The sequence below is a fragment of the Hesperophylax consimilis genome, chromosome 5 (assembly GCF_061612785.1).
Source record: "Hesperophylax consimilis isolate HC1 chromosome 5, BYU_Hcon_1.0, whole genome shotgun sequence".
NCBI lineage: Eukaryota > Metazoa > Arthropoda > Insecta > Trichoptera > Limnephilidae > Hesperophylax > Hesperophylax consimilis.
The window spans coordinates 4633016-4777194 of record NC_142840.1 but is presented as its reverse complement, the minus strand read 5'-3'; positions in this window follow the sequence as shown (position 1 = coordinate 4777194).

Below are 144179 nucleotides of genomic sequence, written 5' to 3'. Positions count from 1 at the left end.
ATTTCTCTTATAGCAAATATCATAGAATTTAAAGATGAAACAGTTCTCTATTCATCACCCAAAAACATCAAAAAACCTATTAAATATCCTAATGAAGCCATAGATAACCTTTTCGCAAGGCTCACGTCCTGTATAAGTTTCAAGCTCAAATTAAAAGTCAGCATTACGCTGAAAATAAACTCCAAATTCCTTAAAAAAAAATTAAAATAATCTTTATTCCTTCTTTATTAATATTTTTTTAGCCGAGTCACATAAAATAATATTTATGAAAAGGGGATTTTATGTTAAGCATTTTTTTTTTGTTAAAAATATATTTTGGCAAATTTTTATTTTATCTAAGCGTTTTTGAAGCTACGTAAGTTTTTCTTAACCGTAAAAAGTTAAAATTATTATATTTATTTTTTATACTAAGTTTTAAAGAGCTTTAAGAGGCAGTGGACTAAGGGGATAAAATTCGAGGTCAATTTAGAGTAGCTAAAACTAGAATATGCAGATCTGGCATAGCTCGAGCAAATTTATAACGATATTTCGGGAGTTAAGCGGAATCAAAAACAAAATTTATAACTATGCTGTTTGCGAACTGGCTGCTTTAAATGCTTTGCTATGGTCGATTTACACAAGTGAGCAGGAAACTGGGAGCAGGGTGCAGCCGCCTTTACTCTCGCGATCCATTGGTTTGAGAAGTTATACTCCCTTTAGAATATTCCCGATAGGAAAACAGACCGCCACCGCATGCGACTTGCGACTCGGGTTGGGGAATCAGGCGGCAAAGTGGCCGAGCTTCTCCCCCTCCGCCCGCGCTGTCGTTTTTCCTCTATTCGTCGGGCTACGGTACTCCACAGTTCTGTCTCTACTAACTGCTATTGCGGTGTCACAGTGCTGTCGACGTATCTTATTTTAACACGGATTGCTTCCAAAATATAGGCGATCAGTTTGGCTTAATCACAGCTGTTACAGTTGTGTATGCGTACATAGTATACGTTTTATTAAACTGCTCTCTACCGGCTGGAGTCAGTGAGACTATGACCCAATTGGGGTGTCTTGTGAGGTTGTTAAGGAAGTTGTGAGGTGGGGAAAGATATGGGAAAGAGGGTTGAGGAAGAATGTGAGGAGTATTCAGATCACAATTCTGAACGATGGTCTTACACCAGGGCTATACTGAGAGTATATTCCATTCCAAATATACAATAAAATAATCTTTGAAATTATACAAATATATCAAATGAATCACACCATCCCCAACGGTAACAAATAACTGTCTGAGTCTGTTAGACCATGGCATTCCAATTGGGGTATTTTTTGAGGCTGAAGGAGGTAGTGGGGAGGGGAAGGAGATGGGAAGAGGAATTAAATGGGAAGAGGAAGGTTGAGAAGTACTTGGCTATTGAGATCTGGTCACTTAACACGGAGTTAGCCATTCTAAGCAACTTTTCAATTTTGAATAGTGGTCTTAGATAAGTAATAAATATGTCTTAAAATAAATTAAAGATTTTTATTTGTCTTTCAAGTTTTCAACGTATCTACATAGTTTTCAGACTATTTTATCTCGTAAGCTAATGAAGATTAACTTTCAATAGTACTGCTTACTGACTCATTATTACTTACTTATTAACTTATAATTACTTACTTATTTACTTCTAATTACTTACATGAATGTGCTGTCCATTCTGTCCAACGGGAATAGCAGCTTCGTAGAAAAAAATAATAAAATCAACATATAATTCAATTACCAATTGTTTTTATTTGATTTTCCAGTGGTGTAGAGAAGATTAAATCGACATTTACATCCCAATTAAGTTGTATTTATGTTTTGCAGATATAAAAAAGCCTTTATTGGACCTTTTCCTAGAATTTCAAGCGTTTCGTAGCCTATCCCATACCAAAAATAAAGTAATATTTGTGAAGATTTTTTTTATTGGACATTTGCATTCTTCTCAATTGAAAGCGACTTACTTTGGACATAACCATCAATAGATTTAATCATTATAAGAAATAAGACGGAAGAAAATGAACAAATCATAATTATTTTATTTTTATTTTATGAAATTGTTTTACTGCGGCATTAAATAGAATTGTTCGATATGGCACAATTTTCATCAAATTTATTCGATTTTTTAAAAATGTTTAGTATAAACAAAGATCTTTTAAATAATCCACAACAATTCTACAAATATTCAAAATATTGATAAGTGGCTTACATAATAATCTTAATATCACACTCATAATATGAATAGTTGCACAAGCACGCATCCTTGGCATTGAAAGCGTTGCACTAATTCTCTATTAAGCCATTACATGCCAGTCATTAGGTATGTAGTCTGTGATGCTATTATCCGCTTCAAGGCGTGCATAATTTCACATAATGTCTGCAGTAATAACGTAATCCCATAGCTTTCTTTATTAGTGTTATCACATCACTACCTTCATGTTGGTACCTATTTACCTGTACAAGCAACGTCAAAATATAAAATATGTATCAATATCAATTCGAACACTTTTAGCGTGTCCAGTTAAAATCAGTATATCTGATATCAATAGATGTTATAAATTATTTCTGATATCAATAGATGGAAATAATAATTGGATGATTTGTATAGCGCCGTTTTTGTGAAAAGTCACCGTTTTAAAAAGTAGTTAATTAACTCAATGTGCAGAAAATTTAAATATAAATTTTTAATAAAATATTTTCCTAGCAAGCTTCGTTTCCTCAATTTGGGAGGCGGCTATGTGTAGCACCGCCCGGGAAACATTTATTGAATAACCAACACCCCTGTCATAGGTCACCCCAAGTGTTTCGCTACGTTTATTGACTTAGCAGGGGTTCCGAGTTTATAGGGTAAGATTTGTGGCGGGCCGAATCGGGAGAGTTGAGGGAGACCCTTTGACCTCTCCAGTCGCACTTATTCTACCCAACGCGTTACTCCTTGCACCACAGTGGGAGGGATGGATGCATAGGTCTGTTACTCCTGGACACATTGACCCACCCCTCATACCTTTTCTATCCCAGAACTTTCTTTTACATTACTTTTTATAAAAATACTCCCCACACAGCATTCCCACAGATGACATAGGCCCTAAGAGAATTTTTTACCTGAAGGCTTTTTTACCGGTCAGTGGTTGAGTGGGCATAGCGCTTGGGTCTCACCCGAGCGTCGCGTGTTCGATTCCTCGGCTGGTTAAGTCCTCCATCACACCACAAGCAACATTTTCGGCTTTCTGTGGTGGTAGTAGGAGATTTTCAAACATTTTTGGGTTATTCATAACCTGGGAATGTTTGTCTTTCTTTCTAAAAAAAAAAAAAATATAATTAACGAACAAAAAATTTTTAGAAAAACTGTACATACATTTGCCAAAACCAATGTAAATCGATAGGTATGTAAAAATACACGTAAATTTATTTAATCACTTAAATTTAACTTTCTCAGACAGCTTAAAAATCATTATTAACCACTTTCAACGTAATATTTATTAATTTTATAATACTATGACTTATGAACTCAAGTTTTAAATTAGCAACGCATTTAAATAATAGTAATGTTGGTACATAGTTCACTTTGTCGAACGACTCATTAGTATTCTTTACGAAATACAGACTTTTGAGGTAAAAAAATACATGAGGTAGTTTAAACATGTAATTACTTAAAATGTAAAAATGATGCACAATATGCTATTTGTATATATTATATTTTGATTGTGACAAAGTGACTTGTAAATATTTTATTAAAAGCTTTACACCCCCAAGTATTCTTCCCAATGTTACAGTTTTTTACAAACGACATCTCAAATTAAATTTAATTCGGTGTTCTAACTATGTTTTACATACATTTAAAACAGAAAATTATTCCCATATCCTGCCACGACTTGCTGTTAAAGTATTTAAAGCACATCATCTGTATTCATATATCATTACCGGCGAAAGCTTACAAATGTAAAATGTATTCGTATTTCTAAAGCTGCTTATGCATCACTCATATTGCAGGCTTATTTCAATGTGGATTCTTTGAATAAAATGCAATCGGATTCTAAGAAATACAAAGAATATGCTTTCCGGTCTGGTCCATCTAAATAAGAATTTATTGAACGTAGTATGACTGTGCACTAACAACCTACTTGTGTTGGAGGGGTGCTGCAGAATCTCATCTCCCACTTGAGTGGGAAGCATTGCAACGTTTCCTGCAATAAGATATTTTCTATGGCAGCTGGATTGGCATTCTTCATATCGCGCGTTTCACACCGTTTCTTCCTCCCCGGTGCTACTTCAATTTACTTTTCTCAACACTTCATGCGATAATATATGGACGATTCGTGATTCATCTGATTTTGAAGGTTCTGGCTTGTATATATAGGAATTGTGTTATTTAGTAGATCACTTAAATTTTAATGTTTTTGTATTTAGATTTGTGTTTGCAATTGTTTAAAAAAAAAACAGATTAAGTAAAAATATTTCAGTTTCAAACATAATATATGTGACTCTATAGTTTTAAATGTTTGTATTTTATTCCTTACATTGAACCATTTATGATGAAGAGATTTTTTTCGATATATTCACTGAATATTATATTCGAAATACACCAATTGTTTTGATTTTACAATATAAAACTACTAGAGATTATCATAACAAAATTAGTTAAATGTTTTTGAGTAAGGTGTCGTGAAATCAATAGTCAAACCATATTTTTTCAGTGTTAATGAATGATTTTTCTTTTCTTTGAGATAATTTATATAAAATTTTTTTTTTTTTTAATAATTACTATGATATTGGTGAGCAATATTTATGGATTTTAATGGTCAATTATAATAGTTCAAATAATTTAACCCCGCAGAATGGAATGGAATTGAAAATACATATTAGGCAACGCGGCTTTTTCCGAATACCGAATTTATTTGCACCGTCGTTGTGTTGTTTCAATGCAAATATTGAAATCCACCTACGTGTGGATTGGGCTTTAATTTTTGTATGATTGTGGTAACTGGAAAATTACGTATGCAGCAAAATTTATTAAACAAATGTTTAAAAATTTAATGTTTTGAGTTAAGCTCAACAAATATTTGTTTACATAAGAACAGTACTTTTGAGACAATATACAAAAATGAAATAAGGAAAAGCGCCAAATGTGGAAATTTATCTTTTCACCTGGAGAATCGGCGTTAAAATTTGTTAGTTGGGCAAACAGTTTTGCAAAGAAAAATGGTTTACCAAAAAATTATTATGTTACAAGTAAAATCAAACTTTCAATGTTAATTGAAAGAATGATCAAATTTACTTTAGCCAATAAAAAAAAACTAAAGATTGAAAAACGTAAACCAATAAAAGTTATTGAAAATTTAAATATTATTTTAAATAACCCACTCCAATCTAAAGCGTTATATTAAATTACAACCTCAGTTTAATAAAAATAGTGAAAAAGATTTAAAAAATAAAGCATATAGACGCAATAAACGTATTAAGTTATTATCTCACCAACTTTAAGAAACCATTGAAATTTAAATACGTGTTATAAAAAACAAAAAAATAAATAAAAATAATACTGAACTAATTTGGCTTTGAAAGTGTCAAGATTTCAAACTAAAATATCTACGATATCTATAAGCTCATCGCACAATCTGTTTATTCTCTTCATAACATAATTGTGAAATAATATATTCCTTCTAAAAGGTGGTTCATCGGATACGCTGGATTTAATTTTGAAATGAAATATGTAATGTATTTTAACAATATCGAGACGTTATTTTTTTAGAAAAGCAACTCATTTCCAATAACTTCAATAACAGCAAATTACAAATGCAAAACATTAGAGTTGCCAGATGAAATACAAAAAAGAATTGTGTGATATTTAAATCATGGAACACCCTTTTGATAAATATCTTGATGGGTAAGTTATTTTCTTGTTTGAATAACCTTTGTTGTGAATATTTTTCCTATTAACACTAACAGTTATTTTTTTAGATGCATTTTCCTCCCATTCCGAGAAAAGTGTACAGTAAATTTTCTATCCGAACTGTCGCTGATTCCGTGAGTAAGGAAAACTATATTTTGCTGGGTTTGTCATATTTTATGTAAATTCCGTAGTGTATTTCCCGGAGAAATTACGTTACTTTTCCAGTATTACATCTGAGTAGGCACTGTTATTATAATATCTGTAATACCAGTAGCTGAAACAGTTTCGTTTGAAGACAGCAGAAAGAGAAATATATATGTATTTGATAGGGATGCGATGCAAATACCGCAATAAATATTAAAACTTCTGAAATCTTGAATGCGCGTTTTGCAGCATAAATGCCATAATGAGTGTGTTTGCATGATAGACTTGAATTATTGCTGAAAAACTATATCAAAGAGTTCACGTTTTAGATATAAATCAGAACCGGTTGTGATATTGCGAAGCAGCAATAACTATCAAAAATTGTGAGGTTTTGTGCTGATATGTAGTTTCTTATGTTTGTAGTAACAACACAAAGATATTTTACAGCACTTGTGTGCGATGAAAAATGGTAACCTGTACATAAGGCACAAAACAGAATAATGTTGGTCTGACTAAAGCAGCAAAACTTTCGTAACACGAATTTTTTACAGCTTTTCTGTCTGGAATTTTCAGTTTTTGTTTTTACACAAGCTATTCACAGGAGGCTCTCAGGGCCTATGTCATATTTGGGGGTGCTGTCTGAAGTGTTTTTGTTAAGGAAAAAAAGGAAATGAAGATCTAGGAAGTAAAAATATATGAAGTGTGTGTTGTAATCTGGCGGTAAGTTTTTCCAGGATTTACGGACGTTTGAGTTAATCTCTCTCACTGCGATGCAAGACCATGGACAGTAGGTGGGCAGACGTATCCACCGACCCATAAAAATCTCGCCCCATGAATACGGGCAACCTTGCCAAGCACCAAACGTAACAAACCACTTGGGGTGACTCATAGCAGAGGTGTTTGTTTTCCAATGAATATTTCCCGAGAGGCAGTACCCATACCCACCTCTCAAATCGGAGGATTTTTAATTTGTTCATCTATTATCATTTAACCATGTCTATACCGTGATTACTACTTATCGGATTGTGAGCAAATTATGCCTTTAATTAACTACTTGAATGAAGGATTTTTAAGTTAAAATTATGTTGTATTAATTTTAGGAAACAGAGGACAACGGTAATGAAATCAATTAGCAGTAGAGTAATGCGATGAGAAGCGTTGTATCTGGTGCCAGTAGGCCGGGTCTAACGAACCGATTTCTCAAATCGAATAATCCTTCAGGCATCGAAATATCGCTTCGCCCGGTTAACTACTGACTTTTGTCTGCGTACTTAACAGGTGGAGGTGAAATGAGGTTTTAGATTTTAGTAATCGCCAAATAATACATTTCTTATGAAAAAGTTTAGTTTCGGTGCACAGAAACTTGCACTACAGGCGGGAAACTGGAAAGCTATATCACGGAGAGATTCCAAAAAACCGTATTTCATTAATAATTTTCTGGGTAGAAAATAGCGGTAGTCTTCGTTAAACATTAATTTATTTAATTATATTCTTTTTTGAATATCTTTTTAAGGATATACCCATCAATGTATACGTGTATATCATGTTTATAAATAAGAAGATAGTAAAAACAGAACAAGACATAGAAAAATAAAAGGTTAAATAAAATATATCTTAATGGCCGAGTGATTAGAGGCGTTGTTCTGGTCAGAGATCCTGGATTCGATTCCCAGTTGAGACCGCTATCTTTTCACTTTTATGTCTTGTTCTGTTTCCTGTTTTGTTTAGATTTATTAGTACATCTTCCTTTTCTTGTCATATGTGAACACCGCACAAGAGTCCCAACTGATCCAAACCGTCTGCAGCCTGCGAGATATGGCATACCCAATTAGGGTATGTTGTGAGGCTGGAAGTAGTGGGGAAGGGATGGAGATGGGGAAGAGGAAAGTGGGGGAGTACCTGGCTATTCATATCTGGTAACCAAAAATAGCTAAAGCCATTTCAGTCACCGTATCTGAGAGTATCTTCCACTCTGGAACCTGTCGCTAGGATACTAGATATTATTTTTAATTAATAAATTGTGAAATAACAAAAGTTCATCAAACATAATTTTATTGTGCATGCCCGGATTTGAACCCGCGACCTTCTTATTGTTAGTCAAGAGCCTTACCCCTCAACCACGTAGGCCCTCTATTTCTTCAATAATTACATTATGTATTTTTTTCTTGAAGGCTTTTACATGTAGGTATACATTATTATAGGTAAGTTGTTCAGCAGAATAATTGTACATTGTACAAAACAAAATAAACTGAGTATGAACGATATAAGGAAGTACAGTGTGAGTTATCATGTACAAAGGCGTTAAATAAGTGGTTATAATAACAAGAGTATAAAACAGAGTAATCTGTAGTTACTTTGTTGATATTTATAATATAAATATGGACAGTTTGTCGAATGGCATATTTGAACTCAGCAAACATTTATTACGCAAGACTGGGTATTTTACAGAACATTGCTAAATTAATACAGCGATAAAAAGTACACATGAAAACATATGAAAGATAAACGTAGTAAAGCTCATTTGTAAAATAAACCTTAAATACGCACGTTTGGGTGTTTTTCAAAACATAGTTAAATTAATATAAATATAAAACTGCATCTGAAACAAAATTATCGTAAAAATATTTTAAGGGACTGAATTTTTAGATACTGATAGGTGGCGGTAAACATTAATTGAACTATATTTTTTACAAATTCTATTTGCAGCCATTGAATTGGCCAATTTTTTAAATAATTATTAGCATACTGTGTCACGCGTAGGAACACGCAAAGTTGCAAAGCTCATTCAATCCAGGGCGTTCATTCTGACATTTGCTATTGAAAAGACATACTACAACGTTCACTTTGCTCCTTAATTATAAGTCGCTTTAGTTAAGTAAGTCCATTAATTCCATAATTATAATTAGTAAATCTCAGAAACTCATACTTCACTCCCACAATTTTTAGTTAGTGAATTTTATAAAATGTCGAATTATACTATAGGTTTCTGTTCACCAACCCAGGACAGTAATTTAAAGGAGTTCATTAATTTCAAATCATTCATCTTCCTTAAAATAAACATTTCATAGTTTTGTTAGTTATTTGATTAACGAGTACATGAGGAACAAAAGCTTACTGTTGATTACAATGTTGCTACAAATTTAAGCATTATTATTGTATATTTAAAATGTTTTTAGTGCATAAAAACTATCCGATGTCTTCGTAGGACAATGCTTTGAGAAGGTGAAAAATAATTTGTGTAAATACAAAAAAAAATTCATAGATTTGCCAAACGTATGAAACCCGCTTGAAATAACTCCGGGCGATAAATCCAATAGTTTTGTACCCAAAATGCAGTTTATACCAACTTTTGAACAATCACTATCGACGAAAAATTTTAAATTGAATTCGGAAACTATGAGCACCGTTCATAAATAGTTAAGTGTAGTTGTAAAATACATGAAATAATGAAACTCGGCGAACTAAAATCGAAAGCGTCGGCAATACTAGTTACTATACTCTGTGAAACAGGGATGAGATTAGGGTATTCATGAGACCAGCACCGCATGTTCTGCTGCGTTCCCATTGTGAAGTGAGTTTTAATTAGTCTGGAACCGAGTGAAACGAAATCGTGAGCTCGAGAGGCAGGGTTACTCGGGTATCACCTTAGTCGGTATGTCGGTAAACAATTCCACTTCGAGCAGTCGGTAGTTTCGAGAACCAATGGAAGCTATAACAAACTAATGTTTTCCTTATAAATGTATAAGTCTTTATAGGTATATAGGTAAGCTTTTTGATTCCCGGAAGTCGCGGATTCGAGTAATTCATACCCTAAATATGTTGATCTTTTTTTGTAATAATATCTTGATATCTCCATGTCGAAATAAGTAAACTTTATTATTCAGCACACCGGTAAAATAAACAATGTGTTTATTTTTATGTGAATACCGCACGAGAATCCCAACTGCTCATCCCCAATTGGGGTATATTGTGAGGCTGAACGTTGTGAGGAGGGGATGGGTTCACATCTGGTCATCAAATACAGTTAAAACCATTTCAGACAACATTTCACCAGGGCGCTAGTGAGATTACCTTGAATTCTGGAATGTTCCGCAATTATATTATAACAAATTATCTAACCATCACGCCGTTTCCTCGCAGGGGTAAGCAGAGAGAACGGACCGCCAAGCAACTCGGTCTTGGCACACATTCCTTGCCTCATTCACATTTACACATCGTCTCATACATACTCTTCTATTATACTGACTCTTGACATGGCCCGACTAAAGTATCTGATTCACTTGGTTATGCCATGTCTTCCTCGGGCGTCCCCGACTTCTGTTACCATTCACATTGGCGTAATATATTCTCCTTACACTCCTTTCTTCGCTCATTCTGTCTACATGCCCAAACCATCTAAGGGTACTTCTCTTAATCTTACTCATTTCTGGTAATTATGTTATATATTATTAATAATTAATAAATTGTGAAATAACACAAATTCATCAAATAAAATTTACCTGCGCATTCCCTGATTTGAACCAGTGACCTTCGGATTGACAAGATTTTCATTGATTTGCTTTTGATTAGCTTTCGTTTTCGAGTAAAACGAGTCAAAAGATAATTCAAATAACTTTCCTAAAACGGATGACATAAGTTTTTAAGCCTTTAGCAGCCAAAAACAAGGGAAAAGTAAAAAAAAATGAAATGCTTAGATCGAATTTTTTTTTTTTTTTTATTCTCTGTGTAATGTAGATTCACCAGATTCTCGTTTGTACCACGAGTTTTCGAACACCATGTAAAGACTTATACATTTATAAGGAAAACATTAGTTTGTTGTAACTTCCATTGGTTCTCGAAACTACCGACTGCTCGAAGTGGAATTGTTTACCGACATACCGACTAAGGTGATACCCGAGTAACCCTGCCTGCCGAGCTCACGATTTCGTTTCACTCAGTTCCAGACTAATTAAAACTCACTTCACAATGGGAACGCAGCAGAACATGCGGTGCTGGTCTCATGAATACCCTAATCTCATCCCTGTTTCACAGAGTATAGTAACTAGTATTGCCGACGCTTTCGATTTTAGTTCGCCGAGTTTCATTATTTCTTGTATTTTACAACTACACTAAACTATTTTTGAACGGTGCTCATAATTTCCGAATTCAATTTTAAAAATGTTCGCCGATAGTGATTGTTCAAAAGTTGGTGTTCAGGATCTTAACTTCACTCTCCTGACAGAGCAATCCGGCGTGGTGAGTCACCAGATTCCAAGGAAGTATGACTGGAGTAACTCTTCAATAATAACTCCAGCTCTCGAATAATGGTCTTTATTTTAACAATAAAAAAGACCCGTAGGGCAGCTCATATACGGTGAGCCCAATAATGCTATCTCTCTCCGCGGTTTTATAACCCACATGTAAGTGAAAACCTGGCAGCCCTGCCGTTTTGCCAAAACGACCCGCCCAAAACGGATGGTAACAAGAGAAGAACGATTAAAATCCGTGGCAATACGAAATTGCCCCGGCAATCGCTAACACAAAAATAAATGTTGCCACACCCATAGGGTGACAAGCACCAATATTAATATTTCAGTACCTGAAATCTTAACATATTCCCGCCCCAAAACGAGTATTAAGGAATAGTCGTTTTTCATAAAATAATGTAGGAAGAGATTGCAACATTGGTACTCAGAATTTACCCAACAGGTTCACATACAAAAATAAACAATATTCAATACATGGATATCAAAATAATAACAAAAAACTTATAACAACGTATATAACCCTATGTCAGACTTGACATTCAAAAATAAAAGTCTAATAACGTAGAAACTTCTGGTGCGCTGCACCCACTTATGAGAAAATATCTTATCACTTGGCACTGTTGAGCCTGACGGCATTTTGATTCACACATAACATCACTTTTAGTGTTGTAATTTGTTCTTAATCCAGGTTGGAGGAAGGATCCTCCATGGGAAGTAGACAGAGCTGTGTCACGGCTCTTTTGGTGACACCTCTGGCCGTCCTCAAGGAGACGACGCGGACGCGTCCGTCTTGACCAGGGTGGATCTCCGTCACTCGCGCCATCCTCCAGTACTGCGGAGGTAGTTGGTTGTCTTTGATGATGACCATGTCACCAGGCTGTAAACTGCGTTGACGTCCTTCTTGCCATTTGACTCGGTTCTGCAATTCTGCTAGGTATTCCCGGCTCCATCTGTGCCAAAAAGATTGAACAACGGTAGACATCTTTTGGTAAATATTAAGCCTGTTTGTAGGCAGATGATGGATATCAAGCTCAGGCAATGCTAACAGGTTGTCGCCAATAAGGAAGTGTGAAGGAGTGAGTGCGTTTAAATCATTTGGATCTGATGAAAATGGAGTCAGAGGACGGGAATTTAAACAAGCCTCAATCTGTATAAGTATGGTATTCATGCCTTCGTATGTCAAAACAGTTGACCGCATTGCTTTTTTTAAATGTAACTTGGTCATTTTAACTGCATTTTCCCAAAGTCCACCGTGATGCGGTGAGCGGGGAGGCAAGAAACTCCAGCTAATATTCTGCTGGGCTAAAAAATTATGGATTTCCTTATCAGATGCCTTCAAAAAATCAAATAGTTCAGTAAGTTCCCTATAACTACCTGTAAAGTTAGTTCCATTATCACTAAAGAGTCGTGAGGGTTTACCCCTCCTAGCTATAAATCTTTTCAATGCATTCATAAATGCCATTGAAGTTAAATTAGTCACTAATTCTAGGTGAATTGCCTTCGTTGAAAAACAAATAAATAAACATATGTAAGATTTTACACTCTTAGCATTTCTGGTTAAACCAGACTTAATTAAAATTGGACCTGCATAATCTATGCCGGTTACATAAAATGGTCTTTGGATTCGGAATCGGTCAGCAGGAAGGTCACCCATGAGCTGGCGACACTCGCGCGGACGGACTCGGAAACATACAATACATTTATGCAGTGCTCGCTTTACTGCGTTTTTACCAAATATTGGCCAAAACCGTAAACGCAGTAATGCGAGCAGAGCATTACATCCTAAATGCAAATTCTCATAATGCAGATGGGTTATTATTAAGTCAGTCAGCTTATGATTTTGTGGTAACAAAATTGGATGTTTTTGAGAGACCGAGGTAATATCAGATTGTGATAGTCGACCTCCAACACACAATAACCCATCCTGCATAAAAGGATTTAGTGCCTTTACCTTGCTCTGCCTAGATACAAATCTTCCATTACTTAAAGAAGCTATTTCATCACGAAATGTGAATCGCTGAGCGTTCAAAATCAATACATGCATGGCATGTTCCAGTTCGATTACAGAAAGCTCGTCGACCCGCATCGGTTTTCGTTTAGAACAGTTAATGAAGAATAATTATTAAATATTTCCCAATCGACAGGACTACTAGTAACTAAAACTATCCTCGCCGTTTCTGGCAACTCCGTGGGAGTATCAAATGTAGAACGTGGCCACTTATCCTCGTCGGACGTGAGCCATGGTGGTCCTGACCACCATAATGAAGATGATTTCAACTGCTGAGATGTTATTCCTCTGGAAATTATGTCAGCTGGGTTTTCAGTTGAACAAATGTGACGCCATATAGCGCCATCACCTTCACGTTGTATTTCTGATACGCGGTTAGCAACAAAAGTAGTCCAACGGTACGGTTCTCCTGCAATCCAAGCCAATGTTATTGACGAATCACACCACAAAGTGGTGTCAACAGTTATTTGGAGAGCTGCCGTCACCCGCTTCATTAATTTAACTAATAATTGTGCTCCACATAACTCAAGACGTGGTAACGATAAATTTTTTAGTGGGGCTACACGAGATTTAGCGCATATTAACTGTGATTGGTGAATGCCGTGTTCATCGGTAGATCTTAAATACAGACAAGCGCCATATGCTACTTGAGATGCATCGCAAAAACCGTGTAAGCTAAAAGATTTTTTATTGAAGCAGAAAATTTTCCTCGGTACACGAATATGATTTGCTTTCCTGAGACTCAGCGTGTAAGTCTGCCAGGACAATAAAAGGTCATTGGGTAGCTTGTCATCCCAGGATGTTTTTAGCTTCCACAATCTTTGCATAATTATCTTACCGACAATGATTACTGGGCCTACCAGTCCTAAAGGGTCAAAAACCTTTGAAATTAATGATAAAACTTGACGTTTTGTTACTTCTAACTTTGAGTCTATGTTTTCTACCTGATAAGTAAACTCATCAAGTTTGGTGTCCCATATTAATCCTAGAATTTTAGCTTCATTGGATTCATTTGGCAATAATTCCAAATTATCTTTAGAATCATTAATTGAGGGTGCATTAGACCTCCATTTTCTAATCTCCATGCCTGCTGTAGCAAGCGCATTAATGATTTGGGATTTAAGCACGTGACAAGTATCAATGGAATCACTACCAGAAAGAAAATCATCTACATAAAAATTTTCCTTAAGGGATTTACTAGCTAATGGATGAGTAAATGAAACGTCATTACCTAGCTGGTGAAGACAACGTATTGCTAAATAAGGCGAAGGAGCCAAACCATATGTCACCGTGTTTAGCGTATAATGTTTCAAACAATCCTCCGCATCCCTTTTCCATAATATACGTTGGTAATTTCTGTGTTCTGGGTTGATATTAATTTGGCGGTACATCTTTGCAATATCTGCGGTGACTGCATATTGATGTTTTCTGAAAAATACCAAGTGACAAAATATATCATTTTGAATGGTGGGCCCAATCATTAGAGCGCGATTCAAAGAAATCCCTCGAGCGGGTTTAGCCGACCCGTCAAAAACAACACGAATTTTAGTAGTTGTGCTTGCTTCTTTAAATACAGCGTGATGTGGTAAATAATAAGTAATTTCATCGCGTTTTGGAGGTTCACATTCAGTCATGTGACCTAACGCAAGATACTCATCAATAAATTCCGAGTATTGTTCCTTTAAACTAGGTTGTCTTAAGAATTTCCTTCCCATTGACGCTAATCTACCTTTAGCAATACTAAATGAATCTCCTAATTGAGATAGGTTAGATTTAAACGGTAAGTTGACTACAAATCTACCGTTTGCATCGCGTTTATGCGTGCCTTCGAAAATCCTTTCACATTCACTATCTTCCAGAGAGTGATGCTTACTATTTTCGGTTTCTTCAACCTTCCAAAACCTGTCTATTTGGTTCTGCAAAGAATTTAATGAAATATGACAAACTTTAACTGGCCTCGTATTATGACGACTCTGTACAGCTCCTGATATTATCCAGCCTAGCTCCGTTCGATGCAATGTAGGTTTACCCTTTCCTAACTGTATCTGATCCGTACGAAGCACCTGCCAGAAAACCTCTGCTCCGATCAGCATATCAATAGAAGCTGGCTGGTAAAACTGCGGATCAGCTAACCGGACACCGTCTGGAATGTTCAACATTTTTGGGTTAATCACGGTCTGTGGAAGATTGCAAGAAATCTCATCTAATACCAAACAAGATATTTCATCCTCGTATTGAGAACTTAATGATTTAAATTTAATGTCAACTGTTTCCTTTACATGAATTAAATTATTATGCAAACCTGAAACAGGTATGTTCAATTTTGTACAATGCAAATTTAATCTCTTACAAGTATCCTTTGTAATAAAATTAGACATTGAACCTGAATCCAAAAGTGCGCGTATTTTGTGTGTTCCACCGTACACGTCTTCTATTTTTACTATTACGGTAGATAGTAAAATTTCTCGCCCGTTCATGTCGCTATGACACGCTAAATTCACTGGTGCCTCCGACTGACCCTTGCCAGTTGAAGTACCCGCTTGTACATTATCAGTATTGATATGTAACAGAGTGTGATGTTTTCGATCACAAACACTGCATTTTTCCTTCCACCTGCACACCTTTGAAGGGTGCCCCGGTTTTAGGCAGTTATAACATAAATTGCTCTCTGAAACGAACTTTCTTCGTGCCGCTGGTTCTTTGTTAACAAATATTTTACAAGAATAAATGAAATGGCTGTCATTACACAGCATACAATTAACGTTGCTTGACGCTAATGTAACCTTGTTCGTAGAATTCCTTTCCTTAAAATTAAAAAACTTTGGTTTTGTTGCAACTGGTTCCGCTTTCTGTTGCATTCCACCATTATCACCTTGGATAGTTTCCAGGATCTGCGACCTTTGTGAAATAAAATTGCTAAACTGCTCGAACGTAGGATAAACTTTATCGCACTCCATGGATTCCCACAGGCTACGTGTGTGATTATCTAACTTTGAGGTTAGAATATGTATAATTAATGTGTCCCAATGTTCTGTTGGAAGTTTTAAATTATGTAACGCTCTCAAATGAATGTTTGCTTGATCAATTAAATTTCGCAATTCATGATGATTCTGTCGTTTTAACGGTGTAACATTACATAAGAAATTCAAATGTCTATTCGCAATAAGTCTGACATTTTCGTATCTTGAAATAAGCATCGTCCAGGCTGAACTATAATTATCTCCGGTTATTTCTAGAGAACTAATCAAATCAAGTGCGTCTCCGGACACATAACTAATAAGGTAATGAAATTTCTGAACATGATTTAATTTACTGTTATCATGAATTAGGGCAATGAACGAGTTCTTAAAAGTCAACCATTTATGATTATCTCCTGAAAAAATAGGTATTGAAATTGGTGGTAAATTCACTGATGTAATCGGGACATTATCAATCTTCTTAAATTTTGATAATATTTCCTGTCCTAATGCAATTACATTAAAATATGTACCTTCAAAATTATCCCTCGCGTCATGATCTTCTGATTTATTCAATAAATCAATCTCCAGCTGAATTTTGGAGAATTCTATCAGAGAAGGTTTGACGGCATCTAATCTCGACGACAATACGCTGGGCCTAATATCATTTTCGTTGCTTAAATAGGTTTCAAATCTCGTTAATGAACCTTTCAACACCCCGCGCTGTCTAACCAACTTGTCGAGTTCCATTTTTTAGAAACGAATACCACAATAACCTGATTTAAAACAATACACAACTCGAAACGGCAGCTTGACGTTTGACGTGAAAAAAATAATACTATGGATTATAAAGAAACCGATCACAATACTATGGCATGCAAATTGCAAAGACAAAGCTTGCAAACGCGTGGCTAGATATGTAGGTAAGCAAAGCAAAGTTATTCGGCAAAACACAACAATAAAAATTATTATCACCAACAATTTTATGCTATTTTGAAAGCATCTGATTATGAACACCCGAATATAATTCGATATAATCAATACGAAATAATGTGGCATCTACACAGATTTTTAGCTTTTTTAAATGGAATTTGAAAGGACAATGAAAGGAAGGCTACAACCTGATTTGCTGTGCATGCGAGCGTCGTGATGAGGCTCGCTTGATCAATCCAATGATGGTGATGAGGACGCCGACTGGACCACTCCCGATGATGATGAGGCCCGACTGGACCACTCCCGATGATGATGAGGCCCGACTGGACCACTCCAAATAATGATCTTCCGTCTCAAATGGATCAATCCAAATAATAATCATCCGGCTCGAATGATCAATGTTCAGGTTCTTAACTTCACTCTCCTGACAGAGCAATCCGGCGTGGTGAGTCACCAGATTCCAAGGAAGTGTGACTGGAGTAACTCTTCAATAATAACTCCAGCTCTCGAATAATGGTCTTTATTTTAACAATAAAAAAGACCCGTAGGGCAGCTCATGTACGGTGAGCCCAATAATGCTATCTCTCTCCGCGGTTTTATAACCCACATGTAAGTGAAAACCTGGCAGCTCTGCCGTTTTGCCAAAACGACCCGCCCAAGACGGATGGTAACAAGAGAAGAACGATTAAAATCCGTGGCAATACGAAATTGCCCCGGCAATCGCTAACACAAAAATAAATGTTGCCACACCCATAGGGTGACAAGCACCAATATTAATATTTCAGTACCTGAAATCTTAACAGTTGGTATAAGCTGCATTTTGTGTACAAAACTATTGGATTTATCGCCTGGAGTTATTTCAAGCGGGATTTCATACGCATGGCAAATCTATGATTTTTTTTTGTATTTACACAAATTATGTTTCACCTTCCTGTTTCGCATTCTCATATGAAGACACCGGATAGTTTTTATGCACTATAAACTCAATTACATATATATATATATATATATATATATATATATATATATATATATATATATATATATATGTGTATTAAGAAAACGATTGTAATTGTGTTGAGTTTAATAAACCACTCTTGTTGACCATCGCTTACAAGTCCTTGACCTTAAAAAGTTCCGAAGCAAAGACAATCTTAGAAATAAATAATAGTCATAGATAGGAACAATGCTACTAGGCTACATAGGCACAGTGTTACTATATCCAAAATTGTAATTTTAAAAACCTTTGCGGCAGGCAATTTAAGTTGTTAGAATTGTGCATATTGAACCTAACTTTGAACGGTAAGTGTAATTCCTGAAACGATGTATAGTCGCTGAACTGAAACTAAACTAATATTATCATACTTAATATTTGTTCTGTTCAATTAATCAATTTGTAGTACCTGTTTGGACAATAAAGTCTCCCGGTCGGCTACCATTGCCAAGGAGAGTTCAATACTTCCTTCAATAATAGAATGGCAATTAAGTCAATTAATTATGAGATGGTTCTGATAGCGCGACTGGAAGGACTAATGGTTGTTGTTTGTTCAGTCTACATCCGTTTACGGTAGTGGAATTTGATATTGCTTATCTAAACTCGCACTTTTATAATATCATTTAAGGTTCAGATGTAACTTCTATATTTACAGAAAATCTGCTTTACTTCCCTGTCAATATTGACCTTTAAAATATTAAAGTGTAATTGGTATACCTTATACATAACAACAGATGACTATCCCAAATATGAAATTTGAAGTCGCTTACACAAATAATAAAATACTCATTTCAGCACACCCTTTCTTTAAAAAAAAAAAAAATTATATTCAATATATCTCTTATTCGACCAATTAATTGGTACAATTAAGTGAAATATCACCCGAAGTGCGCATAGGTTAAGTTAATGGCATAACCTTACCGTTAACGATATAACCTTTAGATACTACATTTAGTTAGGTGTATGTTCAAGGTTTCTCTTTTTACTGAAGAATTTTTTCACTAAAACGACGCTCAACAAATTATGCTAAACAATGATATATTTTTTCGTTTTTATTAATTATTAACGCCCTGATGGGCTTTTGCATGATATAAATTGTACAAGATTTAGTGCATAATACAGTAAAAAACAGAAGTTTTTTTAAAGTTTTAACAAAAAACTTAAAAAATGAACATTAATACATGTTACGTATAATTGTCCTTTTTTGAGTACATAATATTAGAAAAGAAACAAAGAAGTGAAAAAAAACATACAGCAAAAATAGTGCAGATGGCATAAAAATAATATTACAGATTGATAATGAAGAATTTACAATAAGAAGAATATTATGAAAAAATTTAATCGCTCCTTTTTTTTTATTTATTATTTAAGTTTTAATCCAGTATGACAGGGAGGATAGTGCAATCCCAGTCTGCCATATTACATGAAATACAATATGCGATACTCCTAAATAATAACAGAAAAACCTTATTCAGGTATTTTTTATATAATGGTAAACTTATATTATTAAATATGTCGATATTTGAGGTGAATTTGTTTCCAAATGTATCAAGGTGAGAAATAGTCGCGTGTGTACGATAGTTAGACGTTATGTATTAGGTATGCACTTAAATTGTGAAAAGTTCATAAAAAATTAGTAACCATTGTATGTTTTTCTGTCATTACATTTTTTTTTACTTTCTAGGTAGTAGATATTATGTTAGATACTCCCAGCATTGTTCTAGTAAAATTCCACTATTCCATATCGAAACGTTTCTTAAATTGGCGCAAGCCGTTTTTGGTGAACAAATTTTCCAGGTATTTCCCTACCATTCTCTTCACCCACTACCTCCCGTCCCATCTCAATTCAGTTACAACGTACCCCAATTGTAGAACGTACCATAATTCCACTGGTTCTGAGCAGTTGGAAGCAGTAAGCAGTATTGGGACTATTGACTGCGATAATCGCATAAATATTTATGTTCTTGTTTTTTCCTTAAATTTACTAACTCAATATTAGCTATAGGTAGTAACAACGTTTTTCGTCCATATAACACTAACGTATCTCGTCCATATGTGATGAATCAAGGTCTCTCCCGAGGTAGATGATATAATCCGTCATAGTAGCGCTATCTGTCGGCACAGTCGCATATGAATTACAGGGAACTGCATACAAAGGTGGGGGAGTTTCCTTTAGGTTTGCGACGAAAGGGGTAGGCGTGACTTTCTGACAGGACAAAGGGAATTACAGATAGGGGGCGTGTTTAGGTTTTGATTTATATAGCATCGACCTTGGAAATATTCCCACAAAATGAATAGGTGAACGAACGGGGCTAGGATCAAGGTTAAATCACTTGACATTCTAGGGGTTCACAAACTTTTTTGAACGCATAACTTCACTCGGACGGAGCGAGATTTGGTGGCAACAGGCCTGTTACTCGAGGTTAGAAGAAGTAAGAGGGTTGCCAATTTCAGACACTTGAGAGTGTTGATTTTGGGAAAATTTCGAACATGGTTCTGCGTCATTTAGTCGGTAATAACCATTATCGAAAGTACTTAATTTTATACGTGGCTTATGGAAGACGAAAATACATTAAAATTAATGTATAGACGCTTGGCAGAGGAATTATGACCGAGTACATACGGGTTTGTTGTGAAGGGAACTTGAGACCTCTGATTGATTTGAAACGAGTTGAGGGACGAAGAGAGAAGATAGGCGTGTGACAGAATCATTAAGGCCAACACCCATAATTGCAGAGAGGAATCGTGAAAATTCAGTAATAGTTCTTAAAATGAAACTGGCCAAAGAAATAAACAGGTTATCAAACCGATGCGATCTCGGACGAAAGGCAAAGGGTGAGCGACATGATGTGTACTGGGACATTTCAACTAGAACAAGTACCGAAAAGGCCTTAGGAACTTGGAATAATCAGTGAAAAGTGTGATTATTATACTAAACTACGAAAGGGGAAGGTGAATAAATGTGCAATGTAAGAGGCGACCTTACGCAAGGGACTTATCATACGGAGGAAGGGGAATGGTTGTCAGAAGTGATCGATTCGGGAGGTAAAGGGAGGAACGGACGTGTACAGCATTCAATTCGACAAAAGGCGAGTTGCGAGTTCTATTTTCACACGGAAGAAAGAAGATTGAAGGTAGGCTGTAAGATATATCCACGAAAACGGAAAGTTAAGAGGAAAATTTTGATTAGTTACGCGTAAGAGGACGTCTTAGCGCACTAAAGGAAAGGTCATCAGAACACACATCACGGACCAAACAGGAACGCGAAAAATTTAAATTAGAAAAACAGGTCAATTTTGACGGATTATAAGGCACCTGCAGGAAGGGGCAAACTTCAGAATTTCACCAGTACGGGCCTGTGTTGTGAGACAGCAGATGCCCATTTTTTCTGAGAAACGCAGAAGGGTAGGTCCGATAAGTTTTAAGTCACACAGGGGATATTGGGCAAGGAAGATAAGACCGTAACGCTTCAATAAAGGTTGGATCGCAATGACAAGCGTAGTTAATTACTGCTATAAAACATCATGCGCGGGCACAAATCCAGATAGTTCGCCACAAGTCGCCGAGGACCTTTTAAGGGAGTATACGCGCCGCGCTAGGAGGAATTATCACTTTGGTCATTATCCTGGACTTAGAGATTTTCTGGTCAAAAACATACAGTTCAATTCAGTGTTTGAAGAAATTAGACTCAGTATCCTTGACGTAATAATTAAATTCAGGTTGAAAAGTTTAATTGGTCTAAATGAATCGTAATTAAAATTAATAATCGCTAAAAATTCCTTATTGAATAAAGTTGAACGCGATTTTATGTTTTAAATAAAGTCACGGATTATAAACGAGTTGTAATTAAAATTAATAAACGCTAAAAATTCCTTCTCGAATAAAGTTGAACGCGATTTTATGTTTTAAATAAAGTCACGGATTATAAACGAGTTGTAATTAAAATTAATAAACGCTAAAAAATTCCTTCTCGAATAAAGTTGAACGCGATTTTATGTTTTAAATAAAGTCACGGATTATAAACGAGTTGTAATTAAAATTAATAAACGTTAAAATTCCTTCTCGAATAAAGTTGAACGCGATTGTTATGGATTCAAATAAAGTCACGGATTATAAATGAATTGTATAAAAATTAATAAACGTTAAAATTTCTTCTCGAATAAAGTTGAGCGCGATTGCTATGGATTCAATTAGAGTCACGGATCATAAACAAAAGATTGTGGTCAAAAGATAATAAACCAAAAATATTCTTCTCGAAAAAAATTAAACGAAAATGATAAAACTTTAATTGGGGGCTTCAATGGAGCCTCGGATTAAAGTCAAATTATAACTGAAATCTATATACCTAAGTATCTTGCTACCGCGCTTTGGGCTCGATCGAAGCCGTGTTACAACGAAATTTTTCAATAACTACCAGGTTAGGGAGGAGATATCGAAGCACATTCGTTACGGCCGGTAGAGAGGGTAACACAATAAAAATTAGGAAAATAAGGTTGAGGATGTCTCAGGTGGAGGTAAAGATATTATGTATAAGCTCAGGGTAAATCTAGTGATATTCGCGAACACCCCGCCCAAAATGGCAACGGTTGTGTAAAACCCAACCCGGATGTTGTTATTTAGCGGATAGGGATTGGGTAAGTGTTTTATTTCCAATTCAATTCAACCAAATTCCCAGATGGACTTGGAACGCGTGAAGCTGATAATTGCCGACTGACAGTTACTACTAATCCATTTTAATATGTACATAAAACCAACATGTCAATTTTCAGGATTCCCCGACAAAATCAATATAATTACCCTCAAGCCTTACCCCATTCCCAAATTTACCTCTCGAATAAACTTCATAGTTGGGTAATGTCTGATAGTGTCGCTGCAAATCCGTTTCTCACAAACACGGACTAGACAGAAGGATTTTTTTTCTCACGCTATCACGTGAGAGGGGTTGCCAACGTGGACGAATCAGGCCAACGAAGCGCTGGAGAACTACTCCCTCTAACGGGGCCGTGTAGAGTCAAGGGCGCGAAAGTGGAATGAAAATTATGAAGCCAACTGGTAATGAACGAGAACACGGCCTGCAGTTGGGGCGTTTAAGATGAAGGCACTTTGGACGTCTGTGAAAATCCACGTGGAGGGCGGCGGCGTAATATTTCGTGGGAATAAGTCCGCAGCGCTATCACATTATTCAATGGTGTCGACCGAGGGGCTGATGTAAGCCAACTGGAACGCTCCCTTGGCGGAATTACAGCAGCTCCTTTGAGGTGAACTGTAGGTCTGACGGCACGTGGGAGTTTGAGCTTCATCAGGCAAAACCTACACGACACACTTTTTCGCGTTAGTATCATGATATGGGATGCAATTACCTTCCCCATCTAGACTCAGTAAAGTAGCTCGTCCGGAGGAATGGGCGTTGGAGCGATTTCGGAAGTGGCGTGATGACTTAATTCGCTTTCTCTTGGACGTGAATGGATCCGACAGGTCAGGGTATCTTTATGAAATGGATCGCCAGCTGTGGGGTATAGTCTAGCCACGTCGGAGTCAGCGTTTGATTTCTGATCACCATCCACCGTTCTCGTATTTGGTCAGCGGAGGAGCCAACGTAATGTGCAAAAAAAAACATTTCGATCACATATTTTACCCTTCCTCTTCCCCCCCCCCCCCCTCTCATCCCTTCCCTATAAAAGATTAAGTGTCGAATAACAAAATTAATATATGTAAAACAGAATGAAGGCGACCCCGGAGCTGAGATGACGAAAACCGTCGCACTATGCATGTCAACACCATACTATACTAATTATGCAATAACGAAACTATTTCATGTCCTCGGATTTATTAAAGGTAGGAAAGAGCTTAAAAGGAAAGGTTTACAAGCGATTACCACTGTATAAGAGTTAGGCGTACTGCAGGTGACAGGAGTAGGCTAAACACGCGGTCTTGTAAGAAAGTTTTAAAAATTTCAATAGTAAAGGGATCATTCACTCTAATTTAAACGAACCAGGATTACCACAAATATATGCATTAATAGCCCGTTCATATTTCATATGAATTTCAAAACCAAAAAATACACAACGCTGAAAAAGGGGCATTATTGCGAATTAAATCTTAAGATCTTCTGCCGTATGTTCCATACGGGGGTCGAAAGACTTAGCTAGGGTTTCTTCTTAAGGTAGTCCTCTAAGGGCGCCACCAACAGCTTAGGAAAATCGAAGGGCAATGACCAGGATGTTACAACATTTTGCAGATCAGACCGGAGAGATAACCATTATTTCAATATAGGTATAAATGTAGAAGGATGGAAACATTACAATTGGCGCCATGTGACCAGGAGAATTAGAAATACAAGATTAATGATTTCTCTTCTATTGAAAAAAAAAAACATTAAGACTCGCAAACATAGTTATTAAAACAGGATAAAATAAACAGATTAGACATTCCAATACTAACGAGTATAATACGACAACGAAACAAAAAAAAAACGAGGTCAATAACCCAAGTTCAAAAAAAAAAAGGTAGACTGGAAGATAAACAAACCATTAGTATCGTGATTTATGACATTGTAGTTCATTGTACCTCATAACTAGGTCATAGCAAGGCCGATGAATAGTTTACACTTGAAAAAAAAAAGGGACAAAAAAAAATCAGGTATAAACGGTTACCCTAGTTCCCGTTAAAAATAATAATAACGCTCCATTCGTATTGCACAGTTAGGTGTCGTTTCACTTCAAGTACGCATAACTTTATTATTTTTGTAAATGCAAAACTGCGAGAAAAAAAATATAAGTGAGTTAATTAAATAGATAAAAGAGAAATTTTGTTGTGTTGCCTAACCACCGATAAGACAAAGTAATGAATGTGCTACGGAACCGACGATCGTGTAAAGAAGTTATTGTCGAACGCGGGACCGATGGGAGCGTAACCATTTAACCTAGATAAAGACAAATAGCGTGGATCAACCTTATTTCAGAAAAAAAAGGGATACAAATTTATGAAATAATAAAAGTAATAACATAAAGTCAGTGCGTTTAAATCATTTCGGTAGGTTTCGGAGAAAAGAGAAGAAATGTCGGGAGATAAACGCCGCACTGGAACGCGACAAAAGAGGGCCGAGGGAGAATTGGAGATGTCAGCTGCCATGGAAAGCACTTCGAGTGGGGCTCCGCAAATGGACATAGGGCAGATAACCCTAATAATTCAACAAGCATTGGGACCATTGGTTAACAGGATTCAGGAAATCGAGAAGCAAAAGGGAGCACCTGTGGCGACGCCCGCCCCAGTAGGAGAACAAGTCGAGGCGAGGAATATTCTGCAACTCGTGGAGATGTTACCAGCTCAAGAGAAGCCAACGTTTAGTGGAGGTACCCAGAACCCGATTACATTCCTGGAGGACTTGAAGGACTATGCTAGGCGAACGAAGCGGACCGACATCATGATGCAAATAAAGGAGAGTTTCCGAGGAAGTGCACGAAGCTGGATGAAGTTGTATTGGAGCCGATGGGAGACTATCGACGATTTCGAGAGGGACTTCCTTGCGAATTTTTGGGGCGATATTCATCAAAAAAATTTACGCAGAAAACTTTCAGACGATATGTGGGACCCAAAAAGGGGATCATCTATGTTAGCGCACTTTGCCAAATATTGGGAGCTCGCGAAAGCGTTGAAAATCACGGACACACAATCGGGGGTTGTGAACGAAATTATGCGGCATTTCCCTAGGGAAACACAAGCTTTGTGGTTCTCCCGATCGCCAGGAACCGAATTGGACGCCGCCGAGTTCCTGAGGAAGCTAGAAAACATGGTTTGCGCACCGCAGGATAGGAATGCTGTTAAGAGAGACAGAGAGGGAAGAGAGGAACACGGGAGGTACAAGGATAATCGGCAAGCAGTGCGGCCTAAGATTTCAGCGATTGAGGGACCGCACACGTCATCCGTCTGCAATATGTGCCGAGGGGCAAGCGCACAGGCTACAAATAGCACGAACAATACTGCGGCTAGCGAGAAGGCGATATGTTTGGCTGAAGACGCGAGAAACGGAAGCGGGTCGGTCCAGTAGCTCTGGGGATTGCGACTCCTGAAGAGACAAGGGCAGTGACACCGAGGCACAACACAGCCTTAAAAATAATGTTAAAGTATAATTGGGATGCGACAAAGGGATTAGGAAAGAATGAGCAAGGAATAAAAATACCTATTAAGGCAAATAAAGCCGTGCGCAGAGTGGAAAGTGAGGATGTAAGGTGGGAGAGAGAGAGAATAGAAGTTGACGCGTGCGTGAATTCCCTGCAATATTTAAGTGACGTATGGAGTGCCGTAGAGATGAGGGAAAGAGAGAGGGAGCGAACAAACATCGGATTCAATACCATATTTGAGGATGAAAACTACAGTGAGATGGAAGGGAATAGTGCGTTACCGCAATTCCCCAAGGCTAGGGCACACGTAGATGATATAAAAGTGAATTGTTTGATAGATACGGGCAGTCAGATAACATGTGTCGCGCAGGAATTTTGGGAATGCAACCTGCGTGATCAAGCGCGGTATCCGATCATGCCTGTGACCGCAATGCAGATTAAAGGCGCGATGGGACAAAAGAGTATGAAAATATCTCGCTTAGTCCTAATACCACTACGTTTTGGGGAGATTCAAATTAACACGTCATGCTTAATAGTACCGAAATTAATTAGGCCGATTATTCTGGGGATAAATTGGCTAGATAATTATTCAGCTGAGGTGAAATGCGGTAGCAAAAGGGAGCTAGTGATTACGACAGAACGGGGTAAAACGAAAATAGAAGTATTAAATTCCGGGGTCGTGAAAATCGAGCCAAGTAAGCAGTTTTGTGAGGAGGCTGTACATAACACCGCCAATTCCGTCAACGTCATCGAAGGTAGCGCAGGTTTAAAAGATGTGGAAAGTCTCGAACGGAAAATAGAAAACGCCGTGGCCGGTTTATCTATAGATCCGGAAAAGGGGGAGAAGCTGAAAATAGTTTTGAACAAACATCGTAGCGTTTTCAGCGAAAGGCCGGGTTTAACCGATAAGTATACACACATTATAAAAATGACTGACGAAACTCCATTTGTGAAGAGATCGTATCCGGTTCCATTCGCTTATAGGGACAAGGTAGACGCAAAAATTAGTGAATTAGAGACCTTAGGCATAATCAGCAGGGAAGCCACCCAGTTTTCGAGCCCGTTGACGTTCACCCTGAAAAAGGACGGTTCAGTTCGGATTTTACTTGACGCGCGGGAATTAAATTCTAGGATGCAAGCCGAAGTGGAGAAACCGCCGTTGACATCGGAAATCTTGCAGCGGTTCCACGGTGTGAAACATATAACTACTTTAGACATCAACAATGCGTATTTCCAAATACCTATTAGTAAGGAGAGCCGCAAATACACCGGTTTCGTGTACAACGGGAAGTCCTTTGTTTATAGAGTTTTACCGCAAGGCTTAAAGACGTCCGTCGGGTCATTTTCGCGCGCAATGGACAAGATACTAGGCCCAGGAGTAAGAGATTTCTGTGCAAATTATTTAGATGACTTGGTCATATATTCGTGCGGAGATTTCGAAGAACATCTGGAGCACGTTAGTGTAGTTTTAGGGAGGTTGCGTGACGCCAACATGACTTGCAAGTTAGAAAAGTGCCAGTTCTTATTCACAGAAGTGCGGATGTTAGGACATATAATAACACCATACGGTATACAGATGGATCCCGAAAAAATTTCTGCGATAAAAAACTTCCCTGCGCCCAAGAGGGTAAAACAAGTGAGAGGATTCCTAGGCTTAGTGAACTATTATCGAAGGTTCGCGAAGAAGTACGGCGAGGCCACACGAATATTGTGCGATTTGTTACAGAAAAATAGGCCGTGGAGGTGGACCGATAAAGAACAAGAAGCATTTGACAATGTAAAATCATTATTTATAGAATCTGTAGTATTGCATCACCATGATCCAAACAGCACCTATTATTTGCAGACTGATAGTTCTGGTTTCGCGATAGGGGCGGAATTATACCAACTAGATAGCGATGGTAATCACCACGTCATCGGGTTTGTCAGCAAAGCACTGTCGGGCGCTGAATTAAAGTGGACCGTTTCGGAACAAGAACTATATGCCATAATATATTCATTACATAAATTCGAGACCTATTTGCGCGGCGTACGTTTGGTGATAAGGACCGACCATCAGGCTTTATCATTTTTAAAGACTTGGAAGATGTATAGCGGGAGAGTAACGCGGTGGATACTTTACCTAAATCAGTTTAATTTCAAAGTGGAATACGTAAAGGGCAAAGAGAACATCGGGCCCGATATTTTATCACGTTATTCAAGCGATGCCGTACGAATACAGGAAGAGAAGGTAGATTGTCCCGAAGTCGCTTCATTCGTGGTTAATGGGAAACGATTGATAAAATCACACTTAGAAAATCTATAACTTTTGCAGAGACAAGATGATTTCCTTGGGGAGATAATCAGACACTTAAAAGGGGGTCTCCATAGCCCGCCCACGAAAGGGGTAAATAGGTATCTGAAAAATTACAAATTAGGAGGTAAAACGCTTTACTACAAAACGGGAAATTATGGTACGGTACTGGCAATACCAAACGGTTTGACAAAAGGACTGGTGGAACTAATACATCAGGAAAGCGGGCACGCCGGTGGCCTTAAGACGGGACGGGCATTGAAAAGTAGATATTTTTGGCCGGGTATGACTAAGCAAATAAAAACGGTTATTAAGACTTGTCGTCTTTGTCAATTGGCGAAGCGCGAAATTCGGCCAACGGTGGGACCAGGACGTTCGATCATAACTCAGGAGGTAGGTGAGCTCGCAATGGCGGACCTATATGGGCCATTACCGAGAAGCATTGGGGGAGTGCGATTTATCTTCGTAATACAAGACTCATTCAGTAAGTACATTCAATTATATAAACTTAAAGTAGCGAGTACCAGGACGGTATTGAATTGCGTAGAGCGGTTCATAAAGAAATTAAGGGTGGATGCGCTATTAACGGACAATGGGTCTCAATTCACATCTAGAAAATGGGATCAGGGTTTAGAACGGTTAGGTATAAAAGTTATGCATACATCAGTACGGAACCCCGGACCAAATATCACGGAGAGGGTGAATAAGGAGATGGGACGGATTTTCAGAATATATTGTCATGAGAAACATACCAAGTGGCCGATGATCCTCAACGACATAGAGAAAACATATAATAACACAGTGCATTGTACGACCGGATTCTCACCGAACGAGGTAGCTTTTGGGAAATCACCGAAGTATAGTTTAGACAAATACATGCGCGAAAGCGTTATACCAAAATTAACAGCTGAAGAGGTAAGAGGTGCGGTACGAAAAAATATTGTCAATAGCGCCGAGAAGAGGCAGCAATTTTATAATATAGGCAAAAGGTTAGTTACATACGAGATAGGCACTTTGGTAAAGCTCAAACGGTGCACGCAGTCAAACTTATTGAGAAAGGAAATAAAGAAGTTCGCGTTAATATATGAAGGACCTTATGTAATTGCTGCCGTCCCATATAATAACACCTATACGCTGGTCGACCCCAAGACGCGGGAGATAAGGGGGGATTATAGCGCCTTACACCTGGCAAGATATTACCTTAGCGAGGCAGAAAAGCAACCGAAACAAATAGATTTGATTGAGGTCGACTGACAGGGGATAGGCATGTTATGTTAGAAAATAGTTCATTTTTACTAATTTAGGTTTCTTGTAATCGCATTATAAGTATAAGGTAATTAATATATCATGTTAGAGAATAGTGTCTTGGTGAGGTTTAGTTTTATGGTCGGACTCTGAGGTTATATTCTTATGATCATGTTTAGAATATTTTACTACACCAACGCTGAGATTTAAGGTACGTATAGGGAAAGGAGAAAAATTCGGAGTTGTCTTTCCTCAACTTTTCTAGGCTGCGTAGGGGTTAGTAAAGGATAAAGGGGCTTTGAGATGATACGTTAAATTGTTACATTAGGCAATCTTGTTACATTAATTTTCGTTTAAGGGATTTTGCGGAAAAGGGAGGAGAAACACTTCGCGAACAATCTAGCTAAATGTCACTAGGAGGGGGGAGGTGAAAGAGGAAGAAATGGTGAAAGAAATCATGAACAAGGACCACAAGGGGAGGGCTGAAAGAAAGGAATGATAGAAATATTTAAGAAAATAAAAAATTTAAAAACATGTATACCAAATGGAATACGGGCAGGTTGGAAATATATACATAGATATGTATATATAATTTTCTTCTAAATCAATAAATTTATATAAAAGCATTTGTGAGACACTCACGTATTCATAAGGAGGTCGCAATAAGTCAAGACGACACTCAAATCACATACACCAACCTTCCGTGAGCCATATGGTCAAGTAGGGCCGCGAGATTTAAACAATCTTTGATTTGATCATATGTAAAGGAGGTTCTGGTCCAACTAGGTTGAGAACCACTGGGACACGCGAGTCGAGGGGCGTGTCCAATACAATAAACCAGATTTAACCCAATTCAGATTTTATTAAGGCTTTATTGATAACCAGCCACACATAAGGACTAATATTTATTAAAGAAAAGAAAAAAGGTTAAAGTCACGCGAAGATTCAAAATGGTGGACAAATCAAAGATTGCGTACTTTTCGGTAGAAACAATTAACAGGTAAAGGTGAAGAACAGTTGTTTCAGGTTTTAGGGAGGAACGCTTGAAAAAAAAAAAAACAGGAAAAAACCCACATGCAAAATAGCTACGCGTTTTAAATAGATTAAAGTTGCGTGCATATATCATCATGAAAAAACACATACAACCAAAACTTCGGTCAGGTACCCATAGAACTTTGCTTAGACCTTTGGGGGTGCAACAAAATTAGTCATAAATCTCCCGGAGAGATAAGGAATGACAGGGTCCCATGTGTATTTAAGAGGAAACTCGGTTATTAACGGAGCGCCTAGAAATAAATGCAAAGTTACGGGTTTTGTGACAAATGAGACCGTGTTTCGCCTAAATGAAATCACGAGTGGTAGAAAAAGACAGATGTGTGAGTGGCATTGTACCTTACGTTTGTTTAAAAGCATTTGAGTCAAGACACGTACAGGGGTGGACTTCGTGAGAAGAAAATAAGCAAAAAACGTTTGTTTAAAAGCATTTGAGTCAAGACACGTACAGGGGCGGACTTCGTGAGAAGAAAATAAGCAAAAATTAACAGAAGATTGAAAAAAAAAAACAGATGAAGAAAAGTTACCTATGTTTAGGTCTAATCCCACCGACTAACACCTGTAGTCTTACCCGCTGGATTTAGACCTATAGGGAGGCTGTGATGAATCAAGGTCTCTCCCGAGGTAGATGATATAATCCGTCATAGTAGCGCTATCTGTCGGCACAGTCGCATATGAATTACAGGGAACTGCATACAAAGGTGGGGGAGTTTCCTTTAGGGTTGCGACGAAAGGGGTAGGCGTGACTTTCTGACAGGACAAAGGGAATTACAGATAGGGGGCGTGTTTAGGTTTTGATTTATATAGCATCGACCTTGGAAATATTCCCACAAAATGAATAGGTGAACGAACGGGGCTAGGATCAAGGTTAAATCACTTGACATTCTAGGGGTTCACAACCTTTTTTGAACGCATAACTTCACTCGGACGGAGCGAGATTTGGTGGCAACAGGCCTGTTACTCGAAGTTAGAAGAAGTAAGAGGGTTGCCAATTTCAGACACTTGAGAGTGTTGATTTTGGGAAAATTTCGAACATGGTTCTGCGTCATTTAGTCGGTAATAACCATTATCGAAAGTACTTTATTTTATACGTGGCTTATGGAAGACGAAAATACATTAAAATTAATGTATAGACGCTTGGCAGAGGAATTATGACCGAGTACATACGGGTTTGTTGTGAAGGGAACTTGAGACCTCTGATTGATTTGAAACGAGTTGAGGGACGAAGAGAGAAGATAGGCGTGTGACAGAATCATTAAGGCCAACACCCATAATTGCAGAGAGGAATCGTGAAAATTCAGTAATAGTTCTTAAAATGAAACTGGCCAAAGAAATAAACAGGTTATCAAACCGATGCGATCTCGGACGAAAGGCAAAGGGTGAGCGACATGATGTGTACTGGGACATTTCAACTAGAACAAGTACCGAAAAGGCCTTAGGAACTTGGAATAATCAGTGAAAAGTGTGATTATTATACTAAACTACGAAAGGGGAAGGTGAATAAATGTGCAATGTAAGAGGCGACCTTACGCAAGGGACTTATCATACGGAGGAAGGGGAATGGTTGTCAGAAGTGATCGATTCGGGAGGTAAAGGGAGGAACGGACGTGTACAGCATTCAATTCGACAAAAGGCGAGTTGCGAGTTCTATTTTCACACGGAAGAAAGAAGATTGAAGGTAGGCTGTAAGATATATCCACGAAAACGGAAAGTTAAGAGGAAAATTTTGATTAGTTACGCGTAAGAGGACGTCTTAGCGCACTAAAGGAAAGGTCATCAGAACACACATCACGGACCAAATAGGAACGCGAAAAATTTAAATTAGAAAAACAGGTCAATTTTGACGGATTATAAGGCACCTGCAGGAAGAGGCAAACTTCAGAATTTCACCAGTACGGGCCTGTGTTGTGAGACAGCAGATGCCCATTTTTTCTGAGAAACGCAGAAGGGTAGGTCCGATAAGTTTTAAGTCACACAGGGGATATTGGGCAAGGAAGATAAGACCGTAACGCTTCAATAAAGGTTGGATCGCAATGACAAGCGTAGTTAATTACTGCTATAAAACATCATGCGCGGGCACAAATCCAGATAGTTCGCCACAAGTCGCCGAGGACCTTTTAAGGGAGTATACGCGCCGCGCTAGGAGGAATTATCACTTTGGTCATTATCCTGGACTTAGAGATTTTCTGGTCAAAAACATACAGTTCAATTCAGTGTTTGAAGAAATTAGACTCAGTATCCTTGACGTAATAATTAAATTCAGGTTGAAAAGTTTAATTGGTCTAAATGAATCGTAATTAAAATTAATAATCGCTAAAAATTCCTTATTGAATAAAGTTGAACGCGATTTTATGTTTTAAATAAAGTCACGGATTATAAACGAGTTGTAATTAAAATTAATAAACGCTAAAAATTCCTTCTCGAATAAAGTTGAACGCGATTTTATGTTTTAAATAAAGTCACGGATTATAAACGAGTTGTAATTAAAATTAATAAACGCTAAAAAATTCCTTCTCGAATAAAGTTGAACGCGATTTTATGTTTTAAATAAAGTCACGGATTATAAACGAGTTGTAATTAAAATTAATAAACGTTAAAATTCCTTCTCGAATAAAGTTGAACGCGATTGTTATGGATTCAAATAAAGTCACGGATTATAAATGAATTGTATAAAAATTAATAAACGTTAAAATTTCTTCTCGAATAAAGTTGAGCGCGATTGCTATGGATTCAATTAGAGTCACGGATCATAAACAAAAGATTGTGGTCAAAAGATAATAAACCAAAAATATTCTTCTCGAAAAAAATTAAACGAAAATGATAAAACTTTAATTGGGGGCTTCAATGGAGCCTCGGATTAAAGTCAAATTATAACTGAAATCTATATACCTAAGTATCTTGCTACCGCGCTTTGGGCTCGATCGAAGCCGTGTTACAACGAAATTTTTCAATAACTACCAGGTTAGGGAGGAGATATCGAAGCACATTCGTTACGGCCGGTAGAGAGGGTAACACAATAAAAATTAGGAAAATAAGGTTGAGGATGTCTCAGGTGGAGGTAAAGATATTATGTATAAGCTCAGGGTAAATCTAGTGATATTCGCGAACACCCCGCCCAAAATGGCAACGGTTGTGTAAAACCCAACCCGGATGTTGTTATTTAGCGGATAGGGATTGGGTAAGTGTTTTATTTCCAATTCAATTCAACCAAATTCCCAGATGGACTTGGAACGCGTGAAGCTGATAATTGCCGACTGACAGTTACTACTAATCCATTTTAATATGTACATAAAACCAACATGTCAATTTTCAGGATTCCCCGACAAAATCAATATAATTACCCTCAAGCCTTACCCCATTCCCAAATTTACCTCTCGAATAAACTTCATAGTTGGGTAATGTCTGATAGTGTCGCTGCAAATCCGTTTCTCACAAACACGGACTAGACAGAAGGATTTTTTTTCTCACGCTATCACGTGAGAGGGGTTGCCAACGTGGACGAATCAGGCCAACGAAGCGCTGGAGAACTACTCCCTCTAACGGGGCCGTGTAGAGTCAAGGGCGCGAAAGTGGAATGAAAATTATGAAGCCAACTGGTAATGAACGAGAACACGGCCTGCAGTTGGGGCGTTTAAGATGAAAGCACTTTGGACGTCTGTGAAAATCCACGTGGAGGGCGGCGGCGTAATATTTCGTGGGAATAAGTCCGCAGCGCTATCACATTATTCAATGGTGTCGACCGAGGGGCTGATGTAAGCCAACTGGAACGCTCCCTTGGCGGAATTACAGCAGCTCCTTTGAGGTGAACTGTAGGTCTGACGGCACGTGGGAGTTTGAGCTTCATCAGGCAAAACCTACACGACACACTTTTTCGCGTTAGTATCATGATATGGGATGCAATTACCTTCCCCATCTAGACTCAGTAAAGTAGCTCGTCCGGAGGAATGGGCGTTGGAGCGATTTCGGAAGTGGCGTGATGACTTAATTCGCTTTCTCTTGGACGTGAATGGATCCGACAGGTCAGGGTATCTTTATGAAATGGATCGCCAGCTGTGGGGTATAGTCTAGCCACGTCGGAGTCAGCGTTTGATTTCTGATCACCATCCACCGTTCTCGTATTTGGTCAGCGGAGGAGCCAACGTAATGTGCAAAAAAAAACATTTCAATCACATATTTTACCCTTCCTCTTCCCCCCCCCCCTCTCATCCCTTCCCTATAAAAGATTAAGTGTCGAATAACAAAATTAATATATGTAAAACAGAATGAAGGCGACCCCGGAGCTGAGATGACGAAAACCGTCGCACTATGCATGTCAACACCATACTATACTAATTATGCAATAACGAAACTATTTCATGTCCTCGGATTTATTAAAAGTAGGAAAGAGCTTAAAAGGAAAGGTTTACAAGCGATTACCACTGTATAAGAGTTAGGCGTACTGCAGGTGACAGGAGTAGGCTAAACACGCGGTCTTGTAAGAAAGTTTTAAAAATTTCAATAGTAAAGGGATCATTCACTCTAATTTAAACGAACCAGGATTACCACAAATATATGCATTAATAGCCCGTTCATATCTCATATGAATTTCAAAACCAAAAAATACACAACGCTGAAAAAGGGGCATTATTGCGAATTAAATCTTAAGATCTTCTGCCGTATGTTCCATACGGGGGTCGAAAGACTTAGCTAGGGTTTCTTCTTAAGGTAGTCCTCTAAGGGCGCCACCAACAGCTTAGGAAAATCGAAGGGCAATGACCAGGATGTTACAACATTTTGCAGATCAGACCGGAGAGATAACCATTATTTCAATATAGGTATAAATGTAGAAGGATGGAAACATTACACATATAACACTAACGTTTTTCGTCCATATAACACTAACGTTTCTCGTGCGTATGGAACTAACGTTTCTCGTCCATACAGCACTAACGTTTCATCCAGGTTTGAAATTTTCATCATCACATTATGTAGATGCTTAGATATTGGATATTAATATTATAGGCCTGGTACCGAAAAGTATTCAATATTTACTCATCATTTCATGTGGTTACATTTTTCATTAGCATTTGAAGATAAACAAGTAAAGTACTTTATTTTACATTAATTTTTTGTGTATTGAACTCTCCGAATCAAATTATATTGATTGTAATTATATTATAATAGTCTACAAGGTACTTTCCAGCTTACATCTTCTCTCTGATCCTTTCTCTCGCCCACTCCTTGTGATTGACTTTTCAAGTCGTTTATTCCTAGCGATTTGAGATGAAAAAAGAACTTGTTCTATTTTGGTACCGATTTTCGTAAAATTTGAGGTGGTGGACATTATCTTTCATTGATGTACATAACTTTGTTACGTGAAGATTTAGAATATACAGAATAAATAACGTCTATGTATTGAGATGAAAAAAGAACTTGTTCTATTTTGGTACCGATTTTCGTAAAATTTGAGGTGGTGGACATTATCTTTCATTGATGTACATAACTTTGTTACGTGAAGATTTAGAATATACAGAATAAATAACGTCTATGTATTTTAACTTTACTTCATTTAAAAATACTTGTTTTAATTAAGGGATAAGCAGGATTATGATAACTATTGCTTTGGAATCTATTTTGCCCCTTTTTTGGTGGTTTCACTTCAATTATAGGAATATCGCACCGATCAAGATACGGTGATCAGGTAAACAATTTTTCCAAATCAAAAAAAATCAATAAAAATCATTATGGTTAAGGTTCAAACGTCAAACGAGTAAATCGATTAAATAACGTCTGAGCACGTGACACAACTCGCAATTGACAGTGACAGATGCTTCCATGATTGCCATTGTTGCCATTTTTGACGATTTATTACCGTCCCAAAATATAACTTGTTATCTAATGGCATCTATGAAAAGTATTAATACTAATTATGAAAATAATGACTGAGCTTGATATATTTGTAGATAGATCTAGGCTGATTGTGAAAATATGATATTTTTTTAACGAAACTGTTCAACACAATTGAGAAATTATTTATTTTGTTTGAATTGAGGAGATTTAGGACGGGTTGTATCGGAGAATTTGAACAATTCATAAAATTTCAACGTTCATTTTCAAGTTCAGTGAAAGATTTTTTCAAGTTCTGTTTTTATTTCAGTTTTGTCAAGCAACTAGCCTACAATGATATAAGAACACAACTTGAATAAGTCTTTCACAGAACCCGAAAATGAACGTTGAAATTTGATGAATTGTTCAAATACTCCGAAACAACCCGTCCTAAGAGAAGATTTTTCATATGTGTCCCAATTTGGGGATCGGGATGAAAAAAGTATCGTGTTAAGCAGGCATTGAGCATAATATAAGCATTATAAAATTTTTGTTATTTGTTTTTGGGGTGCTATGCCGTGTTGCGTAAACTCCTTCTTTAGACAACGTTTCGGACAGCATTGCAGTGTCCATCATCAGGGCAGATGTGTTATCATGTGATATTATGTGATAACACATTTGCCCTGATGATGGACACTGCAATGCTGTCCGAAACGTTGGCTAAAGAAGGAGTTAGCGCAACACGGCTTAATACCCCAAAAACAAACAATAAAAATACTTTTGGCCGTGAAAATCTTAAATCATATTATAAAATTTCATAAATCGGGATGCCATAGTTCCAGTGTAAGCGGACAGTTGACTCTCTTCCGCCATATCGTATCAAAAGTGTAATACGAGGCGTATCCAGAAAGTAAGTGTACTGAATTTTTGTAGGTTACAAATCTTTTTATTGAAACAAAAAAATTACATGATTACCGTAGTACATATGTAAGCTATTTTTAGACATAGTCGCCATTCCTCTCAATACAGGTGGTGAAGCGGGGTATCAATTTTTGATGCCTTCCTCGAAGAAGTTTCCCGCCAACCCCTTCGTCCACTTCTCCACCTCCTCCTTTACCTCCTCGTCGGTTGAAAACCCTTTTCCACCCATGTACAGCTTCAAGGAGGTAAAGAGATAATAATCTGAAGGTGCTAGGTTAAGGGAATGCGCGGGGTGGTTCAGGATATCCCATTTACACGAAGCAAGCAGTTCCTTCGTGGCGTTGGCCGTGTGTGGTCTGGCATTGTCGTGCAGCAGGCTGACTCCCTTTGTCAGCATGCCTCTCCTCTTGTTATGAATCGCCTTCCGCAATTTTTTTAGGGTCTCACAGTATCTTGCAGAGTTGATGGTTTCCACTTGAGGCAGATATTCAATCAAAATTATGCCTTGACAGTCCCAAAACACGGATGCCACGATTTTCTTGGCTGAAATTGTGGTTTTGAACTTTTTGGTGGAGGGTGAAGAAGTGAGAACCATTTTTAAACTCGCGATACCACTTGTACACACTCGTACAATTCATAGCTTTATCAACATATGCAGTTTTAACCTCATTATAAACCTCAAACGGAGGTTTTTCCTTCCAAACGAGATAACGGATGACGCCGCGTATTTCACATTTGGCGGGAGATTGGATTGACATTTTTCACGAAACGTGTTGTCGCGTTGACACTTCTCAATGTACTGACCTTGAACAGGTCTCGTTGCGGAGGGGAAGAGTCAGGCTACACGTAAGTGTTGCCAACATATCGAAAATAAAATTCATTCGGTCGTGAGAGCCTCAGTACACTTACTTTCTGGATATGCCTCGTATATGCCAATGTGGTGTAGTGGCTGGAGTATTATTATAGCTGGTGAAGGTCGTACACAATAATGATACGTGATCTTGTACTGATATTTATTGAGGAGCTACTATTAACAAAAGAGGGACAATCCTAGTATGCATCGCCTTTTATAGCATACACACATTCATACAAACACTGCAAAAAATATCTGCCTTTTTTAAAAAGAAAAACAACATTCCCACATTGAGAAAAACCTGAAATAATTTGAGTTCATTCTACTACCACCATTTATGTAATGATCAAGGCCGACTACATTACCAGCAGGCCTTAGGGCGACGGATTTTAAAGTGGAACATAAACAAATCAGAACGATTGTTGTGGTTACTCGTTACTACTGCTGATTAGGGTGTTGTTTCACAGCAAGCATATTAAATAAACGAAGTGATTTGGTGGTTGCTAAGGCATGTACTCTGGTCGGATTTGTATAATGAATTTAGGACTTCTAGGTCTAGGCTGGCAGAGGATTAAGCCCGTAACGCGAAGTCTGGGTGGGAACACTAAAAACCCGACACTTGGATTCACTCGGCCACTGATCGATTCGCAATAACAGATTCATATTTGATTACGGTTCAAATATGTCCGATTCTTTCCATACCGTCATCTACTCTTTATGCGCTTTTTTAACATTTATCCTACATCTATGTCATCTTTTGGGTTGCTGTGTGGAAAGTATTTACTAAGGAAAGGAAGGAGAGAAAGTTCTCGGAAGGTAAAAGGTATGAGGGATGCGTAGAAATCTAGGGGTTGGTGTGGCTGTGAGTGACGGACATATAAATATATCTCTCCCACTGCGGCGCAAGGCGATGGGTTGAGAGACAAGTAGGAGAGGTCAAAGGGTCTCCCTAAACCAACCTCTCTCGATCTGGTACGCCATGCAGCTGGTGGGCAAGCGCATTGTAAACACACCTCACCCAATGAACCCAAGCACCCCTGCTAAATCACCAAACGTAGCGGTCACAGGGATGACCAATGGCAGAGGTGCTGGTTATCCAATAAAAATATTAAAAAAATTATCAACAAAACAAAATTAAACTAATTATTTCATTGTGTAGTAGGTAGCAAACTGGACTAGCAAAATAAACAAGTTTTATTTACTACAAAGCATTACACAATACCCGTTTACAGTTGACGATGACATCATGAGAACGGGTCGTTTCTTCGACTCGTTTTTGTGTCAGTCAGCGGGTATGCGGAACGAGCTACCGGCATCTGTAACTCCTACTGTTTTCTCCTTCATATACTTGTAATCCATTCCTACGGCCCCTATCTTTACGATTTTTACACAGTACAGTGTACACGCAGTGGCGCTTTTGTGAGGTGTCCCATAAAAAATTACAACAACGAACTGTAAATGAATGATCTAGCCTGAATGATTTGCCTTCACTGTCAAAGAGCGAGAGAAAGTTCGGCAGGTGTTTAACATCTCACCATCTCAGCGTTAGTCCGGTGTGGAACATGTCAGCCTCTAAACAGTGAACAGTGATGCCATTAGTCAGAGTGACAACAAGGTCACTATCACCGCCAACGCCCGCTCAGGGCTCACACGCGGTGGTTTAACGTCCACAGGCCAACTAGAGGGATTACATCACACGGGACAGGATTAAAACCGTTACAGAGAATTACCACTTAAAAGATTAAGTTGTGTTTATATCGGGAAGGGAGGGGAGATTGACTATCAAAATGTGTGCAAGCAATTATTTATTAAATACATCTTTTTGAATTTCGATTTTGTTTTTGCTGCTCTGAATTTGGAAGACTTACTTAATTGACGAAATAAATGTCGGTCCTTTCCGATCGGGATTAGTCTTAGTTGTTAGCGCGGTTAACTCCAGTCCTTAGGGAGGAAGATTCGTCCCTCAGTCAAACCACAAAAACTTAAAACCTAAAATGGATATTTTCTTGCATAATAGTACAAGGGGGGGAATATTTTTTGCACCAAAAAAACATGGTAAAAAAAACTATAATTGAACTACTTGGAGAGAAAAAAAAAATTTTTACAAGTAAATTGGCCGTACTCATTTTAAAAAATATGCTTTATTAAAATTTATTTTAACTTTTGTTTGCATTACAGAAATTAGAATTGTTTATGTTTTTAAAAGCGGATTACTTATACATTTACTTTGGATGCAACATTCGCAGAATTGCACCGTCATGGTAAAAAATAAGTTTAAATTTTTAAACACCCTTTCCTCGATGCACTATGCTTATGGTTATTTTGTTAAATGGTTAATCCAGCCCTTAGAAGCTATGAGGGATTAATCAATTCCTTTCCGATAGCCACCGCCTGTACAAGACTTAACCCCCGTTAAGTCGCGCTATATATCATATCTTGTTAATCCTAGTTAAAGCTCGTTTAGGCATAATTGGTACTAGCTTGATGAATACGCATAGATCTAGACCTCTACTGGATAACGTTATCTTGTATAATGTTTCTAAAGAAGTTTGTTTGTTTGTAATGCCACAGGAAATTATAAATAATGCTTCCTCTTCTTCTTTTTGTAGTGTTGCTTATTCCTCGAATTTTATAAGATTGGCAGTATTGAAATTATCTACGGACACAACCTGTCGATAATAATAATAATAAAATTGTAGCTCAGTTTTGTGTGTGAGCTTTACAATTATAAACTTTAAAAAATTCAATGGTTATATTCTTAAAATTACTCCTAAAGTGATCCTTTCATAATATTGATCAAATAAAATTATGCAAAATAATATAAAGTATATTATAAAAAGTAGTAACAATGTTATTATAGCACAAGACAATAATAATAAATAACATGATTTTAAAATGTGCAGTTCATGAAAAGAGAACAAATCATTTACAATGACAGTAGGTACTATTAAAGCACGGTACAAAACAAGAACATTAAAACTAAAATATAATTTAAAACAGCAGGCAGTTTAGGTTCAGAAAACAGAACATTCTTTAGAGTTTATTTCTTTTTATTCATCGTTTTTTAAAAATTTAACTCTACGCAGGAGTTAAATAATTTCCCTCACAGCCCACGTCATCTTTGGGAATTTTGTGTAGCAGATATTTTCAATGAAAGTAAGGTGAGAAGGAAAAAGATATTAGGGGATGGTAGGAATCTGGGTCTCCGTGGGTCCAGGAGTATCTAACCATCGAATTTCACGCTAAGGTAACCTATGGCAGAGGTGTGGTTACCCCACCTCCCAAATTGAGAATCCCAAATCGCAAAAAAAAATTAAAAATAAAATTAACAAAATTTTCTCCATTTTTTTAACTGCTCTTCGAGGGTGCTTTAGAAAGAAAGCAAGTGTTAGTTTGATTGGCTTAACCTAACTACTCCACTGTTTTCACGAAGATTAAGCGATGCTTTTCAAAATTGAAATGTGTTTTTAAACAATTTGCGAGTGGTGCTGGCTATAAAATGGTTCACTTTTTATAGAACGGTCAAGACATATATAACATTGAATCTCTGTTATAGGGGATGAATATTTACATATATGTAGAAAAATATTTTTGTAAATACTTTGAATTAACGTTTTTGTTCATTTTAGTTCAAGTGGGATTTTATTCCATGCTCTGGGGGATGGTATGTAGGTACTCTGGTACCGCGCTCTCTGAATGAAGTGTCTGCACTACGCTCGGATTCTTTAATTCTTCCGATAGCCGCTGACGTTGCTGATCTAAGAACCGACTTTCCACCACGTTGGTGAATCAGATATGATTGGTAAAAAGTTCAGTACTATTTTTTTTTTATATATTCAATAATATTGTTATTGGGTTTATAAAAACAGTTTATTTTTAAACAAGTTCTGTTGTGTAATTATTATTACGCGTGACAGCTGTTTCGCCCTCTGAAGGCATTATCAAACTGTGAGTAGCCCACTTACAGACGATACATTTATATTATTTCTAGATAGGTATTTTAATTTCAATTACTGATTTCTTAATTGATTTCTGAGTAAAATGTTAGAAATTATTAATGGTTATTACCCCAGTAAAGTTTTCCCAAATTACTGTAATATTTAAATTTAACTGAAGGTCTTTATGTTAGTTATTCCCAAACGATGACTCATAGGGTTATTTTAATAGCATAATTAAGTACTTTATAACGCACTCATATTTGCACTAGGTTTGAAGATAAGATAGGATTGAAAACAATAAATAAGTTCTGTACTATTTATAAACTTTAGGGTATTTTTGTGACCCTGCATAAGTCCTTGTTGCTCGCGACTGTTTGCAGAAGTGTGAGACATACACTCACCTGACAACGTAGCTCTCCAACTCATCTGAATTTTCATAAAACAGTTTAGTATTAGAAATTTAATTCTCGACTAGGCAAATATTTGGATCACGAAACACACAAGGCACTCTTAATCATGGTCAAGTATCCATCTTAACAATGAAGCAGCAAAACATTACAATGACGAAGAACCCAGTCATTGGAAGAGTCGCAAAGATTTTACTGCATAAAATATTTAAATCAACGCAGAATTAATTGATTATTTTTTAATATTATTTAGATCCATTGTACTGCAAAAAAAAATCATACAAGACGCCGTATTCCTTTTTCCAATATTTTTTTTATTTTAACAAACAGAAAATAATCCGAAAACAGATTATGACTTACTTAATTTACCTATAAATTAAGTTTTTAGTTCGGAATATCTACTCTTTTAGCCCATTAGCCTTTTACCTCGTTAAATTTATTTCATTGATCGTTATACCTAACTAAGCGAAACTGCTCCAGGGTTTCATTGCTCCAGAAAAAAGCTCAATAACACATTTGACGAACCAGCGCAGCACAATTCAAATTATTTTCTCCCCCAGTTTTATTAATAAAGACGTTATCCCGAGGGCGTTGGCCAAAAGTGTTGAATAATGGATAAACCTTAAATGCGAATAAAATTCCGCGAGGTCTCATCGCCTTTTTGGAAAATGACAATGATGAAGTCAATTAAATTATCAATTATATTTTATGTGCACACCAAAAGATGGGAAACAAATTATATTCCATTAAAATTAGGAAAGGGGGTATTATACCCTTTGACATGAAGATTTCAAAGGAAATGTCCCGGATATTAACTGAGTTGAGACCATCGATCGTCAACTATACAATATAATCGTAAACTGTGTTATATTTGTATATTTATAAATAAAGACTGCCGAAGTGCTAATCTCCTGTTTTTGGTGCATCTCTCTTCAACTTGGTTGTCAAATCGTGACAAACTATTTGACTCCTTCACAATATGTTGGCAGGTTAGAAGTGGCAGAGACCAATAATTTCATTTAAACATAATGCAAGGAGTATTGCCATTCTAAAAATTATTTGTTTTTGATTTACTTAACTTATTGTCAACGTCGCGAATAGTTAGGTCATCAATAATTATAATACATAATTACGACAGTCAGTTCAATTATTTGTTTTTGATTTAATTAACTTATTGTCAACGTCGCAAATAGTTAGGTCATCAATAATACATAATTATGACAATCAGTAATTCAATTATTTGTTTTTGGTGCAGTACAACCTCTCAAATGCCAAGCTCTCTAGCATCACACATTTGTACAGTTTTAAAAGTGGAAATAAAATATTTATCTCACTTTAAATCATTTATGGAGCAATTTTTAAAACCCTGCATTCCGAATTTCTACACTTTTATAACGTATTTCCCCTGAACACTTAACTGAACCTGAACAGCGCAAAAAATATAGGTTATTTTTTAAGATAATCTCTGTACATTTACCGAGCCAAAAAAGTAATTATATGAAATTCTCTCGATAGAAAAAATCACAAATAAATTGTGCTTTGAAAATTATTATTTGGTTCTGTTATTAATTTAACAATGTATAGGTATGAAAATATCACAATGTTTCCATAAATGCTACTAAAAACCCAGTTTTTGAACAATATTTTCAATGGCGTCTATTTCTCATAATACATTTTTTTATATTAGCTATTTCTCTCTAACATTCGTATTTACATATCTGCCTTTAAACCATTTTATTTTTTAACACTTACCACAAAGCAGTTTAACTACAATTTGAGAGGCGGGTATGGATACCGCCGCCCTAGAAACCATTCATTGGATAACCAACACTAGTATGTCTATCATCCCAAGTGGTTCGCCATGTTTGGTGATTTAGCTGGTTCATGTGGCGAGGTTTGTTCGGGTTTAAGTGGCGGATGGGCCTACCCAGATCGCGAACGTGGCCGGAGACTGATTGAGGAAGACCTTAACGACCTTTCCAACAGAACTATCTCAGAATATCGCCTTACACCGCAGCGGTAGGGGTGGATTCATACTTCCGTCACTCCAGAATTACCCTGACCCTCAGATTCCTACCAACTCACGACGTCTTTGTCTTTCATCCGTAAAAATACTCCCAACACAATATCCCCAAAGATTACATAGGCCATGAGAGTAATTATTTTCCTCAGATATTTTCCTTTGAAAGGTGATACGCCATAATAGTTATCTACCTAATTTATGTTTGGTTCTTTATTTACGATTAAAAATATTGGGGTCAATATGGTTTTGTAAAGTATTATTCAATTGCAAATAGATAGGTATACTGATTTTAGCAAAAACGTTTTCATTCTCTTGCATTATGTAATACAAAGTCATGTACTTCTTCAGATGATCACTATATATTTATAAAGCCTGAATTCGTAAGCAACGATTCTCTAAGCAATTACCGTTCCCTCAATTCTCTGGACATTTATTGTATTGCTACGGACCGCAACTAAGATGGCTAAATATCGAAATCTACCCTAATCCCCGTCGTTAGGTACCCGAAGTTTTAAATTCATTCCGATACCAGAATAGTTCCAATTTAGTCCACGTTTCTCAAAACAAACTTCTCTTCATTCCCAAATATTTCCAAGTTTATGGAAACTCTAACCTGTATCAGAAGAGACACAGAAGGTCGGTTTATCGGCGTTGTACATAATATAATATTATTATGGAATCAACATAATGTTTATTGGCCCAGGAATACAACTGTACCGGGTTATCAACCGAGAGTTTTATCTGCTCTCAATTTCTATCGCCTATTTCACAAGTACTAACGACTAATATCAGACTGTTGTTGTTCCTACATAGCCATTTAATAAATCATTTTTATAGAAAATGGACTGAAAGAAAATGTTCACAAAGACTCGCATTTGGTGGCTTGTGACTCTCAAAGTGATAAATAGGTAACTACTAAGATTATTATAACTAAATAGGGTTTTTTGTTCCCAGGCCTTACAGGCTGCTTTCTTTTTGGCTTTGCTCAATTTTGTAAGGCTGCGTTAGTAGAGTGGTGCGTAAGTAAGAACAAAGTCAGTTAGAATGAATGCACAAAAATACTTATAAATTGTCCATTTGGCTTTATCTAATCGGACCACTGAATTTGTCTTTTTTGTTTTTCAAAATTACTGAAATCGCTTAGATATCGAGGTTCATTTTAAATACACCCTATAAAAAAGCAAACGCTTTTTTTTCTATACTTAATTATCGTCAGCCAACCCATATTATTTATTCTAAACGAACATGAAATTGTCGTAATAATAATAATTTAATACGTACTAAAACAAAAACATTATGTAAATAGAAAAATATCGAAACATTAAAAAAAACATTAAACGAAAAATGTATTCTACTAAAGAATCTGGAAATACGGGCTGCCGAAAGCGACCATAGAATGCTGGCAGACTCGTTAGAAATATCCGGAGTACCTCTTAAAGCGGATGAATCTATACTGGAAATAGTAAGGTCAATAGCCGAAACAGCGGACATTCAGATCCTTCCGGAAGACATTCTACAGGCCGTCAGACTACATCCAACTACTGCCAAGGCTCAACCAGGGGGACCGTCTGCAGCATCAACGTCAACAAAACAAAGGGACCATCCGAAAATCAAAATTAGATTCAATAATCCTAAATTACGTGAGCTTTTGCTCTCCAAGAAAAGAGAAGTCAAATACAAAACATCCCCAGGGCTACACTCAAAAATCTACATCAGTGAAATCCTGTCACCATATCTAAAGGAACTACTATGGAAAACAAAACAACAAGCCATCACAAAGGGTTATGCATTTGTATGGACCAAAGATGGAAAGGTTATGGCGCGGAAAGCCGAGAAAGATAAAATAATTTATATTAAACACTCCGATGATATAATAAAGATGATCTGAATTTACTATCCCAAAATCGTACACATCCATCCGATAATTTTAATCTTACCATGGCTAAACAATTAAAAATATTACACCAAAACATACGCAGTATCTCAAAAAATTTTGACAATTTCACTGTCGTACTTCAACAATTGGAGACAGAATTTGACGTGATAATTCTCACAGAATGTTGGCTAGATAAAATCTTCACACCAATACAATTACCTAATTATACGGTCACTCACTCCAAAAATATTAAAAATCAAAATGACGGTATTGTAATTTACTGCAAAAAACATCTACATTCAACTTTAACGGAGGTAGATATCACAGACGCAAACGGCTTTGAAATAATCATAAATAATGACATATGTATTTTAGCTATGTATCGATCACCTTCTATAAAAAACATATTTCCCTTTCTGAGGTCCCTAGACAGTCAACTTATCAAAATGAAAAAACAAAAAAATATCTGCTTAATAGGAGATATGAATATAAACATTTTAGAAAATAAAAAACATCCACAAAGTGACGATTACTTAAACCTTTTGTTATTCCATGGACTCTTTAGCACCATAAATGAACCCACAAGAGTCAACTTTAAACAAAATAACCTATTACCCACGCAAACTTGTATTGACCACATTATGTTAAAAACAAAAAGATCATACAAATCCACAATCCATCACTCGACAATTACAGACCACTATACACTTATCCTGGAAATAAACACTACAAACAATTCACAAGAAATACACTCCAAAACCACAAAAACCCACAATACAACTGATATTTTAAAATTAAATGACATACTACTTAATAAAAAATGGGAAGAACTCGTAGAAAATAATAAAATTAATGAAGCATGGTCACTTTTTATAGAATGTATTCAAGACGAATTTAAAAAAAATACCATCACGTCCGAAAAAAGTTCTCCAACTAAACATAAACTTCTAAAACCGTGGATATCAAAAGGACTCATAACAAGTTTCAGTAAAAGAGACAAACTCCACAAACAATGCAAATCTAACCCATATGACATCTATCTCATAAATTTCTATAAACGATATCGAAACTTATGCACACGACTTGCACGTATATCGAAAGAAATATATTATAAAAATAAATTAGATAAATGCAACAAGGACCCCAAAAAAATTTGGCAAATCCTAAAAGAAATATCCCACACATCTTCAAAGAAAAGCGATTCCATAACCGAGATTAAAATAGATAACGAGATTATTAAGACATCAGAACAACCACTAAAAGTATGTAATTTTGTGAATAACTATTTCGCTAACGTCGGCAAGGTATTAGCAAACAGAATCACTACAAATGACGATATCCCAGAATTCTCAAACCACTATACACACACTAGTGTTTCTTCCTTTAAAATTCCATACATTACCCAAATACAAACACTAAAACTTATAAACGAACTAAAAAACACAAACTCTCAGGGTAGCGACAAAATATCACCGATGACACTAAAAATAATAAAGTCAGCACTTCTTATCCCACTTACTATACTTATAAATCGGTCCATTAAAGAAGGAGTGTTCCCAACTATTTTGAAAACGGGCAAAGTAATTCCAATCCACAAAAAAGGAAACAAGGAAGAAATTAATAATTACAGACCAATTACAATTCTAAACACGCTCTCAAAAATTCTCGAGAAACATATCAAAAACCACCTTTTAATTTTTCTTAACAAAAACAATATACTATCACCAAATCAATTTGGATTCAGGGAAAATATGAGTACCTCACATGCCATAGCCTCAGTAACAGACTTCCTCAAAACAAATATAGATCAGGGTAAAAAATGCCTTGGAATATTCCTAGACCTGGCAAAAGCGTTTGACACAATTCACCACCAAAACCTGTTCAATAAACTTAAATATTTCGGAATCACGGGAACAGAACTCAAATTAATTGAAAGCTACATGGAAAATCGCACCCAATATACCTCAATAGAAAACACATGTAGTGACAAGGAACAAGTATCCTACGGAGTACCACAAGGCAGCGTACTTGGCCCAATCCTATTTCTTATTTATATTAACGATCTTTGTCACCTCGAAATAGACGGGGAAATTATAAGCTTTGCTGATGACACTGTGTTACTTTTTAAGGCCACTGACTGGAACACACTAATCACAAAAGCTGAAGTTGGCCTAAATATTACAAAAAAATGGCTTGACTCTAACTTATTAACTTTAAATATAGATAAGACTAAATTCATAACCTTTAGCATAAACTCGAGAGGCCAACCCGCCAAAAACATCTACCTTAAAATACATTCCTGTCACTCAGCGAGCATCCCATGCAATTGTCCTCCAATCACACAAACCGAAAATATAAAATATCTTGGTATATACTTCGACCGATATTTAAAATGGGACAGACATATTGAATCGGTTAAAGGAAAGATAAATAAGTTGATTTACTTTTTCAAAAACGTGAGAAATATACTGAACATATTTGATATTAAGAATATATACCTCGCAATAGCACAATCTATAATGGAATACGGCATTATTGCCTGGGGCTATGCCAGTAAAAAATACATAGACTCACTATTTAAAGCTCAGAAAACCTTAATAAAAGTAATACTTAAAGTACCAATACTAACACCCACTTCAACCATATTTAAACAATTCCCAGTGTTGAAGATTCAAAAACTATATTCAAAACAAATACTTACTTTCCTTTACAAGAACCTAAACACATTTAAAACTTCACAAACTTCTCGCAATACCAGAACAAGACATGCACACCAACTACTAATACCAAAAACCAACACATCCTTTGGACAAAAACACTACAGATTCCAGGCTATAAAACTATTCAATTCACTTCCAACACAATATAAAACATCTAATCTTACAGAATACAAAAAACACATATGGAACTGGCTACAATCCTGTTAATATTTAATTTTTTATATTTCACTTTTTTGGAATAACTATGGAAAAACTACTGTTATAACTATGGAAAAATCGATTTTATATTTTAATTTTTAATGTTTCTCTGTGTAACCAACTCCACTGTATTGTTTTAGAATTATATAACTTTACAATTGAAAAAGTCCTCCACAACACAGGTGAACTCCTAGCGTGGAGGACAATATACTATACCATTGTTTAACAAATATATTAAAGCATAAATAAAATAAAAAAAATAAAAAATAAAAAATAAAAAATAAAAAATGTTCGGTCTTATTAAGTATTATTTTATGTACATACGTGTACATTATTAGTGTACGTTCGTGTACATTATTTGAGTATTAAGAGAACAACGAGTTTTTATGGACACAAAGCACAAATGCGACTACAGTTTAATTAAAAAAAACGGAAAAACTGTTTTCTTCAAAATAAATCAATAAAACCAGAGTTTTCCCTTTTTTGGAATTATAACTATAAAAGAAATAAATATTAAGATGGTAAGCTTCCCGGAAAATTAACATTAAAAAACCTTACCCCTTTTTTCGGATAAATCATTCAAGATAATTGGAAAAAAGTTTTTCCTATGGGTTACATTTTAATTAAGTGTTACTTAACTAATCTAGACTAGAGGAAAGGTGAGAAATAAAAGATTGGCTTCAAATTGAGGGCTTTATATTTAGTTTGGCTTAATTTTAAAGTTCGTTTCTTTTGATTTTTGTTTAGGTCATCGCGCTAGATCTATCGGTTAACCACTTAAAACTTGGCTAAGAAAAACAACAAAGTTTTATTTAACTTGGAAACTTTGTCATTATTTAATTTCGGGTCATTGTTTAAACTGAGGGTAAGCCAGGTAATTCAATCATAAAAGAAAAACAGCGAGACCGTAATATTTCAGCGGTAGCATAAATAATATATCTGGCGTTTAGTAAGGGCGCCAACCAAAAACGTGAGTTTTACGATGAAAAATATGGAAAAAAACCTGAATACGGTGAGCTCTACCATCAGCATTAAAAACAAACAATAAATAACTAACAATGGAAAAGAAATCCACGTAAATGGGTTCATCTATTGTCTGGTTTATTACCGTTCTGTTCGCGGCCTATAGAGCTGTCGTATTCCAAACGTTTGTTCAGTTTATAAATTTTCACTCACAGATTCGACAAAGCCCACCAACATTTCTCACATTTCAATAAAGAGGAAATTCACCCAGCTTACCTTTTCAGTCTCAACAAATGTGTCCCATTGTACTTTGCAGATAATACTGTAATGCTCATAGACAGCTCGATGTACCTGCCCCAGTTATAATGCTTCACATCCACTGCTCCCCGCAGTTTGGTAGGTTTCTTCATTTAGCATGGAATGTAATTTATAATACTTTCTTATAAAATTAAATTTAATAAAAAGTTAAACGCATTTGACATTGAATTTTCGTAAAAACTTGGCACCAAGCATTACTAAAGACATTTCTGAGTGATAATCCCTCATTTTGGCAATACTAATGGTACGAGTTCCGATCTGCTTACTGAAAGGTGAAAAACGTGAAAAAGTTACTTGTTTTCTTTATCCAAATAATTTTAGAATGACCGGTTTTTACCGGTGATCTGTGCATAGTCAAGGATTTTTCTGCTCTGTAAAATAGCTCATCAATATTTTAAAGGAAAAAATAGGGTTTTGCACGAGAATTAAAAGATATTCCAAAACATTTACATGCAGATGTTCTATAGGTGAGTTTATGAAATATTATATTCACTAAGTTTAGTAAGGCAGTTAATCGTTTTGTTCCCGTTATAAAAAGACATTGAAATATCAAGTTATCTGGAGAAACCAAATCTCGGTAATTAAATCGGTCTTCAGAAACGGAAAACCAATATTATTTGAGCATATAAAGCACGCGCAATATGGCGATTTTATTGTCGACGTAGAAGTAATTTAAATGTCACAACATAAAATGAATGTTTCCAAAAGCGGTTATTTTATCTTAGATTTAATAAGATTTATTTGAAGAACTCCTTCTTACCTCCGCGACCACCTCCATGTTTGAGCGTTTATGATCCTCGACTGTAAATCTAGAGGTCACGGGTTAGAATCTAACCGGGATTTGCAAATGCAACATCATTATACTAATATTAAATATACATTTTGCAACCATGGAGGAGTACCTACATGCTTAGGCAGTAAATTGCCTTTGTGTGTTTACGTAATGGTATCACCAGTTTATCTATGGAGATGTCAGGAAGAAAAGAAAACAAAACGTCCTTCTTTGACAAGACACAAGACGGTTCACCTAGAGCCAGCCGGCTCGTGTGTTGCTGACGGATTAATCCAGTACGAGATGTAATTTTGGAAGAACAATCATAATCTGAAGTAATCGGAGTATTTTATAGCCTGGCGAGGTAAATTTTACACGGAATGATTGGGTAATCATCAATCCATAATACAAAGATTGTATTTTCATTTCCTTTCCAACATTTTGTTGAAAGTGTGATTTCAAGAATGCCATGCTGCTTTGGCTCGTGCAGCATTTCTGTATGGATATTCTGGCCTGAACCAAAGTCATTTCTCCGTCTTGATCTTGGATCGAACATTGCCAAGGTCATACGTTAACAGCCTGTACTGATGACTGTTGCATCACGACATGTTAGTGAACATGTAACATTCGAGAAGAATCGATTCGATCTCGAAGGATCGTTGGACCGATCCTGCTACAAGTGACAAGAACAGCCCTCTTGGTAAAATAACAGAATTAAGATGTCGGGTGTTCTAAGTTAAACATGTTTATCTTTTATTATAACTTTTTTATTGCTATTGAAACCGTTGCTTTTGAATTTGTAAGACCTACATTCCCAAATTGCCCGTACCTTATGTACACGACCTGAGGTCAGCATTTCTCATTGTTCTTTGTATTTTTTTTTGAAGAATGGTGTCCAAACATTTAGAATCAGTCAGAAAAGTTTTCCGTAACACTATATAGAGCTTGACATGGCTTTAGCTGTGTTTGGTGACCACATCTAAAAAAACTAATACCTACTATCCTGCCACTTCTTAATAAACTGTTTCCAAGAAAGGATTGTTTTAACTGAAAAAAAAACATAATAATATATTAGATCAGACCTCTACAACGTATAATCCACGTATAACCACGTAGCTGCATACTTAGGTAGCTACACGCCATTAGGGTTTGGATAATATACGGTTCTTATCAAGGTACTTCTCGGGGTGAGTGTTTTTTGGCGAGGAGTATAAAATAAAAGCTCTGCGCTACTTCTGCTTAGGAAATCACGGAATGAAGTCGAGCTCTAGTCACTATAATGGGGAGTAACAATGACTGGCGTTTTTTTCCGATACTGGCTCCGGCTGTGGAATGTTTAATTCATACAGGGTGTCCCACACGTGACAGGCCTGGGGCAAATTCTCCTGAAGCGGTATATAGCCAGGAGCAAGGAACAAGGCACCAGTAGCCATGTGCTGTATATGTATATAGTGTATTTACGGCACACTCGGTACCTTCTCACATTTACCAATACCATCGGGCACATAATGGTGGCTTCATGCACGATTGATGTTACAGGATGTGACGAGAGAACTAATCACAAGTAGATGTAGACCAAATCAACAGGAAATGTATTGGATTCACACTGCATAGAATAAAATCACACACAAGGATTAAAATGAAAGAAGTTTTTAAAAACTTTAAGGGTAAAGGTTACTACAATTCGGGTTGGTAATTTTCCAAACAGTTTTAGTTATTTTCAGTTACTAGATCATAAAACTAGTTACAAACTTCGCTCTGTATAATTTTCCATTTCTAATATATTTTCCTTTTAGGACGTTTCCGGACACAATGTGGTGTCCCGGCTCCGCTAGTTACAAACATTGATGGTCTTGTAAAATTGAGTGTCAAACACACTTCTAAATACTAACTTATAGTATTTACTAGATGCAGTACTTTTGTTGACTACTTTATCTTTAATTTGTTTATCTGGTTGTAATGTTTTATTAAAATGGAAAATGAAGTCTAGTTCGTAATCTTCTAGGATTCCTTCCCAGGAATACAGAATAGAGTCATTAGAATAACATGTTGTGTAAACTGATAAGAAAAGCGCAAACACACTTTGCTTTCCATTCACATTATAAGTCGAGTGGGTCTCATAAGAAGTCAGCTGCGTGGAAACGTTCCTCGGCGTACAAAGAATTAACCACCTCCTTATTCACCTCCTGCATCTCCTGCCTCCCCGGTGTGAAGAGTCCCCTAACAACCCTCCGCTCGCAAGTCTCCGCCAGGTTTCAACTGAATGCTGAGGTGTTCGTAATAAAATAGCAGCTTCTCATAAATCTCCCTCTGGTAACTAACGCCCCGGCGGTTAAACTTGTTGTTACCTCTCTACAGTCTGGCTACGAGCACTCTGCGGGGCGAGGTGGTCCCAAAAAACCCGCGGATCTTCACTGAGAACTATCTCGAGAGAAATGCTTTAACTATTATGGCCCAATTTATCATACACACTCGGGTGTATTTAACTTTCTTTGTTGTTTCCAAAGATAGAGTAATATTTCATAAATTCTGGACGACTTTCAGTTTATCCGGCGCGAGCGAGCACGCGCAGAGTTTAAAGCCGAATAAATCCGACAGTCGATAAGAAATACAATTTCGGTATTAATCGTGTAAGTGTTGTTTTGTAACTCCCGAGTTATAATAATATATTTAATATTGAAAGTTTCCAGGCTTAAAGTTTCCCGAGAATTAGTGGCTTAATAACGGCATACACGGATTATGAAATGTTATATAAAGAATCGTTAGGAACAAAACTTTGCTAGAATGATTCCATAAACCGTTTTAATCGTTATTCTAACATACAGACATATTGTCACATACTAAAGTATTCATAGAAAAAAAAATCAATCGCTCATCACAGCAAACGTCCGGTCTAGTTTTGGCATAAATATGAAATAGGTAGGTACTCGGTGATTAAAACGGTTCATTTTGTAATCCCCGTTGAATACAAGACGTGACATATACTAATGTATTACGTGCATGACTGTGTGATGTGTAGGGAAGTGTGCTCGAGTGATGGGTGATGGTGCCGCTCACCTACCCTCACCACAGAATGATCGTAAGAAGCGATTTGACAGGTCGTACATCACTACGCTGATCAACATTAATGTTTATTTCTATTTTCATTCCATTAATAGAGGGAAAACACCCCCCCCACCCCCAACTCAATCATCTTGACCGACTAACATTCTGCTGATCGTATTCATTCCGTAGTCTTAGAATTTAAAAAAAAACTGATATTAAAATCACTCAATTATTACTAATCCACTTATCAATTATTGTAACTGGAGTTCCGCGTGCCCTTTGCGATTGAGAAAGGGAAGTTGAATAACTTAATTTTAACTTTGTTCGACTTTCCGAATATAATCGGCGACTTGATTTAATATTCCCCGTCCATAACTCGGGGGTTTAGAATCACAGGGGCTTATCTAGTATTGAGATAAACGCAAATAAAGATTGAAATTTGCCCACCCGTATGTTTGACTGAAAAGCCCAACTGTATCTTTGAAATGGCTGTAAGTTCGAGATAGAGCTTCTTACCACAAATAAATATGATTATGGTATTACTGAAACCATGAAACCAAGCTTAACTCAAAATACCAGTTTTTATAGTTAGACCACTGTGATCCTAAAACCCAAAATCAGAATTTAAATAGGCGACTAGCTAAAGATAATATCATTCATATTCGACATTTAGAATTTTCCGTCATTCACGCTTTATTGAATACAAAAACCCACTAAGTGAATCACAATATTCTCAAAGTGGATTTTACTTACTTTCTCATTATATTTATGCTGAAAAATGTTGCTGCATTTTTTACGCGAATACCTTTCAACTGCACAGAGCAAGTGAAACAATGGCATCCCTGATCGGGGTTTGTTGTGAGGCTAAAATGTGATGGGGTAGAAGAAGATGATTAGCAATTACATCAATAAATCCTTTATTTTAAACATTTATGCTCTGAAACAGAGTTTTCGTCAACCGTTTTTTTTATGTATTTCTAGTATTATTCTAGTATATCATTGCGATCTGTAAAATAAAATTAAAAAGCACACGTGGAGCGCAGTAGATATCTTCACCTCCATGCTAAAGTTTACAATCTTCCATTTTAGCGAAAGATACATTTTGATGAAATGAAATTCTCTATTTGATGATATTCACTAAGGCAAATCAACAAAATTCCATTTCCACTGGTTAAGGAGTTATCAAACATTTCAAATTTACGATCTTTAATTATATTACGTGTCATTCGAATTAACCCGTGATAAAATTACAAAAAAGTAGATAGATACATTTATCGTGGTGTAAAATATGTATTATTAACACACGACTTGCGAATCTGACATCTAAAATAAAATATAAAAATAAAAGTTTAAATGTTTCGATTTTTCAGATTCGTAACATTAGCATGGAGATGACTGACATACTCTAAATGAATTCTTCCTAATTCAAGACGAAAAATAATTTGACTGACTTTTTTATGGTCGGTAGCGTTTTTACACTTGAACTTTAACTTAACTCTTCTTTTCTGATATTGATTAATAATACAACTGAAAGATAAACAACTTTCTCTTTCATGAAAGAAATAAAAAATGGCAAATTTAATGTAATTTTTATTTTTTAATAGGCAGTTTTATTTTATCTACAATACACAATTATGTGCAAAATTATTCCTTCTTAATATAAGCTGGTGCTTGAGCTAAGGAAAGGAGTATTCGTTTTTAGAAATGAATAAAAACTGTGCAACGTAAACGAATTTAAAAATAAAAGTATCATTTGACGGCCTCCGTAGTCGAGGAGCAAGGCTTTCGACTAGGAAACTGGAGGTCGCACGTACGAATCCCGGCATGATAATAAATTTTAGTTGTTTTATTTGTGTAATTTCACAAAATACTCATTTAAAATAATACATAGTACATTTGCGGCACGTTTCAGAGTGAAAGATACTTTCAGTAAGTCCCTCGTGTAAGACCATTCAGAATTGAAAAGTTTCTTGAAATGGCTTTGGCCGCGTTTGGTGCCCAGATCTAAATAGCTAGATACTACCTCACCTTCCTCTTCCCGATATCCTTCCCGTCCTAATTACCTTCAGCCACACAAACAAATATCCCGATTGCTCACTGGCTCCAGACGGTTGAAATCAGTTGGGAGTCTTGTGCGGGTGCACATAAAAAAGGGAAGAAAATACAGAAACATGAATAACAATTTGAATTGAAAACATATTTAAAAAAAAAAAGGTTTTGTAGGTATTATTTATATGCGTACGCATTAAAAAATATCTTATAATATAAGGTAATCTTACGAGGACTTATCTTACCGGCAGCGTTGCTGGGTTCGTAAGTTGGTTCGCGTCGAAAGGTTCGCCCTTCCGATTGAAACACCCAAATTATTTTACCATCATTTAAAAAAAAATTTAAATTTGGCGATGTATTAAACCATATTTTGAAATAAAATAATAAAAAAGATAATGAAAATAATTCAATAACAAAATAATTTTTTTTTTAATTCGTACACAGGTCAGGCCAGGTCAGCAGACCAAAAAATTCTTCAATGGAATGATCTAGACTAAAGTTATTCGTTGTTTTCATTCGTGTACACTATGACGTAAAATTTACAAATTTTTATCGTACTCTAAATCCAGCTGCCTGCGAATGAATCTGTTTTTCATCTACTAATCGACCCCTATCGTAATAAACCATTCCTGTGCATGTATCTTATGACTTAATTTTTACGAAAAAAATATGTTGACATTTCCAACTGCGTAGAACCCTCCACGAGGCGCACTGGCATACCAACATTTTTAAGGCTCTCTTCTAATCTCTCACTACATTATCAGTACAAAGTATTTTTGGCTGTGTATTCTATGATGTAGGGTTTGTTGCATCGGTATCTTAGGTTACAGCTAAGTAAGTCCGAAAAAGTGACATCTTCATTTTACGTTGGTAGTTAAGAAAATGAGTTATACATCAGGAAAGTTAGTAGGCCATGTATCCACCCTCATAAACATATAAATCGATCTGATGGCGAATCGATCATCACCAAATTTATTCCCGGCCTGAATTAGAACAGTTTGTTGGCACACTTGACCCGATTCTGTGCTCGCTAATATCCACTGTCACAACAAAAGCTTTCTCGATTCCGAAGTTCGAGCATTCAATAAATAATGCCGATAACAATGCGGGCTATGTGACGGAACAAAATGATGCAAATTTTCCAGCACTGTCGGGGTACTATATATTTAAAAAAATTTTGAATTCGTACAAGAGTCCCAACAGCTCTCAAAGGTCTGGAGCCAGTTACACAATGCCACCCCATTTTAGGTATGTTGTAAAGCTGAATTGCTAGTCGAGAGTCTTACCTTACCTCTGTAATAATAGTTATAATTTTAATGGATCGCAGAGAAAAATTTAGCGAAGAAAATAGCTGAAGGACGCTGTCCAAATTGTACTGATAATAAATAGAAACATGTATTATATTCCGACTGATAAAATCCTGGTGATACAAATACATAAATTCCGGATGTTCTTCACTTTTGGCTTTTTATGTATATTTATATAATTGTTATCAGCCTTTGCGGGGTTACATTAGTACAGTATTTGAAGGCTATGTGAAGTAGTGTTTCCTGTTTTGCGTAGCGTGATATCGCTCTAAAGCCTGTCACTAGTGCGATTAGTGCGAACTCGGTAACGGTAAGCGTAATCAGTGGTGCGTGTCAGGGATTGTAGCCAATGTTTTAATATTCCCGATAGCAGTAGACATATTACTTGTTTTGAAAATATTTTTCAAGGACAACAAAATTTGAATGGTGGGTCATAATAGAGTGGAGACTTTTGAGTTTTGGAAAGGTAAAGGGTATGAGGGTTGGGTAGGAATCTAGGGATCGTTGTACCCAGGAGTGACGGACATATCAAAACAGCCTATCCCGATCTGGAACACCACGCAGCTGGTGGACAGACGCATCAAAATTCAAAAAAATATTTATTGCACAAAAATACAGAGTACAAAGGTTAAAGCTTATGGGTTATATCCTATTTCTTCCAGCTAACCCAACAAATACAAATTATATTACATAACCCCACAATTACATGTTTACGAATGTATGAAAATAATAATTAAAAAACAGAGGTATCTGTTCAAAAGAAATGTTTTTAGTGATGATTTAAATTTAAATATGTTGATTATTTGTTTGATGATATGTGGAAGGTTGTTTTATACTTTAATGGCCATGTAGTGTGGTCCTTTTTGAAATATAGTTTTTTTTGCTTTTTTTCGTGAACACACCTCACCTTCAGAGCCCGGGTACCCCTGCTAAATCACCAAACGTAGCGAACCACTTGGGGTGATCTACGGCAGAGGTGTTGGTATTCCAGTTGGTTCTCGGGGCGGCGGTACCTATACCCGCCTCCCAAATTGAAACATTGTTAACATTTAGTTAAAACGTATCGAAAATAATCAAAAAGTTATAAAGACATTTTGAATATATTTGCAGAAGAAATTGTCATTGGGGAATGAATGAGATATAGGTTATTTTCAAGATCAATTCACGGGGAAACAGTTTATTTGATAATATCATTAATGTTCTAATTTCTTCCGGTAGTCGATTGGTAAAAGTTCTTCCTATGCAAGTAGAGTAATTTCGTGCACATGAAGTATTTAATTTTGGCCATGGAAAAATATATTGAGTCGACTACGGTTTTCAGTTAAATATTTATTCGACTTGTTACCAATATACCTTTCAACCAATTTAACATACATCAAATACTATAAGAGAAATAATACAAGGACGTGCAATGAAATCAGACTACAAAAAAATAACGAAGCCAATATGCAAAACAGTTTACCCTACAGCGTAAAACACAATCTACAATAAACAGTAAATTCAAAATAGATTATAAGAACTACTTTAAACAAGAAAAAATGTTATAGGAGGTAAGTTATTCAAAATTATTCACTCGTAAATTCATTCAACGAATCAAAACCAATTAATTAATGTACGACTTGAACCTTTCGTATGGTTAAAATTTCATACAAATACACACATATTCTTTTGTTTAAAAACTTGCGTTTTACATAAGTTTGTATCGGAATCCACGACAATATTGTAATATATAATAAAATATATTAAAAAAATAAAAAAGTTTATAAATAAGTCAGATAATTCGAATATCCAGTATTATTTTATTTCTATTTTAGCTGTATATTCATCCCAATATGCCAATATTTACCCGCGGAATTATATTTTTATGCAGATCTGGATATCAAATCGCAAAACCTTTTTATTGGAACCTTTTGAGCGGTGAACAAAATTAAATAAAAGTTGCTTATCCTTCAAATTTTATTGTTGTGGAAATATAATAGCATCACAAACATGAATTACGATCGCGGTTATATATTTATGACAAAAAACTACTACAACCAATAAAAAAGAATATTAGATTTTTTTCATTCTTTACTCTTTGAAATCAGAAATATAACAATGTATGAGTATTCCAATTTTTTTTCGTTTTTAATTTTAGTTTTTTTTTATATATTTTTAAATTTGATTACATAGTCAAAGAAAACCTACCAAAAATACAAATATTAAAGGACTGCGTTTGAAAATAATGTAAAATCATTGCAATCCGTGTCAATTGTCCGATGATTTATTATTACAAGAAAGTTGTTTTTTTACTAGCTTATAATATTGTTCTGTAAAAACTGTGTCCTTGTAATATTTATAAATAAAATGCAAAATAATGATATTTTTAGTGATAGAGCAGATGACGTAAATAAAAATTTACATATTGGTAAATTGGCTAATTTCAGGATTAAAAAACACAAAACACCTGTGGTAGGGCAAATATTTGAAAATTTACGTATAATTGTCAATTTTTACCACTAAACAAAAAACTTTGACTATTCAAAAATGATTTGCCAAAGATTTGTCAGAGAAAAATAATATGCCGCCGACGGGAATTGAACCCACAGCATTCTGAGTGCGGTCAGATTCAGAATTAACAATGCCTTTCCTACAAAAATAAAGTTTGTTGTTTTCAGAAGAAAAAATCTAAAAAGCAATAATTGTTTAATAATAAGTACAAGTATATATTGAGTTTTTTGAATAAGCCAACGTGGCGTAATGATAGAGCAGCTGACCAGCAGTCAGAAGGGTACGAGTTCAATTCCCGTCGGCGGCATGTATTTTTTCTCGGAAGACTTTTTCAATTTAATTTTTCAGCCTAAGAATTATTTCTTATAATAATTTGTTATTTTTTGTTTTACGCACAAAAAAAACCCTGTCTTGTAAATATTAGGTTATCATTAAAAGAATAAAGCACTTTCTTATTTCAAACTTTTCTGGAATTACCCCTTTAGTTATGTTAAGCTGCTTTGACCGAAAACGGCTTATTTTTATTACGAGTGATCTCTTTTAACCTTTTACAAATCCCATAATCGGTCCCAATCTCAAATAATTGTACATCCGCCGTGACGAGCGTCACTCAAATCATAGTATCTACCTATGCGTACGTGTACACACAGAACAAAGTGGGAGTTGACCTTTCAACTCTCAGCAAGAGGACAAAAGTCTTCTTTTATCTCGCCATGTGACCTCCTTCGTCCTCTATCCTCCCGTCCCTCTCCGCCCTCCTGACCTCGTGCTCCCGGGATTGAAAGGTTTGTCAGGAAGAGGTTGTCTATTGAAAGTTGCTTTCAAAATTCAATTAGAATGATTACGTATTTATGTTATTCCGTGGATAGGGGAGCTGTAAAAATTGGGCTACGAATAAATTGTAATTAATTCTGGGATTATTAGGGAAATCTAGAACAAGGAAATCTTTTCACTTTGATTGGTTAGTTGATGAAGCTAGAGTTTCCTAAGAAAACAGTGCTGTTATGTGTAACGGTGGATAATGTCACTGAAACGATATCTGCACAAACCAGATGACGTTTGTTTTCTAGAAAGCTTTGATTTTTAGCGGAACGTTAAATAGCGGAGACGCCATTTGAACGACGGCCGACATAGAGCTAACAAACAGTTGTGGAACGTTTTTCTCGTATAAGGGTGAACATGTGTATGGTAAACGATAACATGCTGTGTCTAGAGTCTACATTATTCATTCTCCACCGTAGTACGTCACTCTAAATTTACATAATACCTCACCGTCACACCGGTCACCGTTAAGACGAGACTACCCTAACATAAAGCCAGAATATTAACGACGTAAATAAATCAGTCTTGCATAAAATATGCGAAGCGCAGCCTTGTTGTATTGAACAGATCTGAAGCTGAATTTGCCGTATCAAATCTCTTAAATAAAGTGGAAATGTTAACGACAAGTGATGAAGTCGTGTAAAAACAATATTCATCGAGCGACCCAGCGTAATGGATGGACCTACGGTCGACTTTTCCCTAGCAGGCCTAGTAAACTGATCTTTTCGTGGGGTATATTTATATTATTTCTGATTTACGTATTATTAAAATGTCTAATGTTCCTAGAGTGTTCCCCCGGGAAGTTACTAATTTATCGTCTAAAAAATAAAATCTGGTGTTTACCGCTTATTTTATAGACGAGTGACGTTTTATAAAATTTTAACTCTTTTACATAAAATATTTTAGTTCCAAGATCCTGTTTTTATTGATTATTATTAATATAAATATTTTACATCCGTTGGGATCCCTCTAGAAACTTTTGAGATTTAATTAATACGTTCATTAGAAATAACTGAAACGTGAGCGTCGAGCAAACATATGATAGAGTTTTATGTCACCTTAAGACTGTGCATCACTGCTGTCACTGCATCACGAATATCAAGGCCGCTACAATAGATAAGAGCCACGCTTTCTTAGGTAACCATTTGGTATCTTCAGCGACGAGTTTCTAGACAAGAGTCGTGCATCTTCTCGCGGATTCTCTTTCATTGCACATAAAAATAATTGCAGCATTTATTATGGTAGTAGGAGGTATTAAAAGTTATTTTTTACCTTGTAAAATTACCTCTAAATTTAGTATCACTTAAAATCCGTGAATCTGTGCCTGTGCTTTTAAATATTTCAATGTCTATATTGGATGGCGTCATGACAATTTCTCTGGTCTTTTTTACCTGTCAAACTTCTAAGGTTCTTAATTATCTTTTGATATATCGATTAAAAAACTTTCGCCTTTGTTACAAACTTATAAAATATTTTCCTATAGCAAGATTTGGAACGGATACTAATTCTCATATCCTAATTTCAAATCGTAAACCAGTGCCAACAATGTTAATCCTATTGGAGTAGCTATTCAATTTATAGAAATAAGCTGTAACAACAGTGCATGTAGAAACTAAGACGAAAATCCACAACAGTGCAAATACCTTCCAACCTGCAACAGTACCTACAACAATCAAAAATCTCCAATAATTAAAAACAGGAATAATAGTTTGCAAATATTTTCCTATTTTTTCGATAAACGGATTAAATAGTATTTTCTCCCGATTATATATATTTTTACCAGATTTAATAGTATTTTCTCCATGATTAGTGTATTTTTAACGGATAAAATAGTATTTTCTCCTGAATGAATGTATTATACTGGATTATATAGTATTTTCTCCCGAATAAATGTATTTTTAAAAGTTTAAAAAGTTTTTACTCTCGAATAAAAGTATTTTTAATCAGTTGGTTGATAAGAAAAAAGTCAAAACGATTGTGGAGTTTTTTTTATTGAAGTAGAAGTTTTCATCGTAGGAGTAAGTTAACCACAGGTTTTTTAAATATAAAATCAGAAAAGTAAATAGCTGTGGACGTACCCCGGGGGTAGAGATGAATATTTAGGGTTTATGGTTTTTTAATTAACTGCTATTTTATTCCATTCTTATTCTATTTTATGAAAATTGTGGAAAAAACTTAAAAAAATGAATAAAGAAAAACTCTAAAAAAATGTATCAGAAAAATTAAAAAACTATTCATATTAATTACAAAAATTTTTTGAACACCACATGTATAAGTCTTGTACTTAAAGAGTCGCTCTAAATTTTTTTGAGAAAATATTGGGTGAATAATCGCTTACTCTAATATTTCAAATCGTAATTCAAACAAGAATTTACACTAAAATTGGTGAATAATAATATATCTTTTTCTAAAATATTTATATCTCTTAGTTTAAATTCGATTATGTATTATATACATATATATTTAAATATGTATCTAGACTTATTTTTCCTTAAATATATTTTTTTCATTTCATTTTTATTTCTCTTTCTTATTTCTTTTGTTTTATTACACCTATTATATTATGTTTTAACACATGCTATTTTTCTAAATCTGAATATTGTGTATTTTATTTTGTATTTATGTAATTACTTTTGGTTTTACAACAGGCTATTTATATACATCTTAACATTGTAATTATGACTACTATAATACGGGCATGAGCCTTGTATAATGGTTGTAAAAAACACAGAAAATTGTAATCACTTAAACTTTATGAATAAAGAAACAATTTTATCATAACTAGTGCAGTACTTGGGCTTTGGAAATTTCTTACGCATTGCCGTGAGCTCAATTTTAATGCTAATCAATTAGCTCCGTCCTGACATTGCTGAGCATGGCCCAAACGGTGACCGGATAAATCATCACATCTTTAAAAAGTTATATTAAGTCATGGAAAGTGATGAAACAAAAACTTTATTAACTGGGTTAGGTAGGTTAGGTTAGGTTACTTAATAACTACGTATAAAACCAAACGAGCATTATAACCGATAATATTACAACAACTCAGATTATTAAAACAGTATTATAGATAATTAAATTTTATCATTTCCTCGAAATAGTATTTTCCATCACAATATTAAAATTAATTTCCTTTACAAATCAACATTTTCGCCAATAGGTTTCCGTTTAATATAAGTTCTCAAAAACTAATCAACCTCCTCCGCAAACAATAACTCGTGCTAGAAAGCTCCAGGCTGGAGATGAAATTTATTAGTTTCAATAATGATCTGTCAATCCCCCGAATGAAATCTAACGGCACCGAAACACGGCTCCAAGTTAAACAACAATAATACGATTCGCATTCATTACGTCCGGGAGGGGCGGAGGCACTATCATCTGGGGTTGTTTAGATAGGAAAAGTGAATTATCGGTTATCGTGGCCCGGCGCAAAAGAGGCAAGTCAATTCACCCCCGTAAATCTGGCGGAGTGTCGATATTATTAATAATACTAACTTAAGGAAAATGTGGTTCGTTATTGTTTTGAATACGATAAAACGGACCTTGGCGGAGTTTTGGGAAGAAAATTTAAAGAGTAGCATTGTGATTACAAAAGTTAAGTTAAGTTTTTAAGCCAACGGGAAACGCGAATCAGTTGTAAATATTATGCGTGTTTATCTCTTCGGAGATCTACTAAAGAGAAGAGTGAAATATGTCTGTGGTATACTAACAGCGTTTTTATTGAGGTAGTCGAATTATAGAGTCCAAATAGAGTAGCCAGAAGTTGTTGCTGAAGACGATCGAGGATATTGTCATAGTAGTTGATGTGCTTCACGATGGAATGCATGTATGTCACATCACGGTGGGATGTGAATCCGTGATCCATGATCGCGGCGATTAAGTAGATGGCTTGACTGTTGCTGACGAAAAACGATGATTAATCATAGTAGTTGATGTGCATCACGATTAGATGCATGCATGTTAGATATAAATCCGTGGTCCATGAGCCCAGACTCGTTCATCACTTGCGAAGAGTCTTCCCGATGCTCCAGTATGATGAGGCTTGTACGGCAGGTGAAACCAGGTATATTATTCTACTAGCTGCCGCTACACCTCTTTTTAATTTTCGATGCCCCAAAGAACTAGCAATAATGTTGGCCAGTATAGGTTAGAATTTTTTACATGGGAACGGGAGGTTTTTATTGTGTTTTTTTTACTTCTAAAACACAACACCCTTTACACAGTATCCCATAAGAAAATAAATGGTGTGAAATTGCTGTTAAAAATGGAGTGTTTACGATTCGCATCCATTATATATTTGTGTTGTTTAGATAAAGAAGGTGAATTACCGGTTAACGTCAAAGTCATTTCACCCCCGTAAATCTGCCCCAACTATCGATATTCATGCTACGTCAAAGAAAATGTTTATCGTTATTATTTTGCATCCTACTTTAGTTATCCCCGTGGCGGTAGAATACTGAATATATTACAGCAGCATTATTCAATATCGAGATGCTGTTGCGGTTTCCTCGTACAATGTTTCCATAATATTATCATCATGGAAATAAGTTATGCTGTACTTTGTCAGTGTTTTATTTCTCCCTTTGACTGGGGTCAAAGATCAGGGGAAGAGATAAAATGCTTCCTTGTCGGACTCATGTCAAATTTTGGATTCATGCATTTATTTAAGTAATTATGTTGGTAATAATAATGAGATAGCCCAGTGAATGGTGCACAATAGAGCCGAATGGATTTTATTTTATTTATACTCACATCAGATAGTTAGGTACTAGGTACGGAATTGGAACTAGAACTTTAGAATTGGAACAAAAAATGGCGCTATATAAATTATGCAATTATTATTATTGTTTCATCCTCTTAGAAGAAAATGTTAAGAGAATTATGTCTGATTTTTTCATAAATTTAAAAATTACACCTGCATGGTTCACGATTGCCTCATCCATTCGATCATCTATTTTCCTGCAGTTTGTCTTCATTTCTCGCTTACAGCAATCCAGTGGTTTAGAAGTGAAGAATTAGTGCAACTAATTTTAAAATAGGTACTTAATAATGAAAAACTGCAAATTAATACAAAGTATCTTTTGATTTAAGTACTCGTATAGTGTCAAGTTATAAAATTATTGTTTTTTTTCATCATTCAATTTTTAAGTTGAAAAAGGACATTGCTAGTTAGATAAGGAATGGAATGGAATGAACCGATGAAACCAGACCTGATGAGATGAATCTGGAATATTCCCAACCAAGATCTTGAATAGCCACTTTTGTAATGTTAGCAATCAAATAGCATTCTCATATGTATTGACTAATCAACTAAACTTCGGTAAAACTGAAATCATTTTGATATCGGTATACTTTAAATACGGACACCCGGTCGGACGACATATCTTGTGCTTGACGCGCGCCCTAAATGCGCTTAACCCTAGAAGCCTTATCTACGCCTGCGAGGCGTGCACAAAATCTTAAATTCAATTTCTCTTTCTAACGGTTGAAGTTAGCGCCTCGTGCTATTTAACCAACCCAGTGGCCGACGGGAGCTCACCGATGGTACCTGTATCACTAAGGTAAGTCCAGCCATTTTTGAGTTTTTGAGGTATAGTACGCCTGCGAGACGTATGTTTAGGCTTTGTGTAACTTTTAACTAAGTTATTGTGTTTTTACTTTCGTTAATTTTTCGTCCATTTTATGTTTATTTTGGCATTGTTTCAGATACCAACATGTCATGGTCTAATTTATTAAATAATAACGATATTTTGAAAATTTTAGACCAAGAAGATGGTCTTTTTCTGGGAGAATCAGCTTCTGAAGACGAGGAAAGCCAGTTTGTGGACGACATTCAAAGAAGATGAGAATAACTATGTAACTGAAGAGGCTTTCCCTTTACAAGAATCTGTTCCCACTGAAGAAGCCGACTCAAAATTGCAGAAGCTGACCTAGCATCTGATTCTGCTCATGCTTCGCAATCTGCCAACTCAGGGCGAATTTATCATATTCCTGGAAATACTCTTCGCAGTAAGAATGGACGCGGGATGTTTGGTCAACTAATAAGGGTCAATCATCTCACAGAACTTCAGCTATGAGTAAAGTCCGCACCTCTCGAGGACCAGCTCAAATTACAAATCAAATTTAGTGGGCACTTTCCGATCAAATAGGCGGGAAATCCACGATTAATTGAAGAATTCGAGATCTCAACCTGTTGGCAGTTCTACGTTTTGTTTTGATGGCCCTCCGATACTTCTATCGTACAAGCCGAAACCTGCAAGTATGTTTTACCGTTTATCTTCCTGTGATGAAAATGCAATAATTAATAATTCAAGTGGCAAACCAGACATTATTCATTTCTACAACCAAACAAAAAGAAGATTTATAGATATAGATTTATTTGATCAAATGTGCTCCTGAATGACGTGCAGCCGCAAAACTAATAGATGGTCAATGAGTGTATTCTATGGCATCTTAAACATGGCTTTTGTCAATTCTGCTGTAATTTATGGCCACAACATGATCAAATAAACTCTCAAAACAAAAGAGAATTTATTAAACAACTCAGCACAGATTCGGTCAAGCCTTGGATTCAGACTTGAAGCTCCGACTTAAAAATATAAGCCAAATTCTCGCAAAACCTACTGATTCAGGTAATAAAATTCAAGCAGGAGAACCAGAGCCCGAAAATCGTAAATACTGCCCTTTTTGCTGTTAAAAAAAAGAGAATGTCGAAATTAGTGTGCTGTAAGTGCAAAAAGTCAATATTTTCTGAGCACAAAGTTGATGTCTATGTAGATTGCTCTAAAATTATATCTAGTAATTAAAAGCATGATTACTTTTAATGTTTGCCCTGAGAATAAGAAATTAATCTTAAAAAAATATATGATTATTAAAAAAAAACGTATGTTCAAGTTGATTTTTAAGAAGATGATTTTTTTGTTTGAATATAAGCATAATATTTCGATTCGTTGTAATAAATTCCTGTGATAGTGGTTTTCATTGATAAACTGTGTTTTAATATTAGTTTACATACCAACCTTAACTTTCCATCGAAAAATAGGGCACAAGTAGGTATATTTTGGCCTACTGGCTGTCATTAACATGTGTACGCCTCTGAGACGTATGTTAAGGCTTTATGTACCTATAAAATAGATTAAAATTCTAGGGTTAAAGGTCGTAACATAGTTATAGGAGGAGACTTTAATGCTCGCTCGCCATTGTGGTTTGATAACTGTGACTACTGGACGGAACGATCAGACACCGTCGAAGACCTTATTGCGGCGCAAGGTCTAATTTTAATTAATGAGCCAGAAAAACTTTTTTCCTTTTCTAACCACTTTGGTGAGAGCAACATTGATATAACTCTCTGCTCTGGGTCAGTTGCGAACAAAATATCAATTTTGGACCGTGCACGATTGCGCAATTGCCTCTGATCATAGACTAATTACTTTTAAAGTGAGTGTCAAGAAGATCGAAGCTCCAAGATCCTCCTGGAACTTCAAAACCACTCAGGCGAATTGGGATAACTTTGGGGAGGCGCTACGAGATACTTTACGGGTATTCCGCGAAGTAGCGTCTAGAGATCCGGATAATTTGGGGATTTTTTTTTTTAACGCGGCCGTAGCATCAACCGCAGAATCATCCTTGGAAAGATCAAACCCGAGGAAGATTTTAAGGACGCCGTGGTGGTCAAGTGAGCTGACTTCGCTGAAGGGTGCCTACAAAAGAGCCTACAGGGCCCTGGGAATCTCGAGACGGGTCGGATGTACGCCGGAGGAGACGTCCACCTTCATGGTTCGTCTCAGGTGTGCTCGTAGTGCCTTTAAATCGGCCGTCCTTAAGGTGAAACGAGCGGCATGGCATATTTGGGTTAAAAAAGTGGGAAACGCCAACCCGTGGGATATTCTCAGCGCCCTTGAAAAAACGGGAAAAGGTTCTGACCGGTATTTAACCAGTATTACATCCAATATTGACGGCAGGGATGTTGAGAGTGTAGACGTGGCTTCTACGCTCAGGACACTTCTGGGCAAGTTAGTCCCTTTAGGCTCTGTAATAAGGGAAAGCGACCATCACAAACAGATTAGAAATCTGTCACGATTTCCGCCCAGGAACCTCGCCCAGGAGGATAATATGTTACATACAACTGTTGCTGAGGTTGACGCTATTATTAAGGGTTTGGATCCAAAGAAAGCACCAGGCTTCGACAGACTTAATGGCATAATAGTGAAAAATGTGTGGATCTACGCCAAGGAGGAGCTCTTCCAGGTGTTGGACACGTGCATGAGAAGGGGAGTTTTCCCCACAGTATGGAAGAAAGGCGTGCTCCGTGTCATTCCAAAACGGAACGATAAGCCCCGGACAGATGTCAAGGCGTACCGGCCCATCACCTTGCTGCCTGTATTTGGGAAAATACTCGAAAAACTGATTAGATGCCAACTGCGGAAAACTTTGTCACCACCCAGCGATCGACAATTTGGCTTCGTCCCCGGTATGTCTACGGAGCACGCAATTTCGTATGCGCTTGAATGGGTAAAAGCTTGCCCTAAGAGGTATGTGATTGGGGTCTTCTTAGACATCACTGGTGCTTTCGATCATGCATGGTGGCCGATGGAACTCTCTCAACTAAAATCGCGTAATTGTTCTCCAAGGTTATTCAAGATAACCGCTGATTATTTGAACAACCGTTCTATCATTCTGTCTTACGGGGATGTCACTATCAAACGGGGGGTAAATATGGGTTGTCCCCAGGGTTCGGTTCTTGCTCCAGATTACTGGAACATATTGTTTGACTACTCTTCCAGGTTGCCCTTGCCTGAGGGATGTATCTCGGTCGATTACGCTGATGACAAATTGTTTCTGGTCTCGGAGAACAGCAAAAAAGAAGTAGAGTGCAAAGCTGAAGAAAGTTTAAGTGCAATTTTAGAATGGGGTAAGAAAAATCGTTTGACTTTCGCTCCCCAAAAGACCATGGGTCTCCCGATGAAGGGCTCCCTCAATAGAGGGAGAAATCCCTGCATCAAAATGGGAGATTCAAACATCAAATTTGCGGAAACCACTAGGTATTTAGGCGTTCTCTTGGATCGATCGTCCTCTTTCTTGGCACATGTTAAGATTGTATCAAGCAAGGCCCAAGCCCTCTTCTTGAAACTAAGAAGGATCTGAACTGCCGAGTGGGGATTGCGTTTTCCAGCGCTTCGCGTTCTATACAGAGGGGTGTATGTGTCGCAAGTCTCCTATGCAGCCTCTGTGTGGGAGCACCGCCTGGATAATGTATTAATCCAGTCGGCACTCGAGAGGGGCCAGCGAATCCCCCTGTTGGCACTCTCTGGTGCCTATAGAACAGTTGCTTCGGACGCTTTGCCAGTTTTGGCTGGCATATTGCCAATTGATTTAGAAATTAGGGAGGTGCTAACAAAGAAGAAGCTTATCAGAGAAAGACCTGCTACTCATCTAGGTGTTAATTTAATACCAGGCGGATCTGTGTCTCTCCCTGCTCTTTTTAGAGAGATGCAAGAAATAACGCTGAGTGAATGGCAAGCGCGATGGGACAGGTCATATTCGGGAAGATGGACTTACTTATTCTTTCCGTCTGTTAAACTCAGAATGGAAGGGGTATATTTAAACCTGGATCACCATGTGACTCAACTTCTCTCCGGGCATGAGGAATTCAGGAAGAGACTTCACAGTCTCGCCCTGTCCCCCCATTCAAACTGCACATGTGGCAATAGACTGCAATAAGACTGCCAAGCATATTCTGTGGCATTGTGAGATTTTGACGGATTCAAGAGAGGAAATGTTGGAAGGTCTGAACGTCATCACAAGACCGGTATGAAATGCCGATCTCGTTTCAAATAAGGTGAACTTTGAGTGCCTGATGAAGTTTACAAAGGTTTGGGTAGAGAGATGGCCTGATCTTAGAGTCGTTGATTAGATTAAAATAATTCATAGTTTCAGGTGCCATGTGTGACTGCTTCTGGTTTCCTCGGTTAATTCTTTTCTTGCTCTCATATTACCTTCGTTATGATGTCTGTTTTATTTTTTATTTTCATTTTATATTAAGGTTTGCAATCACCTATGCATTACATATTTGATTTTTTTTTTGTTTTTGCTGTTTACATTTTAATTTTGTCTGTTAATGCTTTTCTTCTTTTCATAGTATCTGTTATTATTTTGATTATTTTTTTGTTATGATTGTTTCTATTTCAGCAGGATTCCATGCGAAACTGACCCCTTGAGCGATGGTAGTGATGACACCATCGCACAATCCGTCATAATGAATTTATATTTTCGTAGAAAGCGATCACTTTGTGGTTTAACATTTTAATGAAATAAAACAAATTTTTATTTATTTAATTAATTAGTTTAATTTGAGTTTTTAATTACTTGTCCTTTTTCATTTTTTCTTCTTTTTTGCTTTACATATTATGAGGAGTGTGTGCAGTAAGCCGGAACTGAACTTTAATCGTCCTGTACCGTCTTCAACCAGTTTTGGGTGTGAAATAGACCTCGTCCCTGCCTAATCAGACGCCTCCCACACCGGACGAGTGTTCACACAGAGTCGACTGCGCCTCCCCCATCGCCATGGCGGGCTTGAGGAATGGCCGAGCAAGCTCGGCAACCTTCCGCCCACCCTCCGAATGTCTGACGCTCACTTAGTCCCTAGGGTCTTTGGGCACGCCCTCAACCGTCCCACATACTTTTTCTTCAGGGCATAATCAGGTAATTCTGCGGAGGGGCGCGGTAGTCGTTTTTTGTGTACGGACAGACCGATTGCCATGCACATTCTCGATGGGATTGCCAGTGGACGGGTGTAATACTCTCCGGTAATGTTTATATATGTTTAAATGAAGATTTCTACAATATAAACATGAATGTATATGTGTTTCTTTTAATTTTTTTTCTTTCTCTACAAATGGCCTAGTCCTTAAGCAGTTATTTCGTCCTGTACTATTTTTAGGCTTATTTTATTTTACTATACCTGTACATATTTTAATATTGTTATTTGTGTTTTTGTGCATATTGTAGGCATCCTGCAGCCTAACCACTATGCAGGGACATTGGAGGTCTAGATTCATTTTATAATAAATGTAGAATAGAAGAACAAAAAAAAAATTAGAGTCCTTGGAGAGCCCTGAAGGAGTAACCATCTGTTATTTATACCAGGGCGGGTAAGCGGTGGATAACCTCCAGTAATCAACTAAACTTAACCAACAGCCATTTTATTTAGCCAATGAAGTTTGTATCTAGTCATTTAAGCAGTTTTTTATCTTTAAAAAAGAATTAAATGAACCATTACAATGGAAAAAAACTACAAACACTTGTAGTAATTACACAGAGAGTAATATATCGAAGTGAAACCATTAGCAAAGCATCGTTTTTTTTGCAAACCTACATATTATTATTTGTTTATGTGGATACCGCGTAAGAGTCCCAACGGCACCTGATCGTTGGAAACCAGTGAGACTATGACATCCCAAATTGAAGTTTTTTGTGAGAATGGAGGTAGTAAGGAGGGGAAGAAGATAGAGAAAAGAAAGGTGGGGAATTATCTGGAGATTCAGATCTGGTCCACAAATACGGCCAAAGCCATTTGAAGAGGATATAAATTTAGGAAGCGGGTATATGTAAAGCCGTCCCGGGAACCATTTGTTGGATAACCAACATCTCTGCCATAGGTACTAAGGTACGTAGGTTTACTAGGCGACTTAACAGGGTGTGTCCGGGTTTGTGGGGTGAGGTTTGTCTGGGTCTTGGTGGTGGATGCATCTTCCCACCATCTGAGTGGCAGGCCAGATTGCGAGAGACTTCTTCTTCTTGCTTTACTCAATGTCCCACCACACAGCATCCCCAAAGATGTCACAGGTCCTGAGAAAAAATATTTTCTAAAGCGTGTGGAGCTTTTGAAAAATTAATTTTAATTCTGAATCATGTTATTTCACCAATGTGATTTGAAAGGATTTTCCTTATATTACATATTGATCTTGCAATTTATCTACCAACAGAAATTATTCTTTTTTTATTTTGATTTAAATCATGACCTACATATTCAAATTCGAATTCAATTTTTTTTTAAATTACCTACAGAGCCCAACTCCTCAATTACGGAGTTACTCTGTAAAATTAGTCAAATCTGCAATCTCGCAGATTTTAAAACACGTTAAGGTGAAGCTGACGGCCGGCGTGGTCTAGTGGTATACGCTTTCGACTACAGATCCGAAGGTCGCGGGTTCGAACCCGGCGTGCGCAAATAAATTTTATTTGATTAATTTGTGTTATTTCACAATTAATTAATTAAAATAATATATAGTATATTTGCGGCACGTTCCAGAGTGGAAGATACTCTCAGTATCGCCCTGGTGTAAGACCACCATTCAGAATTGAAACGTTGCTTGAAATGGCTTTAGCCGTGTTTGGTGACCAGATCTGAATAGCCAGGTACTTCCCCACCTTCCTCTTCCCCATCTCCCTCCCCTCCCCAATACCCTCAGCCTCACAACATACCCCAATTGGGGATGCCATAGTCTCACTGGCTCCAGACGGGAGCAGTTGGGACTCTTGTGCGGTAATACTGTAAAAAAAAAAAAAAAAAAAAATTAAAATAAAATTGTTAATACCGTCATGAAAAATATTAGCGTAAACTACTTGTTTAAAATGTACAAGCTATTAGCTAAGTGCACAACCATTTATTTTACAGGCCACTGCCTAGCACCTAGCGGTCAGTAGTAAAAATAGGGCCTATAGACAAAACAGGTGTTTTAATTACCATTGGCTTCTATGACAGTATTTGTTTTGATAATTAGTTTGTCAGTGTGTTATTTGATTAGGCTATAAAAAGCCTCGCCGAGTGGATTTTTCACTTCTTCTCTCCAAAAAATAGTAACAGTCAGGAATTATGGTCAACTGACCACCTGTAAAAGTGTTTTACCCGGGTCGGGAATATTTTTAACTCGTAACATTAAATAAAGTACAAATGCAGTTTGTGCAGTAAAAACAAAAACCATGCGTCTGTTATTTTGAAGACTCCATCAAGCCCCAAACTATTCTCAACATGGTGAGAATAGTTTGGGGCTTTTGTTTCAACGAGCGGATGGATATAATCAGAGGATTTACCAGAAAAAATGAACCAGCACCAAACAAAAGGCTTTTGATGGAAAAAATTGATGCCAATTCCAGAAGAAATTGAGATGAGTACCTTTGTGCCTTCCTATCTTTTTAATCATTTCCAAGTTCAAACAAGCTATGTTTAACTGTGTATTTTGCTAATATAATAATTTGAAAAGAAAAAAAAAACGGCTACCCACGGCATAGAAGCAAGTCATTGTGTATTATTATTGTTGGTTTTTTAAGGTTAGGTAGCTCAAATATATTATTTGTAAGAATTTGTCAAGGTACGGCTGGATTTGGTTATTTCATTATTTGTGTTTTCAATTATAATACGATTGCGCAGAAAATATTTTTTAGGGAACATCTTTTTTTGGTTTTTACGCAATTAAGATGGATAATATGAAATCGCTAATCGCCAAACGAGGGGTTTTAAAAGGGAAACTCACGAGGTTCGGGGATTCAATAAATAGTTTATCGTTAAATGAGATCCAAATTAGGTACGAAAAAATTGAAAACATATTAAACCAGTTTGAGTTAATTCAAGATCAAATAGAAGCTCTACCAGATTCTGACGACATCGAGAATAATTCCCAAAGGGAAAGTTTTGAGAACCAATATTATTCGATTTTAGCGAAAGCAAAAGAAATGTTACAATCCGTTGAGCAAAACAAGGTAGCAATAAAACTTCCTAACCTCCAATTAAGGGAATTCAATGGTCATCAAAAAACATGGGTAAACTTCTTAGAGACATTCAAAACACTAGTGCATAGTAATCAAACGTTAAATAATGTGCAAAAATTCTATTATCTGCAATCCTGCTTAACTCTTAAACCCTACCACTCTGGGAATGTAATTATTCCTACCACGGGGTACTGGAGTACCCCGGGCAGAAAAAATTAATAAAATAAAAGTATTTGATATTTAAAAAAATATTATTTGTATTATGGCAAAGTAATAAGAAACGACAATAAAATTTATTAATAAAAACTAATAGACATTTTTGTCGTCACTTGAAGGACAGATTTTGTATTGATGGTCAACACAAATATGGCGGCGACAAGTGTTACAGACAGATCGAGATTTTCTGTCCTTTGTGCGCGGACAAAAGCAGCAGCGACCAGGTTTGGGATTATCAGGGACCGGCCTATGATCTTCACTGTGAATATTCAAGACTGCACGTATAGTTTCTCTCATATCCCGGGGTAAACTTGGCCATTGTAATTTTGCTCTCATATGAGAGTACATGAGTGCCATTGACAAACTCTTAAGAAATTCATGCCGCTTGGTTATTTTCTCATTATCAATGTTAGTTGACAGCTTGAATAAGACCCAAGAGTTGACAACAACGGCATTTAGCAACCCGTAGAAGAGACACATGGGCCACCTTGTGGTCTTCCTGGACGTTGAGTACTTCTTACAAAGTTGGTCGAACACATCCACCTCGCATTTGGTTTTATTATAGAAATATATTATTTCTGGAAGGTACACTTCATTATCCTTGTCAGGGCTGTCATGCATGGTGGACAGCATGATTACAGCTTTCTTCTTAGCTGACTTCAGAGGAAAATACGACAAAAGTGTGAGAGGTCCGTCGTAGGCAAACATTGAGGTGCATCTTTCTCAATTTTTAGTGTCCAAGTATACACGAGGAATTTCTCGTTTATTCTTCTTTACAGTTCCAACTAATGTTATCCCTTTTTCCAACTTTTTTTAACTTCTTGGCCGTGGGTATAGACGTGAACCAATTGTTACATGTCAGTTTTCTGTTAAGACCTTGTACGGGAGCAGTCAGTTCCATAACATTATTATGACATTTTCTGTACAGAACTAATGGAGAATCTAGCACACGAACCAAGCGCATATCTTCTTCATTTATACCAGCCCCATCATTGTCAGGCACTAAATACTCTTCATCTCCTTCCACTTGATCACCTCCTTCATGAGATGGGACTTCAGAATGGTCCCAGAAATCCTCGATAACACCGTCGGGCTCATCTTCTGAATCTTCTCCTTTAGGTTTAGCTCTTCGTCATCAGAAACCAACAAAGCAGCTGCAATTTTACCCCCCCCCCCCCCCAAGATTTCGAGTCTGGGATTCCATATCTGAAAACAATACAACACCTCATTACACTGCATACACTGTCATTACATTCATAACACATTATTAGTCCATGAATGTCTCGTTACTGGGCGCAGGCCCTCTCTATCAACACTGTACTCTAGCCATTATCACAAAATAAAGTAAATCATAAATAATGTGTAAACTTACCAGAGAGGTGTCGAAAAACAACTTCAGTAATTCAAGTATAACTGGAATGAAGAACTAACACTATTCCTACCACGGGGTACTGGGGTACCCCGGAACACCTGTAGACGCGACTGCACTTGCCGGGAGGTCACGGCTTACCGACGTACTTACGCGCCATTTATCGAGAGTAGATTAGCTAGAGCGATTTTTGCAACAGTGCAATATTGTCAAAATTGTTGATATTTTAAACACCAGAGGGGTACTCCAGTACCCCAGGTAGGGTTTAAGAGTTAAAGGGGAATGCAGCGAAAGTGATCGCCAATTTCGAAGTATCAGATTTAAATTACGTGTCAGCCTGGGAATTGTTGCAACAAAGATTTGCAAATTTACGAACTACCGTTCATAAGCATATACAAGCCCTGTTTCAACTTAAAGAAATGAAACAAGAGGATGCGGTAGCCATGCGCTATTTAATTGATGAGACTAATGTGAACCTAAAGGCTCTGCAAAATTTAGGCTTAAAAATCGATCAATGGGATGCATTAATTATTTATATAGTTTCTAATAAATTAGACGCAATATCGCGAAAGCATTGGGAACAAACAACATTACAGGAAGAATTACCAACGTTAGGAGAATTTCTCAAGTGTCTAACGTCAAGGGCGCAAGTTTTAGAATTAATGTTACATACAGAATCGAAAAAAACTGTTACCTACCCGAAAACAAATGGTGGCAACAATAAAATTCCTAGAAAGGAATCAGTTTTCTTAGCAGCCGCCCACAATAATTGTATATGTTGTCACGATAAAGGACATAAAATTTATTATTGTAAAAAGTTTTTAAAGTTGACTTCAGGAGAGAGAAGCGAAATGATAAAGAGGTGTAGGGCCTGCTTGAAATGTTTGAGGTTAGGGCGTACGGCCTCATATTGTAAAATTAATATACAATGCAAGTTATGTGGTAGCGATAGCCACAACACTGTTATATTAGCGTTTAAGCCATATATTATATTACAGGTGAGTTACACAACCCTTGCCATGCTAGGGGCCGGCAGAGCATTGAAACTCCAATCAGGAGGTGGATATAGACAGTCTCCCAATAAAACAAGTCACTTGATATGAACGTTTATTCTACATATAAAACAGGTTATCAAACAGATCTACAAAAGGTACATAGCTTTTTAAGGCCTGACTGTTACTAGGCAATCTACTGAATCTAAAGGCTCTGATTGACAAAGGTACATTATTAGCTCACGCGTAAAGTACTGCGGGGGCCGCCACGATGGGCGGTGGCCATAAGCACGGCCTAGGCTGATGCAAGGCGGAGGGCGGCAACGATGGCTCACCGCGCTGGACGACAAGGGGGCGCCAGGGCGGCGGCTAGGAGACGCAGAGTCGATGGAGAAGGGCGGGGGCACTGGTCGGATTGCCAACGGGGCTCCTCACGATCAGGCATTGGTGGACGCCCAGGTCTGAGGCAGGGGTCTACAAGTTCACTGTCTCAGCCTGGCGTGGACGGTAGGAAGGGCGGCCGGCATCAAACAGGGGTAGGCGGCTGGCTGCGAGGGCGGATACGGCATGGAAGAGCTGGAGCGCGGGTCGGTTCGCCAAGGGGTTCTTCACGACCAGGCTTGGGTGAGCAGAGGTGTCAGGGCCGTAGACAGCATGTGGCCGGGACGGTGGAGACATGACCCAACTGTATAATGTAGTGGTGCTGGAGGTTAGTTGGCGATTGTCCTGACGTAGTCACGGGGACTATCGATGCGGAACAATAGGAAACAATTCAGGCCGGTCCATATTTACGAGCGTAATTGAGCGGTAAATCCTAACCCGGAACTAATACAGCATGTTGAACTCAACGGGGTCGGCGGTGAACTGATTTCGGGTCCCGCCGGGAGCAAACTTGTCCCTTCCCGATCTATTTTTAGCGCGTGGTCCGATGCCCTTATAAGGACACGCTTTTTTCGTCTAGCCATATGATTGGTTGATAGCCCGCGCGTTCCGTATCAGGCGGCGATGTCCCCGATGTACGTGTATGTATTGGTGAGCTATCACGCCATCAGTGCGTGGTCCGTTTCCGGGGCCACGTGTGGATATACATAACTGTGTAGTTTGTGCCAATCATAACACTACCCTCCTTGTCAACGAAAGAAGATTGCAGGCAACGTAGCTGAAGCAGGGCAACGTCTTCCTGTTTGCCGTACTAGAGGTACAGAGCTACCTCTTTTCACAAAGATTTAAACACTCCCTAATTTAAGAGCCAAAACAAAAAAATTAACTATTGAGAGCCAAGTTGAACAACCCTAACAAGTACACTGAACAAGGGTTGCCAAACCTCTTTCAAAAATATTTGCAGAAATGAACTCCAAGGCGCGATACAAAACACGCTATGATTTACATATACGACTTTTCCAAACAAAAAAAGAATACACATGGTTTTTTTAAGACAACACAAAAACAACAAATGTAGCATACAATGTGGTATATCCAAATGGGTGTACCTAATTTACCACAAGGCCTACACTTTCCATCAAACCACAAAAGAAGAACAAACTAAGCCATGTTCACAATTGTACAATGTTTTACATAATGATATTCTGGTTAGAGAATATTATACGCTTATGCGATTGACCAAAATCAACCCATATTCGCGTTTTTTACAATGAAATTCTTAAACTAGACATGGTTTTTTATACACAATATTCCTGTTAGGGAATATGTACGCTGATTATATCATGCGATTGACCGAAATCAACCCATATTTGCGTCTTTTATAATAATAAATAAATAAATAAATAATTGTTTATTCCAGAATGTGGGGAGGTTAGTGCAATCCCACACAATCCATAAAATATAACTACAATGTTATATACAGAGATACAATTAAGTACAAATAATTTAAAATGTAAGTTTGATAGAGCAAATAAAATATAAGAAAAAGTAAAAGGAACTATATAGAATGGAGAGTGTTAACATAAAACATTTAAATATCTTGTAAGCTTATCATCGGAGCGATAATTATGGGGGCCAATATTTTTCTCCAATGTTTTTCGATGCTCGATCCTGAGGTCTGGCGGGATTCGATGATGAGGATGTTTCTGGAGTTATTGATCCTTCCCCTCGTTCCGGCTACCCTGGATCTCATTAGGGCAGCAAAGCCGGGAACTCTTCCCTCCATGAACATCGATAATGAAATTCTTAAACTAGACATGGTTTTTTATACACAATATTCCTGTTAGGGAATATGTACGCTGATTATATCATGCGATTGACCGAAATCAACCCATATTTGCGTCTTTTACAATGAAATTCTTGACACTATACAAAACAAGTATCAATACACATGTTATGTTATTTCTTATTATCCATTGATAATTTTGAAAAACAGAAAAAAAAAAAAAAAATTCTACTCAAGAATTTAACAATATATTCTCATTTTGTCATGGTTTGTCTGGTTTGCATATAATTCTTAGGCATATAGACCATCCTCTCGTTTCGCATATAAATCTTTTAGGCAACGCTACCAAAGCCTCTCGTGTAATTAATTTTAAGGTTAATATCATCCTATAACATTTAACGATTTACTTCCTGTAAACCGTACAGCGTTGTACCAGGTGTTAACAAGAAACACCCGCACGTCGTAACGATAACGTTCGACAAAATATTCAGACCACTCATAAAGTGATCTCACCAAATAACCAGACAAAACCCATAATGACCTTAAGTGCAATTATCAACCCAATTCTTTGGTTAAGATTCAATAATGTCCCAAAATGACATAAATATGCAACCTCCATTTGTCCTTAATGACCAACACTTTTAGATTTCCAACGAATCTAAGACATAATTACGTTATCTTTACAAAAACTATTTCTTCTTACCGGGTATATAATTCATCTTACTATGAGAGATATACACACCACACTTGATATGGCGTAGCACATATTACAAATAACACAGTTTTATTATGTCTCAACTTATGAAGGACTTTACACGTTTGTTTTTTTTTTTTATTGATACCGAAGCAATCAAATACGTGTTTACAAAAAATATTCAATTCACACCATACTTGACATGGCGTAGCATGTAATACAAATAACACAGTTTTATTATGTCTTAACTTATGAAGGACTTTACACGTTTTTTTTGTTTTTTTATTGATACCGAAGCAATCAAATACGTGTTTACAAAAAATATTCAATTCACACCATACTTGACATGGCGTAGCATATAATACAAATAACACAGTTTTATTCCGTCTCAATATAAGAAGGGTTATACACGCTGGTTTTTTACCATATTGATACCGAAGCAATCAATTACGTGTTTACAAAATATACAATACACAACCCAACACTAGTTAACAATTAGTTGAGGAACAATTTACACAATTATATTTCACAAACATATTACATACCACTCAACAACTACTGTGTGTGATAATTCAATTCTTGTTACATAAGACTTATTTGAGTCTTTACAATTTTATAACCGAGATCTACATAATCCGATTCCTAGAGTTTGACTTCCTTAAAAAAAAACGACACGTATTCACTACGCAAGAAGAAAAAGAAAAAAAAAATCCAGAAAAAACAAATAATTGGTAGGTAACCAATTAAATACAAAAACATTTGACATAATTTTCTATACAAGAGAATGTCCGAACAAAAACCACATACAGGGTTTCTCATTTAAACTATACAATTTTATAACACAAGATATTTGAGTTATAATTACAAAATGGGTTTTTAATCTACCACAGATAACTATAAGTGATGAAGACCCAGATCGTCACTTAATAGTACAGGAAATTTCTTACGCCGTTACCTGTCAACGAAAAGAAGATTATATGCACACATATAATCTTAATTTGTACTAAAAATTGGTATATTTTCTTAGTACAATAATTCCACGAAATGAAAATTAAGTTTACATTTCGGTCCCGGGCAGGATATTGAACACTTAAGGCGGTTTTTTCTTTATTAAATAAAAAAAATTCCACTAAACTTAAGGTTGCTTGAATTAAACCTTCAATCAATGTAACGTGTCGTGTTTCGTAAACAAAATATATACATAAATGTATATTTTTATATATAATTTTATATAACTTATGTAGTTACTTCATAACTACAACTTATATCTTCTATATCACAATACTCACTATTGTTATAAATGTATTTGATTTTCGATTATTGTTATTTTAAAACGAGTTTTAGTTGTGGAAGGGAGAGAGAAAAAAAAAATTGTTTTTCTACAAGAAATCTGTTAGCTACTCAGAAATCTCCCAGAAAACACGATGAAATAAAACAGAGTGGTTATTATGTCAGCCAAAATAGATACACTTAAAGATTCATGACGTCTTTGAGTTATAAAAATTGAATGACACCATAGCCCCTTGTTTATTCAAATAATATTATTAAAAATGCACGAAATATGTTTTATAGTATACATATTATATCGCATTAAAAAAAAAGAAAAATAAAAAAAAAATAAGAAAAATTTGGGTGCGAGAAAAAAAAATATACATATCAACTTGAACGCGGCGACCTTTGACGAATTCATTATTATTATTACTACTTCCTGTGCGTAAATATTGCTTACCGCCTCGCGAGAATAACAATTCCGTTGTCGGTATTTTAATAATTGTGAATTATTAAAACATATCTGGTTACCGATCGTAGCGTTTTTTGTTTTTGACCGATAATCTATTTTCTGTGTAATAATATTTTCTGTTGCGAGTTTTTATTCTGATCAACTATTTATTTTCTGTAATATAACAACAAATTCAAACCGATTAGTGACAAATATTAAGTGACATTGTTACCTAGTTTTATTATATCTTTAATGTGAAATCTCCCTACAATTTTTCCGTTTAAATCTTCTAGCTGGTACACCGTGCTAGAGATTTTTTGTTTCACCCGATTTTCTACAAAACGAGGTGCGAGTTTATTTGAGAAGTACGTCCCAGCTTTCGATTGTGCAAAATTACGTCTCCATACAATGTCTCTAATTCCGTAAGAAGCCAACTTGTGTCTTGTATTGTACCGAGCGGCACTTTGTTTATATGCTTCCACCAGATAATCACTAACTTTGTCATAAATAGCTACTAGTTCTTGTAATTTTTCCGCGTATTTTGCTACCGTATCTGGTTGTACGTCATTTCGACTACCAGACGAAATACGCTAATGTGACGTGCCGTGCACTGTCTTCTCGAACCCGTGCATAAGAAAAAATGAAGTGAAACCAGTTGTAAGATTGACAGTATTGTTTATTGCCGCTTGTACCGTTTTGACGTGTTTTGACCACTGCCGGTGATCATTGCCTACTAGAATGGCCAATGTGGTACCGATTGTTTGGTTATAGCGTTCCACTACATTATTCATAGGAGTATAGAATGTGTTGTAATAAACATCGGGGACGCCGTACTGAGATAAGAAGGCTTTAAAGGTGCTGATATGAACTGTCGACCGTTGTCCATTATCAGTGTTCTAGGTACAGAGATTGGTAAGAAAATATTATATTCTAAAACTTCTATTATGGCTTTAGCCGTAGCATGGCGTAGTGGGAATAACCAACAGTATTTAGTGAAAACGTCTACCACACTTAGAATGTGAAAGTTACCGTCATAACCCGTCATCGGGTAGGGACCTATCAAATCTATACTTAAACTCTGCATTGGTCGGTCGACGTTTTTGGGATGCGGCATGTAACCTAAAGCTGGTTTCGTTGAATGTTTATAAGCCTTACAAGTATTACAAAGAGACACTAACTTTTTCACATCATTATACATACCGGGCCAAAAATTTCTTAACGATAATTTTTTAAAGGTCTTAAACACACCTGGATGTATTGACGTGGAAGAATAATGACAATCCGAGATTATACCTTGCCGATCTTCTACAGGGGACACTAATTTCCATTCGTAATCTTCTTGTAAAGAAAAATCAGCTTTGCAATGTTTAAACAACTTATTTTCTTGTATCAGGAAGTTAGGAAAATTTTGTGGGTTATCGACGCATTTTTTATAAAGTTCTGTGTACCATTTGTCTTTAGAACTAGGCGCGCTTAATTATGAGTCAAGCTGAGTAACTTCTATACGTGAAAGTGCGTCCGGTACTATATGCAGAGAACCTTTACGGTGAATAATATCAAAATCGAATTGAGACAAACGAGTCGCCCATCTAGCAAGTCTACCTGAAGGATTTTCTAGTGACATCAACCACTTTAAACTCAAGTGGTCTGTGACTACGGTGAACTTTGACCCTTCGACGTATGAACGAAAGTTGTACACGGCGTCAAGAATGGCTAATAATTCGCGCTCTGTGGTGCTATAATTTTTTTCTGCTTTTGATAATACTCTTGAGTAATATGCTACAGGGTGTTCTGCGTCTTCGAAGAGTTGAGAGAGACATGCACCGATTGCAAAATTTGAGCTATCGCATTGTATTATAAAAGGTAATTTAAAATCAGGACAACTTAATACCGGTGCCGAAATCAATGCATTTTTCAAAGTGGTAAATGATTTTTCTACTTCATCATTCCATGTATAATTAGGTTGGTTCTTCTTCCCCCCAGTTATATGAGTTAAAGGTGCGGCAATGTTTGAAAAATTGTCAATAAAACGTCTGTAATAACTATATAAACCTAGGAATGATTTCACTTGTTTCGTATTCTGAGGACGGGGAAAATTCTTAATAGTTTCTATTTTCGCCGGGTCTGTGCGAAGACCTTCTCTATCTATAACAAAACCTAAATATTTTAGTCTTGATTTACAAAATTCGGATTTCTCAATATTTAATGTTAATCCCGCATTCTTAAGTATACCACATACTTTTTTAAGAAGTTCAATGTGCTCTTCAAAAGTTTGCGAAATAATAATTAAGTCATCTAAATATGCAAAAAGGTTTGGTTCAAATTCCGGACCGAAAAGAGTGTCTACCAGACGTTGTAACTCGCTTGGAGCATTTTGTAAACCAAAAGGAAGTCTTACAAACATAAACGTACCTCTCCCTGGGACCACAAAGCTGGTCTTTTCGCGAGACGACGTGTGCAATGGAATCTGCCAGAAGGCTGTAAGTGGGTCTAGGGATGTTATGAAATTTGCGTGACGAAGGTTGTCCAAAATACGATGCACATTTGGAAGTGGGTAAACCTGGGCTTTGGTAGCCATATTAAGACGTCTACTATCAAGGCAAAACCTTGCAGTTCCATCCTTCTTGGGTACCAGTATCACTGGATTTGACCAAGGAGATTTACTTTTTACGATTACTCCTAATTCTAACATTTTGTCAACTTCGTTTTCTAGCTGCTTCAACCTCACAGGAGATAAGGGGTAATAGCGTTGTTTAATTGGTAAACCTTCAGTTTCAATAACATGTTCGATTAAATTCGTTTTACCCAAACCGCATTTAGCAAAAGATATGGATTGAAATTCCTCCATTACATCACTAAGTGATTTCATTTGTTCCGGTGTAAGATCGTTTTTTGATTTTACAACATTAACCTCTGAGATAGAAGTGTACGAAATATTTTGTTCTGACGTGAATAAATTGGGAGCTATGTTGAATTTCTTCCAGAAATCAATACCTAAAATGATTTTTTGACCCAGTGAGGGAATTACTACGAAGTTTATAGTTTGTGATATACCATTATACGTTACTGGAAGTGATATTTTTCCCAACACTTCCTGTCTCTTGTTATCTGCCGTTGTAATTAACAAGTTGCAGGGTGACAACGTATATGAAGAGAAATGTTTGTGTAAATTACCTCCAATACAAGACAAAGATGCACCCGAATCTAATAATCCTGATAACACACGATTTCCGACATTAAATGTTACATGCGGGCGACCATCACCGCTGCAAGTCACATTCCAAACTTCGAGGGAATCAGTATACGAAAATAACTTTACATAATTTAACCAGTCATTCCATTTTTTTTTTTCTAGTATTTAAAGATGGCTTTGAATTAGAATGACCGTCTACCAGTTTTTTTGATTCCTATTACATTGAAACGGGGGTGGTTTTGACAAATCCGGCATAACATTTGCTCTGTTGTCCTCCGACTTTTTCCATCGTGGGCTACGGCGCGGGACATTACTATTGCTAACTGTATTACAATCTTTTGCAAAATGGCCATATTGATTGCATCTGAAACAAGTACGGTTAGCTAAGTCTGCCTATCTTTGTGTAATCATTGCTAGATGAGAGTTTTTATTCTGGCCAAACAATCTACTTTTGTTGCGTAGTTGCGAACTATCTTGATGAGTTTCATCCATGAACTCACAACTTTTAACTAATTCATCACAAGAGCTAGGTACATTGTGCGAGAAAAGTTTATTATATTTATGCAATAAACCATTTTTAACTGTTATAACCAAGTCTTCCTCAGATAATGGAGATGTTAACTTACTATTCAAGGACGACATTAAATTTACGTATTGTCTAACAGGTATATTATATAACTGTTTGTAACGGTGTAATTTAGATTTAATTTTAAAATCACACTCGATATTCTGAGAGCGCGAGGTAGTATCCGTCTCAACATAACTTGAGGCGGAATTGAATTTAATCTTTTCCATCTCATCACATAACGACTGTAATTCCGTAACATTAGAAATTTCACGTCCGATTTTTAACTGTGCATAAACCGGCAGAAGACCTTTTGTGATTAATGATAGAAGTTCCGATTCCGGTAGAGGTATATTCAGTTTAGAATTTATCGCTAATGCCTCCAGAATGTAGTCTGACACCCTCTCATGAACTTTCTGACTTAGATTGAATAACTTCGACTTCTCAGTTATTTGAAATGACGGGTTTTCAAATCTTTTTAAAAAAGCTATCTTTCTTCCCATTTCAGGTTAGTCTTAAAATTTTTTCTATAAAACAACAAGGCGGAACCGGTCAACAAGTCAATGAACCCTCTAGCTAAGTCTTCCCAGTCCACGCCTCTGGCATATTGTAATTCCGTAACTCTATCCAAAAAAACACGAACGTCCGTATTGCCATCAAAAGAAATTTTCCAGTTTGTTAAATTTACGATTTTCTTTTCGACGTATCTTAAATTGGTTCTATCAACGTTATGATGCACAACAATCGGGTTTATTACATCGTGGGAACCGGAACTGCTTGTTTTAGGTGTCGTACTAACTTCTGGCGAACTTAAGGATATAATTGGAGTTTCTGTGTTCATATTAAGAGATGCATTATATGCCACACATTGATCTCTTAGAGATGACACAGCCCTTTTTGGAACAATTCCTCTTTCTTTTAACCACTTTTTAATTGATGACGCCGTTGCCTTTACAAAATTTAAAATTCTACCAATATTGGGAGGATCCATGATTTAATAATGGTAACGACCGGTAAAGTCTAAACGGATCTTAATAAAAAAACAACCAATACGTTAATAATTTAAGAATGTGAATTAAAAAAACGATAACTGAATTTAATCCAACAGAAAATTGACACTTTGGAAGTTCATTTTAGTATTTGAATTATTCCAACTTATGACAATGAAACAGATAAGCAAAGCTTAACCTGACAAAAAAAATTATTTCTATAAAGAAACAATTAATTGCATTCCAAAATTGAAATAATCCATTTATCCCTTGAAAACAGCCAACATTTAATGTTTATTACGACGTACTTTCTCGTATTTGGTTTATTGCGTATTTAGTAATTGAAACTACGCATTACGAATATACCTATGGCGACGGAGCAAACCCGTCGGACAGAAGCGCGAATTTAGTTAATAAAAATGCGCGTATCACGTGCCTTATATGAGAGTATTACGTCCGTCAAATATACGGCATTCTTGACGGCCGGCATAGTCCAGTGGTAACGCATTGGACTGCCATTCCGAAGGTCGCGGGTTCGAACCCGGCGTGCGTAAATAAATTTTATTTGATTAATTTGTGTTATTTCACAATTAATTAATAAAAATAATATATAGTATATTTGCGGCACGTTCCAGAGTGGAAGATACTACCAGTATCGCCCTGGAGTAAGACCACCATTCAGAATTGAAACGTTGCTCCAAATGGCTTTAGCCGTGTTTAGTGACTAGATCTGAATAGCCAGGTACTTCCCCACCTTCCTCTTTCCCTTCCCCACTTACCTTCAGCCTCACAACATCCCCCAATTGGGGATGCCATAGTCTCACTGGCTCCAGACGGGAGCAGTTGGGACTCTTGTGAGGTATTCACTATAAAAAAAAAAAAAAAAATACGCTCGCGGCGGAACAACACAAACACAGAAACGAATCACACACACAGCTATGGATAATGCATATTAGTAGACATGAATATTACAGTAATACATAACATCAAACAACACATTTCATCGGGCTCACTGACTATCCAGGTTGGGCGTCCAGTGTTATATTAGCGTTTAAGCCATATAATATATTACAGGTGAGTTACACAACCCTTGCCATGCTAGGGGCCGGCAGAGCATTGAAACTCCAATCAGGGGGTGGATATAGACAGTCTCCCAATAAAACAAGTCGCTTGATATGAACATTTATTGTACATATAAAACAGGTTATCAAACAGATCTACAAAAGGTACATAGCTTTTTAAGGCCTGACTGTTACTAGGCAATCTACTGAATCTAAAGGCTCTGATTGACAAAGGTACATTATTAGCTCACGCGTAAGGTACAGCGGGGGCCGCAACGATGGGCGGTGGCCATAAGCACGGCCTAGGCTGATGCAAGGCGGAGGGCGGCAACGATGGCTCACCGCGCTGGACGACAAGGGGGCGCCAGGGCGGCGGCTAGGAGACGCAGAGTCGATGGAGAAGGGCGGGGGCACTGGTCGGATTGCCAACGGGGCTCCTCACGATCAGGCATTAGTGGACGCCCAGGTCTGAGGCAGGGGTCTACAAGTTCACTGTCTTAGCCTTTCGTGGACGGTAGGAAGGGCGGCCGGCATCAAACAGGGGTAGGCGGCTGGCTGCAAGGGCGGATACGGCATGGAAGAGCTGGAGCGCAGGTCGGTTTGCCAAGGGGTTCTTCACGACCAGGCTTGGGTGAGCAGAGGTGTCTGGGCCGTAGACAGCATGTGGCCGGGACGGTGGAGACATGACCCAACTGTATAATGTAGTGGTGCTGGAGGTTAGTTGGCGATTGTCCTGACGTAGTCACGGGGACTATCGACGCGGCACAATAGGAAACAATTCAGGCCGGTCCATATTTACGAGCGTAATTGAGTGGTTAATCCTAACCCGGAACTAATACAGCATGTTGAACTCAACGGGGTCGGCGGTGAACTGATTTCGGGTCCCTCCGGGAGCGAAATTGTCCCTTCCCGATCTATTTTTAGCGCGTGGTCCGATGCCCTTATAAGGACACGCTTTTGTCGTCTAGCCATATGATTGGTTGATAGCCCGCGCGTTCCGTATCAGGCGGCGATGTCCCCGATGTACGTGTATGTATTGGTGAGCTATCACGCCATCAGTGCGTGGTCCGTTTCCGGGGCCACGTGTGGATATACATAACTGTGTAGTTTGTGCCAATCATAACAACACGTTATTGCATAAAGGGAATCACCCGAGTAATGATACCGATAAAAATGGTGAAGCCCGCCCTGGAGGCGGCGACCATATGGAAACTGAACGAGTTTCAGTGTCCAACCACTCCGCCTTGGTGAAGGCGGAAAAAACTGTGTTATTGTCGACAGCAATCGTAGGAGTGTTGGATCGCAATAATGAAATGCATAAAGCAAGGGTATTAATTGATTCAGGAGCCCAATCAAATTTTATGTGCGAAAAATTCGCAATAAAATTGAATTTGAAGTGTGAAAACATAAACAAACCCGTGTCTATATACGTGTATGTATACCCATACATAACAACGTGACCCATATAAAGAAACGGGTTGCAATTAAAATGAAATCTTTAAAAACAAATTATAAACAAGATATCACATGTCTAATATTGAAAGAAATAACTACAAATTTACCGCAAGCAACGGTGGCCAGGAAGGATTTCAAGCTTCCGCCGGGATTGGAATTGGCGGATCCAAACTTCAACATAACAGCACCCATTGATATACTGTTGGGCGCTGAGAGTTTTTGGGAGATCTTGAAGAATGATCGGCTAAGATTGGATACCGGACCTACGCTCCAAAGGACAGAATTAGGATGGATCATCTCGGGCCCGATCAACGCTCACCATAAAAAAAGGCCAGTACCAGAAATCTGTAGTTTATCAATAAATACATTGTCAAATCAAGTTGAAAAATTTTGGAAAATGAAAGAGGTGATGCCTTCAAGTTTTTATAACCACGAGGAGAAGGCTTGTGAAGCCGACTTTGTAGCCACGCACACCCGAGAGAGCGATGGTAGATACGTAGTGAGTTTGCCGCGCCGGCCGTGTGGCAACCAACTTGGTGACTCATTAGGCACAGCGGAAAAAAGATTCAAAGGTTTGGAAAGAAAATTTTTAATGAATCCTGAACTGAAATCTCAGTATGCTCAATTTATGAAAGAATATGAGCAATTAAATCACATGGAGCTATGTGAGAAAACAAAGGACCATTCCTATTTTTTGCCGCATCATGCGGTAATAAAGGAAGCGAGCAGCACTACTAAAGTGCATGTAGTATTTTGACGGATCGACTAAAACGTCGACCGGTATTTCCCTGAATGATGCATTAATGGTAGGAGCTGTTATTCAAAAAGATTTATACACTCATCTTTTACGTTTTAGGAAACATAGATACGTCATGACGGCGGACATAGAAAAAATGTACCGTCAAATCAACGTACGCCCAGAGGATCGCAGCCTGCAGAAGATTTTATGGCGCGACTCTCCAGAAGAGGAGCTCAGGCATTATAAATTGAAGACAATCACCTACGGTTTGGGACCTTCCTCTTTCCTGGCAACTAGATGTCTACGGCAAAACGGTACGGACAATCGCATTAAATTTCCCGTAGCAAGCCAGGTCATAGAAAACGATTTCTACATGGACGATCTGTTGACCGGAGAGGACGACTTAGACGCATGCGTCAGGTTGAAACAACAGGTACATGATATTTTACTGTCCGCCGGAATGACCCTGCGGAAGTGGAGATCGAATATTTCGGAATTGTCATCTGGGTCGGGCCAGGGTGAAATTGCTGGAAAAAGCAATAGTGAAAAAATGATCACTAACAATTCCAAAATTGAAAAGATCCTAGGGTTGATCTGGGATAATGAATCAGATTGTTTATCATATGAAATTAAAAGACCTTCAAGTAAGACGGAAAGTAAGCGTCAGATATTGTCGTGCATAGCTTCAACTTTTGACCCATTGGGTCTCCTAGGCCCCATAATAGTGGTGGCCAAATTAATTATGCAGAAATTATGGCAATCAAGAGCAGCATGGGACGACACACTACCTGATAAAATTTTACTAACCTGAAGGGCCTATCTAGGTGAACTATCACAACTAAATGTATTGAAAATCCCGAGGGGAATTAACCACGGAGCGCCAAGGAATATACAATTACACGGTTTCTGCGACGCTTCGGAAAAAGCATATGGAGCCTGCGCTTATGTCTTCTCAACTGATAGCAGAGAGTTTTTCTAAACGGTGGGCATATGTTTCTACAGGGTCTTCAGATGAGGGGACCGATGATGGAAAATCAATATTCCGATGTAGAGAGCCGTGAACAATTTGTTCCATGCCGTGTTTGAGGAAGAATGGGGTGTAACCGGTTGTAAGATTTACCGTGTTGTTCATAGCTGCTTGAATTTTTTCCAAGTTTTTACACCAAGTGCGTTGGTCTTTATCAACTAGGATAGCCAGGGCAGTGTTGATGTTTTGGTTATAACGCTCTACAGTGTTGTTCTGTGGTGTGTAGAGAGTGTTATAAAAGATGTCCTTAATGCCGTATTTGGACAGGAACTCCTTAAATTCAGTTGCGATGAACTGTTTTCCGTTATCCACAATAATTGTACGGGGGGTTCCGTAAGGTATAAATATGTGTTTTTCCAAAAGGCTTACGACTGCAGATGCGGTGGCTCTTTTTAAAGGAAAAATCCAACAATATTTGGTGAAAATGTCCACTACACTGAGTATATGCATGTGTCCAGCATAACTTCTGGGGAAAGGTCCAATAAGATCCATTGACAGAGATTGCAGTGGTCTATCGGCGCGTTTGGGTTTACCCATAAGACCAGCAGGGGGTGCGGTGCTGTGTTTATGAGCTTTGCAAGTGTCGCATTTAGAAATATAATTTCGCACTTGTTTGAAAAGGCCGGGCCAATAATATTTCAAGGATATTTTCTTATATGTCTTGAAGGTTCCGGGGTGTATGATTTCCGGGGCACTGTGGTTGTTGAATATTATTTGTTCTCTTTCTTCAGGAGGAACAACCAGTTTCCAAGCATGGTCTTCGAGGATAGACAAAGGAGGTTTGCAATTACAGTACAATTGTCCTTTTATAATGAAATTGGGAAACTGTTGAGGAGAGTTAATGCAACCGTTGAATATCTTTAGATACCAGGTGTCCTTAGTAGAAGAGATGGGGGCAGTTGGTTCGGTGTTTAGGAGAGCAAGCTCGATTCTTGAGAGTGCGTCAGGTACAATGTTGTCGGCGCCTTTGCGGTGTATGACATCGAAAGTGTATTGAGACAAACGTGATGACCAACGAGCGAGTCTACCGGATGGATTGTTCAAGGAGATTAGCCATTTTAGGCTACTGTGGTCAGTAATTACAGTGAATTTGCTACCGTCTATGTATCCTCGAAAGTAAAGAATAGAATCCATTACTGCCAGTAATTCTTTTTCCGTTATTCCGTAGTTCTTTTCGTGTTTGTTTAAGCTACGGGAAAAGTAAGCTACAGGGTGTTCGCCATCGGAAAATTCCTGTGTTAGTACTCCGCTGATTCCAACATTAGAAGCGTCTGTATGGAGCGTGAAAGGAAGCGTAAAATCAGGACAGTTCAGCACGGGTGCTGTTTGTAGAGCAGATTTCAAAGTGATGAAGGCTTTTTCGGTTTCAGGGGACCATAGGAAATTACTGATGCCTTTGCGTGTACCAGTGATTTTGTTGAGGGGTGCTGCGATGTTGGAGAAGTCTTTGATGAACCTTCTATAATAACCGGCAAGTCCTAGAAAACCTTTAACTTCTTTTGCGTTTTTGGGTCTGGGGAAATTTGCCATGGCTTCGACTTTAGCTGGGTCCGTTCTCAGACCTTTTTCGTCGACAATAAAGCCTAAATAACGCAAGCGGGACTTGCAGAATTCTGATTTCTTCAAATTGATGGTGAGACCGGCGAGTTTGAGTTGTTGGAAGACTTTTTCCAGCATTTCAATGTGTTTTTCGAAAGTGTCAGTTATGATGATGAGGTCGTCTAGGTAACAAAATAAGTTGTTATCCGATTCTGGGCCGAATAGTTTGTCCAATAACCTTTGTAGTTCGGCAGGGCTGTTTTTGAGGCCGAATGGTAACCTTTTAAAGTGGAACATACCTCTACCTGGTATGACGAATGCAGTTTTTTCACAAGATGCAGCGTCTAATGGTATTTGCCAAAAAGCTTTGCTTAGATCAATTGAAGATATAAACTTGGCGTTTCGTAGTTTGTCGAGGATGGCGTGAACAAATGGAAGTGGATAGGCGTCAGCCTCAGTGCAAGCATTAAGTTTTCTACTGTCGATGCAGAATCGTGCAGAGCCGTCCTTTTTTGACACAAGTAGAGTTGGGTTGGTCCAGGCGCTTCTGCTAGGAACTACCACGCCTAAACTCAACATTTTGTCTAACTCTTTTTCCAATTGTTTAAGTTTCTGGGGAGCTAGGTTATAGTACCTTTGTTTGATGGGTGGCCCAGTGGTTTTGATGTGGTGTTCGACCAGGTTAGTTAGTCCTAAGCCGCATTTTTCGAAAGATATTGATTCGAATTTGCTGATCATTTCTTTTAATTGTTGTGATTGAGCAGAACTTAGATTTTCGTAAGGTATTACTGTACGGATCTCACTAACTTGAGTGGAGTGAGAGGTGTTGTTGCAAGTGTTATATACCTGGGGGGCGACATTAAACGCCTTCCAGAAGTCTACACCGAGGATGAAGTTCTGGGATATCGAAGGAATTACTAAGAAGTTGATCGTGATTGTTTTGTTTCCGCAACTGACAGGTAGTGCTAGAGAACCTGTGACAGTTTGAGCTGTGTTGTCTGCGGTTATAACGTGTGTAGAATGCATTTTGATTCTAAATCCGCAATTGACGAAAGGTATGTGTGCATTATTGCCGAGGCAACTAATAGATGCGCCACTATCCATAAGTCCCGAAAAGGTGACATTATTGACGGAGAATTGAGCGTAGGGTCTTCCGTCTTGAGCTTCTTTGCAACTAACAGTTGAAAGATGTAAGGCCTGGTTGAAGTATTTTACGTGTCTCAACCACTCTATCCATTCCTTAGGCCTTGGAGTGAAATGGATTCCCGAGAGGTTGGGTATTAGTTTTTTTGTTTCTTGTTTACCCAATTTGGAGGGGGTTTCGAAAAGTCCGGTGGAGGTTTGACAACTTTATTGGGAGCGTGTAATCTCTCGTGATTGTGTCTCGATTTTTTGAAAATTTCTCGTAAATTGTCGCGAGGTAGAGAGCGGTTTTGGGAAAAATGTCTCTTAGGTGCTCTGGTGTCCCGGGGTTCTTGGAGGTTAGCTTGCTTAAAACAAGTAGTTTGAGAATGACCGGTTTTTTTGCAGAATGAGCAAATTTTTCTTTCATTATATTCCGGTTTGATACCAGAGGATCTGCTTGGTTTGATGATTTCGTTTGCATCGTTAGAGTCTTTTCTTCTGTTTTGGTATGTTTCCAATAGAAGGCAAACGTCGTTAAGTTGGTTAATGCTGAGGATTTTTTGTGATGTAATGATGTTCTCATATTTATGGAGGAGGCCATCAATTATAACCGGCAAAAGTTTGTCGTCCGAAACAGGTGAAGAGAGCCTGGCGTTTGTGAACTCAGCTCTTTGTATGAAGTTGGCAACTGATTCGTTCGAAATTTGCTTGATTGCAAACAGCGATAGTTTTATTTTGTGCTGTGCTTCCTTTTTTCCAAAATTGTTGATGAGGGCTGATTTTAGTTTGGGCCAAGAATCTGCCCTTTTTTGTGTAATTTGTGCCACGAGAGTAATTCGGGAGCAATGAGGTCGATAAAGTTGCGATGTAGGATTTCTATGGGAATTCCTCTGACTTGGGCAGTTTCTTCTATTCTGTCAATAAAATTTTCCACATCGGAGCGACCGTTGAACTTAATCTTCCAGGATGTTAGGTCGTAACTTTTATTTTGTGGAATGACTGGTGTTGGTATGTTTTCAGACTCAGGTGGTACTGGTGTAATTATTTTTGCTTCCACTGGTTCGGGGCAATTGAAACGTAAATTCCTGATGTATTTCTTGTTGAAGTACAAGGCGTAATTTATGAGTGACTTCTTTGATTGGTTAGTTGGCGACAGGTCCCTTTTACGAAGAGCTTGGAGTAATATTTCTCTTTTTGATTGGAAAATGTTGGTGATTACACCAAATGTAATTCCTGTAGGTGCAGTGGGTGGATCCATTTTGAAGGTTTGCTTGATGTTTGTAAAGAAAGAAGATGATTGTGTTCCGGAATTTTTGAAGTGTTTTGAATTTTTGAAAATTTGGCCAGGACTTTGTTTTGTAAAACTGTTTTTTAGTTTCACTAGTCACTTTCACTTGTTGAGAAAAAAAATTGGCCAGGACTTTGCTTTGTAAAACTGTGTTTTTTAGTTTCACTAGTCACTTTCACTTGTTGAGAAAAAAAAATTGGCCAGAGATTTTGCTTTGAAATTGAGAATTTTGAAGAAAAGGAATGAATTTAATTTCACTTTTTCACGTCACTTGCTGTAAGGAAAACACTTGTCGAAGGCACTTGGAAGGTTAACACTCGTCGAAGGCACTTGGAAGGTTAACACTCGTATTTGCGCACTAGAGGAAAAAACAGTTGTACCTATAATTTATTAGGAATAAATGTGTGATTAGTGTTGAGACAAACCCGTGTTTTTATTTAAACTCGTTGGAGGAAGGTGATTTGTCTGTAGGTAATGTTTACTATGCGAGAGACATTACGATCCTGAAGTGAGCTTGGAAAAAAAATAACACGAATTCGTGATGTTTATACTTGCTGAGAAACAAAAACAACTCTGTTGTATTTGTTCGTGGTTGTCGTGTCTGTTTTCGTGACGCGGCAAAGTGTGAACACGAAGGACCACCATTTTGTGAAGCGAGTTTTGCGAGCGCGCCAAAAAAAACGGTTTGTGGAACGGTTTGTGGACATTTGCTGAGAAGGAAATCACATGTTGTTACAAGAATAATGTACATGGAGAGGATTTCAATTGACGAACATGAGGTAGTCTGTTGTTGGCTTGAAGGGATGACAAAAAAAAAATTGCCCCATGTTAGGCGACAGTGGAAGGGGCGCCAGTGTGAGGGGCCGCAATTCCCTACGGGGCCCGTCGTAGAAAGGGTGCCTTGGAACAGATCGGCGTTAGCTCAGGTGGTAGAGATTGAGTTCCGTGACATCAGGGGTTAGGTCAGCCAATTGGGCTTTTACACGAGGGACTGAAGGCCAAAAAACAACACTCCATATTCGTCAAAGGAAACGCAATGAATGGGATATGAAAGTATATTCACAAAGCACATTTACATAACAGGTACACACATTAAAAGAGTAATAAACATCCTAACATTTCTAGCTTTTCGTTGGGTCAATCTCTATCGGTATTTTAGGTTCTGGCTGGCAAGCTTTGTAGGTGAGCATGATTCAACATAAAAGGCACATAAAGGGGAATTATAGTTATTAGCTTACATGGGTTTTGCAGGATGAATCTCGTACTTGTTGAACCACAATTAGCGGTCATCGGCTGTACTTTACGCGCTATTGCGCGCACGGTTCTTCATCGTGAATTGGCACAGAATTGATATAGGTTTTATAAAGTACTTGTGCGAAAAAACAGTCGTTAATTTAGGCGCGCTTATGGTGGCGTCTCTGTTGGCGGTAACGCTCACATGTTATCAAGGCCGAGGCCAGATTGCGAGTGAGGGCGGCCGTTGGTGATTGTGCCCGCGTGTGTGGAGCGTTGTGCAGTTTACCAACCTTACGGTGCACGCATGCGCACAGCGAACAATGGTTACAACTGATAGGTGCTAATTTGAATTCGCGGGAGTTTTGAACGTGTCAATTCGTTACGTGACAATATGTAGGTACATGAAAATTACAAATGTAAAAACCCATACGAACTAAATCTCCTTTTTAAAAATGTTAATATTTCGAACTTATACATGTATAGTTGAAGTTTAAGGAAACACTTCGATAAGCTCCGTGTCCTTATTAACCCTTTCGTCCCGGAAAGAAAAAAATCACATTGGATCCGAAGCGGGGTCACTCAGTCCCCCAATTTGTTTTGCTTATTAAAAGGTGTTAATGACATAATTCGATGAAATTTGTTTTGGTTATAATTAGAGGGAAGTATATATTACATATTTCAGTAGTCATTATCAAAATCGTTTCATAAATAAAGTCATAATTAATGTTCTAATGAATTTAGACCATAACGCATATGTTTTCAAAGAAAACAGAGAAGGCGGGTACGTAGCAAGCATCGCGCCTCGTTTCCGAATCTCGACTGCCGATTGGCGATTAAGCGTCGACGTGGGTGGCTAGTTTCTTGCATAGGGTGGTCTGTAAATGATGGATATATTTTTTAAGTTTTAAAAAACCTAGCACTACTAAACTAGGTGCGGATGTTATTTCGAATATTATGTGAATATTTAGATGTAAGTGAAGATTATAATTCCTAATTTATTATTTTATATAGTATATTTACATTTAGGGTTAAATCGTAGTGTTTGCCTTACCAAAAATAATGGGTTCGTTTGTATGTCGAGGGGTTCGAGATAAAACGAATTTTTGGAAAATAGTGAAAAATAAGGTATTTTTAAAACTTAAACGTGAAGTAAATTATTTTTCTATTGTAACCTCAGATATTCCTGTTGATTTTTCTATGTGAAAACACCACAACAGTCCCAACTGTTCCTAATCATCTGGAACCAGTGAGACTATGGCATTCCCAAATGGGGTATGTTGGAGTAATAAAACTTCTAACTTTTAGGTGTACTAAAGTGAAAATATTTCAATTATTAGTAGACTCAAAAGTCACGAGCCGCTACTGTTATGTTGTAAGGCTAAAAGTAGTGGGGAGGGTAAGGAGATGGGGAAGAGGAAGGTGGGGAAATACCTGGCTATTCAGATCTGGTCACCAAACAAGGTCAAAGTCATTTCAAGCAACATTCGAAATGAATTCTGGTCAGTAAATTGTGAAATATCACAAAGTAATCTATTAAATTTTACCTACGCACACCGGTATTTGAACCCGCGACCTCCGGTTTACTAGTCTAGAGCCTTACCCCTCGACAACGGATGTTGTAATATTTATGAAAGAAAAAATATATAATATCAAGTTGCAGGGCGGTAGATGCTTTCAGTATTGGCCTAGTAAAAGACCACCATGTAGAATCCAAACGTTGCTTGAAATGACTTAAGTCTATATGGTTATTAGATTTGCATATGCATGTACTTGAACCTTTGTCTTTCCCATATCCTCCCCCTCCCTATCCCAACTAACTTCAGCCTCACAAAATACCCCAATTGGGGATGCCATAATTCCACTGGCTAGGACGGCTCTTGTGCGGTTTTCACACAAATGAATTAAAACGATAGAATTTTCTGATCTTATTTAAAACATTGGTAAATATGGCGTAATAAACTGCAATAAATACATGCCGACTGATTACATAAATTCTAATATTTTAAGTACAGAATAAATATTTTACAACCCTGAAATAGATATTAATTTATAAACACCATTTCATAAGTGTAAATGTACTGCTTACCAGTCTGAAGATGCCCATAGCAGGGCGAAACTAGTCCGCTTTTACAGAGAATTATTTACCACGAAAATTTAGAGAATTAGCAACTAAAACCCAATATACAATTTAACAGAAGTTTGCGATAGACTTTTTAACCATATAGTACTTAGTTTTTATTCAAGTTCCTTCAAATGACTTAAAAATGTTAACAAAATGTGTCTCTTTCTGACCGATTTATTTTCCATGTGAGAAACAGAGACAGACCTAATTTTAATAATGTTTCTAAACATGAGAAATTTACCGGATGTACGCCAGACAGGCCGATCTTAGTCCTCAAGCGAGCATTTTAGCATCCCAAAAGGAAATACCAGAAGTGCAGTGTACGCGACCGGGAGTTAGCCCTTTCCATAAAATGCAACTTTTACGGTCCAATACGCTTGTCTTTTACGCTCGCTGGATCGTTCTCGGTGGAGAGCGGAGAGTGGGGATGGGGACGGGGGAATTTTAGCCGATGCTACGAAGCTGAGGTGCGGGGCAGGGGACAGGAATTTTGCCGGAATTTTGTACAAACTATTTAATATCTAAGAAACTAGAAATAATATATAATTTTTTTAAATGCAGATCGATAACCAAATAGTTTTTTTAGGAATACCTAAATTATAGAGTATGTGGTGTAAAAAACAACTTAGATATAGCATAAAACTCTCGTTAGTGTATGTGTGTTCCCCCCGTCCGGTACGGGAGTGTTAATAATATAAATATTTCTCCAAGCGTAATTGTTTTAGTTGAAACTCAAATGAAAGATGTTATTCCATATAACTTACCAGAATATACAACAAATTCCTCTGCCTGTAAGCATACTGGTCATAATGGATTCACTGTCTTCTGTCATAATACTCTGAAAAACGTTGCCCTGAATTTGTTGAATTTAAGTCAGCCAATGTAATAAAACTAAGTTTTTGTCAAAACAAGACACAATTTTCCATTTTGACAGGAGACATTAATATAAATATTAGTGATTATAATAAAAATGTATGTCAAAATGAGTTTCTAGATTGTTTATCAAGCTCTGGATATATTATCATAAATTAGCTCACCAACAACAGTAACCTTAAGCAACTTTACATGTTTAGACCACATATTTGTCAAGTCGCACAAGGCGGCTAGTATTATCTCTCCAATTCTCGAAACTAATATCACAGATCATTTTCCGACCTTTTATGGAAACCATTTCAAAAATACACCTTCAAACCGAAATTCTGAAACTCTAGAAAAAATAAACATTGATTATGAAACTCTCAACTCTTTACTTCAGTCAGAAATCTGGGAAAATGTTATATCAATAGAAAATCCACATTTACCATTAGAGAATTTCCATAATACTCTGAGAGATCATAATATTCTAAAAAGAAGAGTAAAATAGTTGTCACTAACTGAAAATATAAAAAAAATAAACCGTGGATTACAGTTGGATTAATTATATCAATTAAACATAGAGATAAATTATACAGAGAAATGTTAAAATATCAAATGCATTGCTAAAAGAATAATCTCAGAACAATGCCTTGTCTGAAAACAAAATATCTAATGTTACTCAACAGTTACATGAACAAAACATTCAGGTAACTGTTGAGAAAATTTCTCTCCCCAACGCAAACTGCTTAAAAACACAATTTTCCAATACAGTATGTTTAATAGCTATATATCGATCTCAATCTCAGTTTAATATAGATAACTTTCTCGATTCATTGGATGAATTGTTTGACTCTGTATCCTTACAATATAAGGAGATTATATTATGTGGGGACTTAAATATTGATACTCTAGATTTGAAGAACATAAAAACACAAAAATATCTATCACTTTTGGCATTTCATTTTATTAAGCCCTTAATAAACTCACCAACAAGAGTAACTCCTAAAAAATTTAGCTGCATTGATGGCGAAATCAAAATTAAAACCTAAGGGAGCGGCTTTTATTACTGGCATAACAGATCATTTTGCAATTTTTATGAAGTTTATGAGCTCAACTCATAAAAATATTTCAAATAATCATGGAAAACCAAAATTTGTTGTTGACAACAACCTTTTGAAGACCAAATTAAAGGAGGAATCCTGGAATACAGTACAATCAATGAATGACGTCAATCTGACAACAGATAATATCATTAAATGTTTGAAAACTCATGTGCAAAGTTGTACGTCAGTACAAATTGAGAAACATTATAGAAAATATCTAAAACCATGGATAAATGTTGGAATAATCAAATGCCTCAGAACACGTGATAAATTGCACAAAAAATGTAGAAGAGAAATCTATAACAAATAACTGTTGAAATACTATAAAAGATTTCGAAATCGGTGTACAAAATTAATACGAACAACAAAACAAGCATACTACAGAAGAAAATTGGATGAAGTCAATGGTAACATTGAACAACCGTGGAAGATTATAAAGGAGTCTATCAACCTACAAAAGGACCCAAATATCATAAAAAATTGAAAATTAATAATGTTATTACTTCAACGGAAGAGAAACCAAATAATATAATTACTAATCATATAAATAACTTCTTCAGTGACATTTGTCCAAGTTTTGCTAATAATTTTTTCAGTGCTAATAAAACTAGTGAGATGTGTCTTGTGAATGATTTTTAATCTGAACTTTAATTTTCTACCTTCACGTTACAGGGGACAATTTTTATTTTAAACAAACTAGCATTTCTGAAGCCACAAATGTGATATTCTGCGAATTTCTGAAACTCTAAAAAAAGTAGACATTGATTATGAAACTCTAAACTCTTTAGACGGTTATACGACGGTTAACGATATTTTAGACAATTTTTCTTGTTATTCCTTAATTTAACACAGAATTAAGGTTTTTCTACAATTTTTCAGTTTTAACGACGAAAATACACAAAAACTCGGTTTTCTTGCAATTTTTGAGGTTTGATGACGTTTTTTCACATTTTGAACGTTTTTGAAAAATTTTCACTTTTTTACGACAATTTACGATGATTGTAACAATTAATTTATATTTTGCCACAATTTAACACAAAATTAAGGTTTTTCTACAATTTTTCAGGTTTAAAGACAATTTTTCTCAAAAATTCTTTTTTTTTTGCACGTGTCGAGGTTTTATGAAGTTTTAACACACTTTGAACGGTTTTTAAAAAAACTTTGTGTTTTACGACGGTTAACGATTTTTTAGACAATTTTTCTTGTTATTCCTTTATTTAACACAGAATTAAGGTTTTTTTTACAATTTTTCAGGTTTAAAGCACAAAAACTCGTTTTTCTTGCAGTTTTTGAAGTTTCATGACGTTTTTACACATAATGAACGGTTTTTCAAAAATTTTCACTGTTTCACGATATCTAACGATGATTTTAACAAGTTTTCATGTTTACAGACGATAATCCACAAAAATTCTTTTTTTTTGCATGTGTCGAGGTTTAATGACGTTTTAACACACTTTGAACGGTTTTTAAATAAACTTTGTGTTTTACGACGGTCAACGATATTTTAGACAGTTTTTCTTGTTATTCCTTAATTTAACACAGAATTAAGGATTTCTACAATTTTTCAGGTTTAACGACGAAAATACACAAAAACTCTGTTTTCTTGCAATATTTGAGGTTTGATGACGTTTTTTCACATTTTGAACGGTTTTTGAAAAAATTTCACTGTTTCAACGATGATTGTAACAATTTTTTTATATTTTGCCACAATTTAACACAAAATTAAGGTTTTTCTACAATTTTTCAGGTTTACGACGAAAATACACAAAAACTCGTTTTTTTGCAATTTTTTAAGTTTTATGACGTTTTTACACATTTTGAACGGTTTTTCAAAAATTTTCACTGTTTCACTACAATTAACGATTATTTTAACAATTTGTCATGTTTTGCCACAGTTTAGCAGAAAATTTAGGTTTTTCCACAATTTTTCTGGTTAAAACACGATAATCCACAAAAATTCTTTGTTATTGGATGTTTAGAGGTTTAATGACGTTTTTACACACTTTGAACGGTTTTTAAAAAACTTCCTGTGTTTTACGACGGTTAACGATGTTTTAGACAATTTTTCTGGTTATTCCTTAATTTAACACAGAATTAAAGTTTTTCTACAATTTTTCAGGTTTAACGACGAAAATATACAAAAAATCGTTTTTTTTTCAATTTTTGAGTTTTTATGCCGTTTTTACACATTTTGAACGGTTTTTCAAATTTTTCACTGTTTTACGACAATTTACGTTGATTTTAACAATGTTTTATGTTTAAAAACGATAATCCACAAAAATTCTTTTTTTTTGCATGTGTCGAGGTTTAATGACGTTTTAACACACTTTGAACGGTTTTTAAATAAACTTGGTGTTTAACGACGGTTAACGATATTTTAGACAATTTTTCTTGTTACGATGCTTTAGACAATGTTTCATGTTTCGCCACAATTAAACACAAAAAAAAGGTTTTTTTACAATTTTTCAGGCTTAATACACAAAAACTCGTTTTTCTTGCAGTTTTTGAGGTATTATAACGATTTACCCATTTTGAATGGATTTTCAAAAAATTTCACTGTTTCACGACATCTTACGATGATTTTTACAATTTTTTATGTTTAAAGACGCTAATCCAGAAAAATACTTTTTTTTTGCATGTGTCGAGGTTTTATGACGTTTTAACACAGTTTGAACGGTTTCTAAATAAACTTTGTGTTTTACGACGGTTAACGATATTTTAGACAATTTTTCTTGTTATTCCTTAATTTAACACAGAATTAAGGTTTTTTTCCAATTTTTCAGGTTTAAAACACAAAAACTCGTTTTTCTTGCAGTTTTTGAAGTTTCATGACGTTTTTACACATAATGAACGGTTTTTCAAAAATTTTCACTGTTTCACGATATCTAACGATGATTTTAACAAGTTTTCATGTTTAAAGACGATAATCCACAAAAATTCTTTTTTTTTGCATGTGTCGAGGTTTAATGACGTTTTAACACACTTTGAAGGTTTTTAAATAAACTTTGTGTTTTACGACGGTTAACGATATTTTAGACAATTTTTCTTGTTATTCCTTAATTTAACACAGAATTAAGGTTTTTCTACAATTTTTCAGTTTTAACGACGAAAATACACAAAAACTCGGTTTTCTTGCAATTTTTGAGGTTTGATGACGTTTTTTCACATTTTGAACGTTTTTGAAAAATTTTCACTGTTTTACGACAATTTACGATGATTGTAACAATTTTTTTATATTTTGCCACAATTTAACACAAAATTAAGGTTTTTCTACAATTTTTCAGGTTTAAAGACAATAATTCTCAAAAATTCTTTTTTTTTTGCACGTGTCGAGGTTTTATGAAGTTTTAACACACTTTGAACGGTTTTTAAAAAAACTTTGTGTTTTACGACGGTTAACGATATTTTAGACAATTTTTCTTGTTATTCCTTTATTTAACACAGAATTAAGGTTTTTTTTACAATTTTTCAGGTTTAAAGCACAAAAACTCGTTTTTCCTGCAGTTTTTGAAGTTTCATGACGTTTTTAAACATAATGAACGGTTTTTCAAAAATTTTCACTGTTTCACGATATCTAAAGATGATTTCAACAAGTTTTCATGTTTATAGACGATAATACACAAAAATTCTTTTTTTTTGCATGTGTCGAGGTCAAAAACTTCAAGAAAAACGAGATTTTGTGTATTAAACCTGAAAAATTGTAAAAAAACCTTTTTTTTGTGTTTAATTGTGGCAAAAAATGAAACATTTTTAAAATCATCGTAAATTGTCGTAATACAGTGAATATTTTGAAAAACCGTTCAAAATATGTAAAAACGTCAAAAAACCTAAAAAATTGCAAAAAAACCGATTTTTGGTGTATTTTCGTCGATAAACCGGAAAAATTGTAGAAAAACCTTAATGTTGTTTGAAATTGTGACAAAAATGAAAAATTGTTATTATCATCGTAAATTGTCGTAAGACAGTGAAAATTTTTGAAAAACCGTTCATTATTTGTAAAAACGTCATGAAACTGCAAAAACTGCAAGAAAAACGAGTTTTTGTATTTTAAACCTGAAACATTGTAAAAAAAACCTTAATTCTGTGTTAAATTAAGGAATAAAAACTTTCAAAATGTGAAAAAACGTCATCAAACCTCAAAAATTGCAAGAAAACCGAGTTTTTGTGTATTTTCGTCGTTAAAACTGAAAAATTGTAGAAAAACCTTAATTCTGTGTTAAATTAAGGAATAACAAGAAAAATTGTCTAACATATCGTTAATCGTAGTAAAACACAAAGTTTATTTAGAATCCGTTCAAAGTGTGTTAAAACGTCATAAAACCTCGACACATGCAAAAAAAAAGTATTTTTCTGGATTAGCGTCTTAAAACATAAAAAATTGTAAAAATCATCGTTAGATGTCGTGAAACAGTGGAAATTTTTTAAAATCCGTTCATTATGTGTAAGAACGTCATGAAACTACAAAAACTGCAAGAAAAACGAGTTTTTGTGTTTTAAACCTGAAAAATTGTAGAAATCCTTAATTCTGTGTTAAATTAAGGAATAACAAGAAAAACTGTCTAAAATATCGTTAACCGTCGTAAAACACAAAGTTTATTTAAGAACAGTTCAAAGTGTGTTAAAACGTCATTAAACCTCGACACATGCAAAAAAAAAGAATTTTTGTGGATTATCGTCTGTAAACATGAAAACTTGTTAAAATCATCGTTAGATATCGTGAAACAGTGAAAATTTTTGAAAAACCGTTCATTATGTGTAAAAACGTCATGAAACTTCAAAAACTGCAAGAAAAACGAGTTTTTGTGTTTTAAACCTGAAAAATTTAAAAAAAACCTTAATTCGGTGTTAAATTAAGGAATAACAAGAAAAATTGTCTAAAATATCGTTAACCGTAGTAAAACACAAAGTTTATTTAGAAACAGTTCAAAGTGTGTTAAAACGTCATAAAACCTCGACACATGCAAAAAAAAAGTATTTTTCTAGATTAGCGTCTTTAAACATAAAAAATTGTAAAAATCATCGTTAGATGTCGTGAAACAGTGAAAATTTTTGAAAATCCGTTCATTATGTGTTAAAACGTCATGAAACTTCAAAAACTGCAAGAAAAAATTGTTATAATCATCGTAAATTGTCGTAAAACAGTGAAATTTTTTGAAAAACCGTTCAAAATGTGTAAAAACTTCATAAAACCTCAAAAATTGCAAAAAAATCGATTTTTTGTGTATTTTCGTCGTTAAACCTGAAAAATTGTAGAAAAACCTTATTTCTGTGTTAAATTTAGGAAAAACAAGGAAATTTGTCTTAAACATCGTTAATCATCGTAAAACACTGAAAGTTGTTTTAAAACCGTTCAAAGTATGTTAAAACGTGATTAAAACTCAAAAATTGCAAAAAAAACGATATTTTGTGTATTTTCGTCGTTAAACCTGAAAAATTGTAGAAAAACCTAAATTTTGTGTTAAATTGTGGCAAAACATAAAAAATTGTTATAATCATCGTAAATTTTCGTAAAACAGTGAACATTTATAAAAAACCGTTCAAAATGAGTAAAAACGTCATAAAACCTTAAAAATTGCAAAAAAACGGATTTTTTGTGTATCTTCGTCGTAAACCTGAAAAATTGTAAAAGAACCTTTTTTTGTGTTAAATTGTGGCAAAACATAATACATTGTTGAAATCATCGTAAATTGTCGTAAAACAGTGAAAATTTGTCTAAAACCTTCTTTTTGTGTTAAATTGTGGCAAAACATGAAAATATGTTAAAATCATCGTAAATTGTCGTAAAACAGTAAATTTTTTTGAAAAACCGTTCAAAATGTGTCAAAATTTCATAAATCCTTAAAAATTGTAAAAAAACTGAATTTTTGTGTATTAAACGTGAAAAATATTAGAAAAACCTTGATTTTGTGTTCAAGTGTGGCAAAACGTGAAACTTTGTTAAAATCGTCGTAAATTCTCGTAAAACAGTGAAATTTTTTGAAAAACCATTCAAAATGTGTAAAAACGTCATAAAACCTCAAAACATGCAAAAACAAAGAATTTTGGTGGATTATCGTGCTTAAACCTGAAAAATTGTAGAAAAACCTTAATTCTGTGTTTAATTGTGGCAAAACATGAAAAATTGTTAAAATCTGTAAAAACTTCATTTTTTTTTTTTTTTTTTTTTATTCTAGATAAAAGAAAATTACATTTTTCACTTATTTAACTAGAAATAACATATATATTACACATAAATATATTACACACTGATATTATTCACTTTCATTGTTTTGTTGATTGAGCATAAAACAGAGTAAATTTTTTTTTAAATGTACCTATACTTTTTTCATTTTTAATTTCGTCTGGGAGGCAATTGTATATGTTGCTTCCCTCGTAACCAATGGATTGCTTGCCATAATGAGTATGTATGGTGTTTAAATGTATTTTATCGTGTTGCCGTGTAAAGTGTGTGTGTACTTGGGACGTTTTAATGAGTTCTGTATTTGTATGTATGAGTTTATTATTTATTTTGTAAATAAGAAGACATATATTATATTCATATAATTTTCTTAATTTTAATAGTTTTGTTTCCATATATAATTTTTTTGTTGATGTTCTAGATTTGAAGTGAAATAGTTTTTTGATTACTTTAATCCTTAAAAATTGTAAAAAAACTGGCTGTTTGTGTATGAATCGTGAAAAATTGTAGAAAAACCTTAATTTTGTATTTAATTAACCTTTCCCTTACTGTGCTAAAAAAATACACGCGTTACGGTGCTGTGTAGTCAATACACATCTCAAAGTAAGCGATTTAATATCGGAAAAATATGAATATTCATAGCTAATCGATTATTTTTATTATATTTTATATCAAAAGTGATAATAATTGTAATTTAATTGCTGAAAACATGAAAAAACCATCGGCAGATGCTAAAGAAACGTGCGAGAGGTCCACATCTAACGACGGTTCGCGGCCAACTGCCTAGCGGCGCGACTGGTGGCTGGCACAGACACAGCTGTGCGGTCGTAGGTATCGATGGTCTAAATCAAAACTACAACTGCAGAAGTGTGGATGTCTCATGTTCCCGCATAGCGAATTAAAGCGGGACATCAATAGCGTGTCATTTCCTCGCACACTCTTCGCGTATTTAGTATCACACGGTTGATTGTATCGGTGTATTTGTTGCCGATTTTTAACAAAAAACTCTGATTTTTAGTTGAATTTGAAAAATATGTAATATATTATTTTTTAATTCAGTGCATAAATGTATAACGGAGGAATACCTTAAATCTGAACCCAGAATTAATTATATTTATAGAGTTATGAAAGTTATTAGAACCAATGTGTAGTAAATACACACCACAGATGAGGAAAGGTTAAGGAAAAACAAGAAAAATTGTCAAAAACATCGTAAATCCTGGTAAGACACAGAAAGTTTTTGAGAAAACCGTTCAAAACGTGAAAAAACGTCATACAACTTCAAAACATGCAGAATAAAGAGGTTTTGTGGATTATCGTCTTAAACCTGAAAAATTGTAGAAAAACCTCAAAAACTGCAAAAAAAAACGAGTTTTTGTGTATTAAACCTGAAAAATTGTAAAAAAACCCTATTTTTTTTTAAGTGTGGCAAAACATGAAACATTGTTAAAATCATCGTAAATTGTCGTAAACAATGAAATTTTTTTAAAAACCGTTCAAAATGTGTAAAAACGTCATAAAACCTCAAAAACTGCAAAAAAACGAGTTCTTGTGTATTTTCGTCGTCAAACCTGAAAATTTATAGAAAAACCTTAATTCTGTGTCAAATTAATGAAAAACAAGAAAAATTGTATAAAACATCGTTAACCGTTGTAAAACACAGAAAGTTTTTGAAAAAACAGTTCAAAACGTAAAAAAACGTCAAACAACCTCAAAACATGCAGAAAAAAGAGTTTTCGTGTATTATCGTCTTTAAACCTGAAAAATTGAAGAAAAACCTTAATTGTGTGTTAAATTGTGGCAAAACATGAAAATTTGTTAAAATCATCTTAAATTGTCGTAAAACAGTGAAATTTTTTGAAAAACCGTTCAAAATGTGTAAGTCCTTCATAAAACCTCAAAAATTGCAAAAAAACCGAGTTTTTGTGTATTTTCGTCGTTAAACCTGAAAAATTGTAGAAAAACCTTAATTCTCTGTTAAATGAGGGAATTACAAGAAAAATTGTCTAAAACATCGTTAACCGTCGCATAACACAAAGTTTTCTTAAAAAACGATCAAAGTGTGTTAAAACGTCATTAAACCTCGACACATGCAAAAAAAAGAAATTTTGTGGATTATCGTGTTTAAAAATGAAAAATTGTAGAAAAACCCTTAATCTGTGTTAAATTAAGGAAAAACTTGAAAAATTGTCTAAAACATCGTAAATCGTCGTAAAACGCAGAAAGTTTTTGAAAAAACCGTTCAAAACGTGTAAAAACGTCATTCAACCACAAACATGCAGAAAAAAGAGTTTTTGTGGATTATCGTCTTTAAACCTGAAAAATTGTAGAAAAACCTTGATTTTAAGTTTAATTGTGCCAAAACATGAAAAATTGTCTAAACCATCGTAAATCGTCGTCAAATTCTGAAAGTTTTTGAAACGCCGTTAAAAATGTGTAAAAACGTCATAAAACCCCAAAAACTGCAAAAAAAAACGAGATTTTTTGTATTAAACCTGAAAAATTGTAAAAAAACCTTATTTTTTTGTTTAAGTGTGGCAAAACATGAAACATTGTTAAAATCATCGTAAATTGTCGTAAAACAGTGAAATTTTTTGAAAAACTTTTCAAAATGTGTAAAAACGTAATAAAACATCAAAAATTGCAAAAAAAACGATTTTTGTGTATGTTCACCGATAAACCTGAAAAATTGTAGAAAAACCTTAATTTTGTGTTAAATTGTGGCAAAACATGAAAAATTGTTATAATAATCGTAAATTGTCGTAAAACAATGAAAATTTTTGAAAAACCGTTCAAAGTGTGTAAGAACGTCATAAAACCCCAAAAACTGCAAAAATAACGTTTTTTGTGTATTTTCGTCGCTAAACCTGAAAAATTGTAGAAAAACCTTACTTTTGTGTTAAAATGGATTTCATGTTGATCTTGCTGGAATATGAATATTTATTAAATTGGTTAGCTCTGGTGAGTCGAGGCCATTGTTAAGAATTTAAAATAATAAGATTTGGTCAAAAATCAAACGTCGTGTATGAAGGGAGTTGAAGTTGTGGTAATTAATAGAATAGTGTAATTTGAGAAATGTAAGTTTTGTTGTTAATAAATGTGTTCAAAATTGTTTTTGAATTCTTTCGATTCTTTCAATGTGAGCTTGGTAAAAAGGAGTCCAGATCGGTGTGCAGTGTTCTAGGTGGGGACGGATGAACACTGTGTCAAGGGAATATAGAATATTAAGGTTGCGGAAAGGTTTTATTAAAAGTATTATAAATCCTAGCATTTTGTTGGCTTTGTTGATGATATCATCAGTGTGTTAAATGAAGTTTAATTTCACATCCAGTATTACCCCAAGGACTCCGATAGATTCTACTTCGATGATATGTGTCCCGTTTAATGTATAATCAAAGAAAATTTTATTTTTGTTACGTGTAAATGATAATTTATTGCACTTTGAGGTATTAACTACAAGTTTATTTGATTCACAGTAGTCAAAAAGACGATTGAGATCCTCTTGAAGTTTAATGCAAACTTCGATTGATTTGATAACGAAGTAAATTTTTTTATCGTCTGCATATGCTAGGTAATTGGCGTGTAAAAACATTTGTGAATATCATAAATATACACATTAAATAAAAATGGCCCTATATGAGAACCTTGAGGTACACCGGAGGGCACGGAAAAGAAACTGGACTTGGTTCCCGCAACTGATACACATTGAAGTCTGCTCCGAAGGTATGAAGTGAGCCACCGAAGTAGGTCACCATGGATGCCTATTTGACTTAATTTTTTAATTAGAATGAAATGGTTTACTTTATCGAAGGTCTTAGAGTAATCAGTGTAGATTACATCTACTTGGTTTCTATTGTCCATATTGCTCGTTAAATATTCCGTGAATTTACCAAATTTGTTAGTATCGATATTTTTTGTAGAAATCCGTGTTGTTAGTTTTGTATGTTGCAAACAATTGTTTTATAAATTTGATTGTAGAAAATTTTTTCAAAGAGTTTACTAAATACCGTTAGAATTGAGATTGGGCGGTAGTTTACAATGTTGCTTTTAGAACCTGTTTTATGAATAGGGATTATAGTTGCTTCTTTTAACTTTGTAGGAAATTTTTCTGCTTTTATTGAAATTCTAAATATATTAGTTAGGGGGTATGAAAGATTTTTTACACATTTTGAGACAAATTATGGCGATATACCATCACTGCCAGCACCCTTACTAATGTCTAAATTCTTCAGGTATTTATTGATCAAAAAATTGTTTATTTGTACGTTCCCAATCGGGTTATCATTATTCATATAGGTAAAACTACCGACTATACTTTTAACCGACTGGTAATGTTTAAGTTATTAAAGAAACGTCAACTTCATTATAGATATGTGCAATATCTATGATGTAATAACTCGAACTCGACTGAGAAAAATGAAATCAATGTTGTTAGTTCTTATTCAAAGTATGATACAGTTAAATATGACCGAAGGAGATAGGGTCCCATTAGCTCAATGGTAGAGTGGGTTTGAGTCCTAGATGTGACCGTATCCTTTTCTGATTTTTCTGTTTCAGCTAAATCGCTCATATTATCCTCAATAATTTGATTATTATTGGTTGTTATAGTAGCCAGAAGAGATCGATATTATATTGTCCCGCCACCAGTAGGAAAAATTGGACCGTTAGGGTAAATTAACTGAACTGGATACTGTACAAAGTTCCTAAACCCCAATCGGTAGTCAATATATTTAAATACGGCTTTTTTTAATACTGCAACGTTATCTTTCTCACTATATCCTTGTAGCTATGCCAATGCTAACGTAATTATTGGATGAAACAGCCATTTATCTTAAAAGGCCGACAAAAAAATAGTCCCATGACAATTGAGTTTAGTTAAATGGTGCTGAAGAATCGGAGATTTCCCTAGTGGACGTAGGTTCAGCTTTTAATTGGTAAAAGAGTAATTATTTTAAGCGGATTAATCCTGGGCACGACTGTCGAATTCTAATTTATCTTCTCCTTCGATGCCAAGCGCAAATTCGCTAAGATCATATTCTTTATAGTTTTATTTTTTTTTATCTTACTGAGCAAGAAATAGATTTTTTTTATTTAACTCGAAATGTATGGTAGAAATTGTGTTAGTATTAAGATGGATATTATAAGGATTATGACATAATCATGTAAAAATATTGTATATAATTAAAATACTGAAGTTATATTTATATTTATATATATATACGCCTTAAAAGGCTTTTACATAAAAGTGATATATGATGCAGTGTATGTACATAGGAGAATGTTTGTATTATACAGGAGATACTGACAGTAAATAGATATAATCCATTGTAAAGTAGGTAAAGTAGGGGCAAGTGGTGTACCTTTGGACAATTTTTAATTTTTAATATTACATAATTTTTTTCTTTAAATTGACGAACGACAAAACCTTACTTTTTTTTTAAATCTTATGATATGGTCAATTATACAACTTTAAAATTTTTTTTCATTGAATTTCCTTGAATGGTTTTTGATTTATTAGAATTTTAAAAAAAAAGTGCATTTTTGTCCAGAGGTACAGTAAGTGTTTGTACCTTTGGACAGGGGTTACTGTACCTTTGGACAGTACATTGTACCTTTGGACCAACTCGATTTTTGCAAAGAAAACACAAACTCGTATTAAAGACATCTTTATTTATTATTGTATTAAACAGCTGTTCTATCTACTGTTTAGTGGACTCTAAGTATGAATTGTACAAGTCTTCAGAATTAATAGAATCGTCCGAGCCTTCAGAGAGTACAAAACATTTATGACAGAGAAAGTTGTCATCGTCTCGTTGATCTGGTATATTTTCCGAGTGACTTTTTGGTATGCACTGTTTATGAACATATTTCTTGCAAGAATCGCAGAAGAGTACCCGGTCTTTATTTGAAATGCGTCCACAGATAAAACAATTTACTACAGTAGTATCGTTTGTATCGTTTGAGATAATTTTTATCTTTTTCGAAGCACTTAGTACGACTTCATTTTTTAAAACAGGTTTAATATGAACTTTCCTTTTCTCTTCTTTGATTTTAAACTTTTCGGCAATTTCATTTTTCTCGGGCGTATCTGTCAAAATCCTCGATTTTCCCTTCCTCCTTCCCTGATTTGTGACTTTTCTTTCAGGTGCTTTAGGGAAGGGAAGGATCAATTCGGGATTGATATTAACAATTTGCACTGCAGATGATGTCGATGAAAATTGGTTGTCTTCTATATTGTATAAAGTGGTTTTTGAAGGTGGCGATGTCAATGTATCTGGAATGACTGTAGTTTCTCCCGACGTCTTATCAAACTTTTGTGGTGTAGTTTCTCCTCTTGGCTCAAGAATTTCAGATTGCATAGGTCTGTCCGTTACAAAGGACTGAAGAAAATCTTCCTCTTTAAATATATTTTCATCTATGGGCCATATTCCACAAGATTTGAAACCACCTGTAATACTTAGTGGTGTAAATGCTTTAAAATACGCTTACCCGATTAATTTAGACATATCGTAGAGAGATATCGGCTTTCCTGGATTAATAAGCATCCAGTCTTCTGCAGCTTGGTAAAAGAATTTTTTGTACGGTCCAAAAACTCCCCTATCTAATGGTAGCATCCGGTGAGAAGTGTGAGGGTGTAATGTTAAAATTACAACACCAGTTTCTCTGGCCTTTTCAATAATATCTATGGAAATATGTGATTCGTGATTGTCCATTATCAACAACACGGGGTTATCCTTAATGGGTTTCACAAAATTAATAAAATGTTGAAAATACACTTTAAACTGAGTCTCGTTCGACCAACCGCTGGGATTAGCTCCACCAATGCATCCAGGAGGGCCTCCATCAAGCATACGATGCTGTAAATGAACCCTTGGGAATATAAGCATGGGTGGAATGCTGTTCCCTATAGCGTTAACGCAAGCTATCATCGTCACATTAAATCCACGTTCAGCTGAAGTTAAGCTGCCAAGTTGTCTAATTGACTTAGGAGCTAAAACTCTAGATGGTTTGTGTACATTTGAATTTCCAGTCTCGTCAAGATTATAAATATTTTCAGCTGAAAATTTGTAGCGGCTCATCACGTCTTTGTAGTTGCTAAAAAAAGACGTAACATTTGCTTTATTAAAGCTTGAAGCTCTAGCCAAGCTCGTTGCTTCCGGCTTGCGTAGTGACAAATCAGGCCATCTTTTTCTGAATCCACGTATCCATTCAAGACCTGCTTTTTCATGCTGAATCCAAGATTCGGGAATAATTTTCTTGTCGGCTATTGCAAATTGAAAAGCAAGCTTTCTAGCTGTAAGCTTGCTAAGACCAAAGTGAAGATACGCTGCCTTTTCCAGGTAAACGTGTAGTTGTGATTCTTCTTCCTGGGTAAATACCTTCTTAACTGCATAATTTGGAGGAGGGATATCAAAAACTGCTTTAGGAGAACTTCTAACCTTGGAGACATAATTAAATAGTGTTGACTTTGTGATCTTCCATTTTGTAGCTGTCACTCTGATAGATTTTCCATTTAAAACCTCTTGCACAGCTTTCTTCAGACTTTCTGGGCAAACATAAGCTCTTTTGCAACCTGACTTGCTTTTAGGCACTGAAAAAAACACTTTCATACTTAATACTATAACACTTTTATATACGTGTACCTTTGGACGCGTCCAAAGGTACACGCAAAGCGCTGTCCATAGGTACAACAACCAATGATTTCCCAAAAAATAAAATCCATAAAATTTGAGGTTATGCATAGAAGAAGAGTGTAATAACGTGGTTTCTGAGTAGATTCTGAGCTATATGTTACATTAACACACTCGGTAGAAAACATAATTACATATTCACAAAAACGAAAACAAAAACTGTAAAATACTTACTGTTTTCTTCAAAAAATATTCAAATCGTCACTAAAATTACACTAAAAAGAATTGGAGAGTTTTGACACATTAGTGTTGCCAGTTTATAAATGTATTATCCCGATTATTTTTATAGGGAGTTTTAGAAGATGTCTTGCCATAGAAATCAGAAGTGTCCAAAGGTACATGCGTCCATAGGTACAACACTTGACCCTACATAACTTTACAATTGTGTATTTTGTACCTAAATAGCAAGACTATCAAGACAATCTATCATTGTCAATAAAAAAAAATTCTTGTGGCCGCCATGGGCTCTTAGGATATCTAAATTGTATCGTAATTCAAGTTATATTTGCTTGCTTTGTTTACTTTTGAGTGTGTAAACGGGACGTAATCTAAAGTGATTCCTAGGCTTCCAGATCTTTGGTAAAGATTATACGTTTATTTAAAGTTAACACACTGATGGAATAATCGTTTTTATTTTAAGGACTTCATCATAGTAAAACATGAAAAAAAACGTCCTCAAATTCATGTTGGACGGGAAACACAATTTAATGAACCTCGATCTTTTTCAGGTGTGTTCTTTTGTAGGTTTGGGTTTGTCAGTTCGGTATTCGAATATGATCCTTGATTTGCTTTTATTGTGTTTGCTTGAAAAATGTTTACGGAGAGCTCATTATTTCCGCAATTCCAGAAGTAATGGAATTATATCTGAAGCAGAGGCGGCTCGTGACAGAATTTGCCAGCAGTGCATTTCACAAATAATGGTAACATGTCAAATAGGAAAATAAAGTGATTTAAAGGGAACTACATACCCAGCACAAATAGTTCATTTGTACAGAAAATCCATTCGTCGCTCTTTCATTTGAGAAAATTCTTCAATTACAAGATTATTAAAGTCTGGTATAGACGAGATCAAACTTTTTTCGATGCTCATCATTGATAAAGCATAGAGACGATCTTGGGACATAATGTTCCTCAGAAATGTTTTTACACGTTTCAACGTAGAAAAACACCTTTCGCACTCGACAGTTGTCATTGGAATAGTACAAATTATTTTTAACAGTTTCACTATTTCACTAAAACACTCCACCAAGTTACACTTGTAAAATAATTGTATAATTGATATTGCTCCGTGGCATTCGCAAAATCATCTCTAGTTTGTTGGGATTAAATGAACTTCGGTTACTTTTGATAAAATCAATGTTAACCGCAATGTTTTCATTAGCACTCATTTTTAAAAAGCTTTTTGCAGATCAAAACTCGTAAAAACCGTTAAAACGTCGCGTCAATCGCCAATAATGAATACTGTCAAGTTTGTAGATATGTAGATCGCGCCGGTAGCGCTAGAATATTATAACATTGTTAATTAGTTCGAATTCTGTCAATCCTAACTAATGCACTCCAAACGTTTTACGCATGTTTAAGGTTTTTGATATATATCAGGATGTTTCGGCGCATGCGCCGATAATGCACCGACCAGCTTCTATCTCCACTGCTCTAACACATCAACAGCCGTTATGGGTCTCTACCTGTCTCGCTCATTTCACGGTTCCGACCTCTAGAGACAGTGCCTATAGAAGGTACATGGCATGTCTCGGGCAAAGCCGAAAATGCACGGGTTGATATATTACACTGTTTTTCGCATGCGCGGGCGTCCAGTACAAACTTTGATTGGTAAGAATATTATAATGATCTGGCGTGAATTCTTCGTGAGTGGATATACGAATTTACATTTCTAACGTATATCGATGTTTGGCAGTGCAATGCACAAATGCACTAAGGCATGGACCGCCTCTGATCTGAAGCACTTACCTACTCAATAAAACAATTAAAAAAAATCATCAATTCTTTGTAGTGAGATCTGATTATTTGTGTTAGCAAATTTATAATTTTAAGTTTTGTTTTTAAAATGAAAATACAGCGTTCAGCAAAAAAATCTCGTCAAAAAATTCTAATCCCAAGATTTGAGAGTTTCCTCAAGAATTCTCAGAAATTCTCCATCATTTAATATAACTGATACAGATAATGTCAGGTGTTGAAATTTGATATAAAGTGCTTGCTGTCAATAGTGTCAATTAACTTATTGTGAAGAGTTGCTGCATCGGATTTCTCCTCACGAGAGATAGAGGTGGATGGGGAGGGAGTCTGAAGAGGGAGTGGAAAGGAGAGAAGAAGGGGGAGATGTCACTCCAGTGAGCCTTTAAGCTCCGCTTTGCCTCCCCAGGGTGCGCTTTAGCTTCTTAACTAAAGACCAAGTCATGCATGTCCGTTTCTCCATCTTGTTCAATCTTGTAAAAACAAACCCACACAAAAATGGCCATCGTTTTATTTGTTAAGTAATTATTTAGTTCTCAAATATTGAACACGTAATTTTTGATTTTTGTTGATAAAAATTATTTAATTAATATTATTATAAAGAGCAGTATGAGAATAAAAGATTATTATTCTAATAGTACGTTATCTATTTAATCCCACGCAAGTTGAGATTTTTCATGAAAACGACGCTACACAAATTATCCCATTTTTAAGCTATTATTTATAATGAGCAACACATCAGTTCGTATCCTGAAAATGACAGTTAAATAATTTTCTTTAACGTTGCAGATTTTAATGGATATTAAAATTTTGAAAAAAAATCTAATTCTTAATAATTCCGAATACATTGGACCAGAGTTACACTGATACAGACAGATTGAGGTCTTATATTATGCGGTTAGAAGTGGGAACTTTAGATGACATATTGTTTGCCTGTCCCTTTTTAAACAAATATCCTCTCTTTTATCAAACCTTATCTAAAAATTTTTCCCCTCAATTTAACATCTGATCTCTTCTAAGTCTGAATTCGACTCCAATTTTCCACATCATTTTGAAATTTACAATTTAATAAAAAAAAATGATCTTCCCTCTCCAAAATTTGAAATGATTGCCTAGTACACCTTTGAAGAGTGAAAGCCAGAAACATTTGAATAAAAATAATCCAAGATTTTTTTATCATTGTAGATAAAATTCTTTGTATAGAGTACGTCATTGTGGCATATAATGGATCATAGCCAGGTATATCAAATGTAAAATATTACACTATCTACATAACTTTTGTGGCAAAGGTAGAAAGTAAGATTCTACAAACACGATTAATCACCGGCATTATGCGCAAGCGTTACGTAGGTACAGCAAAAATATTGTTTTTCGCTCTAGGTATATTTGGTTGGTGTGCCGTCATGAAATTTCAAAGTCAAATACTTCCCTCATTATTCGGGCCCCTTGGGCCAACTTTTCACTGATCGGGGAACAACGGAACTCCATAAAAAAGTTTATTTCGGCGATGGCGTATTTATCAAATGTCAGATGTATTTCAAATTCAGTTTGAATACTTCAGACGCGTTATTGGCGAAAACAGGAATAAGCTTTTAATGTCTGGTAGGCATTCGTCACTTCGCGAAATATGATTTAAAATGCGGAAATACTGAAAGTAGTTTAATATATTTTCATTTTTTTAAAGGCTTAACATGTATAGATTTCGAAAATTTTCTGAGTAGAGGGTAAAAAATAGAAATTACGAACGAGCTTTTAGCCCAATATTTTGTCGAGACACCCCTGACTTCCTTGATAAGTTTATATTTCTGTAATTGGTTTTCCTACCCAGTTCCTTTAATGTATTGGTTTCCTGGATAAATTCATTAAATTTTCCGTTATATTTCTCAGAAAAAAATTTGCTAAAAAACACAAAAAACAAATCACTGAGACTCTTACCAATTAGATTTTGTGCTACATTTTCAATCATATTTATATTTTACCTACTTCCCCGTTCATTTTCATCAATATATTAAAATGAAATATTTTCCAAACATATTGCACATCTCAATGGAAAAGCGTGAAACGTGTTGAGATGACAATTTAATGGAATATTAGAACTTAAACTTAGCATTGTATCACGTATAATCATGACGTAGAAAAATGTCACTCACCTATTTAAGTGTGATACATATAATGAGAGTATGAAGCAAAGTAAGCTCAGGAATTGTGGATCAGGAGGATGAGAATTTTATCTCATAACATCTATCAATGTATTTAGCGTATAAAACCAGGAAGATAGAAACGTAAAGGATTTTATAAATTCGTGTTCTTTTGGTTGAAAGTAGCATTCTCTTCCAGGCGTGTTCGTCTAGATTTCTTCTGGAATGAAGGTAACCAGGTCCATTCAATGTCTCTTTTTTTCAATTCAACCTCTCTGTAGCACTGCCCGTCGTGAACTGCTGCCATAGATAAGTGTTACGGCTTTCCGCCTGCCTACCTCTCGATAGTTCTATATCTTGTTAAAACCGAGGTTCCATGTTTTAATCTATTACAGTGCGACCCATGCCGATTGAAAAAACAACGTTTCAACAATTTAAATAAGGTCTTTCAACTCCTAGAATCTAGAAATATCATTTAAATTATTTATGTGCAATAGCTAGATTTACATTTTTTTGATAAATTTCAGCAAAAATAATGAAAAAATTACCTTACTTCTGGCACTTGGACACACCCACAATACACTTCTATCTGCGTTTCTCTAAATAGATAAAAGAGGACACTAAAGTGCCCCGATAAACATACTGAAATCATCTCGCAATAAATATGTTCGTCGAACTTGGTTTGATATTTCTCAAAGATTGTAATATGCATATAAATCAACATGAATGTGAAATATTGTCCCTTCGTACAATGTACATCCGACGCTTCGATAATCTCGTTCTATCAATAACTCATCGAAAGAGAGAAAAAAACTTCTAGAAGTAGCTGGAAAAGTTTTCTCATCATGTAAAAAGTAATTCACTCTATCAAAGCAAATAATTTGTCTGTTTATGATGGAGGTGGCTGTAATTTATTATAACAGTATTAATTATTATTATCTGACAGTATTTTTTTAAAGGGATAGAATATTTTTTTAGGAAATTTACTTTATTTGGTTTTCCAATTTCTCTTTCTGTAATTATTACGTTCTGGTTGGTTTATTTTATTAATAATAATTAAAAACCAGCCTCCAACGAGATTATAAGCATTTTATTTATTTTTTATATTGTTGAAACTAACAGTAAATTAGTTATAGTTGTGAAACAATTTACAGATATTAAATATTTCAAGGTACCTATTACATGTTGTCTTGTGATATCTTAAGCTACGTATAAAATCGACAAAATTCCCGCGAGCCGAAGTGCGAATTATGGAAAAGGACAAGAGCAACGAAATTTTTGTTCTGCTTCTTCGCATTGTGTGTCTTTCACGTGTGTAGTATATATATGTATGTATGAACATACATATGGGAATTGAACAGTTAATATCACTGTCATGATGCTCCTTTTAAATATATGTAGTGTATCCAAAACAATTTTGAAGATTGAGTTTAGAAAAAAAAATTAATGTATGATTCGTCATACATTAATTTTTTTTTTTAATTTCACGGTTATTTGGAGAATTAAATTTCATATATTTTGGCGTATTTTCTTATATCATCAGATAATGAGTGTTTTAATACTCCATAGTTCAAGCAAATATCATTCGCTTAAAAAGCTTATGAGCGTAACGTAGCAATGAAGTTGAACATAGAAATCCAATGAAAAATATTACGACTTTAAAAATTTGTATTTAGATTTCGATCAAACGTCGATTCAGATCATAATGTTCCATTTTAGGAGTGGGTACATGGTTAATCGTGCCTTCATAAAAAAAGTTATAAAATATTTTTCAAAAACTCCAGGTTATTAAAATTTGACGTGATATTGATTAGAACTGATGTCTTAAATCCTCCGGGATATATTTAATCCACCTAGTTTGAAAACAAATTCTCCGGGATAAACTTAATCCACCTATTTTGAAAGTAAATCTACCCGTATATACTTAATTCACCTATTTTGAAAGAGGTTAGCTTATATGTGACTAAAAAATACATTTCTGGGAGATAACGTGCACTTTTTTTGCTCCGAAAGTGAGGACTTTTGCCTATCAAAACGCGCCAATCAATTGCTTAACGACTCTGCATTGACCATCGTCATTTTCAGCGTCACTTACACTACAAACAGTTCAGCAATCAATCTTTGACGCATGTCACAAAATAGTAAAACTGCTAAGATCGGCATTTATTTTGTATACTAAATGCTGTAACGTCATCTAATTTCAGCCTAGTGTGTATCTGCGTGTGTAAGCGTGATTACCATCAAAAGTTAAAAAAATGTATTTTCATCAAAGACGAGTATATTTGCCAATTTTTCACTCGATTGGATGTCGAAAAGTGGGTTAATTTTAACTTCCAACATTTGCATTCATTCATTCACGAAAACAAACTCGAAATTCAAATATATGTATTTAACATTAAGAAAAAGTTTATGAAAACTTAACTGGCGTTCTTTATTGTTGGTTTTAACAAAACTTCAGTGCTTCGTGTTAAACATTAAATATTACAATGAATTTAAAACAAGACACCATTACACAATATGTACCCATTGTTCCATAACTATCTATGTACTATCAATCGGGTTCTTATTATACAAGTTCAATTTTAATCTAGTATGTAGTACAGCAATTGTGCGTGGTCTCAGAACAATAACACATGAAATAATAATATCAGTGCTAATATTTTAATAATACACCGAAGTGACCGTGTTTTTTATCTACCCACTAACAACATGTCAATCGAGCAGCTGAACGAAAAATTTACTATTACAATGAGCGACTTCGAAAAGAGACTGAACACGGCATTGAATAAACCCGGCAACTCGCAAACTGACTTTAAAAAGATCCATGATGATTTTGCGGCCTTCAAGGTTAAGATTACTGCTGATTTGTGCGCCCTTCAGGAGGATGTGACCAGACTGGAGCTTCGTGTGGATGCAATTGACGCAGCTTCCAGGAACCATGTTCTTCTCCTGCACGGTGTTAAAGAATCACCATCTGAAGACACCCGCTCCCTGATGAGCAATGTTTTGACCGGTCTAGGATGCCCCGACGACGCCATCAAGGGCATCGAGTGCGCCAAGAGACTGGGTCGTGCCTTGCCCAATAAGAGCAGGCCCATCCTGCTTCAGTTCCTGCGCCAGTCCGATCGTCGATCCGTGTGGGAAAGAAAAAAGGGTCTGAAAAACTCTGCTCTCCTCTTAACAGAGTCGCTCACTCCCATACGGCAGAAGTTATTCTCCAAGGTCCGTTCGGTCTTTACACCATTCAAATGCTGGACCAGTGATGGAACCATCGTCGTTCTCCTTCCGGATGGCAGCAAGCGCGCCATCAACTCCCAAAAGCAGCTGGATATCGTGACCGCCCTCTTGACGAGGGCCAAGGCTCTTAACCCAGCAGCTCCTCCAGTTAACAAGTCCACCGGCGCCGTGCCCGATTCCCATTCCATAGCTGGTTCTGTTAATGATGACTCCAGACCGATCGGTCTGCGTTCCAGAACCAATAAACATAAATAATAATCTCTTCAAACTTAGCATAAATACCTTGTGGCATCATTATCGGTATTTTTAAAAGTAGGTTACTAAAAATAATAATAAAAAGTGATTTGTTTTTGATAATATAAATAATAATCTCTAAAACTACGTTATTAAAAACATATTTTGCTCGAATGGTGAATAGTTTGAATTATCAACAAGTACGTAGGTACATAGATAATATACTTAACTTACATTATCGCATTATAACTTATCCTACATATTATAACTTTATTATTAATCTGCCCACAAACCATAATAACAAACATCTTATGAATACCTGTGTAGTACCCGCTCGCCATACAATTAAGTAATTATTATTATTCAATTCAGCCTGCTAAAATATTATACACATTTAGAAACGCCCGTATTATAATACTCGTGCAGGCAAATTATCGCAATACCGCGCATCTTACGGTTGTCGATACCTACTTACAATTAGGCTACTGGCAGCGTGTGTACCTCACGACATTTATTTACAATTTCGACGATATTGTGTGCCTTTATCTCATTGTATACCTATATCTCATGTACCTATGCTCAAAATGCAGTGATACTATTATTACTGTTTATTATTCATGTTTATCTTATGTTTTCCATGTATATCATGTTAATAATACTATAACATTGTATATCTCTCATGTACATATCTATCTACAATGCTACTAATAGATATTGTCTATATTTCAAGAATGCCTACTAACAATAATCCTGATACTATTGATACGGTCTCTACTTTATTTTATTAGTATATTTACAAGCTATAATCAAGCTGTTCATATTATTTCCTGTATTTATAAACATATTTTAAGATCATTCACACGATCTGCATTTTTCTTTAAATTTTAACTTACCGTTGTATATCATGTTAATAATACTATAACGTTGTATATCTTTCATGTACATATCTATCTATAATGCTACTAATAGACATTGTATATATTTCAAGAATGCCTACTAACAATAATCCTGATACCGTCGATACGGTCTCTACTTTATTTTATTCATATACTTACAAGCTATAAGCAAGCTGTTCATATTATTTCCTCTATTTATAACCATATTTTAAGATCATTCGCACGATCTGCATTTTTCTTTTAATTTTAACTTACCATTGAATAATGTTATTATTTTTATTTTCATTTTTATCTCTATTTTTATGATTATTTTTATTTTTATTCTTATTCTTATTTTTATTTCCCATTTCGTTTATACCTAGTTATCTTATAAATTTTGCTAAAATAGTCTGTTCTGTTTTCAATATTAATTTTTGTATATTTACAATAAGGAATGTATATACTACCCAATATAGAAGATACACTCCTACACTCTCCTTACCCATCTTTATCTCGCTATCCCCCCTCCTCCTGTACTTGATGCTCACTTTTGTACATTATTCTATCAATTTAATATCGTACATGTCATTCATAATACACTACTCTTCAGTTATACTCATATATTATAACCAAATTGTACCCAACTATTACTCAACTAAATTAAAATGTTAAATATTATTTACCAAAACTGTAGAGGACTACGTACTAAAACTGAGATTTTTCACAATAATATTCTTTTGAATGACGATTGCTTCATTTTCGGTATATCTGAGTCTTGGCTTATTGATTCTATTTTAGATCCGGCACCAACTGAATTTTACAGTATTTTTAGACGGGATAGGACAAATAACATTACAATTAATAGCATTAATACCCAATCAGATTCTCGTCGAGGCGGTGGAGTCATGATCATAACTCATAACAATCTTAACGCATACCCTCGCGAAGACTTGGTCTGTAATGCTGAATGCATTTGGGTAACTATTCCCCCGTCTAACTATACTTCAAAACGTACCATTCATGTTTCTTGTATATACTTACCACAGGGACATGGATATGAAAATGCTCTCAGTTCATTCCTTTGTTTGCTTGCTAACGTCAAAGATCAAAACCCAGATGATATTATTTTCGTAATTGGAGACTTTAATATGCCCACCATAACATGGAAACCACAAGATAATAATTCACACTTAACACCTGAAAATTTAAATTCAATTACTTCCTTACTTACTGACACAATCCATTACTCTGAACTGAACCAATACAATTCCATCAAAAATGCCAATAAACGTATACTAGATTTAGTTATCTGTAATGAGGAATGCCTTGTATCTCAAGCATACAACCCTCTTGTCAAAGAGGATTTACACCATCCATCGCTCAAAATCATACTACAATTAGACACACTTCCAACTATCAATGCTCCACCAAAAGAAATTTGTCGGTATGATAAAGCTGATTATGATTTAATAAACCAACACCTGTCTAAAACAGACTGGTCTTTTACTCACGATAATGCTGACGTTGACAAAGCAATTTATACTTTTTATGACATTTTAAATAAAACCATTAACCAGTTTGTCCCCAAACGTTTCATCAAAAAGAAAAAATTTCCCAACTGGTACTCACCTCCCCTAATCAAAATCATAAATGAGAAACAAAGACTACACAAAAAATGGAAATCAAATAATAATCCAGTTGATTACATAGAGTTCTCTATCAAACGAATACAACAAAAACACTTACAGAAACATTGTTACACCCAATATATAAATTCAGTTGAGTCTAGTATTCCAACTAACAATAAAAGTCTCTGGAATTACGCTAAGAACAAAAATAGGACAAATGGCATACCACAAATCATGAACCTAAAAGACGAGTCAGGCACCGGTGCTCATCAAGTGTGCCAACTGTTCTGTAAACACTTCCAATCTACTTACGTAAGCGATGAGGGCACGGATGATCCCAGTAATATAGATAATTCTACCTGCGTTAATAATAATAACCCGATCGGGGACGTACAAATAAGCAACTCATTGGTCAATAAATACTTGAATGAATTGGATGTTACAAAGGGTGCGGGTAGTGATGGTATCTCGCCATTTTTTATCTCAAAATGTGCCAAAAATCTTGCATTTCCTTTAACTAACTTATTTAACATGTCTTTAAAAAAAGGAATATTTCCTACAAAATTCAAAGAAGCCATTATAATCCCCATCCATAAAACTGGTTCAAAAAGTAACATTGCAAACTATCGCCCAATCTCAATACTCACAGTATTTAGTAAACTCTTTGAGCGTATTGTGTACGATCAAATTTATATAACTATTGTCCGCAGCATACAAAATCAACAACATGGTTTTTTACAAAAAAGGTCAGTAATAACAAACTTAGTCAACTTTACTGAATACTTAACAAGCAATATGGATAATGGACACCAAGTAGATGTTATCTACACAGATTATTCGAAAGCTTTCGATAAAGTTAACCACTCTATCCTCATTAGAAAATTACACCAATTAGGAATCCATGGCGACTTACTTAGATGGCTAACTTCATATCTGCAGAAAAAACTACAGTGCGTATCAGTTGAGGGAACTAAGTCTAGTTTCTTAACTGTGCCCTCTGGCGTACCGCAGGGTTCCCATCTGGGACCATTACTGTTTAATGTATATATATTTGATATTTATAAATGTTTTTTACATGCTAACTACCTTGCATATGCAGATGACAAAAAAATATACTTAGTAATCAAATCTATCAATGACTGCATAAAACTTCAAGAAGACCTAAATCGTCTTTTTGCATACTGTAAATTAAACAAATTAATCATAAACATTTCTAAGTGCAACAAATTATCTTTTACGCGCAACAAAAATAAAATTTATTTAAATTATAACTTTCATGATACACATATCAATGAAATAGAATCAATCCGTGACCTTGGGGTAGTACTGGATGTAAAACTAAATTTTATCAAACACATTAACGAAGTAATCAACAAAGCCAATAAAATGTTGGGATTTATAATTCGTATATCTAAACCTTTTCGCAATATTAAAACCATGTATTCCCTTTACACCACGTATATCCGCCCCCACTTAGAATACTGCACACTAATTTGGGCACCGTTCTACCAATGCCATATTGACAGAATCGAAAGTGTGCAAAACAAATTTTTTAAACACATAAATTATAAATTTAATTTACTCTTTGCAAATAACACCGAATCCTTAAAATTTCACAACTTTACTCCACTTCAAACACGTAGATTAATATCTGATCAAATATTTTTATACAAAATTCTGAATAACGGCCTGGACTCTCCTGAACTCGTAAATTATTTAAGAATTCACATACCTACAAGGCCAACCAGACAAAACCATTTTTTTCATTTGCCCGCGTGCAGAACCAACCTTAGAAAAAATTCTCCAATCCCCCGTATATGCGCGCAATATAACACGCAATTTAATAATATCGATATTCTTAATAATACTCTTGTGAAATACCGAAACGAAGTCAAGCGCACGACCACAAATATTAATTAAATCAATGTACAGTTATAGAAAAGGTACAACATGAGCGTCTCCTGTCCCCATCCCATCTCCCTCTGCCTCTTGCCCTTTCCTATTCCTTCTTCCTTCTAATATATTTAAACGATTTTTATTTTTTTTATTTTTTTTGTTAATTTCATTTTCATTTTCAGTTAATGGTTATAACCAATTACAATCTTGTATTATATCACATTAACCAACATTAGCATAAGAAACTATTTTGGCTTACCTCATATGTAACCTCCTGTATAACTAATCCTGTAAAAAAATGCTGTTTGTTTCTTACAATAAATAAATAAATAAATAACAAGCGATGAGGGCACATCATCGAGGTTCAGACGAGATATCACAACACCCCAGCCCGGCCCTAGCCCCGTAGGAAAATATCATTATTCTCTGTCAAAACGTCATCTCAACCCTACACTGATTAGATGCGAATATCCAGGTATCCTCGTCAAAGTCATTCCTCCTCCTTCTTTCTTACGTAACGTCTGCTCCGACTTACAGGGGTATCGATAAGTCACGACTCAGCGCGGGGAATCGTTAATTTCAACTTTTATTATAAAACCAACGTTGCAATCGACAAGTAGATACGAAGGAAGTTCTTTGCGAACTACTCAATCCTACCAGTCGATTAAACGTGTTTAATTTATGGATGTTTAAAAATGGTAATTAGGCATAAATTGTAATGTTTGTATGTTGTTGGATGACATTTGTTTTGATTTTTTTTCTGGGAATTAGGGATTTTATATTTACTATTTTACTAACGAACTTATTAGGGTCTTTTACAAATTAAGTGTTGAAATAATATACAAATACAGTATATATTGTTTAAACATAACCAAACTGCCACGGTAAGTATTCTGGGCAATAAAACATAATATGGTAGTTAGTACCAGAATTTCTGCACTAAAAATAAATCCCGACTTCTAGTAATAAGATACAAACAGTAACACGTATTTTTTTTAATTACATTTTTTACTTGGTTGCATGAGCCAGAGAAGTTTCCGCTTAAGATACTTAATTTTATATACACAAACATTTTTTAAAAAATAAATAAAAAAGCAAATAAAAAGAAATTGATAATAAAATAAATTCTTTGAAAAACCTAGTTAAAAAGTATGTACATAGATAATTTAAAATTAAACAGTGGCAAAATTATCGTAAAATATATATTTTTTTAACGTGAATACCGTACAAGTCGTAACTGCTCCCAACCGCCTGAAGCCAGTGAGATTATAGTGTTTTCAATAGGGGTGTGGAAATACTTGACTATTCTGATCTGGTCTCCAAATATGGCTAAAGCCATTTCAAGCAACGTTTTAATTCATAATTGTGGTTTTACGCCAAAGCGATAATAAGAGTATCTTACACTCTGGATCACGCCGCAAATACCCTTTTTATTATTTTAAATGATTAATTTGTCAGATAAAACAAATGAATCAAATGAAATTTAATTGCACACGCCGGGATTTTAACTTGCAACCTCCAGATTGATAGTCGAGGGCCTTACCCTTCGACCACGGAAGCAGTCAATGTTGACAAATTGATTAAAGATATAAGATGTAAAAAATACCCATGATATCATACAGAAATCACAACTTATCATTTGATTTCACTTTTTCTAATATGCATTTAGTAAATTGTCCCATAATTGGACATAAAATGATCATAAGATTTGCTTGCTTGTATTTTACTATTTTCTCATGCGTTGCGTCTACTCCAGCTTTCAGTGGTGTCGATAAGTCATGCAATCACGTGAAATCTAAATTGTAAATTGTAACTAACTATTGCGGTTTCACCGGAGGGAATATAGTCCTTGCTTCATTCACATACATTAATCGCCTCATTCATATTCTTCTGTTATTCTGTATCTTGAAACGACCCGACTCAAGTATTCAGGAAAGAGTTTGCTCGATTCTGCCATTTAAAAAAAAGTGTTTAAATTGCAAAGTTTGTACATGATGAAGGTATAAAGTGTAATATAAGTACAAATTCAATTTAGTTCACAGTCCTCACTAGGGTTTCCTATTCTGAGAAAGCTTGTGGTTTGTAAACGTTTGTATTTAGTTTCAAGTCATCTTTACATCGTCTCCATAATTTTTGTAAGTTGAATACCACTTTCTTCTTTCAGCGATTTATTTACTTTTGTTTTAAATGTATTCATTTACGCCATTTTTTGTTTGATTTGGTAGAGCAGTGTATAATTTCGTAGCGTAGAATTTAATATTTCTCTGTCCAAAAGATGTAGGGGAGAGTATGGTATATTGGACCGGTCGTTAAATTGGACCAGCGTAAAATTAACGAAACTACAAAACATATTTTGATCCTGGCAATACAGAATGATGCGCAGCTAACTTCACTGTTGACTTACCGACCGGCATCACATTCGAGAAGAATTAACAGAAGTGACAGCGACAAAACGAAATCTCTCTGTTTCGATGTAATATTTGGAAAACGTTCATACGTCTTTAACTGCAACCAAGGTAAACATTGTTTAACTATCTTTTCATATTTAACTCGGTAGATTTTATAGTTTTATGCCCGCAATTAACTGAATATCCAAATGAAAAGGTAATGTTAATAGAAATTTTTGTGTGAAAGAAGTAAGAGTTCGATTAATTGGACCACTGTGAGTTCGGCAAATCGGACCGGTCCAATTTATCCTACTCAATGCTGCTACAAGTGAAAATAAATTGTTACTGCAGTTAAATTTGTATTTATTTTAGATGGCGGATAGTAAACATTATTACAAATGGACCCAAGAAGACCTAAGGCATGCAATAGTTGCGTTTCGTAGTGAACATGTTGGTTTGAATGAGTGTGCCCGTGTATATAAAATTCCAAAAGCGACTTTAAAAAGGCATCTAGATAAGAAGAATACTGTTGCAAATGATTTAACGATTTACAAAGGACGACCAACAGTTTTTTCACAAGCACTTGAAAATGATCTAGTTAATCATCTCCTTACACTGGAACGGTGTATGTTTGGATTAACTATAACAGATGTTCGGAAATTAGCATTTCAAATAGCAGAAAAAAATGGAATTATTCATAATTTTAACAAATCCAAACAGATGGCTGGGAAAGCATGGTTTTATGCATTCAAAAATCGCAATGGAAGAAAAATTAGTGTTCGACAGCCCGAAGCCACATCACTTGGCAGGGCCAAAGGCTTCAACAGAGAAAATGTCAAACATTTTTTCGACATGTATGAAAAAATAGTTGATGAAAATAAATTAGTGGCAACGAGGATCTTCAATGTTGATGAAAGTGGATGTTCGACTGTTCAAAAGAAGCCACAAAAAGTCATTGGTGAAAGAGGGAAAAAACAAATAGGCCCAATTACCAGCGGAGAGAGAGGCATCAACACAACGATGGTGTCCTGTGTAAGTGCTGCTGGTCAATACGTACCCCCAATGATAATCTTCAAAAGGGGCCGTATGACTACCCTCTTGTCTGAGGGTGCTCCTGCTGGAAGTCTTGTGACGATTTCAGAAACTGGTTATATCAATAGTGAATTATTTGTTACATGGCTTCAACATTTCATCGCCCATGTGAGACCAACAAAAGAAGAAACGGTCCTAATCTTGCTCGATGGCCATACTACTCATAGTAAAAATCTAGACGCTCTGACGATTGCTCGAGATAATGGAATTATTCTCTTTCAACTTCCCGGACACACGACTCATAGGTTGCAACCGCTGGACGTGGGTTTTTTCAAAGCTATGAGTACATGCTACATACAAGCAATAGAGAAGTGGCTTCGTACAAATATCGGCAGACCTGTCACACAATTTCAAGTCGCGCAACTGCTTAATGAAGCCTATGAAAGATCAGCCTTGGTTGGAAATGCCACAAATGGCTTCAAGGCATCTGGAATTTGGCCTGTGAATAGACACGTTTTCCAAGAACACCAGTTTGCCCCATCAGAAGCTCTACTACCTCTTCAGCCCATAGAAAATTTACAAGAACCTCAAGGAGAACTGAATAACCATATGTCCTCCACCATCCACCAAGATTGCAACAAGAAAAGAGACGCAGCAATAGCATCAACTTCAGGGCAACAACTTGCGATTGCTATTCAAACGCTGTCTCCAATACCCAAGGCAAGCGTTTTGAAAAATGCGAAGGGTGCTCAGAAAGCTGTCATATTAACATCAAGCCCTTATAAAAATGATTTGGCAATATCTATTCAGAGATGTCTAGGAAAAATACCAAAAATGGAGCCTATTAACAAAACCAGTAAATGCGTAGGAATTGGAAAAAAGAAAAAGATGAAAAGTTTAAGCAGTGTATCGCTCAAATGTAAAGGCAATGGAAAGAAGACGACTAAACACTATAAATACAACAGCAGCAGTGATTCAGATACTGAGTTAGAAATTGTGTTGGACGACTCTGATAGCCTACCTTCTGAAAATGAGGAAAATGCATGCGGTATATGCAATGGAGATTATTTTGATAAGCTAGGACCAAAAGTAGACTGGGTGCAATGTGTGCGTTGTCATAAATGGCATCACGAAACCTGTGTGAGCAACCCAGATATTTGTGATAATTGCTTCAAAAAATAAAGCCTTCTCTCTTATTACAATACATTAGTTAAAATTAGTAAGGTGGGTTGGGTCAGGGTAGGCTAGATATTGCATGTTTATGTTTTAGGTAAATAAAGTGTACATTCTAACAATAGAATAAGCCTAGGTCCAATTTACCAAACCCACAGGTCCAATTTAACAAACCGGTCGGCTAATTTGGAACAAATGCCGAAATTAAGTAAAATATTTTTAATAAAATAACTGTAACCATTTAATGTAAAATAATAAACGGCCTTTGTAGTCTGATAACACACCTTTCATTTCAGTATATTTGAAGTCCTCTAATGTAATGAGATCCCAATAAATTTACTACTTTCCGAAAAGTGGTCCAATATAACAGACTCTCCCCTATTCAAGATGGGAGTAACCTGTATATTTTGGTTTATTGTTCTGGAAATTTTATGTTGGGCAGTGGAGTATTCAGATATATTTTATTTTAATTTAAATTAAAAAAAAATTGAATAAAGTTGTTGTACGTCGTAGACTTAGAAGTTTATAAATATTTATTCTGTCGTAGTTCTAACCGGAACTTTTAAAATTTTATTTAGTACTTCTTTTTGGCTATGTTGATCCGCTCTGTGTGAGTACTCAAGGCAGACCCCCAACCAGTTATCCCGTGTTCTATTAGTGATTGACGTTTCTGAAAAAGTTTATATGGTGAGTTTGTTGAAATTACGTCAATGTGTGAGTTCCATCGAAAATTTTCATCGATTTTAATTCAGAGGCATGATCAACCTTGATTATATTAATATATTCCTTGGCATTTATGTAATTTGAGAATAAAGTTATCCAATGACTGTCCTCTGGCTGTTATAAAATAGAAATAGAAGTGTGAGGGGATTTATCTGAAGCCAGTTTTGCAGCAGACCAAGTCCATATTCCGCTTCTCGGTATGTACTAATCCAATCTCTTTCCTTGAATAAAATGACTGTATCGTCAGCAAAACTAATGAGTTTTCTCCTCGTTCCTTGGTTACAGATATCTTTGATACATATTCGAAGTAATATCGGTCCTAGTACGCTTTAATGCGGTACTCCATGGTTGATGAGAAGAGGTTTCCCTTTTCTTTTGTTAATTTGAACTCATATAACTTTATAGTAAGTTTAGGGTTAGTTTTATTTGACATCTCAATTTTTTAAAGTTTTGCAAAAAAGGATTTTGTGATATAAACAGTGCTTTTGAGGTGATTTCGCAAATCATCCAAATATTATTATTGTTGTATCAAAAGCCTTATGAAAGTCTATGAAGATTTCCAATGTTTATTCTCCTGTGTCTAAATTTTAATAGTTTCTTTTGCGTAACTAGCACTATATCTCATTTCTTCCATAGTTATCTATCAGTTTATCGATATACCTTTTTTTTCATTTCTTCCTACTTTATGTCCGAGTTAAATCTTCCCCACAGGAAAAACTAAACCCTTCCACACACTTTTCCACAAATAATCATCCAGTCAATCAACATTATTCAAGTGCATTATATAAGCAAAATAAATACAAAACAATACAAGAACAACACGTCAATTCACCAGAGATTAAATGGGAAAATAATTTACCGACTCCAAATATTTTCATATCAGAGGGTTCGGCTCGGTACTAATCCCCAAACAAAAATATTAAAAAGTCTTTCGAAATCCTACATGTTTTTAAAATGACTGATTTTTTCATTTTTATATATAAATTTTTTGCTGCGCCTATATTTTTAATGAGAGAGCTAAGTATAATGCCAGTAGCCGAAATAACAAATGGTAATATTTTTTATAGTCTGAGAATGCCAAATTCTTTTTATGTCGTTTCCTAAATCTGTATATTTTCTTATTTGTGAACAAATTTTTGAATTATTATTATTATTATCTGATAGTATTATTGTCCCAGCGTCTGGACGATGTAGGCCCTCTGATTGGTCAAATTAAAATTGTCTGTTTCGGGTAACTTAAATATTAAGACACTATTCCATACTAAAATAGGATCGCCTCATAATAATACGAGATTTCTTCAAAAGCATCGTTTCTGCTCATATAATTTTTGGATAATATCGAAGAAAATATGTTTTAAAAAGTTCATAATCCATTGGATTAATTACATTAAAATGAAAATTCTCCACAGTTACGTGATTATGTTTGACGTTTATAAAAATTCACGCGTTTCTTCAAGATGGCCGACAGAGCGCACCTCTGGCGGTTTAAAAACGAACCAAATGCCTGGCGCGAATATTTAAATATGCAGCTCACAATACTTGACTACTTACCAAACAAGCGTTTTATAAGAAGATTTCTTCTGGAAGCTTATCACTTTGGCATTTATCATTATTATTTATATTTTTTTTCTTATTAATTATATCTGATTTTATATTGGCATGTTTTATAATTTCTAAAATTTCAAAATTATTTATTTGCGATGCTTTATATCCTGAGTGAAGTATTTTAAGACCTGAATTTTTATCGAAAGTGTGATCATTATTCAAAAGATTATTTGCAAACTCAGATTCACTATTTCCATTTATAGCCCTGCGATATTCTTTAGTTCTGACTTCAAAGTTTCTATTGGTTCTACCTTTGTTACAATCATCTCAATTGAGTTTTTAAACTCCTGATTTTTTTGTTTGAATTTTGCTATCTTTATTATTAAGAATATATTTCTTCATTGTTATTAGTGTAAAACGCCAGTTGAATGGTACCAGGATTGTTTATATATATAATTTTAGAAGTATCGTTATCCACAAACAGAATTCTACGCCATTGTTTATTTCTATCTTTAGAAAGACCGTTTGAAGAGAATGTGTTTAATTTTTTTATTTAGTATTTCAACTATCAATTTATTAGAATAACCGTTATTAAATGCTATTTGTCTTATGAATATATTGTTTTATGGTTATATGCTATTTGTTTTTTTCAGGTCTTAAAATACTTCACTATAAATAATTTTGAAATTTTAGAAATGAGGAAACATATTAATATAAAAGCAGATATAATTAACAAGAATTTTTTTATAAACTCTCTTTTAAATATTTTCCCACTCAACTGGTCTTTCCCGTCTAACGATATTGTAATTCCTAATTATTATAAACCCAGCCTACTCTTACCCCTCCCCCCTCCTTCCACTTCTTCTTTCCCAATTGCAATCTATATTTAATTTTTGACTTCGGTGTATACACAATAAAATGTAAACATTATATTTATTTATTTATTGGACAATTTGCATAGCGCCGCTTTTGTGAGATATCACCTCAGGGGCGCTATATTGTAATAATCTACCTTTATATATAGATTTTTACTCTCCTGATGAAGGTGTATATATAATCTAGCTTTAAACTTTATTAGATACAGTAACAGTTGTAGGTAAAGAATTACCACCAGTTGGAGTAAAATTAACACCTTTTAATTAAACCGACTGCTAATGTCATCGCACAATTACCCTCCTTTTATTCATAAACACGGGTACAATTAATCAAATACTAGACAAAATACAACATTCTTTTGCGACACATATAAAACCAACTATCAGTCAAACTCACTTACCAATAGGATGCATGATTTGGGCAACAAGTTTGGTGGTATTATAGATATATTCCATGATTCCCTTTATAATCTTAAATTCAAATTAAACCAACACTTTGTGGAATCATACAAATTATTGTAATAGATTTAACGATTAGATATGTTATTGTAATGTTTTATATTATATTTTGTTCTTTGTTATTGTTAAATATTATGTTGTTTAAAATGTTTCTTTACGCCATATTCTTCAAAAACTACTTGTATATTTTTTTAAAATTCTTCACTTTTATAACTCTTAGTATAAATTCTAACTCGATAACTTATGTAAAACTTATTTATAATCTATGTAAAAGCCCCTATGGGCGTATAACAACAACAATAAACAATAAACAATATGTAATAATCTATTATTTAAGTCAACTTTGTTAAAACTATCTTTAATTGTGACAAACTAAACGATATTGATTCAACTTATAGACATTGACGGTTGTAACACATATTTAAGCACTGCAAGTCTCCTATGAGCTAATTATATTAGGTACAATAACAGTTAATATCAGTTGTAGACATGTAGTCAATAATAGTGTTTCATTTGAAATAATCCATCACAAATACGTAAAATTTCATTTATTCAAACAACTGTCATTCTTATTATGCGTAAATTTAGCATGTTATTATTAATTAACTCCTTCCTGTTCCGTGTTTTAACAATAAATATATACTCACCCTCTCTCTGTGAATTTTCTAATATCTATCTATTAAATGTAACTGTTGTTAATATCACTTAAAATGGGCGAAGCCCAACCAAGAGCCGCCCGCAGGGCCTAGCAGAAAAAAACCCGCGGAGCGGGTTTTTAACTGCTATTTATTATTATTATTATACATAAGAAGACACAAATACTAACAATTTTATGAAAGGAACCTTTATTTGACTATGTACAAGGAATTAACGAATACCCACTGAAAGTATGACAGCAGCTGCCGTGCGCTCATTATGATGCGACGGCAATAATAAATTCGCAAACAACTATAAAAAGAATCTTCAATGGAGTTTATTACAAAAGTTGACCAGGGAACATTCTGCGTTTGCTGCTAAGTGAAAACCAACATTCTCACCCTTTTCGAACAAAATAACAACACTTAGCCAAATTCAGTGCCTCACTTATTTGATTGTGCAGGGTGTATGGACGAAGAAAGAGAATTTAGAAGAAGAGTGTCCAGAGAATTTGTGCAGTGGAAGTGAACAACTATAGACGACGGAGTTGCTTTAGAAAGACAAAATACGAATAAATCAAACCAAAAAATACTTGTTCCGAGCCATATTTTATGACCTGCATGGTCGAGGGGTAAAACTATCGACTAGTAATCCGGAGGTCGCTGGTTTAAATTCGGGCGTGAGCAAATAAATATTATTTGATTAATTTGTGTTATTCCACAACTTAATAATTAAAAAATATATCTAAATAATTGAAGATACTTTAGGTTTCATATTTTTGGTTTAGAACCACCATTCAGAATTGAAACATTCCTTAAAATGGCTTAAACCGTGTTTTGGTGACCAGATCTGAATAGATGGGTACTTCCCACATTCCTCTTATCTTATCCTTCCCTTTTCCACTACCTTCAGCATCGCAACATACCCCAAGTGGGGATGCCACAATCTCACCGACTTCAGGCGGTTGGGAACAGTTGGCACTCTTGTGCGGTATTCACATAATTGAAAATAAATTAATTCATAAAAAATATACATGCATATATGTAGTACATTATACTCATATTTTTTTAATTAAATAATTGATTAACGCTCCCGCTCCGAAGGGGGTAGGACATTTACCCCAAATAAGTGTATTGTGCGATATCGATAGTGTATTTTTTGACATCAACTACTTTTTAATTTTGTTATTCATAGAAAATCTTCACACGATTTCTCTTATAAAGGTTTGCACTATACGCTGATTGACTGCTGGGCGCACGGCAAACTGGAGAATGGTGGGTAGTAGTAGTAACCAACCCAAAATATGAGTGTTATTGGAAAGGGCAAAGAGAATATAAAGAGACAAGATCGCTTCGCGATTTTATGGGGGACCCTGGTAACCCCTCTTTAGATTGTACGTAATTTTTTTTTAACTTCAGGAATCCCAACCCAAAGATTAAAATTTTTGGCAATCAAAATTCATGTACTCATAAATACCGTCAGGTAAATATATGAAGTTATATGGACCAATGCGTCAGACAACACACCACAATATAAAATAAATAAGGAAGATGCTGTGCGAAAGAAAAAGAATTGCGTTTTTTAAATTTTTATAAAGTTGTGATAGTATACAACGTCTATTACACTTTGTAGAATTTTCATTGCATTTATTTTTTACACTGTAAATAGTTACAGTGCAAAACAAGGAAGAAAAATGTTCCATCATTGCGGGTTAAAAATGACGTTTAAGTAATATGAGACGTTAAACGCTTCCTGAGACAATTAGTCTTATCCAATATGCTGGTCTCGCGGTCAGTAGGTACCCACTAACTACACAAAACGGCGCCGGTTTTTGTATTTCTAAGAAATTACAGTCTTGCGCGGTACTTACTTCTGCGGGTGGCTTCCACAGTCTTGCCTTAGAATTTCTCGCCATTTGTACTTGCCAACTGCAGTAATGCATTTCACTGATCCCGTGCAACTGTCGGCACCCTTCCCCATCTTCTTCCCCTCCCCACACACCACTATTTCCTTCCCGCCCGCAGCGGCAAACGGAAGCTAGATTCAATGATTTCTTATCTGACCGAACGGAGACGATGTCGGTTGAAGAAGAAATTTTCACGATTGTTCGAACATTATGTGTACTTTATGCTATGCACGATTCTTATCTGTTAGATAGTGGACGTGATATTTATAATGTCATCTCGGAAAACGAATTGTTCGAAAATTCACATATATTACCTTGTTCTTGGTATTAAAAAAATACATATTTAAAATAAAAATAAAAGAACAAAAAAATACCCGCTACATCACAATGTAAACTCTTTTAAAGTAATTAACAATTAATATTAACAAATTGTTTTTAAGAGAATATCATGACGGTATTATTTAAGATTGAATATCGATAAACGTAAAATAAAAGTGATTTTATTTTTTTAACGTTATCTTAATCTGTAATCTTTTTTACTAAATATTTGTTACAGAAAATGTAGCGGAATTCAAATTGCATCAAAAATTAATGATGAAATATAAATATAACTTTTTTCCTTATTATTCCACTGTACTCAACTTTATTAATACCAACTTGATCTTTCTGGTATTTACATGGTGAAAAAAGAGATAGATACTATTTAAAATGTGACTGCATGATCATTTCCTAGTAAAATATTAGTCGTTTGTAATATATCTAAACACGTGTTCATACAGGTGCCCTTGTGCAAATAAATATAATGGACGAGATGCTAAACCATTATTATTTTAAAGAACACGTGTTCTAACTTCTTTATAACATATTCGTGCTTTATTGATAGTTTGTTATGAAATTTGTCGAATCATTCGTTGTAGGCCTCAAGTCTCATGTTTAACTGGAAAACGAATAATTTGACAAGATTTGTAATAAATTAACAATATTTCAAATCAGTTAGTTTTCTCCGTTTACCTATGCTTTATTTTTATATCGTTTATACATAAATATTGTAACTATTTTGTACCAAAAAATATAATTGATACAACTTAAAAAAAACTGCTTATTCAAGTTCATTGGGAGTGTAAATAAGGCATTATAAAAATATTGTTTTTGTAAACTTTATTATCAAACAGAGATCCGTTTTCTGAAACAACAACTCTCGATTGGTGAACTCGGACCTTGAAAATATCAATATATCTTTAAAAAACAAGACAATACTCAGTTCAATAGAATTGATAACAATAAATACAGAAAAGAAATCTTTTGAAAAGCGTGGTAGTTAAAGTACATACCAAATATACAAATTAAAAGTGTTTATCGCCTTACCTTATTTTAATTAAATATTTTATTTGGGTAACTGTTCTTTAACTCTTGAAGGTTGTATCCATCATTGTAATATATCATTGAAGAAGAAAATGTAAATGAAACATGAAACAGAACAAACAACATAAAATAAAAAGGTCACAACTAGGAATCCAACCCAGTATCTCTTGTCTTACCGGGACAGCGTCTTGTCCAGTTCGATTCCTAGTTTTGACCGTTAACTTTTTATTTTCTGTGTCTTGTTCTGTTACATGTTTCTTATATATATATATAAGTTAATATTATCTTCATATTCAATGATATATTGATTACATTTTTTGGCAAGTTTCCCCTCGTAAATTTTTTAAACAGAATTAAGAGCACTGTAGTGATTATAATTTAAATTAACTGAACGAGGTGAGAAGAATTCAGAGTTGGTTTGTTGTAAAGAACAAAGAGCACTATAACAGTGCGGAGAAACTCACTGTAACGTTAAAACCTCCAACTTTATCCGTATATCTCCCAGCCAGATCTTAAAATATAAATCTAGCCGAGTCACCCGGGATGCCTACCTTTTAAAATTCTTAAAATTGCTCTTTGAAACTAATGGACAATGAACGAGCCGTATTTCCCAGGTTAGTGGTATTCCGCTCTTGAAAGCCGGTCCTATTGTACAATCGATTTATTTGTTTTGAGAGCGGCCAGCGCTAAGTTTGTTGTACTAAGGTCGTGAGGAGGTTCCTGATTCATCACTCAATGGAAACAGGCGAACTCCTTGAATGGAAGCAATTACTATTAATTAATGAAATATTATTATGGTAGGCTCGAGATTGTTCCATTGAAAAACAATAAAGTTTTCCTGGCTTCTAAACGTTATTTATTGGGAAATTTTGTATAAGCAATAAAAAAACATTCAAGAAAATTCTTAGGTTTGTGAACAGTGGTAAATTTATTAATTTCTTTAGTTTATTAATATTTATGATGCCAACCAGGTTTTTCTGATACTCGATTTCCACCAGGACATTAATATTTTTATGCATCACACACTTTTTAATGACATCTGCCTAGAATTATTAAAGACATTTATTGGGTTGTGAAATTTCAGTTAATCGGTGAGTTATTTAAAAGGGTGAATGTTTGTAATATCTACATACACTTGGCTGTTTGTTTTACATAATTTGAACTATTTATCAAATAACAAAGTTAATATTCAAATTCTGTGAAAATTCCGTTGTGAAAGTTCTGTTATTAATTATTTATTTATTTTTAATATCAACGATATAAAATATACCATATACAGTAAATTATAAACAGTGACATCAGAAAATATACAATTAACAGAAACTCTAGATGGATAGAAAAAGTTAGCGATACAAGTACATGCAAAACTTATGGGTAGACTAGGTTAGATTAGTATTAATTGAAATATATGATAGTAAAGATACATGATTTAATATATTACAATAGCTAAAATGTATGCATTTATTATTGGGTTTTGGTTGAAAGTAGGTAAGTGCTAATCAAGCTGTTGGTTCACCGTATTGACTATTATTATTGATCCAAGTTTCCTCAGTTGCCCCAGGCATTTCATTTTATATACATATTTATTTGACTTTTTACGTAAATATGAGTAGACTTACATTTTATTGGTCATGATTTAAAAGATATGATATTAAAGTCTTTTTGTACCTAGCTTCTATGCAGTTATCATATTATCAAAGTACTTGGAAACAACCGGCCCATGTAGAAATAATAATAGAACTTAATAGTATATTAGTAAATAAGTGAATAGTAAATAAGTAGTTATTTGAATTTTAACTTTTAAAATTAATGAATTTTTCAAATTCCGTGAAGCCCGTCCTCAGTTCTATATAACTTCTTAAAACTTTTCACTATTTTGTTACGTACTAGGCGGGTAATAAAGTACATGGCTATTTGCCAAACGCTCTTAGAATACGGTATTATCGAAAAGGGCAGTGCAAATTATAATATACTACAATCACTCATTAAATAAAATGTAAATTATTTTAAAAGTCCCTGTAAGAACTAGAACTGACAAAATCTTCAAAAAACTTGACATCGTGTCAATTAAACAACCCTATTCTAAAACAATACTCCTTTTCATTCATTAATACGAGAAATTAATGACAACTAAAGGTATATTCGAATCACTAGATCTCGGGGTCAAAAATATATGCAACCGGCATGTATCGAAGTTGAAAACATGATTTTGCTTCATCTGATTTGATGACCCCTTTTCCAAGTAATAATGTTTACGAGTTGAAAAATGCACCAAAATAATCGGTTACTAGGCGAATCCAGCCGGAGAAAATAAAGAATATTGAACACCTGACGCTGACTCATAAAAACACCTGCGTTTAAACAGTATACAAGATTTTTGTTTGATGTTATTGCTGTCACAATAACGCTTCTCGGAGAAATTATAAATACGCAGTTAAAACCAAATATTGGGTCAGTCAAATTTCAAAAATCAACACGAGTGGACGGAACACCTCCAGTTAAAACGCGATCTGTTAATTATAATTATAATTTTCTGAGTCTCAACTGAAAACTGTAGTCGCTTCTGTTCCTCCATCACGGCACAATCATTTTGAAGATTACAACCATTTCTAACGAGCTGTTTGCGGCCGGCACTCTATCAGCTGAGTCAGACGCATCTGTCATCATTGTACACAAAATAATTGTATGTTATTTTTAAGTTTAAAACTACTATATGTAATGATATTATTTTTTTTACTTTTGTACTTTATTATATGTTTATTTATAAAAGGCAGTATAGTCGTTTATGTATTTGAAATAAATAAATAAAAATCATTATAATAATAGGGCGTCTCCGTGTGCCGGCTCTTATAATCAAACGACTGAACTGCCGGTGATCACCTAGAGGCTGGCCAATCCCTGCTGCATTGATGCTGACAACCTAGAGGCTGATGAATTCCTCCTGGCTACCGACTGAACCAGCCACAGATACTGACAAACGAGAGGCTGATGAATTCCTCCTGGCTACCGACTGAACCAGCCACAGATGCTTACAAACTAAAGGCTGACGAATACCTGCTGGCTACCGACTGAACTGCCCACTGCCGGTGATCACCTAGAGGCTGGCCAATCCCTGCTGAATTGATGCTGACAACCTAGAGGATGATGAATTCCTCTTGGCTACCGACTGAACCAGCCACAAATGCTGACAACCTAAAGGCTGACGAATACCTGCTGGCTACCGACTGAACTGCCGACTGCCGGTGATCACCTAGAGGCTGGCCAATCCCTGCTGCATTGATGCTGAAAACCTAAAAGCCGGCCAATTCTTCCTGGCTACCGACTGAATTAGCCATTGATGCTGAAAACCTAGAAACCGGCCAATTTTTCCTGGCTACCAACTGAATTGGCCATTGATGCTGAAAACCTAGAGGCTGGCCAATTCTTCATGGCTACCGACTGAATTAGCTATTGATGCTGACAACCTAGAGGCCGGCCAATTCTTCCTGGGTACTGACTGAATTGGCCATTGATGCTGAAGCCTAAAGGCTGGCCGATTCCTGCTTGCTACCAATTGAACTGGCCATTGCTCCAGCAGTCGCCTACGCCATTTGCTGTATCGTATCGCGCAATGATGCACAATGTGCTCCAATCTGAAATTATTGCTGAAAGGATTCCGATTGTATCAGTTTTCTATCTGTGTTTTAAATCCCACTTGTATTGAAATACATATAACTATTTCTTGTGAATTGGGTTGGCTGTAAAAATAGGAAGTACCTAAAAGCTACACCCCTTTGTACGTTCTGTATACCAGTACAATACTTGTAATTCAAATGTGAATTTTGATTCGAATCGTCCTTCTTCTATGATGGTTTGGATAGAACACCTCACGGTGTTTTACTTAAATCCTTACCCAGGTTGGACTGATGGACTGATGTGTGCGGGTGCTTATTATTTACAGTCTTTTCTTGTGCAGGCAAATACGTCCCGTACACGGCAACTACAAAGACAATATTTGGCCAAAAAAAAATTTGGCCGAGTTATGGAAAGGAACGAAGCAACCGCAAGCGGCGTTTCGCGCCATTAGTTGTTGCTTCGTTCCTTTTGTTTATTTCGTTTTGCACATGCACACGCAGCATAATATAAATATTTATAATTATTTCAGATCAAAACACTATTGAGTATATTTATAATTATTTCATGGTGTCCAAAGTACTAAATTAGAATAATCGTCGCTTTAGTTCGTTTTTGTCCAACAGACCATTTTTGGCGAAATATAGTTAAGTATGCAGTTGTTCTTCGAAATCATTTATTTATACGATACAAGTGAAAAAAAAATTAAAAAATATTTTTAGTGATTTTTCAAGACGCAGTTTATCTTAATTCCTTCAAAATTAAATCAATATTCCGAGCTTTTTTATCCAACTCTGTGTCCTAAATTAAAATTAAAAACGTGTTTTCTGCCTAATTTTAAACATTTGGATCAAATTTTACTTAAAAATAATAATTTCATTACTTTAAATCATTTTAGTAAGCTTAGAATGAGCTAGTTTCATTGTATTTGCGTTTTTCGTTCAAAACAAATTTGAAGCCCTATTTCTCCCGATTTACGTTTTGATCTGTTGGACAAAAACGAACTGAAGCGACGTAATATAAACATTAAATCCTTAGCACGGTAGATCCCAGTAAGGATATCATTAAATATATTTATTACAAAAAAGGAAGATAATAACGCCTTTGGACCTACTCGTGCACTGCACAGTTCATGACTACTCTTATCCAACAGGGAACAGGGCACTGGGCCAATAATGAATTGTCGCACGAAGCCGTCACGCTCCGCGTTTTGGAGTGGCTTGTTGCGGGCTACAGAAGGGGATAAATCCCGGGCGATTGCGGAAAACAATAAAACCTTAGGCCAAATCGCTGGGAACAGCGCTGCTAAAGGTTGCAGCGGCATCTGCTCTCGATAGGGGCACTAAAGCTGCCGACATACGTTCACTAAAGCTGTTCGCTTGGGAAACGTGGACGTTCAACTTTTAAGTCCGATTCTCCGCGAAGTTTTATTGTGGAACTTTTGTAAAATTCTATTGTAAAGTGTACACAATAAATTAAATTGCTCCATTTGCTCACCTCGACGTTATTGGATTGAACGGCGATCTCCTATAATGTGCACTACATTTCATTTATCAATGCACTTAAAAATATATGATCTCATATTAATTTATTTGAATCTCGCAGTAGCTAATTTTTTCTAACAATTTCAAACGAAAATCAACAATATGAACATATACAACATAGTTTTAAAAATGTGGTGTATTTTCCTTAATAAATAACATTATTAAATTTTCAAAGACATATTCAATTAAAGATAAGCGTTACATTTGACTTACCAATGAGCTTCAATAAATATATAAATACAATTTGCATCACAAATATTAGTAGTAACGTAAAGAATCACAAAGTGAACAATTTAATTAAACAATATTATATAAATCAATTGTACAAAGTATTCTCGAAAATGCATCCTCTATTTGGTCTAACAATTGAGAGATTCATAATTAAATGATCGAATACACACAAAAAAAGGAACTCGTGTAATCGCTTATCTCAAATGTTTCCCTCGTCGATTTCGAAGTATAATGACCGAATTTTG